At 42.5% G+C, this 142,390-nt stretch overlaps 8 protein-coding genes across 19 annotated transcripts; 4 read left to right on the top strand and 4 right to left on the bottom strand.

Annotated features, from left to right (window-relative positions):
- Positions 1-134: 134 nt before the first annotated feature.
- On the bottom strand, positions 135-3,922 carry gstz1 (glutathione S-transferase zeta 1). 2 transcript variants are annotated; one of them, XM_020488021.2, is made up of 9 exons: positions 3,643-3,922; positions 3,268-3,319; positions 3,102-3,169; positions 2,916-2,996; positions 2,635-2,760; positions 2,309-2,384; positions 2,160-2,212; positions 455-504; positions 135-335 (listed from the first exon to the last, which is right to left on the bottom strand). In XM_020488021.2, exons 1-9 carry the CDS (start codon positions 3,670-3,672, stop codon positions 209-211), a joined length of 663 nt encoding a protein of 220 aa, XP_020343610.1. In that variant the 5' UTR covers positions 3,673-3,922; the 3' UTR covers positions 135-208. The 2 variants fall into 2 exon arrangements, with proteins under 2 accessions (XP_020343610.1, XP_020343611.1); XM_020488022.2 differs by lacking the exon at positions 3,643-3,922 and adding an exon at positions 3,402-3,531.
- A 230-nt stretch (positions 3,923-4,152) lies between these two features.
- On the top strand, positions 4,153-16,164 carry aldh6a1 (aldehyde dehydrogenase 6 family, member A1). 4 transcript variants are annotated; one of them, XM_020488017.2, is made up of 12 exons: positions 4,153-4,312; positions 5,009-5,053; positions 5,194-5,268; positions 7,464-7,625; positions 10,400-10,478; positions 10,731-11,033; positions 11,234-11,355; positions 12,069-12,258; positions 12,732-12,913; positions 13,024-13,203; positions 15,098-15,196; positions 15,496-16,164. In XM_020488017.2, exons 1-12 carry the CDS (start codon positions 4,274-4,276, stop codon positions 15,598-15,600), a joined length of 1,581 nt encoding a protein of 526 aa, XP_020343606.1. In that variant the 5' UTR covers positions 4,153-4,273; the 3' UTR covers positions 15,601-16,164. The 4 variants fall into 4 exon arrangements, with proteins under 4 accessions (XP_020343606.1, XP_020343607.1, XP_031684832.1 ...); XM_020488018.2 differs by having other exon boundaries at positions 4,159-4,312; positions 5,012-5,053; XM_031828972.1 differs by having other exon boundaries at positions 4,160-4,312; positions 5,012-5,053; positions 12,711-12,913.
- LOC109894491 (basal body-orientation factor 1) lies at positions 16,154-28,243 on the bottom strand. 2 transcript variants are annotated; one of them, XM_020488020.2, is made up of 11 exons: positions 27,666-28,243; positions 27,273-27,525; positions 27,099-27,164; positions 22,958-23,101; positions 22,774-22,854; positions 22,499-22,569; positions 18,718-18,862; positions 17,625-18,118; positions 17,411-17,515; positions 16,531-16,596; positions 16,154-16,450 (listed from the first exon to the last, which is right to left on the bottom strand). In XM_020488020.2, exons 1-11 carry the CDS (start codon positions 27,704-27,706, stop codon positions 16,351-16,353), a joined length of 1,566 nt encoding a protein of 521 aa, XP_020343609.1. In that variant the 5' UTR covers positions 27,707-28,243; the 3' UTR covers positions 16,154-16,350. The 2 variants fall into 2 exon arrangements, with proteins under 2 accessions (XP_020343609.1, XP_020343608.1); XM_020488019.2 differs by having other exon boundaries at positions 16,531-16,599; positions 27,666-28,242.
- Positions 28,244-34,574: 6,331 nt separating this feature from the next.
- Positions 34,575-50,334, top strand: LOC109894489 (ectonucleoside triphosphate diphosphohydrolase 5). Its single transcript, XM_020488016.2, has 13 exons — positions 34,575-35,468; positions 35,859-35,938; positions 36,291-36,434; positions 36,812-36,887; positions 39,571-39,606; positions 45,482-45,570; positions 45,675-45,754; positions 45,876-45,937; positions 46,129-46,230; positions 47,017-47,160; positions 47,378-47,434; positions 48,418-48,533; positions 48,654-50,334. Exons 1-13 carry the CDS (start codon positions 35,201-35,203, stop codon positions 48,735-48,737), a joined length of 1,338 nt encoding a protein of 445 aa, XP_020343605.1. The 5' UTR covers positions 34,575-35,200; the 3' UTR covers positions 48,738-50,334.
- Positions 50,335-51,467: 1,133 nt separating this feature from the next.
- On the bottom strand, positions 51,468-63,126 carry LOC109894488 (ubiquinone biosynthesis monooxygenase COQ6, mitochondrial). Of its 4 annotated transcripts, none has more exons than XR_002255878.2 (9): positions 62,769-63,126; positions 62,179-62,247; positions 61,356-61,454; positions 59,519-59,645; positions 58,176-58,301; positions 57,950-58,057; positions 57,424-57,486; positions 52,481-52,647; positions 51,468-51,816 (listed from the first exon to the last, which is right to left on the bottom strand). XR_002255878.2 is itself a non-coding variant. In XM_031828970.1 (6 exons), exons 2-5 carry the CDS (start codon positions 59,583-59,585, stop codon positions 52,620-52,622), a joined length of 327 nt encoding a protein of 108 aa, XP_031684830.1. In that variant the 5' UTR covers positions 59,586-59,645; positions 62,769-63,126; the 3' UTR covers positions 51,468-51,816; positions 52,481-52,619. The 4 variants fall into 4 exon arrangements, 1 of the variants encoding a protein (XP_031684830.1); XR_004210636.1 differs by having other exon boundaries at positions 58,176-58,306; positions 62,769-63,125; XR_002255879.2 differs by lacking the exon at positions 62,179-62,247 and having other exon boundaries at positions 58,176-58,306; positions 62,769-63,125.
- A 322-nt stretch (positions 63,127-63,448) lies between these two features.
- LOC109894487 (neuroglobin-1) lies at positions 63,449-75,283 on the top strand. Of its 2 annotated transcripts, XM_020488010.2 has the most exons (12): positions 63,449-63,578; positions 63,943-64,554; positions 64,676-64,992; positions 65,108-65,219; positions 65,320-65,458; positions 65,585-65,684; positions 65,807-65,926; positions 70,170-70,310; positions 70,581-70,826; positions 71,359-71,467; positions 71,658-71,777; positions 71,934-75,283. In XM_020488010.2, exons 9-12 carry the CDS (start codon positions 70,729-70,731, stop codon positions 72,084-72,086), a joined length of 480 nt encoding a protein of 159 aa, XP_020343599.1. In that variant the 5' UTR covers positions 63,449-63,578; positions 63,943-64,554; positions 64,676-64,992; positions 65,108-65,219; positions 65,320-65,458; positions 65,585-65,684; positions 65,807-65,926; positions 70,170-70,310; positions 70,581-70,728; the 3' UTR covers positions 72,087-75,283. The 2 variants fall into 2 exon arrangements, with proteins under 2 accessions (XP_020343599.1, XP_031684829.1); XM_031828969.1 differs by lacking the exons at positions 63,449-63,578; positions 63,943-64,554; positions 64,676-64,992; ... (2 more) ...; positions 65,585-65,684; positions 65,807-65,926 and having other exon boundaries at positions 68,122-70,310.
- A 3,476-nt stretch (positions 75,284-78,759) lies between these two features.
- Positions 78,760-113,662, bottom strand: LOC109894486 (calcium permeable stress-gated cation channel 1). Of its 3 annotated transcripts, XM_020488007.2 has the most exons (24): positions 113,528-113,662; positions 113,189-113,316; positions 98,257-98,517; positions 94,703-94,782; positions 91,412-91,499; positions 90,856-90,893; positions 89,010-89,152; positions 88,058-88,109; positions 87,832-87,940; positions 87,076-87,149; positions 86,909-86,989; positions 86,686-86,806; positions 86,351-86,484; positions 86,068-86,190; positions 85,146-85,299; positions 84,929-85,035; positions 84,330-84,416; positions 84,134-84,199; positions 83,853-84,015; positions 83,661-83,766; positions 83,020-83,187; positions 82,760-82,872; positions 82,376-82,465; positions 79,599-82,239 (listed from the first exon to the last, which is right to left on the bottom strand). In XM_020488007.2, exons 3-24 carry the CDS (start codon positions 98,467-98,469, stop codon positions 82,039-82,041), a joined length of 2,511 nt encoding a protein of 836 aa, XP_020343596.1. In that variant the 5' UTR covers positions 98,470-98,517; positions 113,189-113,316; positions 113,528-113,662; the 3' UTR covers positions 79,599-82,038. The 3 variants fall into 3 exon arrangements, with proteins under 3 accessions (XP_031684828.1, XP_020343597.1, XP_020343596.1); XM_031828968.1 differs by lacking the exon at positions 113,528-113,662 and having other exon boundaries at positions 78,760-82,239; positions 113,189-113,318; XM_020488008.2 differs by lacking the exons at positions 113,189-113,316; positions 113,528-113,662 and adding an exon at positions 101,297-101,482 and having other exon boundaries at positions 78,760-82,239.
- A 1,770-nt stretch (positions 113,663-115,432) lies between these two features.
- On the top strand, positions 115,433-134,860 carry LOC109894485 (protein NLRC3-like). The gene is given in 11 exon segments (XM_020488005.2): positions 115,433-115,664; positions 118,474-118,607; positions 118,754-118,870; positions 118,988-119,095; positions 124,689-124,773; positions 125,345-125,573; positions 130,625-132,431; positions 132,726-132,899; positions 133,033-133,206; positions 133,392-133,438; positions 133,594-134,860. Coding segments are annotated over 10 exon segments (3,384 nt in total). The 5' UTR covers positions 115,433-115,664; positions 118,474-118,503; the 3' UTR covers positions 134,133-134,860.
- The last annotated feature ends 7,530 nt before the right edge of the window (positions 134,861-142,390 follow it).

The following is a 142,390-nucleotide window of genomic DNA, read 5'->3' as shown; positions in this document are numbered from 1 at the left end:
GGGGAACGTGCTGTATCAGAGGTTAAAATGTACATATTCAAACTCAACTTCTCATCATACAAGTAATACATGGTCTTAACCCAAACATTCTTTATTTTAGTCTTATTTCATGTCACGAGATTGAAACCAAATGATTCATATCAAATATTTTTATTGAAGTATTCAATGATGATGGCACTACTGGCTCCTGTAGATGTCAGAGGGGTTCTCATGTACATATGTCAGCAGGTGTGTCTGGTTGGCAAGATGGATGACTCACTTTGAAAGCCTCTACCTTCATTAAGGTTTGGTTTAGCCTTTTGATAGTTGGGAACTGATCAACGTCCACTTTGAACCTGTTTGGCAAATGTAAAAAAGATTCTCTTCATTTGGGTTGTATGTTCAGTGTAAAATTTGTCTCATGCTGTGGTGTTTTTCAGTTCCAGTTCTGACTGAATGATGGAGAGTGCCTTACCGTTCAGCATTATAGACTTGAGGGACGAGACAGATGTCTGCCATGGAGATCTAAGAGGTAAACATTATCAAGAATTCCTCAACTTAAAGTGAGGTCGACTGTAGAACAACGTCACACATCCATACTGACTTTACATACATTCACATACAATCATCATATACAGTGCCTTCAGAAAGTATTCACACCCCTTGACTTTTTACACATTTTGTTATTAGTCTGAATTTAAAATGGATTACATTGAGATTGTGTCACTGGCCTACACACAATACCCCATAATATAAAGTGGAATTATGTTTTTAGACATTTAAAAAAATATATTAAAAGATTTAAATGTCTAGTCAATAAGTATTCAACCCCTTTGTTATGGCAAGCCTAAATAAGTTCAGGAGTAAACAATGAATATCCCTTTGAGCATGGTGAAGTTATTAATTACACTTTGGATGGTGTATCAATACACCCAGTCACTACACAGACACAGGTGTGTTTCCTAACTCAGTTGCTGGAGAGGAAGAAAACCGCTCAGGGATTTCACCATGAGGCCATTGGTGATTTTAAAACAGTTACAGAGTTGAATGGCTGTGATGGGAGAACTGAGGATGGGATCAACAACATTCTAGTTACTCCACAATACTAAGTGTACAGAATAAAAAATTCTAAAACATGCATCCTGTTTACAAAAAGGCACTCAAAGTAAAACTGCAAAAAAATGTACTAAATACAAAGTGTTATGTTTGGGGCAAATACAACACACCCCTCTTCATATTTCAACCATGGTGTTGGCTGCATCATGTTATGGGTATGCTTGTCATCGACAAGGACAAGGGAGTTTTTTAGGATAAAAACAGAATAAAGTTAAGCACAGGAAAAATCCCTGAGGGAAACCTGGTTGAGTCTGCTTTCCAACAAACGCTGGGAGACAAATTCACCTTTCAGCAGAACAATAACCTAAAACACAAAGCCAAATATACACTGGAGTTGCTTACTAAGACGACATTGAATGTTCCTGAGTTGCCTAGTTACAGTTTTGACTTAAATCGGCTTGAACATCTACGGCAAGACTTGAAAATGGCTATCTAGCAATGATCAAGAACCAACTTTACAAAGCTTGAAGAATAAAAAAAATAAAATGTACAAATATTGTACAATCCAGTTTCGCAAAGCTCTTAGATTTAACCAGAAAGACTCACAGCTGTAATCGCTGCCAAAAGTGATTCTAACATGTATTAACTTAAGTAAATGAGATATTTCTGTATATCATTTTCAATACATGTTCTAAAATGTCTAAACATTTTCATTGTCATTATTGGGTATTGTGTGTACGTGAGAAAAATATCTACTTAATCCATGTTGAATTCAGGCTGAAACAACAAAATGTGGAATAAGTCAAGGGGGTATGAATACTTACTGAAGGTATGCTGCTGCTACTCTTGTTTATCATAAGTCACCTTACTCCTATCACTCCAGTATCCCTGCACATTGTAAATATGGTATTGGCACTGACCCTGTATTTAGCTTACTTTCTTGTGTTCTTATTTCTATTTCTCGTGTGTTTTTGTACTACTGATATTGATTACTGCATTGTTGGGAATGAGCAAGCAAGAAAGGCATTTCACTCTACTTGTGTGTGAAAATAAAAAACCTAACTTGAGATATTTAGCTTAACACTGCCACTGTGTTTTTATGTGATGAACGAGTGTCCCCTCACCTCGTCCCCTACGCAGTACTTGCTTGCCGTCTCTTTCAGAATGGGCTCCAAGGCTGAGGAGAAACACACAGTGACATGGAGTCAGGCCTGTAATGGCTGTCTGGAGATGAGCTATAGTGGCATGTTGAACGTAAGGCTATTTTAGCCACCTTCAAAACCTCTTTGGATGAAATGCTGTGCCCACTGCAACTTCTCTGCTCCAATCTTCTGTAGCACATACAAATTCTGAAATACAAAATGATCAGACATGACTGAGTACCTCTACAGTCATCACCATCATAATTGTTGCAATGGTCATTCAACCATGATGTCAGCATGTCTGAGGTTCTGCCATTTGATTTTGCTTTCCTTCCATACAGTAAACCTAGTTTGTTTTGCAAACAAGGTCAGAGAGCTGCAGTGGACTGGTGTGCTTTCAATTTGTTTTATTCCTTTCTCTCGTTTGCCCACATTCTTTGTGCTGTAATACCCTCACCTGCACAGGCTGGATCCCGGAGGCGATGAGGTCAGAGATCATGCGCACCTGGGCACGCTTCTTTGGGTCTGCAGGGAGAAGCCTGGGTCCTGGTCTGGTCTCCTCAATGTACTGGATCACTGCCAGCTGAGTGTGAGTGGATAGGTCTTATCATTATTGTCAGCAGTCAATGTTATATTTTGGGAATATGGAGCTAGATTTGAGGTTCTTTTGACTTTTATCAGTATCTCAAAAGTACATAACTGTTAACAGTGACAAACCAATAACAGTATTGGACTCACCGACTGAGACAGGGTGATGCCATCAATTTGGACAGCAGGCACTTGTTGCATAGAGTTTAACGCCTTGTATTGGTCTGTAAGCTAAAATATACAATAGGTACAGTGTGAGGACATTATATCTAATATACCATTATAGAGGTTAATTACCTCTACCTGATGAAAAAGCATGATGTATGAGGAAGTTACCTGCTGACCCCCATCTTTGATAAGATTGACTGGGACTTGGTCAAATTCAATACCTTTCAGAGCAAAAGCTGGAAGAAGCAAAGTAGGTTATTTCTTTCCAGGGTCAAAGTCAATGTTCTCATGCTGTAAAGTAGGCAGAGACGTAGAAGACTACATAGGAACTTACCAATTCGAACCCTCCAAGAACATGAACTCCTGAAATATCCATGAAGAATGGGCTAAAGGGGAGAAAAATAAATCAGTTCACGTGATAACAATACAATATTATCATATCTTACTTAACTTTGCTCATTGATTCACCTTTGTTTGAGTTGCCATAGTATTCAGACAGATCTGGCGCTCAACGATTACAAGTTCCTACTGCTAATAAAAAAAGCTCAATTTCTAGCGGCCAATAGAATGCTTTCCCAAATACCCCTCCTCCTTGTTTTTTTGGTCTATGACTAAGCACTCTCGCAGTAACTTTGTGCAAATTATTCCACATTTTAGTATCGCACACGTGTCTACTTGTTGCAAGCAAGAATTGGTAGAATAGGCATACCTTTTTGAGGCATGCGAGTGAGAGCCGCATTGCAGGTTATAAGTAGGCTAGAGACAATAAGCTATTACTGTTGTGCAAATAAACTACTTTGACAATGACATGTCACAGAATCTACTCTGATTCTTCGATCACGGCTGGCAGTTATGCGAGTTTGCCTATGCGCAATGATACAAACTGGCAATCGTTTCCTGTATCACGCGTATTATAAATTCCACCGTGTTTCATAAATGTAGCGCCAACTCATTGTAACAATGTAGCTATATTATAAAATGGGGTGATAAACTCTGTGGCAGACATTACGTAAATTAACCAGTTGAGTTGTCAAAAAGACTGATCCGCGTTGTATCCAATGAAATACTTGCGTTGAGATCGTTTTTTCTAATAAAGGCGGTTTATCTTTAATTGTACATAGAGATTGGCTAATACCGTTGTAGTTTCAGCCAGTAAGGTGTATATTTTTGTGAGCGGTCTTATTCTAAGCCAATAACTGACCAGATATTTCTAGACCCTTCCTTCTTTTAAATCCATGTAGGTGAGGGAGTAGGTTTGAAGTGCGTCTCCTGGCCACGGTCCTGCAAGAGGGTTTGGGACATTCTTTTGGGATAAATCAAGCAATAAACACATTTTCATCATGGCAACGACTGTAATGAGGTCACTGTTGAAGAAAGGGGTAAGAACTCATATTATAATGCTTTACCCAAGAGTTAATGAAGACACTAACAGCTTTCGGAAGCACAGGAGGCTGCTGAGGGGAGGACAGTTCATAATAATGGCCAATGGAAACCATGTGTTTGATGTATTTGATACTGTTCCAGCCCTTACCACAACCCCGACCTACCCAATTAAAGTGCCACCAACCTCCCGTGTTCAAAATGTTTCACATTGTTTACAAAGTGATAGATGCCATATGGCTTAGCTCTTGTCTTGTTCTCAACTATTCTCCGGGTCACTAAATTTAAGGAACAATTCCTCCTTAGACTCCTGCTCTTTGTATGGGGAAAAAGTATGTGCTTATCACATGCAGCTGCCTGTCAAGCTTTGTGCAGCTCTATGACTCCCATGTGTGCTCTCCAGCTACATTGTTTAATTGATACATTTTTGGGCTTTTAGTAATCCCTCCAACAATCACTGTAAAATTGATCCCCAGGTACACCTTCATGGCCCAGTTGCACTTCAATGATATTTGGGATTGCCATAGTTGTACATTAATCTTCCGTCCTAACAGAAGGCCTGGAAGTAGGTAGTAGGCCTTTGATTCTAATGCTATATAGCTGACGTTTGATATGATACTATTCACAATAAATGCATAAATGCATGAACTCGTGGATTAATTATTCTTTACAGCTAACCACTTGCTTCCTCTCAGCAGGTACCTCTTCAGGTCAGGCACATGTGTTACTCCTCCTCAGTGGTTAGTAATAACAGTTTAATAATAGAGTTTAATTATTGTGGCTGTATATGACTACAAACAGATTACCACTAGAGGATTAACTGTCACACAGATCTGTATTTCTGATAGAAATTGAACATGTTGAAAATGTCTCCCCGCAGCCCACCACAAAGTTGTTTATTAATGGGAAGTTCGTTGAATCCAAGACTTCAGAATGGTTAGATATTCACAATCCGGTAAGTAACTAGGCCTTAAAGAGATCAAATATAGTTTACCTAAATTAAATTGTGTTACCCATTGTATTTGATTAGTTGATGCACAGAATAATGCACAAACAACACCTTGGATGGGCATGCACTGCTACATTAAGGTCAACTTAGCTGGTTAATCAGTTACCTGAGTTTTGACCAGTTTATCCAGTTTCTGCACAAAATTGTCAGCAATGCAAAGGTTATAGGTCCATTACTATTATGTAAAAGAAAAAGAGCTAGACTTTTATGAGACTTTTATGAGTATACATATACAGTACCAGTCAAAAGGACACACCTTCAAGGGTCTTTCTTTATTTGGACTATTTTACTATATATACATTGTAGAATAATAGTGAAGACATCAAAACTATGAAATAACACATATGGAATCATGTAGTAACCAAAAAAGTGTTGAACAAATAAACAAATATTTTATATTTTATATTCTTCAAAGTAGCCACCCTTTGTCTTGATGACAGCTTTGCACACTCTTGGCATTCTCTCAACCAGCTTCATGAGGAAGGCTGTTCCAACAGTCTTGAAGACGTTCACACATGCTGAACACTTGTTGGCTGCTTTTCCTTCACTCTGCAGTCCAACTCATCCCAAACCATCTCAATTGGGTTGAGGTTGGGTGATTGTGGAGGCCAGGTCATCTAATGCAGCACTCCATCAAACTCCTTCTTGGTCAGATAGCCCTTACACAGGCTGGAGGTGTGTTGGGTCATTGTCCTGTTGAAAAACAAATGATTGTCCCACTAAGTGCAAAACAGATGGGATGGCGTATCGCTGCAGAATATTGTAGGAGCCATGCTGGTTAAGTGTACCTTGAATTTTAAATCAATCACAGACAGTGTCACCAGAAAAGCACCCCCACACCATCATACCTCCTCCTCCATGCTTTATGGTGGGAACCACACATGCAGAGATCATCCATTCACCTACTCTGCATCTCACAAAGACACAGCGGTTGGAACCAAAAATCTCACATATGAACTCATCAGACCAAAGGACAAATTTCCACCGGTCTAATGTACATTGCTCGTGTTTCTTGGCCCAAGCAAGTCTCTTCTTATTATTGGTGTCCTTTAGGAGTGGTTTCTTTGCAGCAATTCGACCATGAATGCCTGATTCATGCAGTCTCTGAACAGTTGATGTTGAGATGTGTCTGTTACTTCCACTCTGTGAATTATTTATTTGGGCTGCAATCTGAGGTGCAGTTAACTCTAATGAACTTATCCTCTGCAGCAGAGGTAACTTTGGGTCTTCCTTTCATGTACTGAGAGCCAGTTTCATCATAGCGCTTTGATGGTTTTTGCGACTGCACTTGAAGAAACTTTAAAGGTTCTTGAAATTATCCGGATTGACTGACCTTCATGTCTTAAAGTAATGATGGACTGTAATTTCTCTTTGCTTATTTGAGCTGTACTTGCCATAATGTGGACTTGGTCGTTTACCAAATAGGGCTATCTTCTGTATACCACCCCTACTTTGTCACAATACAACTGATTGGCTCAAACGCATTAAGAAGGAAAGAAATTACTCAAATTAACGTTTAACAAGGCACACCTGTTAATTGAAATGCATTCCAGGTGACTACCACATGAAGCTGGTTGAGAGAATGCCAAGCGTCTGCAAAGCTGTCATCAAGGCAACGGGTGGCTACTTTGAAGTCTCAAATAAAAACCTTTCTTGATTACTATATGATTTAACACTTTCTTGATTACTATGTGTTATTCTACAATGTAGAAAATAGTAAAAATAATGAAAAACCCTTGAATGAGTAGGTGTATCAACTTTTGACTGGTACTGTAGGTGTGCAATAAATTGGTGTGCTGTTTTCTTGAGATCTATCTCAAGTTGTTATAATTCTCAAGAATGCTTTTGCATGAATGTTCAAAGGTCAGTTAGCTGGCACTTTGCTCCTTCGGCCTTCCTTTGCTTTCAGTTTACTCATATCATCGGGATTTAGAATGAGATTAATGCTCTCTTAAGAGTTAAAGACATTGCAATATTTTTGATGAAATTGCCCGATCTGATGGTTTTATCAGTGTGTGTCAGATCATAATGTGTTGAAGTTATCTGCTCAAGCTGAGCACACTTCATACCAATCAAATATGTTTTTTTATAATCAGGTTACAGTTCACCCACTAATGTGTTCTTCCCTCTAACTGTTACAGGCCACCAACGAGGTGATAGCCCGCGTCCCCAAGGCTACACAGGAAGAGATGCTGGCTGCTGTGGACTCCTGCTCACAGTCCTACCACTCCTGGTCTGAAACCTCCATCTTGGCACGCCAACAGATCTTTCTGCGCTATCAGCAGCTTATCAAGGACAACATTGTAAGTCTGTAGCAGGGACAAGAATTTGTTGTACATATGGTACAATACCGCTAGAAGCAAAGGTCAAATCTCATAATTCTCCGTTGCACGTTTAACATCATGCACTCTTGGTTGCAAAAAAAATGTCTGTCATGTTTTGGGGTTCAAAGACCGCCTCTGTATGCCATGTCATTTTAATATTTTGTACCATACAAATTCAGCATGGATTTGATTAATATGAACCCTACTCTCAATGGCACACTTTTAGGCATGATAGATACTAGTTCCTTAGGTGATAAGAAAGAAGAAACACCACAATGCCTCCATACTATTCCTATGTTGTAAATAATATTTGTTGGTCTGTGGTGTGTAATGAGGAGCAAACAGACGTTGAACGTGATACATTTATGAAATTGCTTATCCCAGTTACTAATAAGCATGAGGCATGCACCCATTAATTAAGAAAATGACTGTAAAAACTGTTAAATCCCCATGGATTGATGAGGAATTGAGAAATTTTATGGTTGAGAGTGATGAGGCAAAATGAATGGCAAATAAGTCTGGCTGCACAACCGATTGGCAAACATACTGCAAATTGAGCAATCATGGGACTAAACTGAATAAAAATAAGAAAAACCTACACTATGAAACAAAGATAAATTACATAAACAATGATAGTAAAAAGCTTTGGAGCACCTTAAATGACATTTTGGGAAATAAAGGCAAACTCAGCTCCATCATTCATTGAATCAGATGACTCATTCATCACATAACCAACTGATATTGCCAACTACTTTAATAATTTTTTTAATTGGCAAGATTAGCAAATTTAGGGATGACATGCCAGCAACAAACGCTGACACTACACATCCAAGTATATCTGACCAAATTATGAAAGAAAGGCATTGTCATTTTGAATTCCGTAATGTAATGTTTAATGGAAGAGGTGAAAAAATTATTGTTGTCTATCAACAATGACAAGCCACCGGGGTCTGACAACTTGGATGGAAAATTACTGAGGATAATAGTGTACGATATTGCCACACCTATTTGCCATATCTTCAATTTAAGCCTGATAGAAAGTGTGTGCCCTCAGGTCTGGAGGGAAGCGAAAGTCATTCCGCTACCCAATCAGTCGGTTACCAACCCTGAGTAAAGTTTAGGAAAAAATTGTGTTTGACCAGATACAATGCTATTTTACAGTAAACAAATTGACAACAGACTTTCAGCATACTTATAGGGAAGGACATTCAACAAGCACAGCACTTACACAAATGACTGATGATAGGCTGAGAGAAATTGATAATACAAAGATTGGGGCCTGTTTTGTTAGACTTCAGTGTGGCTTTTGACATTATTGATCATAGTCTGCTGCTGGAAAAACTTATGTGTTATGGCTTTACACCCCCTGCTATATTTTGGATAAAGAGTTACCTGTCTAACAGAACACAGAGGGTGTTCTTTAATGGAAGCTTCTCCAACATAATCCAGGTAGAATCAGGAATTCCCCAGGGCAGCTGTCTAGGCCCTTAACTTTTTTTAAATCTTTACAAATTATATGTCACTGGCTTTAAGTAAAGCCAGTGACATATCTCTATATAAGGATAAGACTCAACACTATACACGTCATCTACTAATGCGACTGAAATGACTGCAACACTTAAAAAAGAGCTGCAGTTAGTTTCAGAATGGGTGGCAAGGAATAAGTTAGTCCTAAATATTTCAAAAACTAAAAGCATTATATTTGGGACAAATCATTCACTAAACCCTAAACCTTAACTAAATCATGTAATAAATCATGTGGAAATTGAGCAAATCATTCAGTAAACCCTAAACATCAACTAATTCTTATAATAAATCATGTGGAAATTGAGCAAGTTGTCAAAAGTAGTCAAAACATATTGATACGGGGCCTCCCGAGTGGCGCAGTGGTGCTAGAGGCGTCAGTACAGATCCGGTTTCGATCCCGGGCTGTGTCACAGCTTGCCGCGACCGGGAGACCCATGAGGCGGCGCACAATTGGCCCAGCATCGTTCGGGGAAGGTTTGGCCGGCTTGGATGTCCTTGTCCCATCGCGCTCCATTGACTCCCTGTGACGGCCGGGCGCATGCACGCTTACTTCAGTTGCCAGCTGTACAGTGTTTTCTCTAAAACATTGGCGTGGCTGGCTTCGGGTTAAGTAGTGGAGGAGAGAGGAGAGATTGAATTAATCACTACTTGTATTTGTGACAGGTATTGACATGTTGAAAGCACAGAGCTGTCGGTTTTAAATGACCAGCACACAGCTCAGACACCCATGCATACCCCACAAGACATGTCACCAGAGATCTCTTCACAGTCCTCAAGTCCAGAACAGACTATGGGAAAAGTCTGTCAGATTTAAATAACAGATAAAACTACACTTTATTTAACAGTGAGGACTGTTAAGCAACACAAACATAGGCGCAGACACATGCATACACACACACGATAACATACATACATATACACATATACATTCACATGGATTTTGTGTTGTTGATATGTGGTAGTGGAGTAGGGGACTGAGGCCACACACTTAGTGTATTGTGAAATCTGTTATGAATGTATTGTAATGTTTTTAAAATTGTATAACTGCCTTAATTTTGCTGGACCCCAGGAAGAGTAGGGGATGGGGATCCATAATAAATACAAATGCAAATAAATACAAAATACTATTTATTTACAGCAGCTGTTGCTTAGCTTGATTTACTCAATTTAAATTGAACTGATTTGAAGTGTGTGTTGGCTCATGGTGTGTGTGTCTTGTGTTCCAGAAAGAGCTTGCCAAGAGCATTACTCTGGAGCAGGGCAAGACCCTGGCAGATGCAGAAGGGGATGTGTTCAGAGGATTGCGTAAGTCTCACGTGCACTGGCTTTTCCAAAGGGCAATATTTAGAGAGATGTTTTATTAGCCTCTTTTAATACTTGTTGCAGCCAAGAAAATGGTTAATCAGAGCATTATTTCAGTGTCTAGGTCACTAGTAGAAAAAGCCCTTTGGTCTGTCACTTATGTGACTCAGTCTCAATATGAGGGATAGTCACACACATTCTTTGACTGACCCAGTGTTTTCTGTACCTGAATGACACCTACTGTCTCCTCTCCAGAGGTGGTGGAGCACACATGCAGCATCACCTCCCTGATGCTGGGGGAGACTCTGCCCTCCATCACAAAAGACATGGACACCTACACCTACCGCCTGCCCATCGGGGTGTGTGCCGGCATCGCCCCCTTCAACTTCCCCGCCATGATCCCTCTGTGGATGTTCCCCATGGGCATGGTGTGTGGCAACACCTACCTGCTGAAGCCCTCAGAGCGGGTGCCAGCCTGCACCATGCTGTTGGCCAAGATGCTGCAGGATGCTGGGATGCCAGACGGGACCCTGAACATCATCCATGGCCAGCACGACGGTAAGATAAAAGCTAAATGTCCCATCACCTGCTGATCTCTAAGCTATATATGGAGACATTGGTGCTGTGAATCATTGAATTATCATTGTGTCTCTATGCTATGATTCACATTCATTTACAGTGTGATGAGATAATGGAGAGATTATGGATGGCCTGTCAGTGCTCTATGCTAAATTAATCCCTGCCCCACTCTTTCCCAGCTGTCAACTTCATCTGTGATCATCCGGCCATCAAGGCTATCAGCTTTGTGGGCTCTAACCAAGCCGGAGAGTACATCTATGAGAGGGGATCTAAAAATGGCAAGAGAGTACAGTCCAACATGGTGAGTTTGTGCTATTAATGAACAGAGGGTGGCGGTGTTGGCTTAAAAACTATTGTTGAACGTTATCCTCTTTGTTTCTCTTTTCTACCATGGCTGATTAGCTGTACAGATGAAACAGGGATTCAGATCCAGACACTTTGTGGAAAATATTGAGTGGAAATGTGTCATTTATCTTATTTGACACATACCCACAATAATGATCTACAAATGAAGTGCATTGACGTAATATAAAGCACTTACAATATTGTACTTTTATTGTTTGTTCACTAAAGTTCTTTAAGAGGATAAACTTTCGAGACCATCTCTGATCCAATTTGCATGCAACCACATTGAAGGCATGGTGTGAAGCCTCGATCAGACCGACAGCGTCGTTGCTGCATAATACATTTTGCAGTCAAACATTTAAACTGGATATGTGTGCAACAAAAAAACATTCACCTTTTGCTACTATTTCTGTCAAGTCTATGCATACAATTTGATGCAAACGTTGGATATATCCAACGTATGCACCACACAGAACTCACTGCAACTGCCTCTGCAATGCAGCGTTCCATTGGAAATGAATGTACTTTGGTGTACCAAAATAAAATGAAGTTGTCGGTTTGATCGAGACGTAATGGGAATTGGATCACTTTTCCCTGGTATTCAGACCATGGGTATTCGGATCAAGGGACAGAAGGCTAAACGATTCCCACCCTTATGCTCTGCTGTAGGGAGCAAAGAACCATGGTGTGGTGATGCCTGATGCAAATAAGGAGACCACTCTGAACCAGCTGGTGGGTGCAGCTTTCGGGGCAGCAGGGCAGCGCTGCATGGCCCTCTCCACGGCCATCCTGGTGGGCGAGGCCCGCAGCTGGCTGCCTGAACTGGTGGATCGTGCAAAAGCTCTGCGTGTTAATGCAGGTATCCCAACCTCTCACCCGGCCCGCACCTCCCGCCCTATCCATTCCTAAGGAGCCCTCTGCTCAGTCACTCTTGAGGCCACCCACGAGCCCTAACCACACCTCTCGCTCTACCATAACTTCAGATGGGGCTGAACTGGGAGAGAGGGCTTGTTGAGTCACTCATGCTGCAAATTTGCGGCAACATTTACGGCCGAAGCTTAAGAGTAGCTCAGAGCATCAAGTCTTTGAGAAGGGAAGTTGATGGGGAGGAGAAGAATGAATGATTCCCCTTATTTGCAGTCATAAACACTCTTATTTGTGTGGCTGCACAGGAAACACCTAAACAGCCATTTTAGAGGGAGTGCCTTTGGGGGCCCCTCGCCATAGCTGGGCTTTTGAGTTGTGTGTGTCTGCGGGTGAAGGGGTATTTGTGTGTACATGTGTGGCTGTGAGGGAGAATTCTCAATGCAGGTTTTTCGGGAACCCTCTCAGGGGACCAGGCAGGTGTGGACGTGGGGCCCCTGATCTCCCCTCAGGCCAAGGAAAGGGTCAACAGCCTGATTCAGAGTGGGGTGGACGAGGGAGCTCAGCTGCTGCTCGACGGCAGGAATGTCAAAGTCCAGGGCTATGAGAATGGCAACTTTGTGGGGCCCACCATTATTTGCAATGTCACAGTAAGTGTGTTCATGCAGATGACAAATATTCTAGTTCTACTGCCCAAAAGTATGCTGATCTTATTTTCTGACCATATCCTGAAATTATGTAATTCCTTTTTGTCTCCTAGCCCCAGATGAAGTGCTATACTGAGGAGATCTTTGGGCCTGTCCTGGTTGTACTGGAGGCTGAATCCTTGGATGACGCCATCAGCCTTGTTAACAATAACCCTTATGGCAATGGCACAGCTATCTTCACCACCAACGGAGCCACAGCACGCAAATACACTCACAAGGTGGATGTAGGCCAGGTGAGTGTCTGTGGACCAATGTGTGTGTCCCTATTTCCTGGGAGAATGGAGGCATTCATACCCTCTACCGTGTCTATACCTTAAACAAGGAGGACATAGCACCTTTATTCTAAAACATGCACTCAACAACCATTATTGTCCATGGCAAATATAGCCTTATTTGCTTCTGCTCCAAACTGAACACTTCTGCCCCCCTCTTCCCTTCACCACCCATGTGGACTTCAAATAGCAAATATGTGCCTTTTTTTTATCAAAACAGGGGGACATAGAAATACATTTGCCTAGTAGGATTACAGTAGGGGCAATCTTAAATTAACTGCAAAAGGGATTCCTTTGGACCTGTTAAATGTTTCAGGCTTACAATGCCTTCAGAAAGTTTTCATACCCATTGATTTATTCCAAATTTTGTTGTTACAGCCTGAATAAAAAATGTTTTTAAAATTCACCTGTTTACAAACAATACCCCATAATGACAATGTGAAAACATGTTTTTAGAAATGTTTGCAAATGTATTAAATTAAATACAGAAATATCTCATTTACATAAGTATTTACACCCCCGAGTCAATACTTGAATCACCTTTGGCAGCAATTCTGGGTAAGTCTCTAAGAGCTTTGCACACCTGGATTGCACAATCTTTGCACATTATTTAAAAATTCTTCAAGCTCTGTCAAGTTGGTTGATCGTTGATAGACAGCCATTTTCAAGTCTTGCCATAGATTTTCAAGCCAATTTAGGTCAAAACTGTAACATTCAATGTCATCTTAGTAAGCAACTCCAGTGTGTATTTGACCTTGTGTCTTAGGTTATTGTCCTGCTGAAAGGTGCATTTTGTCTCCCAGTGTCTGTTGGAAAGCAGACTGAACCATGTTTTCCTCTAGGTTTTTGCCTGTGCTATGCTCTGTTCCATTTATTTGTGTCCTAACAAAACTCACTAGTCCTTGCCGATGACAAGCATACCCATAATATGATGCAGCCACCACCATGCTTGAAAATAGGAAGAGTGGTACTCAGTGACGTGTTGGATTTGCCCCGAACATAACGTTTAGTATTCAGGACATACATTTATTCAAAAAAAATTTAAACCTTTTTTTAAACTTGGCAAGTCAGTTAAAGAACCAATTCTTATTTACAATGATGACTTATAAAGTACATTTCTTTGCCACATTTCTTTTGCAGTATTACTCTAGTGCCTCATTGTAAACAGCATGTTTTGGAATATTTTGTTCTGCACAGGCTTCTTTCTTTTCACTCTGTCATTTAGGTTAGTATTGTGGAGTAACTACTTTGTTGTTGATCTATCCTTGGTTTTCTCCTATCACAGCCATTACACTCTGTAACTGTTTTAAAGTCACCATTGGCCTCATGGTGAAATCCCTGAGTGGTTTCTTTCTTCTTTGACATTATGGGGTATTGTGTGTAGGCCAGTAACACATATCTCAGTTTATTCCATTTGAAATTCAGGCTGTAACACAACAAAATGTGGATAAAGTCAAGAGGGTGTGAATACTTTACCTTGTCTGCGTGCCTCCGCTATGCCCTGTGTTTGCTGTTTTTTCCATCCCTCAGCCAAAAGGCTTGACTCCCATGTCCAAAATTACTCCTGCATTTTCAAACATTCTCAACCAACCATGAGTTTCCAGTGGACTTAAAAACAAACAAAAGTGGCCTCAAAAACAAAATGTTTTGTTTAGTTCTCCTGTCCCTCTTGCATGCAATGCTTTCAACACTGTGAACACAAGCAATGGTTTTCGGTTTGTTGTGACTCATTTTTCATGCATTGTTTGTTCTTCGAACTAGCATTTAGTACACCTTCTTCTCCCAGAAATACTCATTCAGTTGCTCTGAAGGGGTATTTGTTTCCAATGCGGTAATGGAAGTTTGTGTTTTGTAGATTGGGGTGAATGTTCCCATCCCTGTTCCTCTGCCCATGTTCTCCTTCACTGGCTCAAGAGGTTCCTTCAGAGGAGACACCAACTTCTACGGCAAACAAGTGAGTATCAGTTGACATAAGGTAACAAGGTGTTTGAAGACATACTGTAGTTAGTATGACTGGTCCTAATAAGGGGTTGTACTGCTGGGTAAAGTCCACATGAAGGTTGGGGCCTCTATACAGTGAGTTTATGTGGCTGACTGACGATGTAAAACACTCAGTCCTCTTAACTAGTGATGGCTGATCAAAGCCAATTGTCTCGAGTCCAGATTTTCAGCTTAATTTCATGTTATGTAATACGGTCATAATGCCATAGTTACAGAGCATCCTATTATAGATGTCTTCTCTGCTTTCTAAAGGGCATCCAGTTTTACACACAGATCAAAACTGTTACTTCACAATGGAAGGCCGAAGACTCAACCGTGAAAACCCCTGCAGTTTCCATGCCAACCATGGGACGCTAAAGGGTCTGGAGAAAGAACATTCCCACTTCCCCATGTCTTTTGTGAAGCAACATTTTAAAACTACTGTGCTGTCCTGTCGCCATGAGTTGATAATTACCCATAGTCATTTTACAATCCTTAATGTAGAATTTGTACCCAAGATGTGATATACTTTTTCAATGATATCTCAAGATTCATTCACTCACTGTGGATCAATAGTTTGGCTTCATCATTGAATGACAGTTCATTTGTTATATGAATGTTTCTACTAATTGTGTGTCTGTGTATCTATGTTACGATTTTGGAAACAATGCAAATAACTGTGGAGCAGTTAAAACAGTGTAAAGTACTCACATATATTTTCTTTGTATGCAACATCTGTGTTCAAAATATACTGCCTCACCAGCATTATGATGTTGATGAATGTGTAGCTGCCAAATGTGATGCCACTATTAATCATACATTCAGTGCATCTGAATGTTTGAGATGCGTTTTATGCACACTTGCTGTGGTGCAGTTATTCATGTATTTAATTTAGACCTGAACAGGTTGCATTTGAATAAAAAGCCATCAGTTTAAATTGAACCCTTTATCGTCCATCTGTCTCTGTCTCCTGTTTGCACCTTGTCTATCTAAGTTCAAGTAAGCGTTCAATTCATGACAATGAGAAAATACCATAGACACATTTTTCACATAACCATCCACATAATTCTGGAGACACTTCATATAGACCAGCACATTTCTCAGACCGACTAACACTGCACGGATAGGTCATGTGGTCTGGATATCCGGCAGGGCGCTGGGGTTCGAGGGCAGGTTGGACACAGGTGCCTGGGTGATGAAGGTCACATGGGATGTCTCCTCTGTAATTCTGCAAGACATGTCATTATGTAACAAAGAAAAATCAACAAGGTCTGATAAATCACAATCAGGAAACTTTTTGTGTCTTACCTGGGATCAATGTTGTTCTGGTTCCTCTCTGGGGACGCAGACAACGCCAAAGGTTGACTCAGTTTCCTGCTAAATAAGTTGAAAAATAAGTTGAAATGCTGTACATTTTAAAAAGGCATGTTTTACCATACTGTGGCACCTGTTCTCTCTAGCTGTTGACTGCAGAAAGGCCTTGTAAGGGTTACATCAGGTCATGATTCATACTCTACTGGGTTGCTGTAAATTCATCCTACGTTTCCAAATGATGTATGTTTGCAAGGCTAGAATCCAGGATAATGTTGACATTGCCATGAATGTACATCTCTGCCCTCCAATACCCCCTTATACATTCAGATCCCCTGTCCTCAACTTGAAAATCATGTTGCCGGCGGTCCCCTGACCACAGGCGTTCAAAAACGAAATAAAGCCCTTGTGCGCATGAAGTGGGGCCAAGAGCCTGAAGGCAAATCTGCGTGGCCAGATGTTTGTTTTCAAGCACACGACTCTGTGGCCGGCCCTATTTTTACTATTGTGCCCAGACTCTTTCTTCATTCTTTTTAAGCCGCTGGACGGAAAAGAAAATTGGTTTAAACCTAACTGATGTTTTATGGTATCCTCTTTTGCTGAGAAAAGAGCTGTTTAAGACATTAAAAAGGAGTCACAAATAAAGGCCCTCTCCCAGACTGCAGCACAGCTCATGCTTCTGATGGTGTCACTGTGTTTTGTTCTCAACACTTTATTGCGCTAGGGGTTTCGTTTTCATGTTTAATGATTCCAATTTGATGGTATCATTCTAAACAGAACGCAGTAGAAATAGAAATGAGATAATAGGGAAGCTAACAATGAGCATGTCTGCTGGCAGACAACACAGGACCCACACAATGTAGTAGCTAGCTGTTACCTTGCTTTCTGTCCGTTCATTTTGGCAAACAGCAGTCTAAGCACTTTCTCCTTCTGCTCCCATGTGAGTTCAGAGATGTCAACCTTGTTGCTCTGGAGATTATTCCTGAAACACAAGTGTAGTGGAAAAATAGATTTCCAAGTAGGAACAGTTTCTACCATAGCAATGAGGAAATGTATGGTAAGTGGTGGTAAAGACCGCATGCAGGCCTTACCACTTCTCTGCCTCTTCCAGGTCGGTATAGACACTGTTGCTGCTGTGAGGGGTTTTGTGGAAGGTGCGGATGCGGGGGTACTCCTTCTTGCCTGACCGAGCCTCACTCATCCTCCTGCGGTAGGCCTCCAGGGCCTCCTGCCTGTACTGCAACCGGCTGGCCTGGATCTCTTGCTTCACCTGGCCCAAAGCCTCCTGAAAGAAGCACTCCAGCTCTGTGCGCTGCTCCACGATGCTGCGTGCCAGCCGCTTCACTCGCCCCATCTCCTTTTCCCTCATGGCCAGCACCTTCTGCAGCTTATCCAGCTCCACCTGGCCGGCCTGGGTGCTGACCAGGGCTCGGTTCTGCGTCTCCTCCTTGTCTCTCTCAAACTCCCCCACCATGAGCCCCAGGGCCTGCTCCAAGGTACCCACCTTCCCCCTAAGCTCTGCTATCTCCTCATTCTGGGCCCTTACCTGGGACACATTCTCCTTCATCATCAGCTCACTGGTCTCCTAGGGGTGGAAAATATAGGAAGGATTGAGGGGTTAGTCTTAAAATAGGGTTGAGATTATAATTAAAATATACATAAGGCATTCTCCAAAGTAACGTAATTCATTAAAGACATTAAATGGCATGTTGATAAATGAATCATGTTTTGCAGGGCTTAACTGTCAAATGGAAGAAGGATTGAGAATGAAATAATGATTGGAAGAAATACTGAGCTGGGGTGACTTCATAGTATCCTTGCTTTATCGACATAGTCAGAGATGAGATTATGGTATACTGTATTTATTTGCCTTAGAGAAACAGTGCGAAAAATGCTTTGGGGGGAAGCCAATGACTTGGAACCCAGAAGCCAGTGGAAACTCACCACACCTACCAACCACGAGATACTGACTCGTACTGTGGAGGTGAGGGGAAAGAGGGGCCGCAAGCAAAACAAACACGGGGTCACCAAAAATAAATAAAACAGGGGAAATACCATCTAAAATACTGTATGTCCACAGGAGATCTGCCACATAAATAAATACAATTTATTGGTTTTGTCCAGGCGCTGCCAGTACATGAAAATGCCCACTGCTCTGTTTGACGTGCCATGGTACCAGTGTACCTTATGCAGTGCCAGGGAGCTGTTTTCCTCAGCCAATGACACAGTCATCTTCCTCAGGTCATCTACCTCCTTCATATGGCAGCTGAGTGCCTCGCTGAGACGAACGTTCTCCTTGAACACTGAGCGTGACGCATCATCCAACTGACTGTTAGTTTAGGAAACAAGGAATGCACAGTTTTTCATGTTAGGTGCCAAACTGAGGTATAACTGGCACTTCCACCTCTGTTATCTGTCAGTCTAAAGTAACTTCGACAACATAAAGGTGGTGCATTGGGTTTGGTGGCGGGATAGGGAGCGGTCTGGTGATGTAGTATACGAGAGAAAATTATAAGTGACGTTAAATTCCAAGCTTATAATGCTGGGAAGGATCTGGTTTGAATTTTCCTTTGAGTCACTCTCTCTTAGTCACCAAATTGAGACAAACTGGGTCAATGTCAGCTCTGTCTGAAAACACAGGTTACGTGCATTTCAACTTTATACATGGCCAAGGATTTAAGTCTACAATTGGCAAGTAATCGATGATAAATGCCACATTCAGTGTCAATGTTGAAGAGAGTTTATAGACCATAAAAGAACACAGAATTCAAAGTATATTCCTAGTCTGTCCTCATATGGCTATAGAACTAAACTCAGCAAAAAAAAGAAATGTCCTCTCACTGTCAACTGCATTTATTTTCAGCATACTTTTAACATGTGCAAATATTTATATGAACATAACAACTGAGAAATAAACTGGACAAGTTCCACAGACATGTGACTAACATAAATGGAATAATGTGTCCCTGAACAAAGGGGGGGTCAAATCAAAAGTAACAGTCAGTATCTGGTGTGGCAACCAGCTGCATTAAGTACTGCAGTGCATCTCCTCCTCATGGACTGCAACAGATTTGCCAGTTCTTGCTGTGAGATTTAACCCACTCTTCCACCAAGGCACCTGCAAGTTCCCGGGCATTTCTGGGGAGAATGGCCCTAGCCCTCAACCTCCGATCCAACAGGTCCCAGACGTGCTCAATGGGATTGAGATCCGGGCTCTTCGATGGCCATAGCAGAACACTGACATTCCTGTCTTGCAGGAAATCATGCACAGAACGAGCAGTATGGCTGGTGGCATTGTCTTGCTGGAGGGTCATGTCAGGATGAGCCTGCAGGAAGTGTACCACATGAGCGAGGAGGGTGTCTTCCCTGAGATGGCCTGTAATGACAACAAGCTCAGTCTGATGATGCTGTGACGCACCTCCCCAGACCATGACAGACCCTCCACCTCCAAATCGATCCCGCTCCAGAGTACAGGCCTCGGTGTAATGCTCATTCCTTCGACGATAAACCTGAATCCGACCATCACCCCTGGTGAGATAAAACCGCGACTCGTCAGTGAAGAGCACTTTTTGCCAGTCCTGTCTGGTCCAGCGATGGTGGGTTTGTTCCCATGGGCAACTTTGTTGCCGGTGATGTCTGGTGAGGACCTGCCTTATAACAGGCCTACAATCCCTCAGTCCAGCCTCTCTCAGCCTATTGCGGACAGTCTGAGCACTGATGGAGAATGCTGTTCATCGACTACAGCTCGGCATTTAACACCATAGTGCCCTCCAAGCTCGTCATCAAGCTCGAGACCCTGGGTCTCGACCCCGCTCTGTGCAACTGGGTACTGGACTTCCTGATGGGCCGCCCCCAGGTGGTGAGGGTAGGCAACAACATTTCCACCCCGCTGATCCTCAACACTGGGGCCCCACAAGGGTGCGTTCTGAGCCCTCTCCTGTACTCCCTGTTCACCCACGACTGCGTGGCCACGCACGCCTCCAACTCAATCATCAAGTTTGCGGACGACACAACAGTGGTAGGCTTGATTACCAACAATGACGAGACGGCCTACAGGGAGGAGGTGAGGGCCCTCGGAGTGTGGTGTCAGGAAAATAACCTCACACTCAACGTCAACAAAACTAAGGAGATGATTGTGGACTTCAGGAAACAGCAGAGGGAACACCCCCCTATCCACATTGATGGAACAGTAGTGGAGAGGGTAGTAGGTTTTAAGTTCCTCGGCGTACACATCACAGACAAACTGAATTGGTCCACCCACACAGACAGCATCGTGAAGAAGGCGCAGCAGCGCCTCTTCAACCTCAGGAGGCTGAAGAAATTTGGCTTGTCACCAAAAGCACTCACAAACTTCTACAGATGCACAAACGAGAGCATCCTGTCGGGCTGTATCACCGCCTGGTACGGCAACTGCTCCGCCCACAACCGTAAGGCTCTCCAGAGGGTAGTGAGGTCTGCACAATGCATCACCGGGGGCAAACTACCTGCCCTCCAGGACACCTACACCACCCGATGTCACAGGAAGGCCATAAAGATCATCAAGGACAACAACCACCCGAGCCACTGCCTGTTCACCCCGCTATCATCCAGAAGGCGAGGTCAGTACAGGTGCATCAAAGCTGGGACCGAGAGACTGAAAAACAGCTTCTATCTCAAGGCCATCAGACTGTTAAACAGCCACCACTAACATTGAGTGGCTGCTGCCAACACACTGACTCAACTCCAGCCACTTTAATAATGGGAATTGATGGGAAATGATGTAAAATATATCACTAGCCACTTTAAACAATGCTACCTAATATAATGTTTACATACCCTACATTATTCATCTCATATGTATATGTATATACTGTACTCTATATCATCTACTGCATCTTTATGTAATACATGTATCACTAGCCACTTTAACTATGCCACTTTGTTTACATACTCATCTCATATGTATATACTGCACTCAATACCATCTACTGTATCTTGCCTATGCCGCTCTGTACCATCACTCACTCATATATCTTTATGTACATATTCTTTATCCCCTTACACTTGTGTCTATAAGGTAGTAGTTTTAGAATTGTTAGCTAGATTACTTGTTGGTTATTACTGCATTGTCGGAACTAGAAGCACAAGCATTTCACTACACTCGCATTAACATCTGCTAACCATGTGTATGTGACAAATAACATTTGATTTGATTTGATTTGGAGGGATTGTGCGTTCCTGGTGTAACTCGAGCAGTTGTTGTTGCCATCCTGAACCTGTCCCGCATGTGTGATGTTCGGATATACCGATCCTGTGCAGGTGTTTTTACACGTAGTGTGTCACTGTGAGGACGATCAGCTGTCCGTTCTGTCTCCCTGTAGCACGGTCTTAGGCGTCTCACGGTACGAACATTGCCATTTATTGCAGTCCTCATGCCTCATTGCAGCATGCCTAAGGCAAGTTCACACAGACGAGCAGAGCATCTTTCTTTTGGTGTTTTTCAGAGTCAGTAGAAAGGCCTCTTTAGTGTCCTAAGCTTTCATAACTGTGACCTTAACTGCCTACCGCCTGTAAGCTGTTAGTGTCTTAACGACCATTCCACGGGTGCATGTTCATTAATTGTTTATGGTTCATTGAACAAGCATGGGAAACAGTGGTTAAACCCTTTACAATGATTATCTTTGAAAGACAGGATCCTGAAAAGGGGACGTTTCTTTTTTTGCTGAGTTTATATAGCACATAGGTCTTCCCCACACTCTGCTCCAAACCAGAACCCCCTTCCTGCAAGGCATTCTGGAACTGCTGGGGATGTCATCATTGGCTTAGGTGATATACACTACTATCTTGAAGAAGACAAACTGGTGTGGTCAAGATAATAATCTTGTTTTCCCTCACAAATGATGTATTTTGCCTCTTTTTTTCCTTGACCTGAAGGTGCAGTTTGAAGAATAAAATTAGCATGTAATTGGTCAGCGGAGACACTCACACAATGGCTTCATTGTGGGCCCTCTCAGCCAGCTGGGCGATCCTCTGCTCGGCCTCTTTCTCTAGGCGAACCTGCAAGGGAATACACAGTACTCACTGTTTCTCTCCCGCCTCTCTATTGATCAGTTAGGCCTTTTACACCTGAACATCTTTACCCATTTAATCCAATACTTTTTGATTAGCGCAACTCTAGTTTCCCCCAAGTTTATTTTACACCTCCTTGGAACTGTAAGTGCATGTACAAAATAATGTGTCAATTTGAAACTATCATCATACCTTTTCACTGAAGAATTTGTGCTCCATTCTAGCTAGGCTTTCCTTGTGCTCTCTGTCTGCAATGTACATGCTTTCTTTAATCTAGAAAGTAGAGAGTTGATGATCATTGATAGAACTGTGAACTACACAATCAAGAGTGGTACTTCAGGGTGTCAAGCATGATTTCTGTCCATGTTGTTCTCACACTATTGAGCTCCTGCTCCATCTGGGCTTTCTTTTTCCGAAACTCCTTGATAGTCTTCAGTTCACCCTGGATCATCCTGAACTCATTGGATCTCTTCTCAAACTTCTCCTCCAGCTCATTGATTTTAAGAGTGTATTCTGCAACCTGCAACAACCAATCATATACAGTTGAAGTCCGAAGTTTACATACACCTTGGCCAAATACAGTTAAACTCCGATTTTCACAATTCCTGACATTTAATCCTCGTAAAACTTCCCTGTCAGTTAGGATCACCACTTTAATTTAAGAATGTGAAATGTCAGAATAATAGTAGAGAGAATTATTTATTTCAGCTTTTATTTCCTTCATCACATACCCAGTGGGTCAGAAGTTTGCATACACTCAATTAGTATTTGGTAGCATTGCCTTTATAATGTTTACCTTGGGTCAAACGTTTCGGGTAGCCTTCATCAAGCTTCCCACAATAAATTGGGTGAATTTTGGCCCATTCCTCCATAACAGAGCTGGTGTAACTGAGTCAGGTTTGTAGGCCTCCTTGCTCGCACACGCTTTTTCAGTTCTGGCCACACATTTTCTATAGGATTAAGGTCAGGGCTTTGTGATGGCCACTCCAATACCTTGACTTTGTTGTCCTTAAGCAATTTTGACACAACTTTGGAAGTATGCTTGGGGTCATTGTTCATTTGGAAGACCCATTTGCGACCAAGCTTTAACTTCCTGACTGAGAAGTTGCTTCAATATATCCACAAAACTTTCCTACCTCATGATGCAATCTATTTTGGGAAGTGCACCAGCCCCTCCTGCAGCAAAGCACCCCCACAACATGATGCTGTCACCCCCGTGCTTCACAGTTGGGATGGTGTTCTTTGGCTTGCAAGCCTCCCCCTTTTTCCTCCAAACATAATGATGGTCACTATGGCCAAACTGTTCTATTTTTGTTTCATCAGACCAAAGGACATTTCTCCAAAAAGTATGATCTTTGTCCCCGTGTGCAGTTGCAAACCATAGTCTGCCTTTTTTATGGCGGTTTTGGAGCAGTGGCTTCTTCCTTGCTGAACGGCCTTTCAGGTTATGTTGATATAAGACTTGTTTTACTGTGGATATAGATACTTTTGTACCTGTTTCCTCCAGCATCTTGAATGAACCAGACTTGTGGAGGTCTACATTTGCTGTTGAGACAGAATGCGTTTCCTTCATGACCGGTATGATGGCTGCTTGGTCTCATGGTGTTTATACTTGCGTACTATTGTTTGTACAGATGAATGTGGTACCTTCAGGCGTTTGGAAATTGCTCCCAAGGATGAACCAGACTTGTGGAGGTCTACAATTCTTTTTCTGAGGTCTTGGCTGATTTATTTTGATTTTCCCGTGATGTCAAGCAAAGAGGCACTGAGTCAATTAGCCTATCAGAAGCTTCTAAAGCCATGACATCATTTTCGGGAATTTTCCAAGCTGTTTAAAGGCACATTCAACTCAGTGTATGTAAACTTCTGACCCCCTGGAATTGTGATACAGTGAATTATAAGTGAAATAATCTGTCTGTAAACAATTGTTGGAAAAATTACTTGTGTCATGCACAAAGTAGATGTCCTAACCGACTTGCCAAAACTATAGTTTGTTAACAAGAAATTAGTGGAGTGGTTGAAAAACGAGTTTTAATAACTCCAACCCAAGTGTATGTAAACTTCCAACTTCAACTGTAGTTCCATATCTTGGATTTTGAAGACATAGAAAATAACTCTATACAGCAGGTGTAAATAGTGTATACACCAATATTGTTAGCTACGTATACAATGAACATTTTGAGAATGTACACCATCTAAGTGTGTATCCACTTCATATTTGTATGTGACATGGCAGTTTCCATTTCAGAAATAGAATCGATTCAGATTATCTGAAAAAAATGACCATAGCTTCCAGGAATAGGAGGAAAACAACCACTTATAATAGTTGGGAAGAAAATCAAAAAGTTCAGATGAAGTATGGCCTTTGCAACCCAACCCAACTACAGGAACAGATCAGTCAGAGAGGCTGAAATCAGTTTGCTGCTATGCTGTGCTGCTATGTAACTGCTGCTAAGTACACAAGTTATTGAAGGCAAGCAAAACATGCACCCACAATCATGTATATAATGACACAATTATAGGTTACCAACCATTTTATTATATTGTTATGCCTAATTGATATTCTTTAGATAACTCTATAAATGCCATTCTATAAAATTACGACAGGGATTAATTAAATGATCAATAGCTTTCTTTAGAAAGCTCCCATTCCATCATCAAATGGCCAGATTTGTGCTTAAGTTTTGCTTATGGATGCATCTCTATTTTCTTTTTCTAATGCAGTGTTTCAATCGCAATGAAAATATGGCACTGATCCAGTGAAACTCTTGATGATATACACTGAGTGTACAAAACATTAAGAACACCTTCCTAATATTGACGTTGCATCCCCCCTTTTGCCCTCAGAACAGCCTCAATTCATCAGGGCATGGACTCTACAAGGTGTTGAAAGCATTCCACATGGATGCTGGTCCATGTTGACTCCAATGCTTCCTTCCCACAGTTGCGACAAGTTGTCTGGATGTCCTTTGGGTGGTGGACTACTCTTGATACACATGGGAAACTGATGAGCATGAAAAACCCAGCAGCATTGCAGTCCTTGACACAAACTGTTGTGCCTGGCACCTCCTACAAAACCCAGTTCAAAGGCACTTAAATCACCCTACGAATGGCACACATACAAGTCCATGTTTCAATTGTCTCAAGGCTTAAAAATCCTTCTTTAAGCTGTCTTCCCCATTCACCTACTGATTGAAGTGGATTTAAAAAGTGACATCATTAAGGGATCATAGATTTCACCTGGAATCACCCGGTCAGTCTTTGTCATAGAAATAGCAGGTGTCCTTAATGTATTGTACACTCAGTGTAGTTGTTTGGTTGGTTGGCTGACTTTTTCCAACATTCAGACTCACATGTCAGACTACTTTGAGACAAAAGCCACTGCGCTCACGTTCTTTGAGTGCTTTTAATGCAATGGTTTCCATTAGCTAAGTCAATTTTCAAGATGAACCATTTTATCACTTCACAATGAGCAAAGGGAGTTGAGGGGCATGTCTTGAAATCACGTCTTTAGCTCAACCACAACAATATTTATATCCAGAATTAGTACTACATAGGCATATGTGACAGTACCATGCAAAATAGGGATTTTTTTGTTGGTCCAGACCAAGATTATTTTATTTCTCAAAAGCTTATTGGGTCCTATTTTTACCACAGTGAAGTAAGAAATGGAAAACAGCTGTTTGCCAAAGTGGCACATTTCTGCACATTTCCTTGTTGTTAAACCATTGCAACAGATTTTATTTGTATTTTTTTACCTTTACTTAACTAGGCAAGTCAGTTAAGAACAAATTCTTATTTTCAATGACAGCCTAGTAACAGTGGGTTAACTGCCTGTTCAGGGGCAGAACAACAGATTTGTACCTTGTCAGCTTGGGGATTTGAACTTGCAACCTTCCGGTTACTAGTCCAACACTCTAACCACTAGGCTACTCAATCAATGTGAAGTATTTTTGTCTGTAGAGATCAACTGTCAAAATTAACACGTAAATAAAGTTGCACACCACCACAAACAATCCATATGACACATGAGGGATGGATAACTTAGGCTACAATATATCAAAACTAGTTTGTATGTTCGAGACCATGTACATTTTAATTACGCTTTTTCAGTAGCTGCATGGCATTACCATATACCATAATTTTAGACCATATGGCTGGAAATGTAGGGGTTTGTTTCTTAGTTTGTTTTCTTTTTTCTATAAATTAGCATAGGGACTGCCTGATTAAAAACAACACTGTTGTTCAGACACAATACAGCACCTTTTTTTAGATGCTGTACATGACATCAGACAAACAATGTATACCCTTGAGGCTTGCAGGACAATGAAGATGATTTAGATAGACTACAATGCTGGGCAGGGATGTCAGCATGTTTAGTAAAACATGCTAATGTTCCTGGTCCATTTCTGACCTGTTTTTGTAAACTGTCTAGTCACTCCCTGTTCTTTGAAATTATGGAAGACTTACTTGGAAGGTTACCCAAGTTTGTTCCTTCACAAAGACTAAATACTTACCAGTTGTTCATTTTCTTCAAGGGCTTGTTTTTTTTTACTTTTAAGTTGTCCCTCTAGCCTTGTAATCTGTAAAAAAAATAATATTTAAAATAATAATACAACGATACAATGCTAGTAAACCCCCCAAAGACAATAAATTATGGATATTATAAATATCTGGGGATAAAAGTTTACCTTTTCTTCTTTCTCAGCATCTTTCCTCTTCAAGAAGGCAATTATGTCAACCGTGTCCTTCTCTGCACGATACTGCTGGTTAGTGAGCTCTTCATTGGCTCGTGCCAACCTGCGGGTAGCTTCACGGTACTCCACGCGCGAGTGTTCAGTGACATCCAGCCTGGCTTCCCAAAGAGCAGCATTGGCCTTTGCCTTCTCAATGTCAGACTCTTTATCGGCTTTTGACTCATGTTTGCCTTCTTTTTTTCCTTTTCTAGACATACAATTTGGACAAAGAATTGTAGTAAATTAGATAGCTACACAAACAGTGCGTAAAACGAGCTACAGGTAGCTAACATGGCTAACGTTAGCCAATTCAAGCGATAACGACGCAAAGAAAAAATGATGTCTTACCCTTTACTTTTCTTTCCATTTTTTCCTTTCTTCTTGGGCATTGTTTCGAATACTACAATTTAACTGTTAAGAATGAATGGGATACGTATAGGCTAGCTAGGTTAGCTTCACTTCAAGGCACTAGGGAAATCGTGTTTACAACTTTGTTACCATAGAAACGCTGTCGTATGGCACTGGCTGTGTGTGGACATGCTCACAGCCTACGTCAAAATCACCCTGTAACAGGTCTAATGTTATATGCAACAACAAAAAACAAGTAATGTCATATGTGCACAGTATACACAACTATTCTAGCTAAATTTGACTGAGTATGCAATCACACTAAAACATATCCGAATTCAGTGCGTTCAAGACAACTGGGTACTCGGGATGAAAACGAGCTCCGACTGGGAAAAATAGTTTTAAGATCACTGACGGCATGATTTGGCTTCGTATTTTCCCGAGTTCCCAGTTGTCCTGAACGCACCATCTACCACATCGACGCTTTTTTCGTAACGTTGTCAGGCAACCCATCTCTATAGAGCACTAACTAGTAAGGTTTTTTGATAAATGCTGAAAATAAGTCATGTGGGGCGGCAGGGTAGCCTAGTGGTTAGAGCGTTGGACTAGTAACCGGAAGGTTGCAAGTTCAAATACCCGAGCTGACAAGTTACTAATCTGTCGTTCTGCCCTTGAACAGGCAGTTAACCCACTGTTCCTAGGCCGTCATTGAAAATACGAATTTGTTCTTAACTGACTTGCCTAGTTAAATAAAGGTAAAAAAATAAATGTGACGTGGGAGCTCTAATGCTTTTGGTCAATGCAATAATCTTTATCAGCTAACATAACTTTTTGTGAATTTTGAAGCATTTATTTAGTCAGAAAATGCACTTTTATTTAACTAGGCTAGCCGGTTAAGAATAAATTCTTATTTTCAATTACGAAACAGTGGGTTAACTACCTTATTCAGGGGCAGAACGCCAGATCTTTACCTTGTCAGCGCGGGGATTCGATCTTGCAAGTCCACGCTCTAACCACTAGGATACCTGCCGCACATAGCCTAAATCACCTGAAGGCCTCATAATTCATAAAGGTCATGTTAACTGACTGATGTTATCTCATAGAACATAGAACGTATAATATCTCCTAAACCTGTGTTAACCTCGAACCTTATTTTTCGTGTTTATCCCAAAGCCCTATCTTTCCCTATTCCTTTTCTGCATAGGAATGGCTGAACCAACCAGAGGTAACTAATTTCTGTTTTTGAGGACTACAAACTGGCGAGCTCTACAATGGACTAACTAAAGGGAGCCTAACATTAATCCTTATAGTCCAAGGGCCTTGTTCCTTTATTGGCGAAATGGTTCTGGAAGCCAAAACAGCAAATTATCCATCTAATCTTGAATTGATTCTCAATTGCGCTATGGTTCTAGAAACATAAATCCCTCTCATTTCATATCACACCAAAAACATTTCACAAATGTAAAATACACACTGTTTTAACTGGTTTAAACACAGTTGCAGCCAACTGTATTTTTGTCACATCTGTCTTCTGTTTACACACAGATGTTTGGAGAAGCAGATAGTTAATTAGCACAGGTGGTCCACTCTGTCTTCTGTCTGTTTTCTGTGAATAAGCACTGCAACATGGAAATATGGAAATCCTAACCCTATAAAGGTGTGTATCACAGCAGGTTGGTGGCACCTTAATTGGGGAGAATGGGCTAGTGGTAATGACTGGAGTGGAATGGTATCAAATACGTCAAACACATGGTTTCCAGGTGTTTGATGCCATTCCATTTGCTCCGTTTCAGCCATTATTATGTGCTGTTCTCTCCTCAGCAGCCACTATTGTGTGTGAATTTAACCTTTTGTTTTTTCATTTTTCGCTGATGTGAAAGATAAGGTTCTTATGGTTCGAAAACCATACCGCAAGCATGTTAATGTTAAACTGAGCATCAGCTCTTAACAAAACACCCCCTTATAAAAAAACACCTTTGTCCAATGATTTATGTGTAATCTAATTGAACTGAGAGTCATAATTAAGGGCTAAGTTACACACCATAGAATTACATAATATACACTGAAAATATATATAAACTCAACATGTAAAGTGTTTGTCCCATGTTTCATAAGCTGAAATAAAAGATCCCAGATCTTTACTTCCCTGTTTACTTACCTGTTTGTGAGCATTTCTCCTTAGCCAAGATAATCCATCCACCTGACAGGTTTAGCATATCAAGAAGCCCATTGAACAGCATGGACATTACACAAATGCACCTTGTGCTGGGGATAATAAAAGGCCACTCTAAAATGTGCAGTTTTGTCACACAACACAATGCCATAGATGTCTCAAGTTTTGAGGGAGCGTACAATTGGCATGGTGACTGAAAAAATGTTCACCAGAGCTGTTGCCAGAGTACTGAATGCTCATTTCTCTACCATAAGCCACCTCCGTAATTTTAAAGAATTTGGCAGTATGTCCAACTGGCCTCACAACCGCAGACCACGTGTAACCATGCCAGTCTAGGACCTCCACTTCCGGCTTCTTCACGGGATCGTCTGAGACCAGCCACCCGGACAGCTGATGAGACTGAGGAGTATTTCTGTCAGTAATGAAGCCCTTTTGTGGGGAAAAACTCTTTCTGATTGGCTGGGCCTAGCTCCCCAGGGGGTGAGCCTGGCTCCCAAGTAGGTGGGCCTATGCCCTCCCAGGCCCACCCATGGCTGCCCCCCTGCCCAGTCATGTGAAATCCATAGATTAGGGTCTAATGAATTTACGATGCATGCATAAACATCCCATCAACAGACCTTTGCATGAATATCAAGAAAGACATGATCATGTTCTGCTTCTGGGAATATGGCCAATATACAGTGTATTCAGAAAGTATTCAGACCCCTTGACTTTCCACATTTTGTTACATGTCTAACTGTCTATTGTAACTGTCTAACTGTAACTGTCTATATAAGGTCCCACACTTAACAGCGCATGTCAAAGCAAAAACTAAGCCATGAGGTCGAAGGAACTGTCCGTATGCAGCATTGAAGGTCCCCAAGAACACAGTTGCCTCCATCATTCTTAAATGGAAGAAGTTTGGAACCACCAAGGCTCTTCCTAGAGCTGGCAGACCGGCCAAACTGAGCAATCGGGGGAGAAGAGCCTTGGTCAGGGAGGTGACCAAGAACCCGGTGGTAACGCTGACAGAGCTCCAGAGTTCCTCTGTGGCGATGGAAGAATCTTATAGAAGGACAACCTTCTCTGCAGCACTCCACCAATCAGGCCTTTATAGTAGAGTGGCCAGACGGAAGCCACTCCTCAGTAAAAGGCAAATGTTGGCCCACTAGGAGTTTGCCAAAATGCACCTAAAGGACTCAGACTATGAGAAACAAGATTCTCTGGTCTGATAAAACCAAGATTGAACTCTTTGGCCTGAATGACAGGCATCACATCTGGAGGAAACCTGGCCCCATCCCTACGGTGAAGCATGGTGGTGGTAGTATCATGCTGTTGGGATGTTTTTCAGCGGCAGGAACTGGGAGACTAGTCAGGATCGAGGGAAAGATAAACAGAGCAAAGTACAGAGATCCTTGATGAAAACCTGCTCCATAGCGCTCAGGACCTTGGACTGGGGCGAAAGTTCACCTTCCAATAGGACAACGACCCTAAGCACACAGTCAAGACAACGCAGGAGTGGCTTCGGGACAAGTCTCTGAATGTCCTTGAGTGGCCCAGCCAGAGCCAGGACTTGAACCCGATCGAACATCTCTGAAGAGACCTGAAAATAGCTGTGCAGCGGCTCTCCCCATCCAATCTGACAGAGCTTGAGAGGATCTGCAGATAAGAATGGGAGAAACTCCCCAAATACAGGTGTGCCAAGCTTGTAGCATCATACCCATGAAGACGCAAGGCTGTAATTGCTTCCAAAGGTGCTTCAACAAAGTCGTGAGTAAAATGTCTGAATACTTATGTAAATGTGATATTTCTGTTTTTTATATTTTTTTATACATGTACAACATTTTCTAAACCTGTTTTTGCTTTGTCATTATGGGGTATTCCACAAAATGTGGGAAAAGTCAAGGGGTCTGAATACTTTCCGAATGACACAAGGATCTGTTCATAGGTCTATGTGGAATGAGGTGAACCCCCTGGTATGGAATGACATTTGCACCCCTTCTAAGAGGAATTTTGTTCTGTGTCCTGGGAAAAGAATCTTGGACCTCTGACAGGTTACGCAGCCATCAGGATCACACAGATGTTTTGTGGATTACATAAATTGCGGAGAATCCACAAATTCAACAACAAAAAATGTGTTGACTTTGCAGATTTTGAGAACCTCAAACACTGAAATAAACAATGTAAAGTTATTGCAGGTCATTTGAATCCAAAGCCCACATTGCTGAACTGGCTTCCAAATGTGGCTTTTTGTGGAAACTGGAGGGTGCCCAAGGAACAATATTTAACATAACATTGAACAAAAAAGTATATCATAAAATCTCAGGGTGTAGTTACTGTAAATTTCAGAATATATCTTTTTGCACTGGCATCATGCAGAGTTTGGGGACTAAATTTAAAGCTAATTGCTATGACAGGGAGTAGAGAACTGAAATAACCCTGAGCATTTCGAAGCTGTCATTATCATTGGAATTGTAATGACAAGGTTTAGGTCTCTTCAATAGAGTTTTGGGGTAGGACACCCACAAACATGAAATTCCTGAGGGTAACATTGCGGTATATTAATAATAGATTGCAAGGCTTGGATTACAAAGCCCGGGTCACCTCTCATGCTTTAAAGCATTTGTTTAAGTTGCAACAAAACATCAAAAGTTGTATTTAAGATAGGCCACCACTGAGGATTTCTTATTGGACCTTTGCTAGTATGTGCTGTGTCATACTGCCGGCTCATTTCTGTAGGTCTATGCCTCCCTCACGAAACTTCTCATATAGATTTTTATATTATATACCAATTACCTTGCTTTACAAGTTACTGTTTCTCTCAACTATTTCATCAACAACAAAAAATGAACAGATGTCAATGAAACAAAATATAATTTTTATCATGGTTTTCAACCACAACCACTGAACAGTTCTAGTTTCGCTTTTTGCTGCTCAGCTCACATTAGTCATTTGACCTCCATTGGTCAGAAATTGTCAGACCATGGCTGTCCTCTGAAATCATTGTAATTGGATCATGAAGGTATGGCGTATGTTTTGACTCACACCGTAAACACAGTGTGTAATAAGTACAAGTAGTGAGCTCCCAAGTGTCAGATCCATCAAAACACTGCAAATGATCAGAATACTGTACATAATTTTCTATAGTAGTACTTACTGTAGGTTACTGTATGTCTGAATGCCAAACTTAATTATAAAGTAGAATACTTTTGTCTTTGTCAGGGCAAGATTCGTCTTACCATAAAGGACTTTGGAGATAGCAGCATGGGGGGACAGCAGACACACGTCATGGCTTTCGTAAGGACTAGAGTAAGTAACTCTATGACATCTTGTGTTTTTGAGTGTGAGCAGCCAGCAACCTGTTAAATGGACTCATAAAGCATTACAATGTTGTCATGGCATGCCAGATCAGTATATATTCTTAAATTGACACAAAGTTAATGAGAGGTCCAGCACATGCACGCTTTGATAGGGGGAACGGACCGTATTGGTGAGCCACAGGATTTGAAAAAAGAACCCACAGTATTTAGAAAAAAAGGAAGGCGAAAAGTACAATATTTTTAGTCCAAATTACAATGTTGGAACAGTGCATTGCACAGCGGAGTGTCCCGGGATTGGAATGTCCTCTATGTGGACCTCCTATCTGCCCTCCTCAAGTCCTGCTGCAGGACAACTGGCCGCCCCCATTCCCGCTCAATTTCACCCTGCCAGCTGAGCTAGCTGACACATGCCTCCACAGTTTGTGCTTCACTCACCCTCTGTTTGACTGGGTGGTGAACCAGTTTCATTAGTAGCAGAAGCAGAGTTGGGTGAGACCAGTTCAGCAAGCCTGCATCTAGAAATATACAAATTCTACATGTTTCAGCCCAGTCTTTGTTCACTGTTGCTGCAGCTTCTCGTGGGGACTGAGTGAAGGAAATCTCACTCTGGTGCAAAGCTCAGTTCATATGAGGTCTCTGAGTTAGAAGGGCCTCTTTGCTGAGCTGCAGTAGCACATCGTTATTGCCTCTCTCCCACCTGGAAACTTTGAACAGTACATTAGAATACTTTTGCTGATAGACTGGTTAAAGACGCCTGCCAACCAGGCAACCACAGACCTAAAACTGAGAGCAGCCACTCATGCTTTTCATGGTCTCTCCTGTGAAACTTGCTTTAAATGTCTTTTCTAGGAAAGCTTGTGGTTAGCACAGGGATGAGTAGGAGTGAGATTATTGCTTACATTCTTTCAGCATTTATGTAAGTTGAAGTGCAAGTTGCATCTGCACATCTCTTGTGAAAGGTTGGTTGGGGTTTAAAGGGTTGCAGCATATGTTTTAATGTGGTCATTTTCACACGTCATGATAGGTTCGGAATGTAGTACACGCAAAAAATGACTTGTGCATACCCAGAGAAAATGAGCCTGTCGCAACTTTGGCTGTCAGGTAGTAATGCACAATCCATCTTGCAACTCCTCTACCCCGCAATGACTAATATTTTCCGTCTAAATTTCCAAATTCTGCTGAAGCATTTGGGGTTTCCTAATTTTTATGATTTTATTGCCATTTTATATCCTCACCATAGAGTCCCAAAGTATATTAGATTGTCTACTTTTCTTTATACACTTTTTTAAAACTAAGACTAGAAAAACAAACATTTGAATCAGTTATGAAATAACTATTATATTTATATTTAGTTATAAAGTTTTGTTTCAAAATACTAATGAGTGCAAGCAACATGAGTTTTAAATAAGTAATCTACTATAAAATAACTTATTTCTGACATCATGCTAATTTAGCAAATTCAGGAAAATTTAAGCAACTGAAGTGTGCATGTAAAAGTCAAGATACAGGGGAGGAATTTTTGTAATCGGCAAGTTTGCATGTAAGTCTTAATTAAATACACCAATAAAATGTATTTTAAGAACATTGCTGCAAGTTTCTGCAAGCCAGTCGTATTGATGTCTTGATATATCCTCTTTCTTCTTTTAGGGGGATTTTTGGCTCCAGTTTGCAGACTAAAGATTAAGAAAAAAAATGGTTTAGTGTTACCCAGTTTAGGAATAAAATCTTCTGATAAGCAGGTATTCAGTATTCAGCTCTTTCGGAAGGGGGGACTCTTGAAGGAACTGAGATGGAACGCAACAGGATTGGTGGATGGCCTATGATGGTGTGGCCCCACACCAAGCCCTTATGTCTTTATATACTGTAAACAGATGACCAGACAGTCCTGAGTGTGCATTGCTACCCACTGCCTTTGCCTCTCCGGTTGCCTCCCTCTCATCACCTCTGCAAGCTGCTGCCACTGCATTTTGTGCTGCTCCTCTGAAGACTAACTTGAAAAAGGCACTGTAACGTGTTTTGCTTAGCTTTAAAAAAAACATCAGTGTTTCTTTGGGTGTTAAACGATGTCTCTTCAGATGCTAATCCTTACAGTAATGTGCATGTGGGTTCTGGCTTGGAACTTCCAAGCGGAGGCAACCTACTATCACCGCCAGACAGTCCACCACGAACACTCTGCTAACATGGAAAACCTCCTGCCCGAAAACCTCCTGCCTGAAGTCTTGCCTGAGGTCTCCCAACCTGTCAACAGCCGCACTTTCTATGGGATCATGTTCGATGCTGGGAGCACAGGCACCCGTATCCACATCTACAAGTTTATTCAGAAAGACCCTGGTGAGTGCTTTCTCTCTCTTTCTGTCTATCTCATTCACTCTCTGCCTCAGGAGCCAATAGGGCGTTACACTCAGCGGTCTCCCAGAGAGTCTGTTTGCTGTTGGGTCATTCGCTCAGTGGTGTAAACACAAGCATGTGCCGTCAGCATGGGGAGAGAGCAATCTGAGTTGTAGTTAGTGTGACTGAAATCCCTAAAAACAGACCTCCAATGGACTCTAGAAGGGAATTTGTTTTTGTATTTACTCTGTCTAAACATCAGCGATTGTAAAGTAATGGAGTGATTGAGGCAACAAAGCTAATTTAAAAGCAGACCTAAATGCAACAGAATTCTATTATTTCACATGTTCATCTTGTTTGACATTTGAATCCATCCACTGTTTCTCTTTTTAGTTGAGCTGCCAGTTCTGGACAATGAGATGTATCATGCAGTGAAGCCTGGTCTGTCTGCCTATAAAGATAAGCCTGAAGAGGTATGTATCATGTCTATCATTTTCTCATTTAGGGATTGGGGGAATTAGGAGGTTTGTCCACAGTCCACATTACAGTCTGCAATGTGATGTAGACCGTATAATTACATGAACTGATTCTGCTGATGCTATCACTACGTCTGATCTTTACTTTCTTGATCTACATTTTACAAACCTGATGTGAACAGCATATGTGGGCAAACATATCAACCCTTTAATCAACTGAATATGTTAATGCCATTATATACTTAATTCACTGTTGAAATATCCATATCAGCCTAGTTTGGTCACGGATATGCTGAGAGTGTTCCAGTGGCGACCATGCTCATCTGTTAATGCCTGTTATCCCATTCAGGGTGGGAACACGATCAGAGCGCTGCTGAAGGTGGCCAAGAAGACAGTGCCAGAGCATGAGTGGAAGCAGACCCCGGTGGTCCTGAAAGCCACAGCCGGGCTCCGCCTCCTACCCGAGGAGAAGGCTAATGCTCTGCTGGATGAGGTATGCACGTTTTCTCTACCCTCAGACAGTTTGGCACAGGGATGACCCGTCCCGCCAAGGATAGGGTCGAGAAACCGCTAAGTGCTTACAAGTGTCCTTGAAAGAACGGGGAAAACTCTTCTGACTTTTTTGTGGCCATCACTGTGCAAAATGTAGTGGAATATGTCAATTGAAATATTAAATTGAATTATTAAATTAATGCAGCTACTCTAGCTATGCTTGTGGTTTTTGAATTCCATCATTCTCAGACAAATGAATGATTCCTGAGTCTAGATAAAAGAGATATAATGGTATTTTAGCTTCATGTTTTGTTCTTATTGTCTTTATTCAGGATGTTCTTTGTTAATATGCACTCTCACCATAAATTGTCTATGTAGGTTCGGGAAGTCTTTGGCGAGTCCCCCTTCTTTGTACCAAACAACAGTGTCTCCATAATGAATGGAACAAATGAAGGTATGCCATTATGTTGGTATGTCACCAACATCTCTCAAATTTTATTTTACGCTACTGTGGTATTTTGGTTATGTTGGTAAAGAGTGAAACTCATTCAATCTTTTAATTGCAGACATTGTTTAGATTAGCAAAACACTGCAGTATTGTCAAACCAGGTGGTTAGTACAGTGGGGCAAAAAAGTATTTAGTCAGCCACCAATTGTGCAAGTTCTCCCACTTAAAAAGATAAGAGAGGCCTGTAATTTTCATCATAGGTACACTTCAACTATGACAGACAAAATGAGAAAAAAAATCCAGAAAATCACATTGTAGGATTTTAAATGAATTTATTTGCAAATTATGGTGGAAAATAAGTATTTGGTTACCTACAAACAAGCAAGATTTCTGGCTCTCACAGACCTGTAACTTCTTCTTTAAGAGGCTCCTCTGTCCTCCACTCGTTACCTGTATTAATGGCACCTGTTTGAACTTGTTATCAGTATAAAAGACACCAGTCCACAACCCCAAACAGTCACACTCCAAACTCCACTATGGCCAAGACCAAAGAGCTGTCAAAGGACACCAGAAACAAAATTGTAGACCTTCACCAGGCTGGGAAGACTGAATCTGCAATAGGTAAGCAGCTTGGTTTGAAGAAATCAACTGTGGGAGCAATTATTAGGAAATGGAAGACATACAAAACCACTGATAATCTCCCTCGATCTGGGGCTCCATGCAAGATCTCACCCCGTGGGGTCAAAATGATCACAACGGTGAGCAAAAATCCCAGAACCACACGGGGGGACCTAGTGAATGACCTGCAGAGAGCTGGGACCAAAGTAACGAAGCCTACCATCAGTAACACACTACGCCGCCAGGGACTCAAATCCTGCAGTGCCAGACGTGTCCCCCTGCTTAAGACAGTACATGTCCAGGCCCGTCTGAAGTTTGCTAGAGAGCATTTGGATGATCCAGAAGAAGATTGGGAGAATGTCATATGGTCAGATGAAACCAAAATATAACTTTTTGGTAAAAACTCAACTCTTCGTGTTTGGAGGACAAAGAATGCTGAGTTGCATCCAAAGAACACCATACCTACTGTGAAGCATGGGGGTGGAAACATCATGCTTTGGGGATGTTTATCTGCAAAGGGACCAGGACGACTGATCCGTGTAAAGGAAAGAATGAATGGGGCCATGTATCGTGAGATTTTGAGTGAAAACCTCCTTCCATCAGCAAGGGCATTGAAGATGGAACGTGGCTGGGTCTTTCAGCATGACAATGATCCCAAACACACCGCCCGGGCAACGAAGGAGTGGCTTCGTAAGAAGCATTTCAAGGTCCTGGAGTGGCCTAGCCAGTCTCCAGATCTCAACCCCATAGAAAATCTTTGGAGGGAGTTGAAAGTCCGTGTTGCCCAGCAACAGCCCCAAAACATCACTGCTCTAGAGGAGATCTGCATGGAGGAATGGGCCAAAATACCAGCAACAGTGTGTGAAAACCTTGTGAAGACTTACAGAACACGTTTGACCTCTGTCATTGCCAACAAAGGGTATATAACAAAGTATTGAGATAAACTTTTGTTATTGACCAAATACTTATTTTCCACCATAATCTGCAAATAAATTTGGAGTGTGACTGTTTGAGGTTGTGGACAGGTGTCTTTTATACTGATAACAAGTTCAAACAGGTGCCATTAATACAAGAAGAAGTTACAGGTCTGTGAGAGCCAGAAATGTTGCTTGTTTGTAGGTGACCAAATACTTATTTTCCACCATAATTTGCAAATAAATTCATAAAAAATCCTACAATGTGATTTTCAGGATTTTTTTTCTCATTTTGTCTGTCATAGTTGGGGCGGCAGGGTAGCCTAGTGGTTAGAGCATTGGAATAGTAACCGGAAGGTTGCGAGTTCAAACCCCCGAGCTGACAAGGTACAAATCTGTCGTTCTGCCCCTGAACAGGCAGTTAACCCATTGTGCAAGTTCTCCCACTTAAAAAGATGAGAGAGGCCTGTAATTTTCATCATAGGTACACTTCAACTATTTTTTATTTTTTTATTTTTTTACCTTTATTTAACCAGGCCGTCATTGAAAATAAGAATGTGTTCTTAACTGACTTGCCTGGTTAAATAAAGGTAAAAAAATAAATAAATAAAAAATAGTTGAAGTGTACCTATGATGAAAATTACAGGCCTCTCTCATCTTTTTAAGTGGGAGAACTTGCACAATTGGTGGCTGACTAAATACTTTATTGCCCCACTGTATATACCAACTCTTTCCTCATAAGAGCTCTATTGCTACCTCATAGAGCAACTAAATAACCTTGTCTGAGTTCCCTTCCCACGCCCAATATTAAGTGATCCTCCACATCACTCATTAAGACACACGCACTAACTCCTGTTTCATCAGATGTGCAATTCATTAGACTCACTTTATGAGAACCATAACATGAGATCTGAGACAGTAGTAATTACCTGGGTTGGTCTATCCATGTCAGACAAATATTACTAATGTAGCACAGCTGCTAAATTATATTTAAAAAAACTCCAATCTCTGAACTGACAGTTCAGTCTGTCCTCTATGCATGTGTTCAAATGGCAATATGTATGGTAACTTCCAACTACAAGACTACAAAGGCAACAATTGCACATGATTCTGTTCAAGGGAATGTTTACACTCTCTCCATCTACTCTCTCTCATAGGAGTCCTGGCCTGGGTAACGGTGAACTTTTTGACAGGTAAGGCATTGCTCATGTTTTGCTAAGGTGGTGTTAATGGTCAGGGGGGTCATTTCTGAGGTTTACACTGTACACAGTTGCCGGGCAGTGAAAGACTCCTGTCTTTGTCTGACTGTCTTGTATTGAGTCATGTTGGCCACCATCTGGTCACGATGGGATGTAAAATTCCCTCAATTTTCACACAGTGTTTGTGTAATTAGAGGAGATTTCTTTTCAAACCTATCCTATGGCCCAAACAATAGCCTTTTTCTTCCTCTCTGTGGCCACAGACCTACAGTGCATTCAGAAAGTATTCAGATCCCCTCCCTTTTTCCACATTTTGTTTCGTTACAACCTTATTCTAAAATGGTTTAAATACATATTTTTCCCCATCAATCTACACAATACCCCACAATGACAAAACAAAAAAAGTTTTTTATACATTTTTGCAAATGTATTGAAAATAAAAAACAGAAGTACCTTATTTACATAAGTACTCAGACCCTTTGCTATGTTACTCGAAATTGAGCTCAGGTGCTTCCTGTTTCCATTGATCATCCTTGAGATGTTTCTACAACTTGATTGGAGTCCACCTGTGGTAAATTCAATTCATTGGACATGATTTGGAAAAGCACACATCTGTCTGGTCCCACAGTTGACAGTGAATGTCAGGGCAAAAACAAAGCCATGAGGTCAAAGGAATTGTCTGCAGAGCTCTGAATCAGGGTTGTGTTGAGGCACAGATCTGGGGCAGGGTACCAAACAATGTCTGCAGCATTTAAGGTCCCCAAGAACACAGTGGCCTCAATCATTTTTAAATGGTAGAAATTTGGAACTACCAGGACTCTTCCTAGAGCTAGTCGCCCGACCAAATTGAGCAATCGGGGGAGAAGGGCCTTATTCACGGAGGTGACCAAAAACCCGATGGTCACTCTGACAGAGCTCCAGAGTTCCTCTGTGGAGATCGGATAACTTTCCAGAAGGACAACCATCTCTTCAGCACTCCACCAATCAGGCCTTTATAGTAGAGTGGCCAGACGGAAGCCACTCCTCAGTAAAAGGCACATGACAGCCTGCTTTGAAGTTTACCAAAAGGCACCTAAATGACTCTCAGACCATGAGAAACAAGATTATCTGGTCTGATGAAACCAAGATTGAACTCTTTGGCCTGAATGCCAAATGTCACATCTGGAGGAAACCTGGCCCCATCCCTACGGTGAAGCATCTTGCTGTTTGGATGTTTTTCAGCTGCAGTGACTAGGAGACTAGTCAGGATCAAGAGAAAGATGAAGGGAGCAAAGTACAGAGAGATCCTTGATGAAAACCTGCTTTCAGACTGGGGGCGAAGGTTCACCTTCCAACAGGGCAACCACCCTAAGCACACAGCCAAGACAACACAGGAGTGGTTTCGGGACAAGTCTCTGAATGTCCTTGAGTGGCCCAGCCAGAGCCCAGACTTGAACCTGATCGAACATCTCTGTAGAGACCTGAAAATAGCTGTGCAGTGACGCTCCACATCCAACCTGACAGAGCTTGAGAGCATCTGCAGAGAAGAATGAGTGAAAATCCCCAAATACAGGTGTGCCAAGCTTGTAGCGTCATACTCAAGAAGACTGCTACTCTAATTTCCGCAATGTATACAAGGCCCTCCCCCGCTCTCCTTTCGGCAAATCTGACCACGACTGCTTTCCCCTTCTTATAGGCAGAAACTCAAACAGGATGTACCCGTGATAAGGACTATTCACGCTGATTCAGGGAGTGAGTTTATAAGGAAGTGCATAGGAGATGTTGTACCCACTGATTATTAAAACCTACCCTAACCAGAAACTGTGGATAGATGGCGGCATTCATGCAAAACTGAAAGCGCCGACCACCGCATATAAATATGGAAAGGTGACTGGGAATATGGCCAAATACAAACAGTGTAGTTATTCCCTCCGCAAGGCAGTCAAACAAGCGAAATGTCAATACAAGGACAAAGTGGAGTCACAATTCAATGGCTCAGACATGAGACGTATGTGGCAGGGTCTACAGACAATCAGACGACAAAAAGAAAATCAGCCACATCACGGACACTGACGTCTTGCTTCCAGACAAACTTAACACCTTCTTTGCCCACTTTGAGGATAATACAGTGCTACCGACGTGGCCCGCTACCAAGGACTGTGGGCTCACCTTCTCCGTGGCCGACGTGAGTAAGCCATTTAAAGGTGTTAACCCTCGCAAGGCTGTCAGCCCAGACGGCATCCCTAGTCGCGTCCTCAGAGCATGCGCAGACCAGCTGGCTGGTGTGCTTACGGACGTATTCAATCTCCCCCTATCCCAGTCTGCTGTCCCCACATGCTTCAAGATGGCCAGCATTGTTCCTGTACCCAAGAAGGCAAATGTAACTGAACTGAATGACTATCGCCCCGTAGCACTCACTTCTGTCATCATGAAGTGCTTTGAGACTAGTCAAGGATCATATCACCTCCACCTTACCTGTCACCCCACCCACTTCAATTTGTGTACCGCCCCAATTGGTCGCCATCACACTGTCCTATCCTATCTGGACAAGAGGAATACATATGTAAGCATGCTGTTCATTGCCTACAGTTCAGCATTCAACACCATAGTACCCTCCAAGCTCATCATTAAGCTTGAGGCCCTCGGTCTCAACCCTGCCCTGTGCAATTGGATCCTAGACTTCCTGACGGGCCGCCCCCAGGAAACAATACCTCCACTTTGCTGAATCTCAGCACTGGTGCCCCACAAGGGTGCATGCTCAGCCCCCTCCTGTACTCCCTGTTCACCCATGATTGCTTGGCCAAGCACGCCTCCAACTCAATCATCAAGTTTGCAGACGACCTAACAGTAGTAGGCCTGATTAAAAACAATGACGAGACGGCTTATAGGGAGGAGGTGAGGGCACTCGGGAGTGTGGTGTCAGGAAAACAACCTCTCATGCAACGTCAACAAAACAAAGGAGATGATCGTGGACTTCAGGAAAACGCAGAGGGAGCACCCCCCTATCCACATCGATGGGACAGCAGTGGAGAAGGTGGGAAGTTTTAAGTTCCTTGGCGTACACATCACGGACAAACTGAAATGGTCCACCCACACAGACAGTGTGGTGAAGGCGCAACAGCACCTCTTCAACCTCAGGAGGCTGAAGAAATGTGGCTTGTCACCTAAAACCCTCACAACTTTTACAGATGCACAACTCAGAGCATCCTGTCGGGCTGTATCACTGCCTGGTACGGCAACGGCACCGCCCACAACCGCAGGGCTCTCCAGAGGGTGGTACGGTCTGTACAATGCATCACCGGGGGCAAACTACCTGCCCTCCAGGACACCTACATCACCCAATGTCACAGCAAGGCCAAAAAGATCATCAAGGACAACAACTACTTGAGCCACTGCCTGTTCACCCCGCTACCATCCAGAAGGCGAGGTCAGTACAGGTGCATCAAAGCTGGGACTGAGAGACTGAAATATAGCTTCTATCTCAAGGCTATCAGACTGTTAAACAGTCATCACTAACACAGAGAGGCTGCTGCCTAAATACAGACTTGAAATCATTAGCCACTTTAATAAATGCATCACTAGTCACTTTAATAATGCCACTTTAATAACGTTTACATATCTTGCATTACTCATCTCATATGTATATACTGTATTTTATACCATCTATTGCAACTTGCCTATGCCGCTCGGTCACTTCTCATCCATATATTTATATGTATATATTCTTATTCCATTCCTTTAGATTTGTGTGTATTAGGTAGTTGTTGTGGAATTGTTAGATTACTTATTAGATATTGCTGCACTGTTGGAACTAGAAGCCCAAGTATTTCACTACACTCACAATAACATCTGCTAACCATGTGTATGTGACCAATAAAATTTGATTTGAAGACTCAAGGCTGTAATCGCTGCGTAAAAAGGTGCTTCAACATAGTACTGAGTAAAAGGTCTGAATACTTATGTAAATGTGATATTTCTGTTTTTTATTTTTAATACATTCGCATTGTCAATATGGGGTATTGTGTGTAGATTGACGTAGAATTTGTTTTATTTAATCCATTTTGGAATAAGGTTGTAACGTAACAAAATGTGGAAAAGGTGAAGGGGTCTGAATACTTTCTGAAGGCCCTGTATACAGTGGGGCAAAAAAGTATTTAGTCAGCCACCAATTGTGCAAGTTCTCCCACTTAAAAAGATGCGAGAGGCCTGTCATTTTCATCATAGGTACACTTCAACTATGACAGACAAAATGAGAAAAAAAATCCTGAAAATCACATTGTAGGATTTTTTATGAATTTATTAGCAAATTATGGTGGAAAATAAGTATTTGGTCACCTACAAACAACCAACATTTCTGGCTCTCACAGACCTGTAACTTCTTCTTTAAGAGGCTCCTCTGTCCTCCACTCGTTACCTGTATTAATGGCACCTGTTTGAACTTGTTATCAGTATAAAAGACACCTGTCCACAACCTCAAACAATCACACTCCAAACTCCACTATGGCCAAGACCAAAGAGCTGTCAAAGGACACCAGAAACAAAATTGTAGACCTGCACCAGGCTGGGAAGACTGAATCTGCAATAGGTAAGCAGCTTGGTTTGAAGAAATCAACTGTGGGAGCAATTATTAGGAAATGGAAGACATACAAGACCACTGATAATCTCTCTCGATCTGGGGCTCCACGCAAGATCTCACCCCGTGGGGTCAAAATGATCACAAGAACGGTGAGCAAAAATCCCAGAACCACACGGGGGGACCTAGTGAATGACCTGCAGAGAGCTGGGACCAAAGTAACAAAGCCTACCATCAGTAACACACTACGCTGCCAGGGACTCAAATCCTGCAGTGCCAGACGTGTCCCCCTGCTTAAGCCAGTACATGTCCAGGCCCATCTGAAGTTTGCTAGAGCGCATTTGGATGATCCAGAAGAAGATTGGGAGAATGTCATATGGTCAGATGAAACAAAAATATAACTTTTTGGTAAAAACTCAACTTGTCGTGTTTGGAGGACAAAGAATGCTGAGTTGCATCCATACCTACTGTGAAGCATGGGGGTGGAAACATCATGCTTTGGGGCTGTTTTTCTGCAAAGGGACCAGGACGACTGATCCGTGTAAAGGAAAGAATGAATGGAGCCATGTATCGTGAGATTTTGAGTGAAAACCTCCTTCCATCAGCAAGGGCATTGAAGATGAAACGTGGCTGGGTCTTTCAGCATGACAATGATCCCAAACACACTGCCCAGGCAATGAAGGAGTGGCTTCGTAAGAAGCATTTCAAGGTCCTGGAGTGGCCTAGCCAGTCTTTGGAGGGAGTTGAAAGTCCGTGTTGCCCAGCAACAGCCCCAAAACATCACTGCTCTAGAGGAGATCTGCATGGAGGAATGGGCCAAAATATAAGCAATAGCGTGTGAAAACCTTGTGAAGACTTACAGAACACGTTTGACCTCTGTCATTGCCAACAAAGGGTATATAACAAAGTATTGAGATAAACTTTTGTTATTGACCAAATACTTATTTTCCATCATAATTTGCAAATAAATTCATAAAAAATCCTACAATGTGATATTCTGTGATTTTTCTCATTTTTTCTGTCATAGTTGAAGTGTACCTATGATAAAAATTACAGGCCTCTCATCTTTTTAAGTGGGACAACTTGCACAATTGGTGGCTGACTAAATACCTTTTTGCCCCACTGTATCTGTTAGAATGCCAGTCTTTGTCTCAGGCGGCTGGTTGGAATATGAATGAATGCTAAATGCAGTATGTGGTCAATGTACAGTACGCGTATGTTCTACTTTCTGTTTATAATGTTGATGATGGATAGCATCCTGTCTATAGTTTTCTATTTCCAATTCTGTGTGTTTGACTTTCCATCTGTTTGCTTTAGGTCACTTGTATGCCAAGACCAGGAAGACAGTGGGGATCCTGGACTTGGGTGGAGGATCTACCCAGATCACTTTCCTTCCAAAATCAAAGGTAAATGTTCAACTGAACTCCACTGTTAGTGACATTTTGCAAAGATTGAGAGAACTATTGCTATTTAATGACATATTACTGAACACCTCTCTCTGTTCCCATAGAAAACAGTGTTCACCGCCCCAGCCAGTTACATTGCCAACATAAACATGTTTAATAACACTCTACAGCTCTACACTCACAGGTTTGTAATCAACCATTGGTACAGCAGGTACTTTATATGTCATGGCATACAATGCAAAACAGTGTACTCACATTACTTTGGCATGGTCATGAATGTATTCTGAATATCTGTCCTCATTCAGCTACCTTGGAAAAGGACTTGTAGCTGCTCGATTGGCAACTCTTGGGGCTTTGGGAGCTGATGGTAATTTAAAATGGGCATATTTACTTAGATATGCAAGCTTATCTGCAGTCATTCATCTGTTCATGACAGATGAATAGATTTGTATAATGCTGCAAGACACACTTAAGATTTCTATAAATCAGACACTATTTGAATGTCATCCTCGGGGGGACAATGGACAATCCTATAACCAATCTGGTTTATTCTTTCAGGTCTGGAGTGGAAAGTTTTCACAAGCTCCTGTTTACCCAAGAAGTTCAGAGAGGACTGGACTTTTGGTGGAATCACTTACAAAGTTAGCGGAATTCCTGATGGTAAGCGCAAAATAAAACATACCATTTCGATAACATCATTAAAAAAAATAATCCTCTAATCTAGAAATCAATTATTCTGTCTCCGATAGCTCAATGTAAGAGTTTAGTTGAGTAAGAGTTGGGAACATTTTTCCACTGGAGCCAGCTGCACTGTGGTGCAAAATGCATGTTTTGTCATTCTTTCTCTCTGCACTCAGACTTTCAACAGTTATAATACAGCAAACCTTGTATTTAAATGAGAGGAAAATGGTCAGTTTACTCCGCAAATAATGCAACACTCCCATACCACAGTCATGTAGCCAAAAGATACTGGGTTAGTCCCAGAGATGTTATTTCTCTGTGTAACGAAAGGCTTGATGTTGACCGCTCACAATTATGTGGTAAAAATAGATCACCCAACAGGCCTATGCTAAGTGCTACTCTTGTCAGCACTTGGTTTCCCTGGTTGTAACCAACCAATCCCAGGATGCTGTGAGTGTACTTTTAGGGTTTTTCGAGTGTCGCGCTCTTGAGAGCCCACAGCCTCAACCCCATTTTGACATCATAAAGAGGCTCCAGGGTCTCCCAGTGCATTCCACCACAAGCATGCAGCAAACTCAGTTATTTCACTCTCATTTGAAAATAAATATTTTATTGTTGGTGCTGATTTAGAATTATCCTTGATAACAACTGAATTGGGTGTTTTGTTGTCATAAAGCTGACATAACGCTGTAATCTAAATATGATACCTACCTTGAAGATTGAGTACAGCTTGTGTTAGATACTAAGGATGTGATCTCTCTCCAGGCTATGCAGGGTACAAGCTGTGTTACTATGAGGTGATGAGGGTGGTGAAAGGCATCGTGCACCAGCCATTCGAGATAAAGGGCAGCAGCATCTTCTACGCCTTCTCCTACTACTTCGACAGAGCTGTGGAGTCAGGCCTCATTGGTGAGAAGACACACAGAGCAGGACAGCTACAAAATCCCCATTCAGTCTGCATCCAGTAAAACCTCATTGATATGAAGTGTTTAAATAAAAATAATGGTTTAATTGTTTTCTACTCAAATACATTTACTGCATTTTTCATGATTATGCTTGGAAAACTGAAATGACAACTGTTGTAGCAGATCACTAGAAGTAAGCTAGTCTTGTTTTTGTTTTCCAGATGGCAGTCGGGGTGGTATGGTAGAAGTCAGGGACTTCAAGAAGAGAGCCAAAGAAGGTGAGAGAGTCCTAGGCTTTTCTCTTAGACACATGTTGACTATATTGATACAGTACACAGTGTACAATCAAGAAATGTTGGTGTTTATTTTAGACTCCAACAATCTCACAAGGCTTCACAAAATATCAGTTCCTTACCCCACAAAGTTTGCCTGCAAAAATACACGCTGTTTGAACTCACACAAATATTCAACCTTGTTTGTGGCCAAACTTCTTCTTGACACAGCTAACCTAACATTGGCACATTGGCACACATCTGCCATTTCCAATATAACCAAGGACCATTAGATGAAATGTCTGATTCTTAACTGTTCTTGGAGGATACACAAATACATTAATATTCTATATACACTTGGACATTTACCTAAGACATTTACACATAATTGACTAATGTGATGTGAAAAGTGTCCTGACGCGTTAGATGGACAAAATAGCCTTGGTTAATCCATTAGAGTATGTGGCAAAATAAATACCCATGTTGTGCTAGATTTACAGCTAGCAGGAGTGAGTTGGTGTGTTATGTAAAGTCTATTTGCATTGTGAGAACACTTTCACATGGTCTCGATGAACACGTCTGGCATTGGGCAGGTTGGCAGGCAGTTGACCTGGGCAGCTCTGAGCTCTGTCTCTTGTACCTTGTACCTGACAGCCACACAACACCCAACCCGACCCGGGGGCTGAGACTGAGAGAGACACGCTGTGTACAGCTAGTCTGTTTGGCTCGGCCTCCCACCCCCAGATTCACCAACATGTGTTGACCCTTGACTCTTCTCACACCCCCTTGCTCAGTCAGCTAAACAAACTAAATAAACAAAACAAGATGACCAGCTTTCTATAATGTGGCACACGGGTTAGAGGTTGTGTGCTGCTTGACCCCACTTTGAACAGGACACAAGATATCTCTAAATACACCCACCTGTGCTCTCTGCTTTCTGCCAGTGGTATGTGAGTTGTTAATGTAGTGCCGTCTTGTTTTTGTTTAAGTGTGCAACAAGATGACCAAGTACCGTCCCATCAGCCCCTTCCTCTGCATGGATATGACATATATCACATGCCTGTTGAAGGAGGGCTTTGGCTTCAAGGACAACACAGTGCTGCAGGTGAGACAGTCAGGAACAGGTCACTGGGCACACAGGGAGGGGACAGGCACCAAGAGGTTAATAGGTCAACTTAACATGATGGTTTATTTTGTATGTTTTTTTTCTTGTTCTGATCCACAGCTCGCCAAGAAGGTGAACAATGTTGAGACAAGTTGGGCCTTGGGAGCCACATTCGATCACTTCAACAACCTCAACATCCACTAAGGGCAGCTATTCTACCTGCCTGCAAGCACTGAGAGGGACAGCCTGTTAATGGGGGCACCCCCCCGACCATCCCTCCCACCTGCTCAGCAGCACTGCCAAGCTTTTCCAGCCAACCCCTCCCCTCCGTCCCAGCACCCTCCTGCAAATAATCCAAGAACTGTTGACAAAGAAATCACTATATTTTTTATAATGAAGGACAGCTATTTCTACTGTATGTTTCATCCATAATTAGTGAGTTGACTTTATTTTTGTAAAGCAAGCGTTTATACAGTATATGCGCTTCCTTCGGGGTGTCTGACCTGAAATGCAGTCTTATTTGGCTACCTTTGAGCATGTAGAGTAGTTAGAAGCACTGCAACTAGTCAGGTATTTAGAGAACTTTGGTGCTTACTGTGGTCCTGGAGTGCACTGTAATGTACAGTGTAATATTTGGAGAGAAAATAAGTTGCAGGAATGCAACCTTCAGTCATAGCTCTGAATGCAACTCATTCTATCTGGAAATATATTTCCAGTACATCATACTGTAGGACAGGTGAACAAGATATTTTCCCTCACAAGAGTTAAGCAATATATCATTGAAGTTAAGTAAACAGAAACGTTTCCCCTTATACTTTGCACATAACACTTTAACTGCCTATGCTGTAGCTGAGAACTGTTGCTTGGATGTTGTCTGCAGAGTTGTACATATTCATCAATGTTAAAGGAGGTGACCAATTTGCCACAACTCAGGGGGCAAGTAAAGCACAGAGGGTGAGATGGTAGTGTTCTCACTGAGTAGGTCTTGCATTTGATATATGAATACATACGTTATGACGTTGATGCCTATGTTTTGAAAGTGCAGCCTTAGTAGATTTGTGGCCTTGTGTAGAATGGCCAGTTGAATTGAATCAGAAAAGTGAGTGCTTTGCGTTTCTGACTGTTGGTAAAGTCTGTGTTATTTGTGTTGTCTACAGTGCAGCACTAAATGGTCATTGTTCGATCAACCGTGGCAAGACTACATGACCCTCTCCAAATTACAATGTAGCTTTGGCTTGTGGCTGTATTCAGCAACCAGTCATTTCAATATCCCTCTAGTACTATATCATCCATAGACTGATACATACAGCCTAAGAAGCAGGTCAGGTATATCAAAGACCTTAAACCCATAAATCTTTCAGTTGTGCGGATATAGCTCTAGGTGCAAGGCACATACATGCTTATTAATACTGTTTGGAATTTTCTTGTGAACTGTACAAATATTTAAATCTCAGATCCTGTTATTTTGAATGCTGGTGCAATTTGTACAAAATTAACTTTGCTGTATAATTGCTCTAATGCAATGCATTAGCCTATTCAACAATAGCCGCTATATGTTCAGTAGCAAATATGTACAATAACTACTGCTGTATATAATACTACAAAGTAAACCTGTATAAGTAAAATACTTACCAGACTGTAACTGCTTTGACTTTGCAAAAGATAACTTTATTTCTGCTGCATAATGTTCAAAGTTAAGGTGAACTGCTGGATAACTGATCATGTAAATCACATTTTATGAAAACCTGGTGCAAGTAAAACATACTTGTATAATGTATGTTTGAATAAAATATTAAAAGTGTACTTGGTGTACAGGTACAGTGCCTTAAGAAAGTATTCATACCTTGAATTATTCCATGTTACAGCCTGAATAAAAAGAAATCATAATAATCACACCTATCTACACACAAAAGGCTGAAACATGAAGACTTATTTTTAGAAATGTTAGCAAATTTATTGAAAATGAAATACAGAAATATCTAATTTACATAAGTATTTACACCCCTTTGCTATGCGCTCCAAATTGGAGTCAGATGCATCCAATTTCCATTGATCATCTTTGAGATGTCGCTACAACTTGATTGGGTTCTTGGTCACCTGTCTGTGTATTTTCTTTCTATGGAACTACCCAGACTCTGCCTAGAGCTGGCGTTCAGACCAAACTGATCAACCAGACAAGAAAGATCTTGGTCAGGTAGGTGACCAAGAACCCAATGAACACTGACCAAACTACAGAGTTCCTTAGCTGAGATGGGAGAACCTGCCAGAAGGACAATATCTACTGCACTTCACCAATCTGGGCTTTAAGGGAGAGAGCCAGACAGAAGCCACTCTTGAAAAAAAGAGCACATGACAGCATGCCTGAGGTTTGCAAAAAGGCACATGAAAGACAGATAAGGCAAAAGAATCTGTGGTCTGATGAGAGAAAAATGTTACTATTTGGAATGGAAAGCGCTATGTCTGGAGAAAACCAGGCAGTTCATCCCCCGACGAACACCTTTCCTACCGTGAAACATGGTGGTGGCAGCATCATGCTATAGGGATGCTTTTCAGTGGCAGGGACTGGGAGAGTCCTTGATGAGAACCTGTGCAAACAACAGACTGGGGGTGAAGACTTACATTCCAACAGGACAATGACCCCAAGTATACAGCCAACGCAACACTGGAATGGCTTCTGAACAAGAATGTGAAAGTCCTTGAGTGGCACAGCCAAAGCTCAGACTTGAATCCCATTGAAAATCTGTGGAAAGACTTGAAGATTGCTGTTCACCGCCTCTCCCCATCTAACTTAACAGAACTTGAGAAAATCAACCAGAAAGAATGGGAGAAAAATCCCCAAATCCAGAACTGCCAAGTTGATACAGACATACCCAAGACGACTCAAAGATGTAATCACCGCCAAAGGTGTTTCTATAAAGTATTGACTCAAGGGGGTGAATACTTAAGTAAATTATATATTTATGCATTTCATTCTCAATACATTTGCAAAACATTGTAAATACATGTTTTCTGAAACAAATTTTCTGTCATAAAAATTCCAACAGATTGTGAAACTGTGATACAGAATGATGCTTGGAAGTTTCCAATATCAACAACACACAAAGAAAGACATGCAGGTATAGCGATGTTCATGTAATAACAGAGCATAATATATAACTTTATTCATTTACACTTTACATTCCATTCACAAAGTCACAGTGGCATATCATCTTTGGAGTCCCGTCAAACTGCCACTTCAGGACCAGTGTACGTGTCACTCGCTTGCAAACGCCATGTTCTGCTCCTGGAGAGACAAAGAACGAGATCAACAGATCAACTCACAAATCTAAAACATCCATTTCCATCCATCCATCCATACTTATCCATATGCGTATAGCACTAGCAAGTGTTACTAAATCCAATTACTAGCATCTTTCCTGTCTGCATAAAAAGTGGCACAACAAACCTCTGTATGCGATATCTGTAAACTGGGAAACTGAACATTTAATATGGAAAAATGTCAAGCATAACTTTGGGTCTCCAGGGGGGAAATGCCTTTACAACCAGTTACGGTTGCTTTGGTCTGAATCACTTAGTATGAAATAAAGCCATTTCACATGAGCGGTCTGTAATAAAAGGGGTGTGAAAACACAAGTCAATACCGCCGTAACGCAGCCCCGGGGCCAGCCCTGCACCCCACCCACACACTTTCGGTAACGCTAAATTTGGGGCTAAACTTAGCTGCTGTAGTAGTAGGTTCTCGACCATGGAAATTATAGGCAGTGCTGAAGTAAAAAGCCATGTAATCAGAAGAGGGTGGGGTGGGGTCATGGGCAAAGCCAAGGTGGAGATTACTGCTGAGAGATGACCCAACCTTGGGGGTTCAAGAAGTGATCAATTCTACTTGAACAAGTGTTGTATGATCGAAGAGTTGGGGGTACACTTTAGTAAAGAGAGAGACAGCATACTTTTATGGCTGGTAATGTGTTGGTGGCTTGCAGACCGAAGGTGCGTAAGAGAACCACATGGGCAGCGTTAGTTGAGTAGAGTCGTTTCATCAGGTCGATGGCGGCCATCATGGGCAGGTTGTGTCGCTGCCGTTCCGCCTCATATTCCAACAGATACTGCATGGCCCCTGCACAATGCAGCACAGAGTAGAGCAAAACACCAGGGGTTACATGGCCCCTGCACAACGCAGCACAGAGTAGAGCAAAACACCAGGGGTTACATGGCCCCTGCACAACGCAGCACAGAGTAGAGCAAAACACCAGGGGTTACATGGCCCCTGCACAACGCAACACAGAGTAGAGCAAAACACCAGGGGTTACATGGCCCCTGCACAATGCAACACAGAGTAGAGCAAAACACCAGGGGTTACATGGCCCCTGCACAACGCAACACAGAGTAGAGCAAAACACCAGGGGTTACATGGCCCCTGCACAACGCAGCACAGAGTAGAGCAAAACACCAGGGGTTACATGGCTCCTGCACAATGCAACACAGAGTAGAGCAAAACACCAGGGGTTACATGGCCCCTGCATAACACAACACAGAGTAGAGCAAAACACCCGGGGTTACATGGCCTCTGCATAACGCAGCACAGAGTAGAGCAAAACACCCGGGGTTACATATCATGGAGGAAAGAGTTTCATATTCTGGTCCTGTGAACATTTTATTTTAATTTTTGTTGCATTCAGTCAATACCCTTGGGTTGTGCCGTGGCGGAGATCTTTGTGGGCTATACTCAGCCTTGTCTCAGGATGGTAAGTTGGTGGTTGAAGATATCCCTCTAGTGGTGTGGGGGCTGTGCTTTGGCAAAGTGGGTGGGGTTATATCCTTCCTGTTTGGCCCTGTCCGGGGGTGTCCTCGGATGGGGCCACAGTGTCTCCTGACCCCTCCCGTCTCATTCTCCAGTATTTATGCTGCAGTAGTTTATGTGTCGGGGGGCTAGGGTCAGTTTGTTATATCTGGAGTACTTCTCCTGTCCTATTCGGTGTCCTGTGTGAATTTAAGCGTGCTCTCTCTAATTCTCTCCTTCTCTCTCTCGGAGGACCTGAGCCCTAGGACCATGCCTCAGGACTACCTGACATGATGACTCCTTGCTGTCCCCAGTCCACCTGGCCGTACTGCTGCTCCAGTTTCAACTGTTCTGCCTTATTATTATTGGACCATGCTGGTCATTTATGAAAATTTGAACATCTTGGCCATGTTCTGTTATAATCTCCACCCGGCACAGCCAGAAGAGGACTGGCCACCCCACATAGCCTGGTTCCTCTCTAGGTCTCTTCCTAGGTTTTGGCCTTTCTAGGGAGTTTTTCCTAGCCACCGTGCTTCTACACCTGCATTGCTTGCTGTTTGGGGTTTTAGGCTGGGTTTCTGTACAGCACTTTGAGATATCAGCTGATGTACGAAGGGATAAATATATAGATTTGATTTGAATACATTGGAGCTATTCTGACTTCAAAATAAAACGAATAAAAGATTCACATAACAGGATTTCCATGTCTATGAAAAAGCAATGTACAGTGCCTTGCGAAAGTATTCGGCCCCCTTGAACTTTGCGACCTTTTGCCACATTTCAGGCTTCAAACATAAAGATATAAAACTGTATTTTTTTGTGAAGAATCAACAACAAGTGGGACACAATCATGAAGTGGAACGACATTTATTGGATATTTCAAACTTTTTTAACAAATCAAAAACTGAAAAATTGGGCGTGCAAAATTATTCAGCCCCTTTACTTTCAGTGCAGCAAACTCTCTCCAGAAGTTCAGTGAGGATCTCTGAATGATCCAATGTTGACCTAAATGACTAATGATGATAAATACAATCCACCTGTGTGTAATCAAGTCTCCGTATAAATGCACCTGCACTGTGATAGTCTCAGAGGTCCGTTAAAAGCGCAGAGAGCATCATGAAGAACAAGGAACACACCAGGCAGGTCCGAGATACTGTTGTGAAGAAGTTTAAAGCCGGATACAAAAAGATTTCCCAAGCTTTAAACATCCCAAGGAGCACTGTGCAAGCGATAATATTGAAATGGAAGGAGTATCAGACCACTGCAAATCTACCAAGACCTGGCCGTCCCTCTAAACTTTCAGTTCATACAAGGAGAAGACTGATCAGAGATGCAGCCAAGAGGCCCATGATCACTCTGGATGAACTGCAGAGATCTACAGCTGAGGTGGGAGACTCTGTCCATAGGACAACAATCAGTCGTATATTGCACAAATCTGGCCTTTATGGAAGAGTGGCAAGAAGAAAGCCATTTCTTAAAGATATCCATCAAAAGTGTTGTTTAAAGTTTGCCACAAGCCACCTGGGAGACACATCAAACATGTGGAAGAAGGTGCTCTGGTCAGATGAAACCAAAATTGAACTTTTTGGCAACAATGCAAAACGTTATGTTTGGCGTAAAAGCAACACAGCTCATCACCCTGAACACACCATCCCCACTGTCAAACATGGTGGTGGCAGCATCATGGTTTGGGCCTGCTTTTCTTCAGCAGGGACAGGGAAGATGGTTAAAATTGATGGGAAGATGGATGGAGCCAAATACAGGACCATTCTGGAAGAAAACCTGATGGAGTCTGCAAAAGACCTGAGACTGGAACGGAGATTTGTCTTCCAACAAGACAATGATCCAAAACATAAAGCAAAATCTACAATGGAATGGTTCAAAAATAAACATATCCAGGTGTTAGAATGGCCAAGTCAAAGTCCAGACCTGAATCCAATCGAGAATCTGTGGAAAGAACTGAAAACTGCTGTTCACAAATGCTCTCCATCCAACCTCACTGAGCTCGAGCTGTTTTGCTAGGAGGAATGGGAAAAAATGTCAGTCTCTCGATGTGCATATCTGATAGAGACATACCCCAAGCGACTTACAGCTGTAATCGCAGCAAAAGGTGGCGCTACAAAGTATTAACTTAAGGGGGCTGAATAATTTTGCACGCCCAATTTTTCCGTTTTTGATTTGTTAAAAAAGTTTGAAATATCCAATAAATGTCGTTCCACTTCATGATTGTGTCCCACTTGTTGTTGATTCTTCACAAAAAAATACAGTTTTATATCTTTATGTTTGAAGCCTGAAATGTGGCAAAAGGTCGCAAAGTTCAAGGGGGCCGAATACTTTCGCAAGGCACTGTACATACAGTCCTTGGCAGAATGGGAGAAAAAAAAAAAGAATAAACTTTGGAAGAAAGCCGGTTCTTTTTATAATCAAGAACAACAGCAAGCGTCCTAGCTTGGGTTATGGGAAAAAGCTTATGAGAAACCACTGGCTATGTCTGCTGTGTTTTGTGTCTGTTCAGTATAGTCACTAACCCAGATCCTTAAAGTTAGTGAGACAGGCCACATCCCCAAAGCCCAGGTTGGCTCCTTGGCCAGCTAGAGGGTAGACGCGGTGGGCTGCATCCCTGCAAAGAAAACTAAAGACCCCCGCCATGTAAACCGAGTCACTACATCTACGGGGTAGGACCTAGTCACTACATCTACGGGGTAGGACCTAGTCACTACATCTACGGGGTAGGACCTAGTCACTACATCTACGGGGTAGGACCTAGTCACTACATCTACGGGGTAGGACCTAGTCACTACATCTACGGGGTAGGACCTAGTCACTACATCTACGGGGTAGGACCTAGTCACAACATCTACGGGGTAGAACCAAGTCACTACATCTACGGGGTAGGACCTAGTCACTACATCTACGGGGTAGGACCTAGTCATTACATCTACGGGGTAGGACCTAGTCACTACATCTACGGGGTAGGACCAGAGCAAGCATTCCCTTCAAATAGACAGAAATACCAATGATTGAGCTGAGGAATTAACCAACTATTTTTTTTAGATGCAGTCGATAATGATTGTTTTTATGACCCTTTTATACCTTTACAGAATAAGGGCATATAAACCTTCTATTTACAAAATTCCAAGTGAATTATAAGTCATGGTTTTCCAAAGCAAACCGATGTGAAGTTCAATAACTCAGTGTCCCACAGGGATGAGTGTTGACTTATCCGATGAGGGCCACCCGGTGCCTGATGTACTCTGATGCGTGGCCCATGCCCAGGAGGAACATGACCCGGCTTTTTGGGCCGATTCTTGCCACGCCACTGGCAGACAGAGACGACACAGATAGAGGGAGACAGAGAGAGACACAAAGACACAAAGGGAGAGAGGAAGAGAGAGACAGAGGAAGAGATCAAGCCAGAAAGGAAGAGACAGAGAAAGAGGCAGTAACAGAGGGTAGAGGAATAGACCGACAGAGAAGGGGGCGGTACAGAAAAGATAGAGAGGGGTGTGGTAGACAATTAGAGAGAAGAAGTTAACAAAGATGCAAACTAGAGCAGAAATGCAGAGTGGGTGTACTTTTCCTTTCTAACAAAATGGTTTGGCGGCATTACAGGAGCCTTTCTAATTAAAAGAAGAAGCTGGTCAGGCCATGCTGTTGAATTAGCTAAGTTTGAAAACCATTCCATGCAGTAATGACCAACACTGGCAGACCACAGGTTTAATTAGCGAACCAGGCCTGAAAGCAAGCATGACTGAACCGTGGTGACCCTATTGGCAGGACCAGTAAAAATAGCCGGCTTGGGAAAGCAACTTTAGGCCGGCAACATTGGCATTGTCTACACGTATGATGTAGTGTAGATAGAGAACAGTGACAAGTGCACCCATTGGTATTGGCTAACTGGTTCATTGGTGCACTTACAGTGTGCATATGTTGGTATTTTAACAAGAGCATTTCCATTCATAAATGTTATTTTCATATCACATATGGATATATCAGATATCCATTTCTCTCTCTGCTGTATTTTGCCAAAGGAGCCAAAGGAGAGAAGGGGGATGTCAGATAAAAAGAAGGAACAGCAAAAAGATCATTTGCATTTTGAACATACACACGTACCGGTAACATTGCTATGGGTCCTGTTGGAAGGAATCTCTGCCACGCAACATTGTTCTCTGTTGGCTGTATAAGAAGGGTATATGATCGGCTATGAAAAGCCAACTGACATTTACTCCTGAGGCGGTGACCTGTTGCACCCTCGACATCCACTGTGATTATTATTATTTGACCCTGCTGGTCACTTATGAACATTTGAACATCTTGGCCATGTTCTGTTATAATCTCCAACTGGCACAGCCAGAAGAGGACTGGCCACCCCTCATAGCCTGGTTCTTCTCTGGGTTTCTTCCTAGGTTCTGGCCTTTCTAAGGTGTTTTTCCTAGCCATCGTGCTTCTACACCTGCAATACTTGCTGTTTGGGGTTTTAGGCTGGGTTTCTGTACAGAGATATCAGCTGATGTAAGAAGGGCTTTATAAATACATTTGATAAATACTGTAAAACATGAAAATAATAGAGTATCCCTCTAGGTGTTATTTTATGGTAATACATGGTGTGTTGGTGAAATTGACAGATTGTAAGATGTACATCTCACAGATGCAAGACAGCCACAACAGCTGATTGGTCGTAATTCCACTTGACCGTAGGTATCTCCGCCTCCTGCCTCACCATCAAATTTGGCCCATCTGCTCCAATCTGAAAAACAGCCAATCACAGTGGTTATAGCCTAGAGCATCATGGTCAAATGCTAAAAAACAATAACATTCACAACATTCATAAAATAAAAGAGTTCCTACTCAGCTGTTGGACTGACCAGTAATTTGGTTTGAAATGTCTGTCCATTGGCCAGGGTGACCTGAACCCAGGGGATGGATTCAGCTACCTGGTGAGACTTGGGCCAAGTGTACATCACCACCTTGGTTTTGTACTGGACCTTCACCTGATCTGACAGACAAAACACAGAGAAAAAGCTGGTCAAAAGCAGAGCCTGGGTTCGCCACAGAGAATTGTTTTAGGTCAAATGCGTACCCCTATTTTCACTAAACAAGAAAGGGACCAGCATTGGTCACACTAATTAAGGCTTTGCTACTTGTTCCCTCCAAAAAGGAAAAAAAGAGAGTAAGGTTTGGCTGTAAGTGACTAAAGCGGTGGAGGATCTACAAACCACCTCGTAAAAACACCATTGGTTTCCCTCTCTGGCAGGGACCAGTTGCCGAGGCTCACATTGACAATCTTCTAAATGGTCTTGGCTTGCCGCATAGGATTGACTAATAGTGTTTATCTACAAGCAGACCATGCCACACTTTCCACTTGCTGCCAGCATGCTGGGGTTGCACTAAAAACTCCCACCTTCTTGGAATATCAGTAGCCAGTCATCCCGAACAAGAAAGGATCTGGAATTACACTTGGCTTTGCCCACTTGAAGAGGTTCCCATCCGCAGATTGACTACTAGTCCTGAACACGAGTGACAAATATTGGCTTGCAGTGATTGGAGAGCAGAGCTCCTACAAACCAGCTGGCTCAGTGCATGCTTTTCATGTACTTCCTCAGAAGCAGAGAAACATCATGAACAAAGGAAGAAAAAAGAAAGTAGAGGACCAACTTCATGCACGTAAGGAAAATCTGTTTAGTGCAAAATGTTAAAAAGGCTGTTTATATAATACGTAGTTTTACAGTCGAACACACAGCAGTGCTCAAGTTTCATTTGTGAACCTCAAAAAAGTCTGTCTAATTTCAGCAACAATACAACGTCAGCACTTTAGCATCCTCATGGTGTGGAAGCACATGTCAATATTAAATAGGTCACTGGACCACTGCACGTGTCTTCCCATGGCACTGGGTCTATGGAGTGCTTTAACTGGCACACAGGGAATATGGCGCTTGATTGAAATAGCAGGAAAAACCTGGATGTGTCCAAGAGCTGCACTGGTCTTTAAAAACAGACACTGGGGAAAGTACAAATAAATAAAACACAGGGACAGGATGGAACAAATGTGGTGACATTACATGAGCTGCCAGGCCCAGTGCTCATTAACAGGATGTCAATGGAATCAAGAGGTCTTCTAAGGAGAGTCACATCACTGCTGGTGCATAGAGAGTGTTTCATGTGAAAATCATCAATGCAACTGGACTGTACATGAAGCTGCTTTTCTTACCAGACAGATTCTCCAGCTGTTTTGTTAGGGCTGCCACAATGATGTCGTTCTCCACAATGTATGCCATCTCGTCCTGCAGGTTCTCCTTATCGAATGTAATCAGGGCATCTGAGCAGGCATCCCAAACCTAAATGAGAGACCAATTATCCCTGTGGTCTACAACTCTATCTTTAAACGCACCCCCTTTCCTTATATTTAGCCGCTCAAAGAAGCACAGCCTCATTGAACTGAACACATCAAAGTTGTTCATCTGCAGCCAGAACTTGGCAGCCACTACTTCAAGTACCAACCTAAGTTCTAGGAAGGTCACCAGCACCCTTCTGGTTCTATGGTTGACTTGGTTCTATGGAAGTTTACTGAAGCACGATGAAAGGTCATTAGTGATGTTGATTTATGGCAATATTTTTGGCCCAACAAATAAGTAGGCTACAGTAAAACATTAGTTAACATCACTGAGCAAGTAAATATTTGTTCATGTATCCCAAAACAGTTGAGAGTCAGAACGAAAACATAATTGTGGCTCACAATTGAGACTGTCTGAGATGGTTTCTGAAACGGTTCATGCAATGCAGAAAGTGTTTATGCTTATGTAAGACTGATGGCTTGCTACCAAGGTGACAGACCTTATCTTTCAGAAGTAACACAGCTAAACTACTTTTTTCCAACATAAAGTAGTGGGTTTTACTCTACAAGAAAACCACTAATGGTGGTGGGTTTGCAACTTGTGACAAGTGGTTGGCTGCTTGAAAGATTTAATGAAACCAAACTGCAAGTAGTTTTTAAGTTGGAGAAAAATAATACTTCTGTTGATAAGAAATTTGTTGCTATGTACTTATTGTCCTCTTTGCTAGGAGAAATCACCAAACGGGAGCTTTAAAACCTGTTTATCTTTCCATCCTAACACTCAGACAAGGGAGAGACCATTGGAAATGGCTTACTAATGACTCATAGGGAAACCTTTCCTTTCTCAAAACCCTATTTCAGGTTATATTTCCTTTTTAAGACAGTAGTTAACTTTTTGGGATAGTGAAGATCTTTTTTTAGGTTAACCTCAACGCACTGCTCCTCTATCCTTGTAATATGCATCAGGAACAAACGAGCAGAAAAAGGAGCAGAGCAGTTAAGGTATTATGGGAGAGGTATATCACCACAATCACCATATGGCATTTTATGATGACATCCTTGGCCATGAGTGAAACCCTGAGGTTTGGTCTTTGATACAAACTGACCACATCTTACAGAAGGGACTCAGCCTGTGCCCACAGCTGTAAAACAGGGTCACTTTGCTGCTGACATCCATACATCCCGTCATCTTTCATCTCCTGCCTCCTGTTTGTCACATGAATCTTTATAATTAGTAGACACAGAGAATGAGTGCCTAGTCAAAGCTGCCAAATAGATTTATTCTTCCTATTAAATGTGCTCCTAATAAATAAACACTCTGCCACTGTGGCCAGAAGAAAAACCAAACCTTTCACCAAGCCAGGGAGCTTTGGTCATCTTTTTAAATGTACCTCCTCCTGTCTTTTGGGTTTTGAAAGCACCCTTGCATTTGCATGGCCTATGAGGATGTATAAATTAGGCAGAGGAATGAACGAAATGCGTGTTTTAAACCACTATTGGGTTTGCCTTTTTGTTGTGAACAAATAGATTCCTGAGGAAAATGGCATTGTACAGCACGTTCAGCAAAGTACATGATTGAGTGGAGGCTAAATGGCAGTGGAGATGACATTTTCCTGAAATTCTATAGCCAGACAAGTTACTGACGCAAGGAAGTAAGTATATAGTGGTGTAACTAACAATCTACAAAAAAAGGTTTTTCAAATTAAAAAAATACCTTTAGTGCTTGTGGTAGAGTGGAGTTTCCAAAAACTGAACTGCATCTTCTGATAGGGCTTACATCTCATGTTCATAATATGATTCCATGCTCCAACACCTGAAAGGCACACACACTATTTTATATACTACAAGATGCTCATCTATAAAATGTAGGAATGTTATGTATGAGGCATACAAGCACCATAATGACTTGTTAAAGGAATTTGATCAAATGAGATATGAAGTGGGCAAAGTCAATTTAACTGGGCATGACATAGAGATGGGTATCCAAATCACTACTTTCACTTCCTTATTTACATGCAGTTCATCATCAGGGTGTCAAGTAAAACCCAAGGAGACATGAATAATAGTTTAGAGGATCCCATCAATGACTGATGTAGACTAGAGGCCAGATATGATCCCTGCTAAGCATGTGCGACATGACAGAATGGGACTGATCCCTAACCGACTTCCTGACAACCTTTTCTACTGAGCCACACCTCAAATAGGCTTAATCAGACAGCAAGCTGGCCACCCAAACAAGAGCTATGTTGTGATTGGATATGATATACTGTCCATATTAACTAGATAAACCAACCCTGACAATAATATTGACTACCAAACTGGATATAAACAACTATTCACTCCTACTGTTCTTTATGAACCTCATACTATTGTAGCCATGTGTATCTGCTGGCAGAGAGGTTTCCGCAATTTTTCTGATGCTATTAGCTGCCAATGGAAAACAGAGCTGCTAATTGTGTACCACTGAGGAGGGTGGCAGAACCTGGGCTGATGGAGCGGACTCTGGTACTATAGGCGTCTGGGACCTTGTCCATCACCTTTTTGTTGCCTGCCTCAAGCAGCAGAATCTTCTTCCCCTCCAAGCTTGGATCCGTGCCTGATTGATGCTGCGTCCAAAATGATAAACAGACAGACTATCTAATGATATGACGTTCAGAGCAGTGAAGCATTGTTATAGCCTACATTTTGGCACCACTTGTGGTTTTAAAGAGAACAATAAATTAAAAAGTTCCTCTACATGTTTGTTTTAATTATACCTTACTTAAGCAACATAGAACTAAGACAAATACTTTAGAGGGGTTTCTACTAAATTCTATAGCCACAAAATCGGATTATACAAACACAAAATCGGATTATACAAACACAAAATCCGATGACAAGCCACAAAATCAGATGACACTGCGACAAAGTAAAAATTGGCAAAAAAATGTGCTTAACTTCAGGTTAGGGTTCGGTTTAAGGTTAGCAGTGTGGTTAAGATTTAGTTTAAAATGGTATTTTATGTAGATAAATTGTAGACATGGGCGGGGTTTATGATGTTGTGGCTATAGAAATAAATTTAGAGGGGGCAACTGTAGGGGCAGATTGGGCTGTCTCTTGGCAGCTTCAGGAGATCACCTCGACTCACCTAAAGACCAAGCCATAGCGGTCCCAACCATTCCTCCTCCAGATATAATGACATCATAAAGCTCCTTTCATGTTCCCCATGTTCTGCTGCACACGCGAGTCCCCTGCAAATGATTCTTGCTCCTGAAAAACGATTCATAGCAACACACCGCCGCCCAATTCCATTTCAAACCAGCGTTGCTTTAGTGAGACTATGCATCTTTAAAACAACGTAACGTGGGACTCGTCTAACCCTAAAACAACTCCAACTGTATTGTTGGGATGTTCTTAATCAGGACTAAACTCGCCTTGCATATGTCCTTTCGCAGAGGTGGCCGTTCTATAATCCAGCCATGTTGTATATTTATATATATGTAACAAAGGCGGGAAAAAAAACATGTAACCGAGGCAGGTACTTCCTGTACTGCTTAACCAATCACAACAAGGAACCGCACTAGTTTTATTCACAAGTTATCTGCACTTTGGTGCTATTCATATTAAAACATAATTCAAAACCGAATTCAGAAGGGCAATGTACAAGAGATACAGTTTAACACGCCGCTTGCATTAAAAATGTGTTCCTAAACTGTATGAACATGATACCTCAAGCATTTACTTCAGCCAATCAAACGTTAGAGGGCTGCAGGGGGTGGAGTCAAATATCTTGGTTTTGCTAAACATTATCCAGTCATTCTAAAGTTATAACATTGTAACAGTGTGTGTGGATATATGACGTCGATATATGACTGTCTTTATTGTGAAGCAGGAAGAAGGGGATAAGAATGTTGCGCTGGAATAAGTCTACGGTAGTTCTATCGTGCACGAGCATCAGGTTATTTTCTAATATCTATTTTTCAACATTCCACTATATTTTCACCTCACAATTGATTGTAGTTATGCATTGTGAAACAATACTATTTTTCTGCCCTAAAACAGTAGTTTAGCATGTACTATGTTAACACCATAGACATAAGAATACCTCTCTGCTAATGTTAGGAGAATGAGTTTGGTTGCTAGGGTAACCCTTGCGCAGGCTCACACCATGTGCTGCTGGAGTTTTTCTCCAGTTTTTTCCTGATATTTGTCAGTTCTGTGGAAAATAAAAATAGCTGGGTTTTTCTCACTGTGAGAGGTGTTTCTTGAAGAGGTGTTTTTGGAATATAATCAAAATGTCTTCCTTTTTCTTCTTTCCATAGCTGTCTGGTGAGTGTTGGGTTCAGGAGGACACACTGCTGCTAGGATGCAGGAGCAGAGGAACATTGTAGATCATCAGGCTTTCCTGGAGGATGGCCTGAGATCAGACGTGCTGCTCCAACACCAGCTGCAAGCAATGGAGGAGGCCCACAAGCAGCAGCTGCAGGAGACAGAGAAGAGACAGGGAGAGGGCCTGAAGAGAAGGATCCAGCAGAACTCTATGCTGTCAGCAGATGTCGACAGGTAGTCTAGTACTCCAGGACCTCCCAACAGGTCAGACAATCGTAGAGGTCTATCACATCCTCTGCAGCCTGGGCATCCGCCACAACTGTCACACAGAGAGGATCACAGCAACTTCAGCATCAAGGCCAACAGAAACAGAGCAGCACCAACTAAGTAAAGAGGAGAAAGAGGAGGCGGAGTGTCAGAGGAAGTTCCGTGCTGTTCCTGTGCTTGTCCAAGTGTTTTTCCCCTCTATGATGCAGGTGCGACAGAGGGAGAGGAAGGAAGGCCATGAACAGAGGAAGGACTTCATGCTCTCCATGCAGAAGCCCTTCAGCTTCCTGGAGAGCGATGAGAAGAAGAGAGAGAAGCTGATGGAGAGCATTTGAAAGGTGTGTTCCCTAAAAAAACATATCTTGAGATGTTGCTAAGGTACAGGGAATGGTGTTATAAATGTATTATTATCCTCTCTAAATCTATTTTTTTCCCCACTGAATTCTGCATGCTCTGTAGGGGAGGAGCTGTGCAGGATGATATGCATCCAGCCGAGGGCCCAGGAGAACTTGAGGAAGTCCACAGCACCTATAGAGAACCAAACTCATACTGAGAACCCTGAACCTCACAGCTCCCAGCACACTAAGAAGGAGGTCCTGGCCTTCCTGGATCAGACCACCTCCCAGGTCCCTGACTTAGATAGGCTGCACAAGGCTTTCCACAGGGAAGCCTTGAGGAGGGCCGAGAGGAAAGATGTGACCAAGTGTCAGCCCTTCCACCTGCGGACATCAACCCTGCCCTCAAGAACAAGCAGGAGCAGCTCTGAAAAAGAACAAGTGAGCTTACTGTAGCACTCTGCAAATAGAACTTAGTTCAGTATAGAACTGATATGTTTATTACTTTGGCTTTGGTTTGTTTCCTCGTGTTATTTTTGTTCTCATGAATCCATAGTCAGTGCCTTTTTGAAGAGAAGCAATTCCTTTGGTGGTTTAACATCGCTGTCTACAGATACGCTTCCCACCTACATTACAGATGCAGCAAGGAAACGCCGTATGGCCATTAGGTAAGAGGGAACTGTGAACTTCACTATCAGATGTGTCTCTTTCATTCCCACAGATCACAGTAAAGATGACTATTACTCTCTCTGTCCTATGGTCCATCAGAAGGTCTGTGGAGCAGAGGGAGAGCACGGAGCAGGAGAGTGCAGAGTTTATGAGGAAACACAGGATGATGTCTCAGGCCATGAAGAAGACAGTGGCTGTCCGTGCCAAGGTCATGGACCCTCACAGCAGCCTGAAAGAGGTCAGAAGCTGAAACAGCACTGGTGACTACGTGGAAATTCCTTAGATGAAAACTAAAAAGAACAGACTGATTAAAGAGTTGTACTGTATTTCTTTACCTAATGTGTCTGTGGCTCTGTACTTGTAGCGAGTCTGAGCAACAAAGGATGAAAGAGTATAAGAAGGAGCTACAGGATATGAAGACCAGAGTCACTGACCATCCTTACCTCTTTGAACAGGTGTCACAGGTAAACTATGGGCTTGCAATGACCTGGAAACTACATTTATGGAATTGCAAACACTTGAGAAGAGCCTTTGAACTGTTAACTGCCCCTTTTCTATTCCATTGCTTTTGATGTAATTGCTCTAGAAAAACGCAGAGCGACTATGCAGAGGGAAGCTGGTTTGAATGAGAGTTTGAAACGACACCGATCTTCAAATCTGATGACGATTGTGATGACCAAAGTATTGAGAGTAACATGGAGAAAAGGTACCTACAATGACAACAAGGGTGTGTAGCAGTGTGTCTACCCACTAACTGTTAGTTGTATTCATACAATATATAATACCACTAGGAATACCACTGCAGCTGGAACTCCAATGGCGCCATGTGGTTTGGTCATTTATACAATGTTGCGTTACATAATACAGGGAGACTGTCATAAAGTATTTAGTGAAGAGGTGACAAATACTGCAGCCAAGCAAAACGTTGATGTAATTACAATATAGACCTTTTCTAACCCGACATGTCTGATTTAGGGATGGAAACATAGACGTCTGGGAGAAAATTGAAGAGGTAGAGGAAGAGAGCGTGAAAACCAGAGTGGAAATAAATGTATGATCAAAAAGGTCGACCCGGCATGAAACTCCATATAGCCATTTTGTTTCAAAGAGCACTATGTTCTAAAATAATTCTAGTCTAATTGAACTATGTTGACCCGGTCTTTGACTGTCTGACATGTTTGTTATGGATTATGATCTTTCTAAACAGGGACATGTGGCCTCTGGAGCTTTTAAATTGATATTAACTGGAGCAAATGTGAGAAAATTAATAAAGGTTTATATAACTATATACAGTGCCTTGCGAAAGTATTCGGCCCCCTTGAACTTTGCGACCTTTTGCCACATTTCAGGCTTCAAACATAAAGATATAAAACTGTATTTTTTTGTGAAGAATCAACAACAAGTGGGACACAATCATGAAGTGGAACGACATTTATTGGATATTTCAAACTTTTTTAACAAATCAAAAACTGAAAAATTGGGCGTGCAAAATTATTCAGCCCCCTTAAGTTAATACTTTGTAGCGCCACCTTTTGCTGCGATTACAGCTGTAAGTCGCTTGGGGTATGTCTCTATCAGTTTTGCACATCGAGAGACTGACATTTTTTCCCATTCCTCCTTGCAAAACAGCTCGAGCTCAGTGAGGTTGGATGGAGAGCATTTGTGAACAGCAGTTTTCAGTTCTTTCCACAGATTCTCGATTGGATTCAGGTCTGGACTTTGACTTGGCCATTCTAACACCTGGATATGTTTATTTTTGAACCATTCCATTGTAGATTTTGCTTTATGTTTTGGATCATTGTCTTGTTGGAAGACAAATCTCCGTCCCAGTCTCAGGTCTTTTGCAGACTCCATCAGGTTTTCTTCCAGAATGGTCCTGTATTTGGCTCCATCCATCTTCCCATCAATTTTAACCATCTTCCCTGTCCCTGCTGAAGAAAAGCAGGCCCAAACCATGATGCTGCCACCACCATGTTTGACAGTGGGGATGGTGTGTTCAGGGTGATGAGCTGTGTTGCTTTTACGCCAAACATAACGTTTTGCATTGTTGCCAAAAAGTTCAATTTTGGTTTCATCTGACCAGAGCACCTTCTTCCACATGTTTGGTGTGTCTCCCAGGTGGCTTGTGGCAAACTTTAAACAACACTTTTTATGGATATCTTTACGAAATGGCTTTCTTCTTGCCACTCTTCCATAAAGGCCAGATTTGTGCAATATACGACTGATTGTTGTCCTATGGACAGAGTCTCCCACCTCAGCTGTAGATCTCTGCAGTTCATCCAGAGTGATCATGGGCCTCTTGGCTGCATCTCTGATCAGTCTTCTCCTTGTATGAGCTGAAAGTTTAGAGGGACGGCCAGGTCTTGGTAGATTTGCAGTGGTCTGATACTCCTTCCATTTCAATATTATCGCTTGCACAGTGCTCCTTGGGATGTTTAAAGCTTGGGAAATCTTTTTGTATCCAAATCCGGCTTTAAACTTCTTCACAACAGTATCTCGGACCTGCCTGGTGTGTTCCTTGTTCTTCATGATGCTCTCTGCGCTTTTAACGGACCTCTGAGACTATCACAGTGCAGGTGCATTTATACGGAGACTTGATTACACACAGGTGGATTGTATTTATCATCATTAGTCATTTAGGTCAACATTGGATCATTCAGAGATCCTCACTGAACTTCTGGAGAGAGTTTGCTGCACTGAAAGTAAAGGGGCTGAATAATTTAGCACGCCCAATTTTTCAGTTTTTGATTTGTTAAAAAAGTTTGAAATATCCAATAAATGTCGTTCCACTTCATGATTGTGTCCCACTTGTTGTTGATTCTTCACAAAAAAATACAGTTTTATATCTTTATGTTTGAAGCCTGAAATGTGGCAAAAGGTCGCAAAGTTCAAGGGGGCCGAATACTTTCGCAAAGGCACTGTATTTATAAGTAATTTTGAATTTTACAATGGCAGGGTATTATGGAATATTAAATGTATGGCTGCATAATATTTCAACCTTATTAAAACTGACTATCAAGGGCTTATTTGGTTTTATACAATTTTGCCGGGATACGCGTGGCATTACAAAGGAGAACAGATACTTAGTAACCAGATGGAAAAAAAGAGTTTAAAAACAAAACATAGGCCAATACTACAGATTCTGAATGGTCCTGGTGTAGTTAGTATGTCATCCCTCACTGATAAATCAAAGTGCTGACAGTGATCTAAGGGATATTATAGTACGATATTAAATCTGTCATGCAAGGCCATAAATATGTTGCCAATGGACAGGTCCAATATGGACAGGAAACGTCAGAAATGGACATTTCTTTGATGCTTTGGTTAAGGTCTCTGGCTATTTCAAGAGCCACAGTGCCAGTTAAGTATATAGGTCTAGACATTCATCTGCCATCACAAAAGGCATTCAGTGCACTGCTCTCTGCCCATTTCCACTTCAAATGGGGTTTAATACTGGCCTCCACAGTGAGCTGAAGCAGTTTACAGCCATGTATTTATGGGATTTTGCTAACCAGATGGAAATATCTGAATATGTATTTACATTACTGGATATCAAGTTGGCTGATGAAACACACTCAAAGAAGCTGACAACAGATCCCTACACACTGTAGCTGGCAGCCGACCACCAGTTTATATGGTCATTTGGAGGGTACCATCACAGAACCGTGATGTGAAGTCCCACCTCAAATGTTTGGCTGTATTCGGATAAAGATGGCTATGGAAGTCATTGAGTGACCTTAAATGGTCTTTTACACTGTACAGTAGGCCTGAAATCCCATCAATCAAACCAGCTGTAATCCCATCAATCAGCTGAAATCCCATCAATCAAACCAGGTTCACATCGGTTGGAGATGCTTGAATGACAGATCCAAGAGAGCTCAAGCATCACATGACAGAAGTTCAAGGGCTCCAGTGAGGTTGTCATGGAAACCATGTTTCTCCTCTTTACACCCCCCCAGTGGTCAAGCAGGAGACTGCTTTTTACCATCTTGGGTATTCCATACAGAAGTTACTATAAACACAGAGAATGCATTGACTAACAGCATAAGATCATATGGAATACAACACTATCACCTCTCTGGCCCAGAGAATAGTATGGCAAGGCTGTTTAATTACATCCTAACTTTAAAAGGTGTGGGGGAAAAACCTATGTAATGAAACGGTTGAGCAAGCATTCCAATAAAACATGCAATAGCATGGCTGAGAAAAAACCCATCTCTTATGTGGGGTAATGACATGCTGTAAGTTTGGCCACCAGACTTGGTCATCTGAGTGTCTGAGAAGACGCCTCTCCAAGCAGTTAAACAATAACCATATACTTTCGCAAAGGTGGAGCCCTCAAGTCTGTTATTACTTCAGCTACAATATAAAAATTCCCACACATTTCATTATTCAAGTGCTCCAGATTAAGTGTCTGTGGTTGAAGCACTACAGAGTTTCATTCAGTGTAGTTTTTGGGCATAAAACTATCTGATGGTAGAAAGATTCATTGCAAGGTTAAAGAGCAACTCTAAAATGTTAATTTTGGCCCCCAATTGGGGTCTGACATTCCCCATCATGCAACATCATGCTTATGATTAACTGTTTACTTATCCCGCATTAGTTCATTGCACTCTAACCTTATATGAGGTGACCAGTGGGAGGAGTTATAGGAGGATGGGCTCATTGTAATGGCTGGAATGGAATGAATGTAAGGGTATCAATCACATCAAACATATGGAAACCACATGTTTGACTCGATTCCATGCCACTACAATGAGCCTGTTCTCCTATAGCTCCTATCACCAGCCTCCTCTGGAGGTGACAGTGCAAGTCAAGGTGCACCCTATATGTGTTTGTTTATTTATGGGGAGGTTGATGTTTTTGACAGCCCTTGGTTCACCTGCAGGAGGAGCTGTAGCTCATCACATACTCAACAGATAAAAAGAGAGAAATCTTTCCTTCTTTAGTGGGGTGAACAAACCCACAGCGCTGGAGAGAGAGCATAGCGGGAGAGAGAAAGGGGGAGGGACAGAGACAGCAGTCAGTGTGACAGATAAGAGCGGCGGATGACTTGTCTCTCTCTGAATGCACCGTGAGCAAGAGAGCAAGTAAGTGCACAAGGGTGCCTGCCAAAGCAGCTCTGCACACACACACACACACACACACACACACACACACACACACACACACACACACACACACACACACACACACACACACACACACACACACACACACACACACAGGTAGCTTGTGAGGAGAAAAGAGTCTCACAACCAAGGTATGCTGGGATTTGCACACATCCAACGATCATAAGTTCCTCTTTCTATTGTTTTGGTTTTCCTATGTTATGTCTTCCCTCTTGTACTTACACTTAGTTTCCAGGTGGGTCGTCAGAGGTTTCCCAAGCCGAGTCTACAAACAGTGTAATGGGTTGCCCAGACCGGAGGCTTTTCCTCTGATCCTGCAAAGAGGTTGGCGTATTCCTGCAACGAGAACTAGTCCTCACATTGAGCGACCCTGGGCATGGAGAAGCTGACAGAGAAAGAGAAGGAGCTGATCCGAGTCAGCTGGGAGAGTCTTGGCAAGAACAAAGTTCCACACGGAGTCATCATGTTCTCCAGGTACAGTTCTGAGCTAAAGCTTTTTATTTGAGCAGTTAGGAATGGAGGGAATAAAGGTGTTAGGAGAAGTTGCATGTGTTCCTCCATGAAGATTTCATGGTGATTCGTATATATCAGCCTTTACTGTATGTGTACCAAAACAGAGTGTTTGTTGATATCTGCAGCATTTTGTTTTGTAAGAAAGTTTACTGAAACCTAACCATTCACTACAATTTGCAGTTGTATGCACTGAAAATATCCCGGCATAGTGCAACATAGTGTAAATAATGTAGTCGCCATAGTAAACAGTACTTGGAGAGAGAAATACACTTAACCAACACAGATAGTGCATCGTACACTCCCTATACCGGGACTGGAGGCTTGACTTGTTGCTTGGCGACTGGCTGCAATAGTCTTTATTTTGGAACTGCTGCTACTAAAACAGACGCTAGAGAAGAACTGTTGCCGACAGTCCTATTAGCTGTGACTTACGACTACGTGTATCTACAGTATCTGCACCCACAGTACTGCATTGTGTTCTGTGTCTGTCCAGACTGTTTGAACTAGAGCCTGCACTCCTCAACCTCTTTCACTACAACACAAACTGTGGCACCATACAAGACTGCCTCTCCAGCCCTGAGTTCCTGGACCATGTCACAAAGGTAACTCTGCTCAGCCCATCACTGTTAAAACTGACAGTTAAATGGCTAATTCATGGAAACAAATCCACGGAAATGTCTAACTTCTTGCTGCATGTTGGTGTATGTTCACGTTTCTTTGTTGTGTGTGTGTTTGTGTGTGTGCGCGTACATTCTTGTGCGTGGTTGTGTGTGTGTGTGCTTGTGTGTCCAGGTAATGTTGGTGATCGATGCAGCAGTCAGTCACCTGGACAACCTCCATACCTTGGAGGATTTTCTGCTCAACCTGGGGAAGAAGCACCAGGCAGTCGGGGTTAACACCCAGTCCTTCGCTGTAAGACTACTGTCACTCTGATCACTTACTCTAATACATTACTGTCATACTGTGTGTACTGTACACTATACAACTTTTAAGAAACACAACTTGCAACAATTTACCAATCTATGCCAATATTCAGAATATTTGCATGCATGTGTGTGTATGTTGCAGGTGGTGGGGGAGTCCCTTCTCTACATGTTGCAGTGCAGTCTGGGTCAGGGGTACACAGCCCCGCTGCGTCAGGCCTGGCTCAACATGTACACCATTGTAGTGGCGGCCATGAGCAGAGGATGGGCCAAGAACGGAGAACACAAGACTGACTGAAACATACGCTTGGGGTCTGCTACCAGTTGCTGTCTAATCACCCTCATGGTTGCTATGGAGTAAGGTTGTATAACTCACAGCATAAAGGTTTGATTGCTGTATATGGTGAACGAATGGCGTTATCACACTTGACACAACAAATAATGGTCGAATCACCTGGTGTTCAGAGTTAACTGTTTTTGCTGTGGATGTTGTAGCTGCCAGAGTGCTGCTATAACATTGTGGGGAGGTTATGGGTCAACCAGACCTTTGGTCTGCAGTTTGAGTTCCTCATATTAGAGGAAGCATAGGGTTAAATTAAGGTAATAACTGAAATTGCTCTGTAAATAATGCCTTGATGTATCTACTCAAATAATTACATTGATTGTGGTGGTTTTTGTGATGTATCTTAGTCACACAATTGTCAAACACTGGCTATATTGACTATTACTTGGCTGGAATGGGCAGCTACAATATGGGCCCTCTCCCAAATCAACCAGTGATATAGAAACATTGATCACAAAAGTACAGTATGTCCAAGATTATTGTTTAGAGTGATTGTCATGATTCTATATTTATATCTTTGAGTTAGGCTAGGGACCTGATAATGGCACATACTAATGCTCTCCTTTCTTTGTGTGTGTCCATGACCTGGAGTGTAACAATCCTTAGAGGTGAACTTGATTCTTAAAGCCATTGGTATTATTAACAAACACATTACTTTTGATGATGCTCAATAGAAAATGACAAGAACTGTTCATGTATTCTAAAGCTTTTCTATGTGATCTCTATGACTGTTAGGGTGTCCATGTGCACCTTTGTCTGAAATGTGTATGTGGCACTCTCCTCTCCTCTCCTCTCCTCTCCTCTCCTCTCCTCTCCTCTCCTCTCCTCTCCTCTCCTCTCCTCTCCTCTCCTCTCCTCTCCTCTCCTCTCCTCTCCTCTCCTCTCCTCCGACAGTAGAGGTTGTAAAGCTCACGTTGCCATATGCGTATTACCATAATATTTCAATAGGCTTCAACTGACTGTTACTTATTCTAAAATAAATGGTTCTTCTCCTCTCTTGAGTTCTAGCTAATTGATGTAATGGAACTCAACAGTAGATTATTTGCTTGAGGGTCTTTGGGCTTGACTTAGTTTAGGCTCATTCAGTTTTCACTAATTGTAAATGTAAAGTGGTGTTGAACCACATACTGTATCTATATATTGTAAATACTGCTATCATATGTTGTAAACAGGCCAGAAATATAGTAGTAATCTATTTAGGCTTTTTGGACCCAATAGGTAATTGACAATTGAGGCGGCAGGGTAGCCTAGTGGTTAGAGCGTTGGACTAATAACCGAAAAGTTGCAAGTTCAAATCCCGAGCTGACAAGGTACAAATCTGTCGTTCTGCCACTGAACAGGCAGTTAACCCACTGTTCCTAGGGTGTCATTGAAAATAAGAATTTGTTCTTAACTGACTTGCCTAGTTAAATAAAGGTAAAAAAACAAAGCCAGGATTTATTCAGACATTTTTTCTTCCCTATTTAGCTCATAGTTCATTAAGAGCTTGGAGTATCTTTCTGTGGACAACCGTAAAGCATTTATTGATAAACAAATTTCACTACATCCAACCTGAAATAGTAAGCAATGATAGTTAGAGATGACAGTTAGAGATGACAGAGATGATAGTTAGAGATGATAGAGATGATAGTTAGAGATGATAGTTCGAGACGATAGTTAGAGATGATAGAGATGATAGTTAGAGATGATAGTTAGAGATGATAGAGATGAAGGTTAGAGATGATAGAGATGAAGGTTAGAGATGACAGAGATGATAGTTAGAGATGATAGAGATGAAGGTTAGAGATGACAGAGATGAAGGTTAGAGATGACAGAGATGATAGTTAGAGATGATAGAGATGAAGGTTAGAGATGACAGAGATGATAGAGATGATAGTTAGAGATGATAGAGATGAAGGTTAGAGATGACAGAGATGATAGTTAGAGATGATAGAGATGAAGGTTAGAGATGATAGAGATGATAGTTAGAGATGATAGAGATGATAGTTAGAGATGATAGAGATGAAGGTTAGAGATGACAGAGATGATAGTTAGAGATGTGTATGTCCATTTTACTGCTATGAACACATTTACCTATATGCTTCTATACAGTGTGTATCATTCGTTATCTTCCTGTACATTGAAAGTCACAATGCCAAGTTAGCTATAATACACCAAGTATTTGATAATAACACTACACTACTATATCTCCAATCTGCTGATATGTGGTGAATATTGCTTCAGTCTGAGATTACTTTTATACAATGTATTTTTGTATTTTCAAGTGTTTTACGTATGTGAATGACTATATGCCATTGCAAACACAGTTTTTCCAAACTGTTACGTTAACCACAACATTTATGTCAAATCCATGTATTTTTCTTTTAATTTGCAGCACAAGGCTGTTAAGCATTTTAAATATTGATGAGTGAGCTTTTATCCTTAAGTCATTATAAATGTAAGAGAGACATTTCTCCTCAATCAGTATAATTGCCATATTATCAATGTGTGATCCCTACAAGGATGTCTGTTGGCATTGAATACACAACCATTTCATTACCATGTCTAAAGGAGATCTCACTTTATCTTTACTTTCAATCACCTGTGAGCTTTATTTTCAGGCCATGGCAGCACTACTAATTCAGATTTGTTCCCCTCTCCCACTTTCCAACTAGCATAATGAGTTTCCCTTACCAGATTAACCATTCTCCTGAATCAAAAAGCATTATCAATAGAGAATCTACATTGAACGTGCTTTTTAGTTCAAGAAGAAGCTTCATCTGAGTCTAGGAAACCAGACCTATGAGTTGAACACATTTTCTAATATGTCTATACATGGCACTAGGCAGATTGCTGTGTGTATTGTCTCGATTTCAAAGATCTGAGAGTAGGCCTGTTTTGTGTGTGTGTGTGTGAATTGCATTGGTACATTTAAATAACATGATATTCTGTTTATGAGTTTCTCAATGTCTACCTCGTCAACTCAGCTGCGAACAGCAATGATTTCAACTATCCTTTAACCAAAAACACGTGACACTTAATGCAAATACATACTCCCTCAACCAAACAGCTCGTAAAATGGACCCCATCCAATACTTATGTAATGTGTTGTGTGCTTACTCAATTAATAGTAAATAAAGGTGATCTTTTGTGGACATACTACTGAAAAAAAAGATGACAATGTTTATTGTTTTTCTTCCACTATGTTGGTTTGTTTGTCAGTGCGATGGTAGTAATGCGGAGTTCAGGGTTTGTAATCAATCACACGATGCACAATTTCCCTCGCTCCGGTTGGCTATTCCTTGGGATTATGTAACATCAGTGTACTGGCTGGCCCCTTCCCTGTGGCTATAGAGATCAGAGGGACTTCATCTGAAAACCAGAGAGCAGAGTGAATATCATCCCACTTAATCATGCAATGTCACATACATCACATCCCCAGGATTCCAAGAACTCTTAGCCGCTACATGGCTAATGTGCTTTCTTGCCCTCAAAAATGCAGACGTACACCATTTTTGAAAGTATTAAGCGAAGCTTTGTGTGTGTGTGTGTGTGTGTGTGTGTGTGTGTGCACGTGCGGGAGGGAATGGGAGAGATGAGAGAGAGATGGGGACTAAGTTATGTACTGTATCAGATTGCCCGAACTCCATTCAACACATTGGGTTAATTTATCCCACAAAGCATTCGCATATTCAATTTGCTTGCATCATTGTAAAAGTCACATCCATGAGCTGGCTGTCTGCTCTGGTGATAAAGCAGTAATTGACATGAACCAAATCTGTCTCTCTGCAGCGCTCTCCATCTTCTCTGTCTGAGATTTTGGTTGATTGATGCTTGTCACTGCCTGTCCTACTGTAACTCAAAGGGAGTAACACTTAGGCTGGGGTGTAAATTCGGGGGATTGAGCTGAGAAAAACATTTAGTTTAACACATCATTCATCACATAACATGGAGATGATCTGTTGTGCTGAGGATTGCTATGGCGTATTCACCTCCACTATAGGTATAAAGATCTTGTGAAGCAGCAGCTGTACAACCCAGTGGCATATGTAGGGATATAGAGACGGTTTGGCCACTTGCCATAGGTAAAGTATACACAAGAGATGGGTGGATACAGAATAATTGAGGTAAGTATCTGTACTCCAGAGTGATCAACAGTTGTCCCATGAGGCCACTTGAGGACATTGTACATTACCATACCTGATAGCTGCTGGAGGATCAGTCGAGACTTTGATAGAGAAAAGCAGGCAGAAAAGACAACAGACAAGCAATGTGTTTTGGAATGAAGGGGGATTGGATGTTGTCATGGAAACTGTTAAGCAAAGGTCCAAAGTGGAAGGAAGACAGACACTCTCCTCAAGTGGTGCTGGCTGGCGGGCGGCAGATATATGATACAGAGGAGAAGGGGGCTGTAGAGAGATGGAGGGGGCTAGCAGACTGGGGCTAATCAGGTTAGCACTCTAAGATCATCCAGCCTGGAGGCAGCTGAGCACTGATGGCTTCACCACTGCTGCACGGCAACACTTACCTTAGCAACCAGAGGAAAAGCACTTTGGTCTGCTGTTTCATGACAGTTTTATTACAGTGTTGTTAACATGTCATAAACAGGTGATGATTTTCTGTTGAAAGCTTAGAGTTTACAACTGACTTCCCAGTTAACTTGAGGTGTCTCAATTGGCATAGAGTGCTTGTTATGTTTTTCTCTGTTGGTACAGACTGCTCCACTAAAAAGTACAGGCAGGGATACAGAACATTGTTCCAGTAAGGCAGTATCTCTCTCACTTGACTGACTTGCAGTCTAAACATTAGAAAGGTTATATTCTAATTGAAGTATGAAGCCATGGTAACACTCAGATGAAGCCACCCTCTAATGGCACTGTTCTCCTGCATTAGATAACAGGTCTTGACACCTCTTCTGGGAGATGGAGACAGTGGCATTTCATGAGGACAACGTTCCTCTAATGAGCTCCACCTTCTGTGACACGCTGCCTGCCAAGACCTTCACAGCTCCACACTGGATCTCACATCGATCTCCTCCAAGATCTGAGAACAAGACACTGTCCCCCCCTGTCTGGCCTTCAAAAGCCCTGTCTGGCCTGGAACACACTGATCATCTGTCTGAGTACACTCACAACTATAGCCTGCATCTACAAGTCTCCTGTAAACTTATGCAATCAGGGGTGAAAAATATAAGCTGTGCTTTGTTTTCTTTACATAATTTTTAACTAAAGATATGTAAATATAAAACAGCAGCAACTGATTAAGCGGAATTTGCATGTGGAAATAAGGAGGCAGCATAAGCCGTGGGGGAAATGACAATATGGTGGGCTGCAGGAGGTAGAGGCATTCTATTCTGAGCTTCTGAGATGACAGAGGAAAAGCTCTGTACAACACACCCAAAGGAATTCACCTTTCACTAAGAAGCGTGCTCCAAGCAGTTGCCTGTGGTGACAGGGGAAAATGTCAGGCGTTTTATATCTCTCTCTCAATGGTCAAAATGGCAGTGACTTATCCCACACAAAAACTTATCAGAATAATAGGTTTTATCTTCCCCATAATAAAGTCTCTGTAAATGAATTATTGATAGCGCACTAAGCGTAGATTTTAGGGATGCTGATGCACATTTGTCCTAAACAGCACTAAGGGCGATGTTATTCAGTGGTATTGGACTCAGCTTTCCTTCTCTACCATGCTCTGGCGACAGGCAGCCTCACTCAATGAGTTGCCCCCATTCAACCTACAATCCCCACATGAAGCTTATAGGACCAATGAGGTCTCCAGTATGCACACAGGCTTGTACCAGGGCTAGTTTGTATGCAGAAGCACTTCTCCAAACAGTTGGTCATCCGGGAGGTGAGCACCTGCATGCATTAACCCTGTCTCTGCAGCTCTGACCGGGGTGCAGTCTTTCCTATTAACAATGGGACATAGTGCTGCCAGGCAAATTCATGGTCATTGTGAACAAATCTGATCAGCAGAGAAACTCATTCCCCACACAACCTTGATACAGCACCAACAGGCTTGACCATTAAAATGCCTTTTGACAAAATTGGGGATTTTGAAAAGGAAGTGTAAAATATAAAATTTTGATGCAATACATTGCAAATCAGAACATTTGAGGACAATAGTTTGAGAACAATACCAGTTTATGAAAATGTTTCTAAATGATGGCAAATTGACCAATGATGGCAGATTAACCTTCTCTCTTGGAGCCTGTGTGAGAACCTAGCACTCATTGCTGAATATCCAAACGTGCTTGGACAACGAGTCGCTGTCAATTGTAGGCTACATTTTCTCATGGCTAGCATGAGAAACCACACCATATAAAAAAACACTATAAAAGCCTGGTCAACTCTCAGCAGGTCCCCCTTGGATTTTTCCTTGACAGGAAGCGCCGTGCCTTCTGCTGAACTTGTGACTCTGTCCCTTCCCTAGACCACAGGAGACAGAGGAGAAAAGGGAGCCTGTTCCCTGTAGCACAAGATGTGGGGCACTAGTGGCCATGGATTCAACTTGAATTGCACTCACAGCACTTCAAAGACATTTGACACAGAACAGCTCAGGCATGTCCGGTCGGAGGTCAGTGCTACACACTCTCCCACTGTTCCTCAACCTCAGGTTAAAAAGAAAAACAAGCCACACATTTATGTCAAGATGACAGAATGTTTGTTTTACTTTATTTCCCTGCAAAAGTAAATGATTCAGAGAAATCTATAAGTAGTACTTCAGTAAGGACACACCAGTTTCCTGTAAAGGATAAAAATAAGAGCTTGGCCTAAGTGGAAAACCACTGTATCCCCAAAATAGAGCCAGGGCACCCATGTGAAGAGCATTTGATGTATGAGCACAAATGACAAAGAGGTACAACAGAGCTAATTTGGAATCAAATCTCAGTGAGTTTTACAAGTACATTCCCCCACTCATTGTTATTGGAACATAAAGAACCAAGCTTTCTTTTTGATGTTTACTCAACCGTTATGACCACCATAACAAATAAATTGATTAACATGTTTTAATAGGAAGCCTACGGATGAATGCAGAGGCCAAAATGAGCTCTGTACTGCGTCGCCGTAGCCTCAACTTTTGTAGCACTGGAGAGCTCCATATAGCTCCGCATTTACATGATTGGTTGACGGTAGGTGAGGGCGGGAGGTCCTGTATAAACACAAGCTCACTTCCTTAACAGCTCTGCGCTGCTCCACGAAGCGCAAGAAGTATGAATGCCCTGACTTCTGAAGAGGCCGTACCGCAGTAAATGCTTCACGGCCAATGCAGACATCGGATTGACCAAGTAGCGCCTATATATGAACGTCATGGCCTGTGAAACGACATGCTGAAATCCAGAGCACACATTTGGTGAGCTTAGGCACTTTTTTGTTTATGGTTTCTGTGATGTGCTGTTCAAACTGATTTTACTGAGTTGCTCTCCACAATGAACATCTCAGATGGTAGCGTAGGCCTACACCGTGAACATAACACAGTGACTCGTTTTGGGATGATCAGTTTGTTTTTATGCTGGACATTTGTTCATAAAACAATTCTAGTTCCCCTGAAATTAAACAAATAACTTAGATTTTATAAGACACACTAGATTTATCCTATAATATTCTGTCCGTTTGACAAAACCACTTCTAACAAACACTATTTATAATAATAATAAATTATAGCAAATAAAGACATCAGGGTATATCAAGAATATACTTCAATGACCATAAAATGGCAACCTTCCCAGGGATGCACTAAAAAGTACCTGGACCTGTATCTTTAGGTGACATTTCTTAGGCAAACAATTTTACAGTTATATATATATATATATATATATATATTCTGTAGCTTTCTTTGGGTTCAGGAAAAAACAGGAACCACCATTTCTGCATGATGACAAACATAACTAACAATAACTTATCATAACATTGTAGGAAGGGCCAAGACACCAGAGAAACAAGTTTCAAAGGAATCTACAAAGAGATTGGCTATATGATCACAGAATACAACAGTTAGAAACTGCAGACAGAGAGTGACACCCACAACAAGGCACCTTAAGCTACAATCCAAATCATTTCATTGAAAAAAAAAAAAAGACTAGAAGATCCAGTCAGCACATAATGAGTCAATATCATTAGCCCAGTGGTCTGTGGAGCACACTGTTTGTCAGATCTGGGTGTTTAAATTACTTTCAAATGCACTTTGAAGTAGGTATTTAGATGTTGTTATGAAAATACAAGCAGTTGAATATTAGAATGTATTTTGGGAAATACATTTGTAAAGTATTTGAAAATAGTCAAATACAGACAATTGTATTTTCAAATACAAATATTTTAATACCATGCATTTGAACCTGGTCCTATGGGTGATATTTTAGTTTGTCATTTTTAATTGTTTAAAATAAAAAAGCAATTTATAGGAAATTATTTGAAAATACTTTAAATAGAAGCGGACTTTGGCCACATTATTTTGAAATACTCAAATTACACCGAAAATAAGTATTTTGCATAATACTTATTTAAACCCTGCTTGTTTATTGGCTGAGGGAACTATTCATAGGAGGATGGCTGCTCACACAAATGATGGGAGTAAGATAATAGCTGCTTATGGGTGGCATTTGATAGAACTATGGCCATACGCTACTCTGTGTGTGTTTGTTAATTTAAGTCTGTCTACATCTTTTCACTGGTTTTTAGTTCAGTCCATGCAGCATATTTCAGGCCATGCTGGATTGCTAGACGAAAGAGCGATTTTCTTCAAGGCACAGCAAGAGAGCACGATTACTAACCACAATCAGTTTACATTCAGTCTGGCAAGGAAACCTCTCCTTCGAGCAGCAAAACACTTGCAATACAACACTAGCAAAGATGACTGTCAGCTGAGTCTTATGCAGCATTAGAGAAAGCCGTTTAGTTTGAGGGTGGACATGGAGTATAACAATGTACAGACAAGTCCTTTCTCTTAAACCACATTCTCAACATGCAGTGGAGAGGACTGGTTTGGACTACTGAAACCACGATGCAATAGAGAACTATTAGTATTTTTTCTTGACTACTTTTTGCTGCGGGACATTTATGCAAAACATAAAACCAAAGTAAATTGGAGATCATGTTTTGAAATGGTTGACTACCTGGACTTGTCCAACAAGAAGACACCTTTTTCACAGTCATATTTATAAACAATAAAGGGATGGCACCATAAATACATTGTTATTAAACAATAAGCAGCCTGCCCCTCGCCCTTCAGCACAATAATATCACATACAACGGGCAACTACAGAATAGCAAAAATAACAGCCTTGACAAAAATAAAAAATACAATAGCATCAGGTCCCATTGGGTTCCTTGTGCCTTCTCCTCCATAGGGAGTGTTAGAGCTCCGAGATCCACTCTGCCCTCCATCCGTCTGTCCTGTTCTCTCACTGCAGATGGCTTGATTACAACCCGCAACCCTCTGCCTCACGGAGCTCTACCACACCAGAGCCAAGACCACTCTGTCTCGTAGGGTAGTTGGTGAAATTCACCCCTACTCCTGTCCCAGTGTCCTTCCTCGCTAGTTAATTCATTCCATGCAACTTATAGAGGGAAGAAAGGGAGAAAATTATGAAGCAGTAAGTCAGAAAATGACAGCACTTTTGTTTGAAGTATCCTCCGTATGGTTCATTTATGATGACAGCTTTGAGAGATGTTGTGGTGTGGTCACTGACTTCTGTACACTGAGGGAGAGAAGGCCACTTGCATCCTTTCTCCACATCCCCGCCACAGGGCTGAGGAAGAAATTATTTCAGCCTTGGGTTCCAAAGAACCTCCAAAGACACAATCCAAATGGTCTCACAAACATGGGTCCAGTCAGAGGGGCTGAGGCAGTTGGATGTGATTCTGAGGTTAAAAGGTAAATATGCAGCATTGTGGCATCTTTCGCTCCCTTATATCACAGGTGTAGGTCACTGGTTACCCACTGGGCTGTCCATGGCGTAGTAAGGGTCTGGGGTCTCTTGGAGCTCTGTCTCAACGGTTTCAACCTGGTCCTCCTCCTCCTCCTCTCGGTCCTGGGAGCTGGCCATGGTCCCGTAGCTCTGGTGAGCTGGGGAGGGCATCGGGGTCAGGCCTAGTTCCGGCTCCAGCAACACAGATGCCAGAAACAGCTGAGGAGAGGGACACAGAGACAAGTTACTAATGACTACAACTGAGATATTACCCATACAGATCTTCTTGTTATGAGAATATTGTACAACTCTGTGAGGAATTGAGAGAGTGGTGTGATTGAAGGGAGGCAGGTACATTAGATGGGGTGGTGGAGGGGGTGGAGCTTCTCTCTGCATTAGCGAAGGCCCCTTCTGCTGGCTGGTCAGCAGACACCTGGTCTGACATCTGAAACACATTGGCACAGAAGTCATTTAGCCTTTGAGGGCCTGTGCTCTACACCCACCCACGTCATTGATTTAGGCCTATCGTAAAAAACTGTTAAGGCTCTGCTAGCCTAGAGGCGTCACTACAGACCCTGGTTCGATTCCTGGCTGTATCACAATTGGGCCAGCGTCGTCCAGGTTTGGCCGTCATTGTAAATAAGAATTTGTTCTTAACTGACTTGCCTAGTTAAATAAAGGTAAAATAAAATGTAAATTAAAAACTCCACTATGTCCAATTGTTAATACGGTAGCTGACCTGGTAGCTTGATGACTTGTCAGGCTGTTTCCTAAGGCATAGGCCAAGGAGGGAGAAGGCAAGGCAGGAGAGCAGGGACACAAAGGTGAAGAGGGTGATGGAATGCACTGGACCTGGAGCACAAAGGAAAGAGAAGAACCACAATCAAGACCTCACCACCATATGACCACTCTAGCTGCCACTAAGCTATATCTGATTAACAGTGGCTAGCCCACATGTATTGGTCCGTTTGATAGACTACGGTAACAGGAAGTACGCACCCAGTCTGAGCACGGAGAAGAACAGGAGCCAGAACATGCAGAGGATGGGCGCCACGATGACCTGGCTGATGGCTGCAGTGTGGATGCGCTGGTTGAGCTTGGTGGGCACGTAGGCATAATAGATGTTGTAGCGGTCCACCATGTGTTTCAGGATCAGGTAGAGCAGCCCTGAGAGACAGACATTACAGAGCTGACTGATGAGGACATATGCAGCCAATCACCTATTATAATATTGTTAACTTCCGTCTAAAGCATAGTTGTGGTCAATTCAACTCCCATTCCTGTCAGTTGACTTCAGAATTTAGTTGGAACTGACCAACTCTGGGCTACATAGTGAATCACAGGTTAAAGACAGCATGCAGTTGAGCCCAGGACTGATACAATGTGGAAGGCATGCGTCAAGGCCTGGAGAGTAGTAGTAAATAAAGGATTGTTGCGGCTCTGGGCAGAGACAGGAGTAAAGTGGGCGTCTGGCTCCCAGCTCGCTGTGTCTGAGTGTCTGGGACTACAGCACATTCACTTCACACAGTCTGCACCAGGCTGGCAGCAGAGGTGACCAACATTACAGTAGCAGGAGAGAGGCTTCCACTCCACACCGAGCGGACACACACGGAGGAGGGGGCACGCACAAACACACTCACCAAAGGGCATGATGATGGGACAGGTGATACTGTAGGTCATGCTAACAGCATAGATGCACATGGTCCAGGCATACTGCAGACCAAACTGGAACTCATAGGCCTGGCTCTGGAGAGACCGACAAAACACACTTGAAAAGAAAAGTTACATCAATAATTCACACAAATAATACAGTCAAATACTGCTCCTCCCACCCGTTTGACGTGGATGCGCTCGGCCCCGGGCTTGGCCAAGCAGAGACGCAGCGCATACACCATCAGAGCTGGGATACGCAGCAGCTCCATGGCCGTGCCAATCAGGCTGGACGTGATCACGTAGTTCACGAAGAACGCTCCGTTATCAGGCAGGAACACACACCTGCACACAGAGGAGAGGAAGCAAAGCCTAGGTGAATGTTCGCTGTATATGGCAGTTGTTTCAATGCCCGCTAAGCATATGGTATCATGGCATTAGAGGGCAGAACAGTTAAACATACTCAAATTTGATATTCTTGTCTTCCAGGAAATTGACATCAAACAGCCACCTGAAGAACAGGTCGAGACTAGAGAAAGAACCACAGGTACATTAGAGTAGAAGCACAGGGTCTTGGATCAAGTGTAATCTCTGTAACGATCATAGCAGGAAAATATAAATGAGCTGTTAGGTCAGCATGTATGTTTCTATATTCATACCTGGAAAGACCCAGCGAGGGCAGGATGATCACCATGAACACCAACAGTACAAAGCACTTGTGCATCGTGATCTGGTTCTCACTGGATCTGAGGACCCCACAACATAGACCACATTACAACAGAGGACATAAAGTTACAAAACACGTTTGGAACATGCAGTATATGTTAGATTTGCACTCCCTTACACTATTTCAAATGTAAAGGACTTCATAGTGGGCTCATTACCACGAGCAGAGCTTTTCACACCAATAACTGTAAACATTTGATTTGCATTAAGTCGTTCACACACCACGCCTTCACAACACATGGGTGGGTGGTGGGGGCGGTTATGTAAAGAGACGGTGCTCATAGGTGCCGTGTGAGGTTGTCTCCTCCGGATGCAGAGCTATTCTGCTCCTCAGTGCATAGTGACCATTGTGCATATCATTATCTCTACAGAGATCACTATGACAACCTGACTAGAGAAGTAGCACAGGCAGACAGAGCACGCAGAGAGGAGAGAGCGAGAACTGTTGAAGAAGGTGTTCAGGGACAGAACTAGGCCATAGGTTGAGTGTCAGACAGTGTCTGCTGGGGCCTGCAGCAGTTCAGTACTCTACCTGGTCCAGTGAGACTCGAAGAAGGCAGAGTAGTAGACTATGAAGGGTAACAGGACAGAGAACGCCCAGAGCAGGAGGGTAGGGAAGAACTGAGTGATGATCGGGCTCTATGGGGAGAAACCAAAACATTATGAGTTCATTTTAACATAGTTCATTCTGGAGTTTATTTGCTTTGGTACAGCACCACAAACACTGTAATTCTGAAATGAATTCTGACCCTCAGGCTGTCAACAGGCCGGGTGACGTTGAGTTTGTCCATGGTGTTGACGATGATGGCGGGCGTGGTGAGGAAGAAGAGGAGTAGGAAGAGGAGGATATTGAGCAGGACAAAGCGCAGCCACCAGCGGGAGCCACACAGCGACAGGTTCTCCCTAGAGACAGAGAAGTAAACAAGAAGTCAGATACTCATCTATCCAAAAGCCTTCGTCATATCGCCACTAATCTGTACTACTATGTAAACGCACAAAGTATGAATACAACAAAAGCAACCCCTAAAGTGCGAGGGAGTATGCTCTAGCGCACTGACTACTCTGGAGTGGATAACAGGTTGGACACAACACACTCCTTTTTAAAGAAGGGAAACAGTCGGTTACCCAGAGCGACATGCAGAGGCAATGTGTCACAGCCGTGACCGGGAGCCCCAAAATTGTCTAGACTACCTGCACCAGGAAGCAGTACTACTCCCTCCACACAAACTGCCATACACACAGCCAATGAGGCATGAAGCACAAACAGCGAGCGCCGCGTGGCGGGGATCCCTCACCGGCTAATCCCACCATACACATGTAACACTCACATTATGTGACCTCAGAGGGGCTGATGGTTCTCATCTAAACCATTCATTTTATAACTGATCTCAAATACACTAAACTACCAACAAACAATTTCATTAAATAAAAAATAAAAAACACACCATCTAAGATAACCCACACAAATATAATTCTAAAATCCATCTAATTGAGATGGTTAAATGGTTGAGTGGAACGGCCACATGGCAGTGACTAGAGACGGCACTGCCATGTGGCAGGGCACAGCTCGTTAATATGCGTCAGGTTGAATTCCGGCCTAAGTACAGTTCGATAACCAAATGGGAGGGAATTTCAAGCCATGATCTGCTTTCAGATCGCCTCCTCACTCACCAGATGATGTCGCTTGGAGCTGGGGCATAGCCTACACCCCACCTGTGAGACTGAACTACCGTGGTGATGCTAGACTGCTTGGGTCTCCGACGGCAACCAACCCGGCTGTAGTCCTTGACAATACTGTAGGGAGAAACACAACACAAAGTCGTCACACAAAACAGGCAGACACACACTCATGAGCACATTCAACCAAACCCTGTAACATGTTGGCGTGCCATGCATGCACTGCGGGAGACTGCAGAACAGTGAGTTAACATGTCAGAGGTCAGAGTTCACTCACACAGCAGTCATCCTCTCATCCCGAAAAGTCACGAAGGCGATGCCCAGCCTCTTGAGCGAGATGCGGTGCTTCTCTGCATTAAACTCATCAGTCAGTTTCTCCTCTAGCTCACTGTAGTACTGCTCTGCATCCACCTGCAAAGAGTTGAAAAGCAACATACCAGTATTATTCATTAAGTCTAGTCATGTCCCTTATTGAATTTCTATTCATAGACGAAACTGCACATTGCCGCTCAAATCAAATGTAGTTTTTTAGTGCCATCCAGTGGCAAAACGAAATCAATGCACCATAATTACTATGACCAAGGTTCACAAACGTTTCTGTTCCAAAAGTACCTGCTCAAAGCCGCACACATCACAGCAGAATATGGTAGCACAGGGGTGGATCTTCATCATGATCTTCCCCTCCTTCTGGGACATAGTGGCGAAATACAGCCTTCCTTTCATCGCCTTCCGTCTGAAACACAACAAATCTAATCTGCACAGAGGAAAAAAACAACAAAACAGTGATTGTATTGGATTACTGACTAACTTTTCTATATTGTCATAGTTACTGTACCGCTCAGAGTCCAGCATCATCAGTTTGTGTACATTGAAGCAGAAGCGGACGTCAGTGACAGTACAGCTGGGGTAAGCCTCACTAGAGTGGAGGGAAGAGGGACCAGGTGTATTACTATCAGCATTATTCTGAGTGCGTAAAGAAGTGAGACGTAAACATAAGATTACTGGAAGTGTTTTGTGATGAGGCCTGGGTCGGAGATCTCTCTGGGGATGCAGGTGATCATGAGAGTCCTGGCCACCTGACAAAAAAACAACAATAAGTTTGCCAATAATAAAAGTAAGATGGCAACCATGCATTACACACATCAAAAGGTGTCTCTTTCAGTTTTCAGAGACAGTAACCTGACTATGTTACCTAGTAATCATTACACATTTGGCCAGTGGTGGAAAAAGTACCCAATTGTCATACTTAAGTGAAAGTAAAGATACCTTAATAGAAAATGACTCAAGTAAAAGTGAACGTCACCCAGTAAAATACTACTTGAGTAAAAGTCTAAAAAGGTATGTGGTTTTAAATATACTTAAGTATCAGAAGTAAAAGTATAAATCAAATTCCTTATGTTAAGCAAACCAGATGGCACCATTTTTTGATTTTTTTTAGTTACAGACTCCAACACTAAGACATCATTTACAAACGAAGCATATGCGTTTATTGAGTCCACCAGATCAGAGGCCGTAGGGATGTTCTCTGGATAAGTGAGTGAATTGGACCATTTTCCTGTCCTGCTAAGCATTTAAAATGTAATGAGTCCTTTTAGGTGTCAGGGAAAACATATGGAGTAAAAAGTACATTATTTTCTTTAGGAATTGTTGTCAAAAATATAAATAGTAAAGTATAGATACCCCCCAAAAATACTTTAAATTACTACTTAAGTACTTTACACCAGTGCATTTGGCCAGGTTTGAGGAGCCCTCACACACCTTCTCGTCCTCTCTGTACTCCAGGCGTGAGGAGTGATGCGCCATACACAGCACTGTGATGATGAAGTAGAGCAGAGCAAAGATACTGTGGAGCCACAGGAAACTGTCCCTAAGAGAAGATAAAGAAAAGGCATTTCACATGACTATTGAATAACCATGATGGTCAAGATATTCATGAACATTTCTTGAAGTTGGCAAAAAGAGAAGACCCAGCCCTTTGACCTACTTTGCAGGAAGATTAGCCACAGTCGTTCTTCCAAAATTCTCAGGATTATCCCCTACAGAAAAGAAAACATGACAGTTATTTGTGTAACAGTCATTTCTTTTGTAAGAAAGAGACTTCAAACTTGAAATAGACTTTAAGAGGAATACCCTCGTCTTTACATGGTTAAGATGGCAAATGGATCAAACAGAGGATTGTCTCATCCAATTTAGTAAAAACTCAGTGAAAAGTTTAAGACAAAATTGCGAGATTAGTCACGTCTCCACCCTCTATTTTAGTTTGGCTCCATTTATTTACTGTTTCTATGGTGACCGATATAAGGGTGTTGGTTAATTTAATGACAGGGTGACACAATGGTCCATATAGATGACAGCCAAAAGTAATAAAGTGGCTATGGAGAACCCTGGTCCCCCCCAGACCTCAAACATGTTTGCTTTACATTCTATATGGGAGCTTGCTCAACATTTAACTGCCAACGGTCATCTACTCTACTATCCATTACAGCTAACAACTTCTGACACCAAAGTGTATGTCGGGAGGAAATTAAAGTTTTCATATTCATACTTTGCTTGGGGAAGGCCTAAGTTAAATACCACTAATGTAACTCAATTGAGCAGTAAGTCAAATTGCAGACAATGTCTGTCTGTGTTTGTATCTGTGGTGTGTGTCTGTGCGCGCGCATTTGACTGTGTGGCCTACGTTTCGGATGTCCCTGGACAGACTTTGTCAGTTTGTGTTTATAACTGTGGTGTGTGTGTGTGTGTGTGTGTGTGTGAGTGCAAGCCCACCCACGTGTGTCTGTGTGTGTGTGTGTGTGTGTGTGTACGCGTGCATCTGTGTGTTTGCATATGCATGTGTGGCCTGTTCTCTCCTTGCGAGGTGCCCCTCTACCTCCCCTGCCGTTTAGGATATCCCTGGGCCTCCCAACACGGGCCAAGGCCTCCCTCTAAATTACCTAGGAGGTTCCCGGAAAAGTTGACAGGCAGGATGATGGCCAAAGACAGCAGGCAGACCACGGTCATGAGCAGGATGATGTGGCGCTGGAAGGACAGGTAGGTCGTAGCGTCGATGCCACATTTACTCCTGATCTCATCATCCCTGGAGAGACAACACAGAGAGAGAGGATCTTCCCAGGGTGGCAGAATCAGCAGGCTGGGATTTAAACTCACCCTAAAAGAGACTAAACCCAGAGTTAGAAAGAAGCAGTGTGTTGTTGAGAAGGGGACTACAGAGGACAGCATGTACTTGCTGCCAAACATACCCCCGTCAAACTGACTATCCTAACGATCCTGGACTTCGGCGATGTCATTTACAAAATAGCCTCCAACACTCAGCAAATTGGATGCGCTCGTTGGCTGGCCCTCGCTTCATATTCGTTGCCAAACCCACTGGCTGCAGGTAATCTATAAGTCCTTGCTAGGTAAAGCACCGCCTTATCTCAGCTCACTGGTTACCATAGCAGCACCCCCCCTAGCACGCGCTCCAGCAGGTATATTTCACTGGTCACCCCCAAAGCCTATTCGTCCTATAGCCGTCTTTCCTTCCAGTTCTCTGCTGCCAATGACTGGAACGAATTGCAAAAATGACTGAAGCTGGAGACTTATATCTCCCTCACTAACTTTAAGCATCAGAGGTCAGAGCAGCTCACAGATCATTTCACCTGTAAATAGCCCATCCAACTACCTCATCCCCATATTGTTTTTTTTCTTTTTTCGCTCCTTTGCACCCCAGTATATCTTCTTGCACATCTATCACCCCAGTGTTTAATTTCTAAATTGTAATTACTTCGCCACTACGGCATATTTATTGCCTTAACTCCCAAATCTTACCCCATTTGCACACACTGTATATAGATTTTTTCTATTGTGTTATTGACTGTACGTTTGTTTATTCCATGTGTAACTGTGTTGTTGTTTGTGTCGCACTGCTTTGCTTTATCTTGGCCAGGTCACAGTTGTAAATGAGAACTTGTTCTCAACTGGCCTACCTGGTTAAATAAAGGTGAAATTAAAAATAAATTGAAAAAACTATTTGAAAAAAAGGGTTCCAAAAAGGTTATTCGGTTGTCCCCATAACATAACCCTTTTTGGTTATACCTGGGACCCGAAAGGGTTCTTCAAAAGGTTATCCTACAGGGACAGCCGAAGAACCCTTTTAGGTTCTAGATAGCACCGTGGGATTGTGGAGGGAAGTGTAGAATCGTCTTCTGTGCCAAGACAGATTCAGAGGTACTCCACGGTAGTGATATTGTGGGGCCTGCTCCTCATGCCTCAGTGTAACTACGCCACTCCACTCCTGCCAAACCTGTGGTGGCTAAGGGGAGCCCAAGCGGAGGGTCTGAGAACCCACTTGTCTCTGAAAAAACAGGAGGTGCCTGCTGGTCCCACGGCAGGGAGGCAGGCCAGGCCAGGCCACACAGCTCTATCAGGGTGGGTTAGCACTTTTCCAGGGATCCCAGGGTGAGGTATACAGTCAGCTACTAACACAAGGACTAAAAACAGCATCCAGATGCACCCAAACTCCACCATAATACTTTGGAAACCATGGACACAGAGGAAGTCACTGTTTTACGGGCCTAAATTTGTTGAGTGAAAGTGAGTCAGACTCGAGCAAGTGCAAATACTCTATGGTAAATCATGGCACAAATGATCCCATGAGCACACACTCGTTTGTTTTCACTGCTTAATGAGATATAACACGAGTTTGCGTTTTGGGATGACAACATTGAAGAGAAGAACAATAAAACATGATAGAAGCGAGGATGGGGTTGAGAGTTAAAGGGTCAAGAGTTTTACACTTACTTCATATGATAGATTGTTGTAAGCCAAGAGCAGAAGCCCTAGAGATGAAGCAAAGACATAAAACATTCAGTGGATCGCTTATTAAATACAAGTCGCTGACAGACTATGTGGTAGGCATTGCACAGCACGCCTGGCTCGCCACGCATCTGTCATTTGCATAACATTAAGGTCTACGAGCTGAGAGGATAATGGGGCTTTAATAGGTCTAGTCTGAGGCATAAACGACTTTACTGCTGTCAAACTCTTGGAGAAGACCTCATGTCTGAGTCAGTCCTACGCCATCATAAACATGGTGTGTCACGTCGATGGTGGTGGTGACCCTAACCAGTCACGCAGGTGTCTATGAAGTCATTGTCTGAACTGTCCGCCTTTTCATATTTTGTTTGTGCAGTTGGACGTTTTATCAACTCAATTAAGGACAAGTGCTTTGGTCAAGTGTCAGAAAAAGGTGTGCCCCACTTTTATGCACACTCAAAAAAAGGTCACCCTTCATAAGCTATACCCCTAGACCGATCCTACGGTCTGGAGTTGGAGCCATAATAACAGTTGGACTCACCAAGTCCTTGGTCTCGGAGTCTGAAGGGCTGGACTCTGACGGGGACTTCTCCTTCTCACTCTGCTCTCCGTAGAACAAGGACGTGAGGCTGAGAAACAGAAGAAATACCAGGATTATCATATTGATGGACAATGTGTTCCTTCCTACAGAATAGGAGGGAAGGAAGCTTATCATGTAGATTGCCATCCCATGAGGGAAGATACTGTACTGCATGAGCAACAAGTCGGCGCAATGAGACTACAGCCATTAAACACATTCTTGGATGGATGATTTCTAGACAGTTACATGGACAGCGTTGAGTGTCTGTGGAAAGTTAATATCCTTTCCTTCCCACAGACAGGTGGGCACAGAGCTTGCAGACAGCATGAGTGCTAATAGTGTTGGCTGGGTCTAATAGCTTTACCATGCAGGCCCCTGTACTCCTCTTAGAACTCAAGTCAAACTGAAACAGAGGGTTCTCCAGCGCAGCTGAGATATCAATGATATGAGGGGAAATAAAGGAGCTAGACAGGGTTCCTGGAATCCAATGAAGCATTGTGATGATTAAGTTTGGTGATGCTTCTCTCGTGGCGACGTCGCTGACAACGAGACACTTTAAGCGGATGTCGCTGACTCGGGGGTAGCAGAGAGCCGCTGCTGGTCAGGCAGAACTAATCAACCTCACTGGAGAGTAGCTCCAGGTCAGGCAGAAGTAAGCTGTTGCAGAGCCTCAATCTGCAGACCCACACAGACTACTGACTGGACCTCAGACCACTTCGAAAGCAAAAAAAGGTCCTAAAAGTCAGAAAAATCAGAATTCTCCTACAGAGCTACTGTGTGTGTGTGTGTGTGTGTGTGTGTGTGTGTGTGTCTTTGCCATATTATGGTATCAACATTGGAGATCTTGGAACAAAAATAGATACTCACAGATTGTGATGTGTGTAAAAAGTGATTAAAAACTCATTATAGTAAAGCAATGCAATTCTGTAACAGCTCATTCAAAGCAAGAAAGCCAGGGAAAACAAAGTATTTTGTACTTCTTATGGATCCCCGGGAGCAGCTACTCTTCCTGGGGTCCAGCAAAATTAAGGCAGTTTATACTATTTTAAAAACATTACAATACATTCATAGATTTCACAACACTCAGGCCCCTACTTCACCAATACCACATATCTACAGTACTAAATCCATGTGTACGTATAGCGCGCATGTTTTCGTGTGTGTGTGTGCGTGTGCATGTGTCGGTGCCAATGTTTGTGTTGCTTCACAGTCCCCACTGTTCCATAAGGGGAACTGCTTACGTCAGTTACCTGATGTGGAATAGAGTTCCATGTAGTACTGTGTTCCTCCCGTAGTCTGTTCTGGACTTGAGGCATGTCATGTGGGGTATGCATGGGTGTCCGAGCTGTGTGGCAGTAGTTTAGACAGACAGCTCGTGCATTCAACATGTCAATACCTCTCATAAATAAAAGTAGTGATAAAGTCAGTCTCTCCTCCATTTTCAGCCAGGAGAGATTAACATGCTTATTATTAATATTAGCTCTCTGTGTACATCCATGGGCCGTGCTGCCCTGTTCTGAGGCAATTGCAATTTTTCTGTCCTATTTTGTGGCACCTGACCACACAACTGAACAGTAGTCAAGGTGCAACAAAACTATGGCCTGTAGGACCTGCCTTGTTGATAGTGTTGTTAAGGCAGAGTATCGGTTTATTAGACAGACTTCTCCTCTTAGTTACACCTGCATCAATATGTTTTGACCATGACAGTTTACAATATAGGGTTACTCCAAGCAGTTTAGTCATCTCAACTTGTTTAATTTCCACATGATTTATTACAATATTTAGTTGAGGTTTAGTGAGTGTTTTGTTCCAAATACAATGCTTTTAGTTTTAGAAATATTTAGAGCTAACTTATTCCTTGCCACCCACTCTGAAACGAACAGCAGCTCTTTGTTGAGTGTTCCAGTCATTTCAGTCGCTGTAGTAGCTGACGTGTATAGTGTTGAGTCATCCGCATATATAGACACTCTGGCTTTACTCAAAGTCAGTGGCATGTCGTTAGCAAAAAAAAGAAAGCAGCAAGGGGCCTAAACAGCTACCCTGGGGAATTCCTGATTCTAACTGGATTATATTTGAGAGGCTTCCATTGAAGAACACCCTCTGAGTTGTTAGACAAGTAACTCTTTATCCACATTATAGCAGGGGGTGTAAATCCATAACATGTTTTTCCAGCAGCAGACGATGATCGATAATGTCAAAAGCTGCACTGAAGTCTAACAAGACAGCCCCCACAATCATCAATTTCTCTCAGCCAATCATTAAGTAATTTGTGTAAGTGCTGTGCTTGTTGAGTGTCCTTCCCTATAAACATGCTGAAATTCTGTTGACAATTTGTTTACAATGAAATAGCATTGTATTTGGTAAAACTATTCTTGGGTAGCGGAATGACTTTCGCTTCCCTCCAGGCCTGAGGGCACACACACTTGAATATGCTTAAATTGAAGATGTGGCAAATAGGAGTGGCAATATTATCTGCTATTATCCTCAGTCATTTTCCATCCAGATTGTCAGACCCCGGTGGCTTGTAATTGTTGAAAGACAATTTTTTCACCACTTCCACACCAACTTCGCGGAATTAAAAAGTACAATTCTTTCATAATTTGGTCCGATATACTTGGATGTGTAGTGTCAGCGTTTGTTGCTAGCATGTCATCCCTAAATGTGCTAATCTTGCCAGGGCTTTGTGATGAATGAGCTCTGATTCAATGAATGGAGCCAAAAATGTCCTAAAATTTCATTTAAGGTGCTCCAAAGCTTTTTACAATCATTCATCTTTGTGTCATAGTATATTTTCTATTTATTTTTAGTTTAGTCACATGATTTCTTAATTTGCAGTACGTTTGCCAATCAGTTGGGATGACATATTTAATTGCCATACCTTTTGCCTCATACCTGGTTGCTCCTCATTACACACTACAGACCAGCAAATATTCTTTACATTGTCAACATGTGAATCACTACAGAACTTCTTGTATGACCTCCTATAGACTATATTAGGCCCAGCCTTTGGAACTTTGGTTCTCCTAGATATGACGATTTGCAGATATGGCTATTATTAGTATGAGACTGCCTGAGCAGTACCATGCCTTCTCAGGAGGGGGAGCTAATATCAAGGAGCATTGTCAAGTGGTCATGAATTATGCTTTCAATATATTCAGTATATTATTAGGTCTGGTATGGAGATCTTGAGTGTTACCAAACCTATAACATACAGAGTATGAATGGAGGATGAGAGCAAAGGCTTTACTGTACCTGTCATTCTCCATCAATAGAGCCAGACGGCCATAGTCCCACGCAGCCTTCCTCAAACAGGAGAAGATCAGTAACAGAAACTGCAATATAAAGAATGAGTTATAGGACATAAGGAGCGCCTCAGAACACTCACCCATCTCTCATTTAAGTCTTAAACATAAAAAAATATATAATTTTGACTTGCATGTACATCATTGATTTTCAGATGGAAATAAATATGAGGAATGCACAAATAACATTCAGCAGCAATAACAATCTATTTTCCTAAGAGTTGTATGTGGTTGGTTGTCTTGGAAACTACCAAGGAGGGGTCAGCATGTATAGTCAGGCTAGTTTAGTCAATAGCAGGGGCGTTTCTATGATTTGAAGACATTTGGAGCTTAGCGCAAAGACAGTATGGAATTTCAACAGCAAAATGCATGAATTTGGTGCACTTTGAGATGAATATTGAGAGATTAGAACATTGAAAGACTAGATATGTTTCAGGTAACTTGTACCTTCCCACAGCAGACACTGCAAGTACTCAATTAGTTGCTATTGTGGATCTCTGTTCTCTGAAACACATACATCTAGTGCATTGCCAAAAACTACCCGACAACTTCAAATATAGGTCTCTGTGCGGTTTGGGGATTTTCTCCAGCACCTATTCTTCTGTTGCAGTCTCTGGTCTTGTCTGTCGTGTCTAGTTTGAAAGGGCAAATGGCCTCGTTTTAGATGATTTGAGTCATTAAGAAATGCTGGCGGTCGCACGACTGGACTCAAACGCGAGTAAGTTTCGGGGTGTGGCTTGATATGGGTGTCTCGTGTGTTCGCAGGTGGGAAGGGTTAGCCAAATAATTTCGCCTGATAGCGTCAGCCAGCTGGTGTGCGACCTGACTGACTTTGGATAGCCTATCTCCAGGGCTAGTTAGAGATGGTGAATAACTTACAATGTAAATGAGACAATATGTTGATGTTGCACACCTTTAAGTTTGATGATTACTTGTGTGCTGCCAGCTGTGGACAGGATTGAAACAAAACCAACCTTAATTTACGTTGTGATGCAGTCATGAGCACAAGTCTCACAAAACTCCGTTTTGGATGAGACCGATTTCATGACCAAAATTATCTTGACTCATATTGAAGCCACATGCTGTTTTCTAAAGGAGAAGTTGATTTTTAGGGCCATTTGCTCTTTAGAGTTACTGTATACTGACATGACCAGGGCATCTCAACTGTAAAGACAAATTCAAGTGTGCGCATAACACAACTCTGAATATGACAGATAAGAAGCAATATAGGCTATATGAATACAAAGAAACATAAGCCCCTAAAAATGTACCTGTAGAATGGATAAGTTAAGACCTCATCAGTTCTACCAGCTAGTGTGAGATTTTCAAATGACACAACATTTGAGGTCACATAATTTAAAGGGCCTATGTACTTTCAATATTCTGTACAAACACTAAAATGGCCATCTTTTCTCCTCTCCCCATCAAAGTTCAAGTTTGTTTATTTTTCATATACACATGAAATACTCACTGCAATGAAATGCTTACTTGACAATGCAACACTAGAACAAGTAAATAAAAGTGAATAAAATGGGAACAAAAATAAATGCTCAATTAAATCATTTCAATTTAATAAGCTTTTTATTTTTTATAAAACAAATAGTTACATAGCCTATATGGAAATAACAGACATGAGCCATGCATGTTTACCTGTAGAATGGAATGAGTTATAAGACCTCTATGATACATTTCTTTTAGCCAGTTCTACCACCTCAACATTGCTAATTTTAAAAACAGGGTTAAATGTTGTAGTACTGCTTCAGTCCACAGGAGGGCCCTGTGTCACTGTCAGAATATATACTTCAGTTAGAAAAACGTTAGTCTCTTCGGTCTCAGCTAGCCAACCAGTCAGTAGCTACGTCACTACAGAGGCTTCTTGCAGTGCCTGCTACTGACAAGCGCAGCACATTGTATTGTTTATTTTTGTCATTAAAATGTGTCAGTAAAATATTTTCTTATCAGACAAAACATTTAAATAAAGGTTTGGGGCTGGAACAAAAACATCTAGGCCCACTGGTTAATAGCAAGACAACTGTGAATAGACCCTGTCCCCTGCTCTCAAAACACACAGGAAGTGAGAACCAGGGAATCATTATGAAAGAGAGAGAGAATATAATACACTGTATGGAAAAAACATGATCATCTCTCATTTTACACAATATCCTGTGGAATAGATCTATAAAATGAATAGCGCATTCAGACCTTATCCACATTTTGTTACACTGTAGGTCACAGCTTTTTTCTAAAATATATTAAATAGTTTTTTCCCCCTCTGTCAATCTACACACAATGCCCCATAATGACAAAGCAAAAACCAGTAAAAAAATTACATGGTCTGATGAAACCAAGATTGAACACTTTGGCCTGAATACCAAGTGTCACATCTGGAGGAAACCTTTCTGGGTTGTGATACATTTCTAAAAACCTGTTTTTGCTTTGTCATTATGGGGTATTGTGTGTAGATTGACAGAGGGGGAAAAAACTATTTAATACATTTTAGAATAAGGCTTTATTTATCGTAACAAAATGTGGAAAAAGTCAAGAGGTCTGAATACTTTCTGAATGCACTGTAAATCATCTGCTGGCTAGATGAGATATTGGGTACTGGGTAAGGAGGAGTATAATGTTGTTAAAAGAAAAGCAAAATCTCTCATTAAAGAGGTTGAACTATACATTACCTAATGGTGTAAAGCATGCATGGGTAATGAGGACAATGTTTGAAAAGGTATTGGATTAAGCGGCGATGAGATTAATAAATTCTGCTTTTACTTTCATAGCCAAATGCAATTCGCAAGCTCTCTGCATAGATGATATCCCTGTTTCTCTCTACTGTCTTCTATTTATTGTCCCTGCGTGGGTGTCCATGTTCTGCTGATGCCCCACAGATTATTATTCTGTGTGAAGTTCTGATTGGTGCAGAGGCATGATGCCGTCACATGGGGGTAATCAAGTTGACTTCATTTGGACCCTTCGTTAAGACACTGCTATAAACCTTCTGTGTTGTCCTGACAACCAGGGAACAATCACAGTGAGTCAATTAAACAGGGCTGGTAAACAGAGGAAATCTAGTTTGACAAGAACTGACAGTGGAACAGATGTGTCCATTCACTCATTTTATATTTATTATTATCCCGGAGTGGGGAGGGTAATCCTTCTGCATATTTAGAAACAGTATGAGCATGGCGACATACTGTGCTAGAGAGAGGAGGAGAATGAGTACAGTCTATGCATCATGTGCATACGAATGTGAAGGCTTTGTAGGTAGAGTAAGTGGAGTTGTCAAGATAGCCAATAAAAAGCTAAGCCTCTTTCTTTTCATATCATACCACTTCCTCTATCTGGGAAGGATAAGAAAGTGTACTAAAACGTGATACTAAACAATGTTTACTATCATGGCATTAGAAATCAAATGAAAGGTTGAGATTGTCGTAACACTGTACTGTGCATGCGCGAACATACATGTATCCGTGTGTGTGTGTATACACATCTGTGTCAGCAACATACCATCCACATGACAACATTAATGGCGAGGACCGTGGGCACCCCTCCAAAGGGCAGGCCTTGCAGGACACTGCTGCGGGAGTGGGAGCGGTAGCACCTCTCTGCTGCAGTGATGTTGTCCTCCCCCAGAGAGTCCAGGAAGCCCAGCACATCCAGCTCCATATCCCTCACATCCAGAGGGGGCGCCCCCGTCACAAACAGCTTAGTGTCCGCCATGAGTGAGCCTCGGCCTACGTCTCAGGGGCTGAAGTCATACAAACACAACTGAGGAGAGAAACAGTAAAGTGATTAGTATTGAAAAGGTATGCAATTGTAAAGAAGGAAACAACAAATAAGCATTTAGTTGGACGGTGAACACCATGTGTATCCTGTACATACGACTAATAAAATAGGACAACAGTGTGGATTCCCTATGGGCCACTCTCAGCCTGTCTGTACATGCACAAAGAGGATCCCTCCAATGCCTTCAGACCCAAGTGGCATGGCATTGACCTTGGTCTGTGTGCCTACACACACAACACATTTTATCTGGAGGTCACAAAGGACCAGGTGAAAACTAATAGCTTCCATCAATCCAATGAGATAATGTTTGGCATGTGCTTCCTTCATGTCACCATAGTAGTTTGTCGTTTTCCCATTCACCCAAATACAAAAGGCCTATTTGTTAATCTGATTCCAGAGCACCCCACACATTAAACAAGAAGTGACTCCTGAAACTGTAACACAACACCCTCTGTAGAGTCCTTTCTATCCTTGGGGATATTGCAGTAAGTGTGCATATCCAATAGCCTGGATGTCTTACTAAACAGCACAGCCATCATCTGAAGTATCTTCCCAGTGATAAAAACAGACAAAGTGTCAAAAGACCGTAGGCTGTAATCATACCGAGGCATATTATTGTTCCTCTCAGAGAAAACTAAGCCGTAAAGCAAACATTCTGGTTATAGTTGGATCTTAAACTAGGATAGGTTTTAACATGTGCCTCCGCTATTTTTCACCCCATCAACAGTCAGTCATGACATTTATGGCTGGTGAAACACCCACCGAGTGGTTATCAAGCAGTAATGATATTCCCTGGTCTTGTCAACAGGCCATGGCAGAGTGATGCCAGTCCTAGTATCACAAGCGTGTGGCTTTCACCATGAGCTGAGTATGAGGAAGTCATGAAGGTCTATTAAAAAGCCATGGATGGTCTCTATAAAGCCGTGTGAACGCAGAGCAGCAGTGGACTGGAGCGCCATGTGGAGATAACGAGCAGCCGTCAATCTTCACTGGCCCACAGACAGACAGGAAGTGGACAGGTCACAGCCTGGCCGCTGTGAACAATTCAGTGGGGTAGCCTACAGATACAGCTTCATTCCCAGCAGAATGACTTATTAAAGAACCGCAAATCATGAGCAAGAGATGAACCACAGGAGCAGGAAAATATGAGTATGCACCACAACACTGCTTACAATAAATGAGGTAATGTACACTAAATTGGTATTGTAAAAATGAAGTAATTTATGATACTACGTAGCTTAGAGGCTTTTCACTGTGTACTCAACTGATCCATGAGCAGCTTGCTGAGGTAGAGAGTTTATTGACGGTATCTGTGTATTTCCCTGGGTATGGATGAGAACACAGATAAGCACATCACTCACGCTGCGGTGGCCTCGTTCAGGGTCTGAACAAGCTAACTGCAGCTACGTACACTCCCAAGCTCTCTGACCAATCAATACAAAGATCATCTCTTAGCTCTACAGTATTTGTATACACTTTTCACTCTACAAATGGACACAGTAAAGTCAATATCATCATCTAAGCCCTATCTGAACCTTGCTGTACTGCAAACTAATACTTAGACACGAGTAGGAGACATGTTTAACAAGGTTATGCTTTAATTTTAAGGTTCCTCAAATAACTGAGTCAGTTATTTGCAGCAGTAAAAAGGCAGCCAAAACTGCAGAGAGCAAGAAAACGCTACTAGGCATCCAAACCCTCAAAACATTAATGGACTGCACTTTGGTGTGATTTGACTGCGTCAATGACATCACTTCCTGTGAATCTAGGGCACTTTACAGTATGTGATGTTAGAGTACACCATGGGGCGCTCGCTGTGCAGATGGAGAGCTGGAGCAACAAGCAGATATTTCCTGCAAGCATCAGTGGGCGAGCTGATGAACTGCTAGCAGATGCAAAAATCAGACTGAGACATGGCTACATGAATGGAGATTTGAAAATTACATTAAAAGCTATAAAACCACTAGGCATATACTTCACACTGGGCGCACTCATGTAGAGAGCTCTGTGAAGAGATTGTATCAGATCATTGTGCAGCATCTGTCTGCTGCCCAGAGCATCTGGGTTTCTCTGAGGACAACACTGGGAGGGAAGTTCCCATGGATACAGGACCAAATCAGACCCAACACGGTGTCTCTGAGGAGATGCATTTCTACACTAGTGATCGAATTTGCCCTCCTCACTGTCCCAGCATGCCATTTTCATTATCTGTTCACTTCCAATAGGAGTTCTAACCACTTAACTACAGTACAGCTGTGCACAGTAAAAAAATAAGCTGACTACAGACTTGAAGCAAAAGCGCTCTTCCAACAAGCAATACAGCCAGAGACACAGTAATGTGATATCGGAAAGGGCTATCCAACAATGAACACTGCTGTTTATGCAAACACAAACAAAATGATGGAATAACACAAATGCCCAACCTATCAGTAACCAAAAGCACAAGAGACTTGCATGACATGTATTCAAATGATATTTTCTTTTACTTTAGTGTATAATGGTGATGCTCTATCATACTAGTTATAGATGAAATGATAAGGATTGAGATGGTGAATATTACAGAAATTAAATATAATCAATAACCATTCACTAAAGACAGTAGCTGTGACTGCATCACTTGGTGAGCAAGTGCAGACCACAAAACTGAACGGCCGTGCACAGGGAGAGCTACACAATACACAGGGAAACAGCCCGACAATCTAAGGTAGAGATACTCACTCTCCAACAAATAAGAGCTTAACATACTGTAGTTCAGACAGACCTGCATCGGCTCACTGAGATGTCCCTCCCCTTCCTCCATAGCCACTCCTTGCTAGCTATAGCATCCCTCCTGAGTCTTTCATCACCAGAGGGCTGGATCCTGCTCCTGATGTGATGTGTGCCTCCTCTACTGTACAGAAGCTCCACACTGCAGGGCAGGATGCTGTGGGCTACCCACTGTGTCAGGTCATGGGGCACTACAACCAACTTCAGTCTCAAGCAATGCGACTCAGCAGTTTACGCTACACTGTTTTGTACAGTACTACACCCCACCCCTCACAAAGTCTCTGTGGCTCACACACACATACATACATATCCTCACAAACAAACACCCACACACACACTCACTTATGATTCCCTCCAAAACGGCAGCCGGGTTTAAAAAAAGGCAATCAAGTAAAATGTACAAACACTTTCCTATAAGTCTTTCAGATTCTGTTGCCTGCTGTGGGAATATTAGAGCCTTGGGTGTTCTGATCGTTCCTCTGATCCTCATTCCTGAATAAGAACAATGAGCCAATGCAGCAGATTAGAAACAGGATTTTTGGCTCAGGCTATAAAAGTGCCTCTCTCCCATGACTGGCTGGCAGGCAGTACTAGAGGAAGAGGCTCATCTGGCCAGAGCATCAAAAAGCAGATGGGAAAAGAGCTGATCCTGAAACCTCAGTTAAGACGAAGAGGCATTTAAAAAAAGAGCAATGCTAGCTCAGACCGGCTAATTTACTCAATGCACCAGAAAAACAGCAGAAGTGGATGTGTGTGTGTGTGTGTGTGTGTGCATACGCGCACTCGCTCAACTGAGGTTTTGCTGCCATGATGCTCAGAAAAATACTTTATACAAACAAACCCTGAAAGGGTAAATCTGGGTAACACTAAACCTGCAATGCAAACAGTTCAATGGGTCTGCTTCTACCCATTACTCACAACCAGTTCAGTCAAATCATTCTCTGAAATCCATTATCTGCCTCTCTGACCAATAGCTGTGTCATCCCAATTAGAGTACCCCTTCAATAGGTTATTGTGAAACACAAATCAAGCCAGCAAACAGCACATTATGTTACAAAGGCCAACTGAGGTAGGCCTAGTCCATGTTTGTACCTCAGAATACTGACCGAAAGTCATTTTTAGTTGGAGTGGGTTGTAATCATGGCCGGTTTTCTGATCAATGTTTTTGCCAGTGCATGAGAGGAACACACTAATGGTTACATACACACAATGATGCAAATATTTTGGATAGTTAGGTTAATATAATAGTTTGTTTAAAATGTTTACATGCTTTGTAAGAAGTACGATTTCCCTAATAATCTTGTCTACTGATGAGACTTTTGATAAATGCTGAAATTTGCCAATCAAAATAAACGTTCTACCACAGTGACCGTGTTCATTTTGAGATGCTATTTGGATTGTGAGTTTGGTTATATAAAGTTTGTGTGTGGAAACAATTTATAAGACGCAACCTTTCAGTCGCGCATAAGAGGGAAGCTTGCGCTCTCTGGTTCTGGCACATGCGCAGATCAAATACACAACTGGAACACCGATTAAGCTGTTTATATGTCCTAATAAATCAAAACATTGGTCAGAAAAACAGATAAGATAAGCAGAGTAAGGTGTTTACATGACTAATGCCAATACTCGGCATTCTGCCATAAATCAGTTTAATATCGAATTATTAGTAGGCATGCCATCTGAATCTGATTCAATCATTAAATGAAGTAGAACAAGGAACAGAGCGTGATGTTCAAGAATTATCACAGAAAGCAGCCAACGATTCTGAGATGTGCCCAATCAATATTCATCTTATAAGTAAGTGTCTTATAAGTGGGAGTTATGAGAGTTATGAAAAGGCATCTCACTTCTAAAGAGGTCAACAAAAATATAGCTGTACATGACAGTAATGACAATGACAAATGCTGTACATGTTGCAAAGGGTCAGCCCATGGGGTAACAGTGCTGAAACATTTGTGGCAGATCAAAGACATACTGCGCCCACCTGACTCCATGCAGTATCTGACATTGCCTACCGTATTAAATGCAGATTTAAAAAATAAAGAGAAGGATTCATGGACAGTAAAACCTTCCGTCAGACCCAGATTCATTAACGCGACCTGCTTCAGCGTGCAGATGTCACCAGGGGAAGAGAGTCCGGCCATGGCAGAGAAATTAAACGGAAATAAAGTGTGAACTCAAATTGACTCAACCACCTTCGTCACCTCGACAACTGTCTGTCACTCTGGGATAAAGGACTAGAGGTCGACCGATTCTGATTTTTCAACGCCGATACCAATTATTGGAGGACCAAAAAAAAGCCGATGCCGATTAAAGCGGACGATAAAAAAAAAAAAAAATTGTATTTGTAATAATGACAATTACAACAATACTGAATGAACACGTATTTTAACTTAATATAATACATCAATAAAAATCCATTTAGTCTCAAATAAATAATTTATTTAATTTGGTTTAAATAATGCAAAAACAAAGTGTTGGAGAAGAAAGTAAAAGTGCAATATGTGCCATGTAAAAAAGCTAACATTTGAGTTCCTTGCTCAGAACATATGAAACTTGGTGGTTCCTTTTAACATGAGACTTCAATATTCCAAGGTAAGAGGTTTTAGGTTGTAGTTAATATAGTATTTATAGGACTATTTCTCTCTGTACCATTTGTATTTCATATACCTTTGACTATTGGATGTTCTTATCTGCACTTTAGTATTGCCAGTGTAACAGTATAGCTTCCGTCCCTCTCCTCGCTCCTACCTGGGCTCGAACCAGGAACACATCGACAACAGCCACCCTCGAAGCAGCGTTACCCATGCAGAGCAAGGGGAATAACTACTCCAAGTCTCAGAGCGAGTGCCGTTTGAAACGCTATTAGCGAGTGCCGTTTGAAACGCTATTAGCGCGCACCCCGCTAACTAGCTAGACATTTCACATCGGTTACACCAGCCATTTGGCTGATAGGCTTGAACTCATGAACAGCGCTGGGCTTGCGAAGAGCTGCTTGCAAAACGCACGAAAGTGCTGTATGAATGAATGCTTACGAGCCTACTGCTGCCTACCATCGCTCAGTCAGACTGCTCTATCAAATCATAGACCTAGTTATAACATAATAACACACAGAAATACGAGCCGTAGGTCATTAATATGGTCAAAACCGGAAACTATAATTTAGAAAACAAAACGTATATTATTTCAGTGAAATACAGAAATGTTTGGTATTTTATATAACGGGTGGCATCCCCAAGTCTAAATATTACTGTTACATTGTACAACCTTCAATGTTATGTCATAATTACATAAAATTCTGGCAAATTAGTTCGCAATGAGCCAGGCTGCCCAAACTGTTGCATATACTCTGACTCTGCGTGCAATGAACGCAAGAGAAGTGACAATTTCACTTGGTTAATATTGCCTGCTAACTTGGATTTCTTTTAGCTAAAAATATATACTTCTGTGTATTGATTTAAAAAAAGGCATGGGTGTTACGGCTTTCTTCCGTTGAAGGAGAGTCGGACCAAAATGCAGCGTGGTTAAATCGAGACATCTTTAATAACGATGAAAACGAACAATACAAAACAACAAACGGAATTGTGAAAACCTAATACAGCCTGTCTGGTGAACACTAACACAGAATAAACCCATGTCACACTCTGGCCTGACCAAATAAATATATAAACACAAAATACTAAGACCAGGGCGTGACAATGGGTGTTTATGGTTAGGTACAGTCGTGCAACGATTGTGCTTTTTTCGCGAATGCGCTTTTGTTAAATCTCCCTGCGTTACATCAATTTTATGCAACACAGGACACGCTAAATAAACTAGTAATATCAACCATGTGTAGTTAATTAGTGATTATGATTGATAGATTTTTTATAAGATAAGTTTAATAAAATGAGAGGCAGGTGGTTAGAGCGTTGGACTAGTTAACAGTAAGGTTGCAAGATTGAGTCCCCCGAGCTGACAAGGTAAAAATCTGTCGTTCTGCCCCTGAACAAGGCAGTTAACCCACCGTTCCTAGGCCGTCATTGAAAATAAGAATTTGTTCTTAACTAACTTGCCTAGTTAAATAAAAGGTGTTAAAAAATTACATAAAAAAATAAAATTTAGCAAAATCGGTGTCCAAAAATACCGATTTCCGAATGTTATGAAAACTTGAAATCGGCCCTCATTAAATCAGCCATTCCGATTAATCGGTCGACCTCTATAAAAAGGACCCTCTCCGAGGGCTTGCAATTAGCATAAATAAAACAATAACAGGTCCAGAGATGGAGGTCCTCCCCACAGGCTAAAGCAGAGGTAGCAGGTCCTCCCCACAGGCTAAAGAAATGTTCTGAAGCCCCGTAATTGAAATGTAAGAGTGATTTTGAAGCACACACCAAAAGACTCCTCGGGGTGGTTTCTGACATCACTCACTTTTCACAGGTCAGAGTAAAGCCCGCCGATAATCCTCTCAAATTAAAGAATTGAGATGAGTGAATATGGCCATTTTGAAGCAATTGAGCTCTGATAACAGAGCACTGTGCTAACTAACCTCCAAACGAGCTTCAATGCCATACAACACTCCTTCTGTGGCCTCCAACTGCTCTTAAACGCAAATAAAACCAAATGCATGCTTTTCAACTGTTCGCTGCCCGCACCCGCCCGCCCATCTAGCATCACCACCCTGGACGGTTCCGACCTAGAATATGTGGACAACTATAAATACCTAGGTGTCTGGCTAGACTGTAAACTCTCCTTCCAGACTCATATTAAACATCTCCAATCCAAAAAATAAAAAAATAAAAAAATAGGCTTTCTATTTTGCAACAAAGCCTCCTTTACTCACACCGCCAAACTATCCTACCGATCCTCGACTTCGGCGATGTCATCTACAAAAAAGCTTCCAAAACTCTACTCAGCAAACTGGATGCAGTCTATCACAGTGCCATCTGTTTTGTTACCAAATCACCTTATACCACCCACCACTGCGACCTGTGTGTTCTAGTCGGCTGGCCCTCGCTACATATTCGTCACCAGACCCACTGGCTCCAGGTCATCTATAAGTCTATGCTAGGTAAAGCTCCGCCTTATCTCAGTTCACGATAACAACACCCACCCGTAGCACACGTTCCAGCAGGTATATCTCACTGATCATCCCCAAAGCAAACACCTCATTTGGCCACCTTTCCTTCCAGTTCTCTGCTGCCAGTGACTGGAACGAATTGCTAAAAATTAGTATAATAATAAAAAATAAAAAAGCTGTAGTTGGAGACTTATTTCCCTCACCAACTATCTGAGCAGCTAACCAATCACTGCAGCTGTACATAGTCCATCTGTAAATAGCCCACCCAATCTACCTACCTCATCTCCATACTGTTTTTATTTTATTTACTTTTCTGCTCACCAGTATCTCTACTTGCATATCATCATCTGCTCATTTATCACTCGTGTTAATCTGCTAAATTGTAATTATTTCGCTCCTGTGGCCTATTTATTGCCTACCTCAAGCCTTTTGCACACACTGTATATACTTTCTTTCTCTACTGTGTCATTGACTTGTTTACTCCATGTGTTGTCTGTGTCACACTGCTTTGCTTTATCTTGGCCAGGTCGCAGTAGCAAATGAGAACTTGTTCTCAACTAGCCTACCTGGTTAAATAAAAGGTCAAATAAAAATAACAGAAGGATGTGATATACGCATGACCAGCATCACACAGCTAGTGATAAAGACTGAATCTAGCCCTAATAGCTCCTATTATGTTAATGGTCATTAGTTATGCAATTGTTATAAAGCTAGTTTTTGTGTCAGGTTTATTTCTATATCACAGATGGTTTAGGCCTGAGCAGTTCTGGTTGTCTGCAGACCACAGGCTACTGAGGAAAGTCCATCTGTCCATAGACACAGGGGGAAGAAGGGGAGTCCTTAAGAGGCCCAGCCTGGAGGTGGCGTAGGGGATACAATCTGCTGTTCCACCTGTTCTAAAGTGGGGGTGGAGGGGGGCTTTCTCCTTATTTACTACCTTCTCACTCTTTCTCTCATACACAAATGCACACACACTCAGAATGGCTGCTGAAAGGACTCTTCTGGCCAAGGCAGCCTCTTACTGAAGGCTGGGTGATCCATAACGTGACTGGGGTGATGACTGCACACACTGGCCTTGTTCAACAAACTGAACACCTGTTTCCTGTTTGCACTGAACATGCCCAGTAGGCTCCCTAAGGAGCACTGTCACTGTGTGTATACCCAGCCTGCTGTATAGACTATGCCATTGATAATTGTGGCCAGGCTGGCAGTTTAAGTAGCTCTCATTTTTAGGCTACAAAGGAAGATCATTCATGCTACTATAAAAACTAGAGGCTACTTATATAAACATCTAGATATACTGTCTTGATTGGAATAAGAAACAGTGGCGATACAACCTCATAACATTTCTGTTCCGAGTCAGTGATGTCTGGCAGATTTGATTTAGACATCAATAGATTATGATCAAACAAATGACATATTTAAAAAAAGGGCACTGGCAAACAATCTCATTAATGTATTTAATCAACACAACTCACATATAACCCATGTAACAGGCAGACAGATGAGTTACAGGAATGAAGCCAATTAGAGGCACTGAGTAAAACCCACAAATCCCAGGCTTCTCTCCAGGCTCCTGGGGTGTCTGACTGAATCTCTGTGAGTGGAGCAGAGTCCCACAGTTCAGAACTAGACCAAGCCCCAATATGAGGCCTAAACCAGTCTGAGGCAGAGGGGTCAGTCCAATACAGACAGCTTAGCCCTGGGCAGTAGGGAGTCATGGATTGGGAGTAATGGGACCTGTGAGAGGGTAATATAAGTATAATTCCAAAAGGCAAATGCGAGGTAGATACATGACACTGTCGGTACATGTCTATGGGGAAAACAGATATATTTGATGTGAGAGGAAGTTTGAGTTGGGTTGTGTTGGAAGGAGTCCCTGAGGACTCCCGTTGAGTAGTATGGATGCACCGATATGACTTTTCTGGCCGATACTGATATCCAATATTTTCCTTGCCAAAGAAAAGATAAACATTTTAAGCATTCTAGTACAGTTAAATAGTTCACACACACCGGTCTAAGGCACTGCATCTCAGTGCAAGAGGCATCACTACAGTCCCTGGTTCGAATTCAGGCTGTATCACATCTGGCCGTGGTTGGGAGTCCCATAAGGTGGCACACAAATTGGCCCAGCATCTGCTCACTTCTGCTGCAGACGCAGTTGATTAGCTTCTCGAGTCAGTTGTTCAAATGGAACTAGGAGGGTGTTCATGTTTCAAACATGTTCTCAAATGCCAATGAAATGGCAGCAGCGGTATGAGAACCAGCACATTCTTAAACATGCAATACGACTTTCCTCTGTATGAAATCCTTGTCGACCCACTGTGCTATCAGACTCAGCATGCTCATGGGGCTGACGTCGCTGGTCCAAATGTCAATCGTGAAGCTAATAGCAGTGACACCCATAGCAAGTAGCTCATAGATGTACGTTTCAACAATACTGTGTAACTCAAGTAGGGCAACATCTGAAAAATAGTGTGTACCGGGGCTTGACCAGTTGGCAAAAACCAACATCCACAACAGAGGAAAGTTGATTGTCAAGGGCAATGAATTCCATTATCTTGGCATTAATGGATTTCGCCTTTGAGTTGTCTCGCTGAAATTTTCTTACCCTTTCAAATGACTGCTCGACTTGAACACTTGTTGGAAGTGTTCCCTTAGTATGTTTCTGCTTTTGTTCTGTGTAGCGCTGTAATTTTCATGGCGTCATTACGTCATCTGCGTACGTTAGGTACGCACGTCAGTTTTGACATCGCCGTTAAACTAGACATCGGGCCTATGCCGATCTTGGCCTTTTTAGCTAATATCAGCCGATTCCAATATGCTCACCGATATATCGTGCATTCCTATTGAATAGCATGAAACGTCACAGGGAAGCTATATGGTATTTAGGGTTAAACATTTTGGGGAATATTCAGGTGGAAACTTTCCATGGAATTAACAAAAATATATGCAAATGAATACCATTTAAAATGTAGATGTTTTTTTGCATTGGAAATATATACCATATATGGAGACGGAAACATAAACCTTTTACTGTCACGCCCTGGTCTTAGTATTTTGTGTTTATATATTTATTTGGTCAGGCCAGGGTGTGACTTTGTGTTGTGGTATTGGGGTTTTAGTAGGTATTGGGATTGTGGCTGAGTAGGGGTGTCTAGCATAGTCTATGGCTGCCTGAGGTTCTCAATCAGAGTCAGGTGATTCTCGTTGTCTCTGATTGGGAACCATATTTAGGTAGCCTGGGTTTCACTGTGTTTTGTGGATGAATGTTCCTGTCTCTGTGTTAGTTGTCACCAGACAGGCTGTATAGGTTTTCACATTTTCCGTTTGTTGTTTTGTATTGTTCGTATTCGTTTTCATTAAACATGTATCGAACTAACCACGCTGCATTTTGGTCCGACTCTCCTTCGACGGAAGAAAGCCATAACATTTACCTTATCATAAGTAGACATAGATTTTTATTTCTATTGGAGGGATGTAATAATTTATTTACAAATTGAACTTTAATTAAATGAGTTAACAAATCTCCCAGAAATGTTTCCAACATACATGATAGTCTAGAAACTAAAGCTTTGGTTGTCTTCCTCTCCAGCTTCCATGTCTTCTCCCTGGACCTCCTCAATGTCCACCTCTTGAATAGCAGGTGCTAAGGCCTAATCTTCACTGTCACTTTCCAACCTTGTTGAGGATGGCTCGTTGTCAGGCTCAAAAAGCCTCAAATTCTTCAACCCTTGTATTGGTCAGCCTGTTGCGTGCTTTGGTGTGTGTTCCCAAACAAGGACCAGTTGCACTCTCAGGTGGCTGATGTTGGTGGGATTTGGAGGACGATTGAGGCAACAGGGGAAAGAGCCTCAGATTCACAAAGTCCCTTCCACCAGGTGGCTGATGAGATATGTTGGCACGACTGCCATATTGCATCTGCATCCCAAAGCCCTTGCTTGGAAGTGTACTTCGCCAGACTGCCAATAACCATGCCCTCATCCAGGCCAAGGTGGCGAGACACGGTAGTGATGACAGCATAGGTCTTGTTGATCTCTGCACCAGACAGGATACTCTTGCCAGCATATTTGGGGTCCAACATGTACGCTGCGGCGTGAATGGGCTTCAAGCAGAAGTCTTCACGCTTTTTGATGTATTTCAGAACTGCAGTTTCCTCTGCTTGGAGCAACAGTGAAGTGGGCAGGGCAGTTCGGATTTCTTCGCTTACATTTGCAAGCAGAGTCTGAACATCAGATAGTGCCATCCTGTCTCCCTCAATCCGTGCAATGGCTACTGCTTTTGGTTTCAGGCTGCTTACCACTCTGTCCCAAAATACATCATCCAGGAGGATCTTCTTGATGGGGCTGTCCATATCGGCACACTCTGATATGGCCATTTCTTGGAGAGACTCCTTCCCCTCCAGGAGACTGTCAAACATGATGACAACACCACCCTAAAGGGTGTTGCTGGGCAGCTTCAATGTGGTGCTCTTATTCTTCTCACTTTGCTTGGTGAGGTTGGATTGCGGCTATAACTTACTGACCCTTAACATACCTAACCATTTCCTTGGCTCTCTTGTAGAGTGTATCCATTGTTTTCAGTGCCATGTCCTTGAGGAGCAGATTCAACACATGAGCAGCACAGCCAACGGGTGTGATGCCAGGGTAGGACTTCTCCACTTTACATCAAGTAGCCTTCATGTTTGCAGCATTGTATGGCACCAGTGCAAATACCTTCTGTGGTCCAAGGTCATTAATGACTGCCTTCAGCTCACCTGAGCTGTCCTGAAGCTACTCCTGCGTTGTCTTGGCAGTCTGCTTAGGGTCGTTGTCCTGTTGGAAGGTGAACCTTGGTCCCAGTCTGAGGTCCTGAGTGCTCTGGAGCAGGTTTTCATCAAGGATCTCTGGACTTATCTCCATTCAGCTTTCCCTCGATCCTGACTAATCGCCCAGTCTCTGATGCTGCCACCACCATGCTTCACCGTAGGGATGGTGCCAGGTTTTCTCCAGATGTGACGCTTGGCATTCAGGCCAAAGAGTTTGATTTTGGTTTCTCATGGTCAGAGACCTTTAGGTGCCTTTTGGCAAACTCCAAGCGGGCTGTCATGTGCCTTTAACTGAGGGGTTTTCGTCTGGCCACTCTACAATAAATGCCTGAATGGTGGAGTGCTGCAGAAATGTCTCCACAGAGGCACTCTAGAGCTCTGTCAGTGACCATCGGGTTCTTGGTCACCTCTCTGAGCAAGGCCCTTCTCCCCTGATTACTCAGTTTGGCCGGCTCGAGGAAGAGCCTTGGTGGTTCCAAACTTCTTCTATTTAAGAATGATGGAGGCCACTGTGTTCTTGCGGACCTTCAATGCTGCAGACATTTTTTGGTACCCTTCCCCAGATCTGTGCCTTGACACAATCCTGTCTTGGAGCTCTACAGACCATTCCTTCAACCTCATGGCTTTGTTTTTGCTCTGACATGCACTGTCAACTGTGGGACATTATATAGACAGGTGTGTGCCTTTCCAAATCATGTAGAATCAATTGAATTTCCCACAGGTGGACTCCAATCAAGTTGTAGAAACGTCTCAAGGATGGTCAGTGGAAACAGGATGCACCTGAGCTCAATGTCAAGTCTCATAGCAAAGGGTCTAGATACTTATGTAAATAAATCTTTAATTTTTTAATACATTTGCAAACATTTCTAAAAAACTGTTTTTGCTTTGTCATTAAGTGTGTAGATTGAAGATTTATTTTTAAATCCATTTTAGAATAAGGCTGTAACGTAATAAAATGTGGAAAAAGTCAAGGGGTCAGAATACTTTCCAAATGCAGGGGGTGGCAGGTAGCCTAGTGGTTAGAGCATTGGGCCAGTACCTGAAAGGTTGCTCGAATGAATCCCTGAGCTGACAAGGTAAAAAAAACTGTCCTTCTGCCCCTTAACAAGGCAGTTAACCCACTGTTCCTAGGCTGTCATTGTAAACAATAATTTGTTCTTAACCGACTTGCCTAGTTAAATAAAAATCACAGAAAATTAAGAAAGGGGCTAATAATGGCTGCTAATAATGGCTTCTCAATGCCTCGTGTGACTGCAAGCATAAAATAATTTAAGGTGGAGTAGCAATTACCATGTTGCTTTGGGGATTGGTAATGTTTGAGTTCACATCCCACTGGTGATTGCAGTAACACACTGATATGGCAATCTAATCTAAACCACATTTATCAGACATCTTAGAAGAAGAAGCTGGTGTAACCGTTGCTGGTTTTATTTAATTAGGCTATAGCCTTCAACCTAAATGTATTCAAAGTGACCCGAGAGTAACAGGCTGTGCATGGGCACAAATCAACACAATGCCGGCGACGGTATAGTGAGGGGTGTGTCTGTCAGTGGTGTAAATCTCTGCAATGTACCTTCAGTGTCGCACTAACCACCTGAAACCTGCCCAATATTACATTATCCTGACCTACAGACACGCATCATAACTAAATAGGTCCTTTATGAAAAAAAATAGTTGTTGTAGTAACTCTGTCTGTTAGGAAACAAGTTCTTCAAATGAACCAATAGCCTACATATTGATTGATGTCTTCATCAATTCTCCAGTGCACATCAAACATTTTAGGGAAATGTGGATTATCCTGGAATGCATGAGGAGACAAGGTTTTCGATTTTCCCTGTGATTCCGTTGGTTTTATTAGCTGTTCACTGCTGTAGGCTACTATCAGGCTACAATCAACACAGTCAACCCGCCCACTTTTTTAAAGCTGTATAACTTAAGCAAAACCAGCAACCGCTCGCCAAATAGAATTAGATTGCACAAAAGCAAAATTTGATTTCAAACACCCAATGAATGTAGATTACCTCTCAAATGCTCCTTATCGCTAGCGTCCGGTCGGGAAGGATGCTGCATTGCTGCTGCTCATTTTGCATCAGTTCCAAGAAACAAGAGCAGGAACTCCCACCTGCTCAGGGGTTGGCTAACAGGCCGCCTGTAAATTAGACACCAGTCCAAGATAAGGGCACAAACGTAGTTTAGCATAGACAATTGACCATATGTTATTATTTTGACTGCATTTCTATATTGAGTATTTTTTATGTATCCTTTATTTAACTAGGCTAGTCAGTTAAGAACAAATTCTTATTTACAGTTTGAACAGTGGGTTAACTGCCTTGTTCAGGGGCAGAACGACAGATTCTTACCTTGTCAGCGCGGGGATTCGATCTAGCAAACTTTCGGTTTAACCACTAGTCTTCATGCCGCACTTTTATAGGCTATGATCAGATCTGGATCGGCTATGACAGTTCACTTTTTTCACACTTAATATGAAATTGTGAAATGGCGGGTCTATTAGCCGACACATGTTTTAATTTAACACATGACATTGAGCTGCGTTTAAGAAGTCGGTTTTAATTCATATGGAGCAATATCATATTCATGTAGCCCATCATTGTAAGCTAAAGCTACTGTCTGTATGTATGCTTGGAAAGTTTAAGTTTTACAAATAGATGCATCTGTTAATGCTTAGACCACTGCCACACTCAGGGAGTTTGAAGAAGCATCATCGCCACCTGTTGGAGAATAATTTTGACAAACATGCGCTTTGCGACTTGTGCAGACAAAACACTGTGTAGCCTAGAGAAGATGGCCATGGCTAGAAATACTTGAGACCAGGCTGAACGTCTATGCAGCATCTGCATATGCCAACCATTTGATCCCAATCAGTTTAATGGAATATGCATTTAGATCTTCTTAGTTATGTACAGTGTTGTTTCGAATTATACAGTGAGCAGACAGTGTTAACTGTATCATAGACTACCTGTGTTTTGTTTAATTGACAGCACATATTTGCCTAGTGGCACGTGTTGTTGATTTGTGGCATCATGAGAGAAATGTGACCATTCACATAATCATCCTAAAATCTCATAAGAAAATCTTTTTTTTTTTTTGCTGCATTCTTCCCAACCGAAACAGTTCGGGAGAGTTTTGTGACGTTTTAGACATCGGTAAGGGTTTTTTCGGCTGTTCGGACACACATTTTTTTCCTCCAGGCCAGCGGAAGATCGGGAGTCTACGCCCCTTCGTAAGCGATTGGTCAACTGTAGTAATTCTTCAATAAAGTGTTTCTTATCATTCAACGAGAGACGACTCGTTTTCATTTAGAAATGATGCACCAAACATCGTAGTTTGATTTAAAATTGCGCGACTAATATATCCTAGCCAAAAACATGAAAATGAATAACAGATGTCTTGAGTTATTTTAGATTAATGCTGACTAATCGAGGAAGCATATACTGGCTACGGCTTCTCAAAATGGACAAACAGAACTGAAGCATGCTGACGCCGATAGGCGGTGCTACTATATTTTCGGTTATGTTATGTAGAATACTATTATTATGATTGTACCAGTAAAATGAAATTGCGTTCGTTCTAGCTTGTGGTGTGGATAATTTTGAAGTTTATGACAAACACGTAATGTAGTAATGACTATATATATATATATATATATATATATATATATATATATATATATATATATATGCAGTGGTAGAGCCAGGGTGAACTTTCCCTTTCTATCTATCCATAGTGAAATTACAAATGACCTAACCTGTACCCGTGCACATTGACTCGACACATTGACCCTGTATATAGCCTCGCTGTTGTTATGTACTTTTCTTGTTACTTTTTGATTTTATAAAAATAAAAAAACTTTAGTTTATTTAGTAAATATTTTCTTAACTCTATTTATTGAACTGCATTGTTAGTTAAGGGCTTGTAAGTAGGCATTTCACGGTAAGGTCTACTATACCCGTTGTATTCGGCGCATGTGACAAATACAATTTTATTTAATTTGACAAAAGCTGTAGTATAGAGCATGTTAGCTTAACCTTCCCCTAATAAACCTAACATTAACACATAACCCCTAGCTAACATTACCCACAACAAATTGAAATTCGTAAGAAATAAGTTTATCAAATTCTGAACATATTCTACGAATTGCAATTTATAACATGGCATACGAAATGGATGATGGAAATCCACAAATTAATATATACCATACAAAATGTAACATATACTAATTGGATTGTTCCAGATTTAATTCACTATGTTACGTCTACCCCCGAGTCCAGGTTGGGACGGTTCACCAGTCAAATTTGAAGAATTAGCATTCATGGTTGAAATGTAAAATGGTTAGGGTTACTAACTACAATCCGCAGCCTCTGACTATTTTTTAAATTTTCCATTCCACTAGCGCCTATGTTTGATGACGTGCGCCCATAGAAACACATTCATTTGGAAAGTGAAACTTCACTCGAACACGCATTAGATCGATGAAAGGTAGGCTTTAAAATACGTTTTAATATTAAAACCGTCAATGTTTGTTGCTGCAGAACTGCACTCTATGGGTGTGGGGTTTATATGGACAGATAATTTACCTTCAGTGTATGACAAGAAGAGATACAAATAACTCCGATTGTAAAACGACTTTTGAGTTCTATATATGGCTAATATAGACTGTCGAAGTCATTTTGTAGATGTCCATTTCTAAAATAACAGCGAATATCACTTGGTCTTAAAGCTGTAATAACTTTTTGGACGATGACCAAATCCACATATAAATGGGAGTTATACATCTGCAGTTGCTATTTTAGCATGTAAATCTTGGTGGGGCAAAAAAGTGGGATGCATGCCAGCAAAGCCACTACACAACACATTAATTGCAGTATAACGGTGCCCACGAACTGTTAGGGCCTACATAAAGCTGTCCCAACATCTTAGCACTGCAACACCTGGCTATATGGGGAGCCTTGTCTGGCAGCGAAACAGTTCATTCAGCCTCATTTACTCCTTTTTTAAACACATAGCTGATATGGTTGACTTGCCTAAACAAATGTGGTTTCTAATGACAATTAAGATGTACAAACTATGGCATAAGGGGACGACAAGCGGATAAGAGGCATCCGTAATTTCGATTAAGACATTAATGAGTGAGCTAGGACGGACGTAACGTTACTCAATAACTATTTGTTTAGCCCTTTTGAAATATACAGCGACAGAATTCAGAACATGGGCCGTTCCTACAGTGTTCTCCCTGTACACCAAGTCAGAACCGGAAGTGGACACCTCCCACGGCAGGTCGGGGGTTATGCAGGCGGCCATCCTTTTTCCTCTCCTTTCTACCTCATGCGCATGCCTGGAAGAGAGGGCAATCTCTACTGCAGAGAATGGGCACGGGCAGTTTAGGAACAGCCCCTGCGCGCATCTGGCACTCCCCCATTGGAGCGGTTATCCACACTGGCACGGCTGGGTACCTCTTCGTGTACACAGGACACTGTCACCTCCTCATCTCCCGGTTTGTCTTTCCCTCTCTTGTGAGCCACTGCGGTTGGGCCAGGGTCACCATGCTGCCAGAGTCCAGCAGAGCGCTGGCATCGACGCCATTGATTCGTACAGGAACCACCAGAGGGGCTGTCTGTGTGTGCCCAACAGGAGGTGACTTAACTCGCCATTCGGGTTACCCCGGAGCTGGGGGGACGCAGAGGGCATGAACTCCTCCCGGCCCGGGAAGCTCCACGCAAGGTGTCCCGGCACGGCACACTCATAGCAGCGCCTCTGATCTAGGTCCAGCAGCGGATGTCGGCGTCGGTTCAGGTCGCCCTCCCGCTTCACAGCCTCGGCTGGTTCCGTCCGGGCCCCCTTCAGCCCCTCGCCTCTCTCTGTGCTTTTCTTCCCCCTCCCCGTGTCCACTCTCTCATCCCGGGCCCCTTTCAGCAGGTCCTGGGTGTTCTGGTGGGTTTCCACCACTGTCAGCAATTCCTCCAGGCTCTGGGGGTTCTGCATGCTCTCCGACTTTATCTCATATGGGAGGGCCTGACGGGATCGATCCAGGACGACCTTATCGATTATTGGGAGGGATGGTACGTCGGTCCGTAGCCAACCCTTGGTCAGGGGCACCAGTTCGCTCATCTGAGCACGGGGGCTACGGTGGAGTCAAAGGCCCAGTCATGGACCAGTTGTGCATGGTGTGCGAGGCTGAATCCATAACGGATTTCACATTTGAATCCCTCATAATTTGCTGCCTGGTTGGCGTTCAAGTCGAAGTAGGCCTTCTGGGCCTTCCTGGAGAGAAAGGGTGCCAAAAGGCTGGCCCACTTGGGCTTGGGCCATCCTTCCCACTGCGCCGTCCTCTCGAAGGTGCACAAATACATCTCCACATCATCTTCCTCCATTAACTTAACCAGGAACTAATTTGGGCTAGACTCCTCAGCCATCCCATCCTTCATCTGGGCTACATCTGCTACCAGTCCTAGGTTTTGTTGGTGCTGTTCCTCCAGTGCTCGCTCCTGGAGAGCCTGTTGCTTCTGCTCGCTGAGGATAAACTGAGCCACCAGTTCCTCCATGGTAATCTCTGTACTCTCGACCGCACGGCACCCAAAGCTACTGAGATGCCCGCATTCTCCACCATATGTGGTAATCCGTGGGGTGTTGGGTTGAGCGTGCAAAGATTAACACAGAGACAGGGAGGTTCTAGTCAGAAAACACGACTTGACTAGGCAACAAAATAAACATAACAAAATAACGTAGGTTTGGCTCGGTCGTTCTTCTCAGGGTCTGATCCGTGTCTGTCTCTCTGTTTTTCCTTGCGGTGTGCCACGGTGCTCCCTTTATGTGGCCTGCACACTCCCCTAATTACCTCTACTTGGAGCCATCAGTATCGGGGTACCCAGCCCATGTACTCCCAGCAGAGGGAGCCAGCGTTGCGGCATGTACCTCCCCTCTATCACCAAGAGGGTGACCTCCCGGGATACCACAATGTATATGTGTGTGTATATGTGTAGCTAAACAGGTGGGGCTCTGCCACAACAATACAACGAGAATGGCTGTCCTTAACTAGGCTATACAGAACGAGTACAGTGACAGTGATTGGTGAAAAGGTCATTTATGCATAGCAGCTCTGTTGCAGTGATTTTCTGTGCTGTTTTCACATTCCTTTGTGTAAGCCTTAAGGTGGTGTAAGCTACAGTTATTTGCCATACCAAACATACTGTAATGCACCCAGTCAGAACACTCTCAGTACAAGTTTTCTTGATTTATTTTCCAGGCTGCCCTGAATCTCATCTTACTTGTTCCCTTTCTTTTTCTACAGTAAAACAGAGAGGGGAGCACTGCCTGTAAAATGAGTCTCTCTGGGGAGAAAGAGAGGAGTGACACTGCTTCTAAAAGGAGTCTTTCTGGGGACAGAGAGGAGGGGGCCACTGCCTCCACCAATGTAACAGAAAGGTGAGTAAAAAAGAGATGGTGTTATCTTGTGTATCCATCTCAAAGCAAAGCAGTGAAAATATGCAGGGATGGAAATTAAATTAGCCTGTATTTTTCAGAGTGTGCTAAACTAGCTTGTCTGAAGATCTGTCTTTGTTGTGTTAAAGCCCAATCCAGAAGGAGAGACCAGTCTCCCCTGTACCCAGCTGTCTGTCCATGAAGAGTGACAAGTCAATGGGGCATCCCATAGAGTTCCAGAGGAGAGATGTTTCTACTGATCACAAGTTTGTGTTTGATGATTTCCTCGACCCTCTCCTTTTTACCATGTTGTGAAACTAGCAGAATATGTACTTATTCTGAACATAGTTTTAACAGCTCTGATTACTATGTCCTTTCAACAGGAACCAGATGGAGAGACCAGACTCCTCTACACCCAGCTGTCTGTCCATGAAGAGTGTCAAGTCTATCGGTCATCCAATAGAGTTCAGAGACATCACCATAAGACAACGGTAAGTGATCTCAGAGACCTGTTGTGGTGTTCGGTGGTCCAGGAAGCGTAAACTGAAAATGTCAACATCATTATATAGATAATTTTATTAACATGAACAATATGTGATTCAAAACATGTAAAAGTTGCACATCTTGGGTAATTTCCCGTGTTTCACCTTACTTTTGTTTCACACTGGTGCACAGAACTTTGTCCTTGCATCTGCTCAAGAACCAACATGTTACCTTCACTGATCCGGAGGAACCTCGCAATGAATAAACATGATTTATCATGATATTCTCAGTTACTATAATATGTTTTTGCAGCTGTATTTAGCCTTTAAGGGCTGTATTGCTTTTGCCTACTTTTGTATAATGACAGCTAGACCAGCTCTCAAAACAGTCAAGCTCCTGGAAAGCTAAATAAAGCGCTGTTCTGGCATCTGAGAAAAAAATATATTTAGCATGTTTCAACAGCTTCTTATCTTGTATTATTTCAGGATTCCTTCGGTCACATTTATTTTTATTTTTATTCACCTTTATTTAACCAGGTAAGCTAGTTGAGAACAAGTTCTCATTTACAACTGCGACCTGGCCAAGATAAAGCAAAGCAGTGCGACAAACAATAACACAGAGTTACACATGGAATAAACAAGCGTACAGTCGATAACACAATATAAAATAAAAAAAGTCTATATACAGTGTGTGCAAATGGCGTGAGGAGGTAAGGTAATAAATAGACCATAGTAGCGAAGTAATTACAATTTAGCAAATTAACACTGGAGTGATAGATGAGCAGATGATGATGTGCAAGTGGAAATACTGTTGTGCAAAAGAGCAGAAAAGTAAATAAAAACAATATGGGGATGAGGTAGGTAGATTGGGTGGGCTATTTACAGATAGGCTATGTACAGCTGCAGTGATCGGTTAGCTCCTCAGATAGCTGATGTTTAAAGTTAGTGAGGGAAATATAAGTCTCCAGCTTCAGCGATTTTTTTGCAATTTGTTCCAGTCATTGCTAGCAGAGAACTGGAAGGAAAGGTGGCCAAATTAGGTGTTGGCTTTGGGGATGACCCGTGCAATATTCCAGCTGGAGCGCGTGCTACGGGTGGGTGTTGTTATCGTGACCAGTGAGCTGAGATAAGTCGGATCTTTACCAATCATAGACTTGTAGATAACCTGGAGCCAGTGATTCTGGCGATGAATATGTAGCGAGGGCCAGCCGGCAAGAGCATACAGGTCGCAGTGGTTGGCGGTATATGGGGCTTTGGTGACAAAACAGATGGCACTGTGATAGACTGCATCCAGTTTGCTGAGTAGAGTGTTGGAAGCTATTTTGTAAATGACATCGCCGAAGTCAAGGATCAGTAGGATAGTCAGTTTTATGAGGGTATGTTTGGCGGTGTGAGTGAAGGAGGCTTTGTTGCGAAATAGGAAGCCGATTTTAGATTTCATTTTGGATTGTAGATGTTTGATATGAGTCTGGAAGGAGAATTTACATTCTAGCTAGACACCTAGGTATTTGTAGTTGTCCACATATTCTAAGTCAGAACCGTCCAGAGTAGTGATGCTAGTGGTTTTACTAGCAGCAAATGGTTTTACTAGCGCTTAAGAGCAGTTGGAGGCCACGGAAGGAGTCTGGCATTGAAGCTCGTTTCGAAGTTAGTTAACCCAGTGTCCAAAGAAGGGCCAGATGTATACAGAATGGTGTCGTCTGCATAGAGGTGGATCAGGGAATCACCCGCAGCAAGAGCGACATCATTGATATATACAGAGAAGTGAGTCGTCCCAATAATTGAATCCTGTGGCAACCCCATAGAGACGGCCAGAGGCCCGGACAACAGGCCCTACGATTAGACACACTGAACTCTATCAGAGAAGTATTTGGTGAACCAGGCGAGGCAGTCATTTGAGAATCTAATGCTGTTGAGTCTGCCGATAAGAATACGGTGATTGACAAGAGTCGAAAGCCTTGGCCAGGTTGATGAAGATGGCTGCACAGTACTGTCTTTTATCACTGGTAGTTATGATATCGTTTAGTACCTTGAGCATGGCTGAGGTGCACCCGTGACCAGCTCGGAAACCAGATTGCACAGCGGAGACTGGTGGGATTCAAGATGGTCAGTGATCTGTTTATTAACTTGGCTTTCAAAGACTTTAGAAAGGCAGGGCAGGATGGATATAGGTCTATTACAAATTTGGTCTAGAGTGTCACCCCCTTTGAATAGGGGGATGACCGCGGCAGCTTTCCAATCTTTGGGGATCTCGGACGATACGAAAGAGAGGTTGAACAGACTGTTAATAGGGGTTGCAACAATGGCGGTGGATAATTTCAGAAAGAGATGGTCCAGATTGTCTAGCCCAGCTGATTTGTACGGGTCCAGGTTTTGTAGCTCTTTCAGAACATCTGTTATCTGGATTTTGGTGAAGGAGAAGCTGGGGAGGCTTGGGCAAGTAGCTGAGGGGGGGTGCGGAGCTGTTGGCCAGGGTTGGAGTAGCCAGGAGGAAAGCATGGCCAGCCATAGAGATATGATTCGGGCTTTTGGAGTTAGAGCAACAGGAAGCAAATTTCTGTTTGAAAAAGCTAGCCTTTGCTTTCCTGACTGACTGCATGTATTGGTTCTTGACTTCCCTGAAAAGTTGCATATCGTGGGGACTATTCGATGCTCGTGCAGTCTGCCACAGGATGTTTTTGTGCTGGTCAAGGGAAGTCAGGTCTGGAGTGAACCAAGGGCTATATCTGTTCTTAGTTCTACATTTTTTGAAAGGGGCATGCTTATTTAAGATGGTGAGGAAATTACTTTTAAAGAACGACCAGGCATCCTCGACTGACGGGATGAGGTCAATATCCTTCCAGGATACCTGGGCCAGGTCGATTAGAAAGGCCTGCTTACAGAAGTGTTTTAGGGACTGTTTGACAGTGATGAGGGGTGGTCGTTTGACCGCGGACCAATAGCGGATGCAGGCAATGAGGCAGTAATCGCTGAGATCCTGATTGAAAACAGCAGAGGTGTATTTGGAGGGCAGGTTGGTCAGGATAATATCTATGAGGGTGCCCATGTTTACGGATTTAGGGTTGTACCTGGTGGGTTCCTTGATAATTTGTGTGAGATTGAGGGCATCTATTTTAGATTGTAGGACTGCCGGGGTGTTAAGCATATCCCAGTTTAGGTCACCTACCAGAACGAACTCTGAAGATAGATGGGGGGCAATCAATTCACATATGGTGTCCAGGGCACAGCTGGGAGCTGAGGGGGGGTCTATAACAGGCGGCAACAGTGAGAGACTTACTTCTGGAGAGACTATTTTTTAAATTAGAAGCTCGAACTCTTTGGGCAAAGACCTGGAAAGTATGACAGAACTTTGCAGGGTATCTCTGGAGTAGATTGCAACTCCTCCCCCTTTGGCAGTTCTATCTTGACAGAAAATGTTGTAGTTGGGTATGGAAATCTCAGAATTTTTGGTGGCCTTCCTAAGCCAGGATTCAGACACGGCAAGGACATCAGGGTTGGTGGAGTGTGCTAAAGCAGTGAGTAAAACAAACTTAGGGAGGAGGCTTCTGATGTTAACATGCATGAAACCAAGGCTTTTTTGGTTATAGAAGTCAACAAATGAGAGTGCCTGGGGACACGCAGGGCCTGGGTTAACCTCCACATGACCTGAGGAACAAAGGAGGAGTGGATAAGGGTACTGCTAATGGCTATCAAAACTGGTTGTCTAGTGAGTTGGGGGACAGAGAATAAAAGGAGCCGATTTCTGGGCATGGTAGAATAGATTCAGGGCATTCAGGGCCTGTACAGACAGGGGTATGGTGGGGTGCGGGTACAGTGGAGGTAAGCCCAGGCACCGAGTGATAAGAGAGGTTGCATTCCTGGACGTGCTAGTTATGCTGGGTAAGGTCACCGCATGTGTGGGAGGTGGGACAAAGGAGGTATCTGAGGCATGTTGAGTGGGACTAAGGGGCTCCGCAGTAAACTAAACTAAAGTGTACAAGGCATATTGACATTTGAGAGAGACATAAAGTGAGGCATAAAGCAATCACAGGTGTTGATTGGGAGAGCTAGCTAAGACAACAATGGGTAAGACAACAACAGCTAATCAGCTAAGACAACAACAACAGGTAAAATGGCGATGAATGGGCAGAGCGGGTCAGTTAACGACACACAGGGCCTGAGCCAACTGATAAACAAAAAATAAACAAAATGGAGTTCCCTGATTAATGAACATTCCAGCAGGCATCAGCTATGTAGCCAAGTGATCATAGGGTCCAGTGAACAGGGAAGCCGGGTACAGGGTAGTCGTTACTACGCTGGCACGTGGGAGACACAGCATTTAAAGTTAGCAGGCCGGGGTAAGTAGAGGCGTCTGCTCCGACATCCGGCAAAGGCCGATTGAGGGCACAGCGGATGGAGTTACGTCGGCGGACCAGTCATGGTGGTATGGCGGGGCGCCGTGTCGACAAAGGGTCCAGGCCAGATGGCGAAAGAGGTATTGTAGTTGTAGTAATTTTGTTTGCTAGCCGGGAGATGCAGTTAGCTCGCGGCTAACTGGTGCTAGCTTCGGGGCAGGGGCGTTAGCCACTATAGCCACTCGGTAGCAGCGATGATCCGATGCAAAGCTTACGGCAAGGATCCGGTGGAGTAGTGGATTCTAGCCGTGTTGGGGTAGAGTCCGGGAGGCATCGGCTGTGTAGCCGAGTGATCACAGAGTAGTCCGGGAGGTGGGCCTGGCACAGGGCTAGCTTCGGGGCTGGGTCACTCGGTGGCAGCTAGCTAGCTGTGATGATCAGGAGTAATGGTCCAGGGTTTACGGAAGGAATCCGGCATTGTAGTGGAGAAAACAGTCCGATACTGGCAGCCTGGCAAGTATTATTCAGGCTTAAAAAAACGTCTGGTGTCTGCAGAAGGTAAAGGCCGCTAGCAGTGGCTAACATTGACTAAATAGCTAGTAGCGGATCCGCTCTAAAAATGAGCGGATCCGTGTCACATTAGGTGAGGCGGGTTACCGGAAGGTATATTTAATTAAAAAATGGAAAAGAGAGAAAATAAATTGAAATATATAAAAAAATATGAAGAAAAAAAAAAGTACACGAGAAGACGACAAACCACGTCTGCACTGCCACGCCATCTTTGATTGGACAGATTGTACATGCGCTGCTTTCTGCAAGCATGGACAATGGAACATGTGTAACAATTGTAACCAAGATGTAACATGGCAACCTAATTAACGTTGCTATGGGAAATAACCCAAACAATTTCAAATATGTACATTTTAATTCATATGCAGCTTTTACAAGTTGAAGGTCAAACTATTAATCTTAATAAAATTATCTACATAATGATGTTGACATGTTTTGCTTCCTGGACTATAAAAACACCTTTTCTGTAGCCTTTTTTGGTGGGTGGACTATTTATGTAACACAAAAATTATTTGTACCGGGTGGGTGATTTCCTTCTGGACATCTATGGTCATCAGCCAGGGAACCAACACTGCTCAATACTTTTCTCCTTGTACATCTATTGGTGGCGGAGAGGTGCCGGGGGCGTCTCTGTGCCACCCCCTGTAGCTGGCCTTCCTTCAGTTGTTGTAAAGTGAAATCTCATGTTTTGTCCACAGAGACAAAAAGGAGAGATCAGAGTCAGAAGTTCCCAGTGGTCAGTCTTCCCAGAGTCATCAAACAGACCTGTCTTCCATATTCAGGGTGGGCTGGCTTATGTCTCACATGTGTTATTCGGCAGTGTTTAATCTATTTCCCCAGTCAGATGAACTCGTGGATACCATTTTTATGTCTCGGCATGCAGTTTGAAGGAAGTTGCTAACGTTAGCGCAATTGCTAACTAGTGTTAGCGCAATTGCTAACTAGTGTTAGCGCAATTGCTAACTAGTGTTAGCGCAATTGCTAACTAGTGTTAGCGCAATGGCTGGAAGTCTGTGGTAACTGCTAGCATGCTAGTAGATACCATAGAATTCGTCATTGCGCTAATACTAGTTAGCATTGGCTCGCAAAACTACATCTAACTTCCTTCATACTGGATGCAGAGACATAAAAGGGCTTCATTGCCAAAATCCCAAAGTATCTCATTAACATATAATGTATTTTTGGTTGCATATCAAATTTTATTTGTGACATGCGCCGAATACAACCGAATACAACCTTACCGTGAAATGCTTACTTACAATTTCCCTTACTTTCCCAACCTCAGTATTTTGTATTATATCTTTGTATTCATATACATACTGTATTGGTTTTCACACCCTTTGATCCATTTCAGTTGGTTGAAAAAAATGCCATTGCTTTGGTAAAACGGGAGCTGAAGAAGTTCAAGAAGATTCTGTGTCCAGATCTCCCAGAATGCTTTGAGAGTCAGACAGAGGATAAGGAATTGGTGGACGCTGAAGATGTGGAGCAGGAGAGCATTCCCAGAGGGGGGGTGCTGAAGATCACACTGCACATTCTGAGGAAAATGAACCAGAAGGAGCTTGCTGACACACTGGAGAACAGTAAGAGGTTCCTGGCTTTATTCCTTAAAGGGGAAGTTCATCCCAAAATACTTCTGGACCATTTATAATGCTTGCCTGGCTGTTTGTCAGTAGGGGAGAGTGGGGTTGAGCCTTTTTTTATTTATTCAACATCACTCTGTCGAGGGAAATATAGTATTATTTATAATAAAGAGATATACATATATTTCAGGATTGTGTGTATCCCTGGAAATAATCTGAATTAATTTAAACATTACAGTTCTGAAAACATAGCTTGTCCAAAAAAAGTGATCTCTGGGTATGGGGTAAGTTGATCCACGGGACAGGGTAAGTTAAGCTCCTACACATTTCTGTACTGAATGGAATATTACCAGAACCTTTTAAAAACCATGTGTATCTTTATTTCTGAAACACAATTGCTTTTTTGTCTTTTTAATAATTTTAAGCATCTTTCAAAACATTCTTAACAACTCACAAACATTTGGTACTTAAACTTAAAAATATCACTTTTAACATAGGCCAGGTCCTGTTGTTACCTCATATCCCAGTGATAATACATTGCATGGCCATTGGCTCAACTTACACTAAGGCATACATTTTGACTATATTAGCCCCATACAGCTACAACGGTGCACTTTCATGTTAGGTGTAAGACCGCATATTGAAGCTTATAGAGACTCCAACTGATGTATAGAACAATCTTAAAATGATCTACTTTGTTTTAGATGCAAGTATCAGGAAACCTCTAACGCAATAAATTCAATTGACTTGGCGATTTTTTTTCAAATCACCTAACTTGCTCACCACTTTTTCCATGTGGTTTCTTCCTTCACAAATCAAATCAAATGTATTTATATAGCCCTTCGTACATCAGCTGATATCTCAAAGTGCTGTACAGAAACCCAGCCTAAAACCCCAAACAGCAAGCAATGCAGGTGTAGAAGCACGGTGGCTAGGAAAAACTCCCTAGAAAGGCCAAAACCTAGGAAGAAACCTAGAGAGGAACCAGGCTATGAGGGTTGGCCAGTCCTCTTCTGGCTGTGCCGGGTGGAGATTATAACAGAACATGGCCAAGATGTTCAAATGTTCATAAATGACCAGCATTGTCAAATAATAATAATCACAGGCAGAACAGTTGAAACTGGAGCAGCAGCACGGCCAGGTGGACTGGGGACAGCAAGGAGTCATCATGCCAGGTAGTCCTGAGGCATGGTCCTAGGGCTCAGGTCCTCCGAGAGAGAGAATGAAAGAGAGAGAGAGAATTAGACAGAGCATACTTAAATTCACACAGGACACCGGATAAGACAGGAGAAGTACTCCAGATATAACAAACTGACCCTAGCCCCCTGACACAAACTACTGAAGCATAAATACTGGAGGCTGAGACAGGAGGGGTCAGAAGACACTGTGGCCCCATCCGATGATACCACCGGACAGGGCCAAACAGGAAGGATATAACCCCACCCACTTTGCCAAAGCACAGCCCCCACACCTCTAGAGGGATATATTCAACCACCAACTTACCATCCTGAGACAAGGCCGAGTATAGCCCACAAAGATCTCCGCCACGGCACAACCCAAGGGGGGGGCGCCAACCCAGACAGGAAGATCACATCAGTGACTCAACCCACTCAAGTGACGCACCCCTCCTAGGGACGGCATGAAAGGGCACCAGTAAGCCAGTGACTCAGCCCCTGTAATAGGGTTAGAGGCAGAGAATCCCAGTGGAAAGAGGGGAACCGGCCAGGCAGAGACAGCAAGGGCAGTTCGTTGCTCCAGAGCCTTTCCGTTCACCTTCACACTCCTGGGCCAGACTACACTCAATCATATGACCCACTGAAGAGATGAGTCTTCAGTAAAGACTTAAAGGATGAGACCGTGTTTGTGTCTCTCACATGGGTAGGCAGACCATTCCATAAAAATGGAGCTCTATAGGAGAAAGCCCTGCCTCCAGCTGTTTGCCTAGAAATTCTAGGGACAATTAGGAGGCCTGCGTCTTGTGACCGTAGCGTACGTGTAGGTATGTGCGGCAGGACCAAATCAGAGAGATAGGTAGGAGCAAGCCCATGTAATTCTTTGTAGGTTAGCAGTAAAACCTTCAAATCAGCCCTTGCCTTGACAAGAAGCCAGTGTAGGGAGGCTAGCACTGGAGTAATATGATTTAAAAAATTGGTTCTAGTCAGGATTCTAGCAGCCGTATTTAGCACTAACTTAAGTTTATTTAGTGCTTTATCCGGGTAGCCGGAAAGTAGAGCATTGCAGTAGTCTAACCTATAAGTAACAAAAGCATGGATTAATTTTTCTGCATCATTTCTGGACAGAAAGTTTCTGATTTTTGCAATGTTACGTAGATGGAAAAAAGCTGTCCTTGAAACAGTCTTGATATGTTCGTCAAAAGAGAGATCAGGGTCCAGAGTAACGCCGAGGTCCTTCAGTTTTATTTGAGACGACTGTACAACCATTAAGATTAATTGTCAGATTCAACAGAAAATCTCTTTGTTTCTTGGGACCTAGTTTGTCCGAGTTTAAAAGTAGAAAGATTGCAGCCATCCACTTCCTTATGTCTGAAACACAGGCTTCTAGAGAGGGCAATTTTGGGGCTTCACCATGTTTCATTGAAATGTACAGCTGTGTGTAATCCGCATAGCAGTGAAAGTTAACATTATGTTTTCAAATGACATCCCCAAGAGGTAAAATATATAGTGAAAACAATAGTGGTCCTAAAATGGAACCTTAAGGAACACTGAAATTTACAGTTGATTTGTCAGAGGACAAACCATTCACAGAGACAAACTGATATCTTTCCGGCAGATAATATCTAAACCAGGCCAGAACTTGTCCGTGTAGACCAATTTGGGTTTCCAATCTCTCCACAAGAATGTGGTGATCGATGGTATCAAAAGCAGCACTAAGGTCTAGGAGCACGAGGACAGATGCAAAGCCTCGGTCTGATGCCATTAAAAGGTCATTAACCACCTTCACAAGTGCAGTCTCAGTGCTATGATGGGGTCTAAAACCAGACTGAAGCATTTCATATACATTGTTTGTCTTCAGGAAGGCAGTGAGTTGCTGCGCAACAGCCTTTTCTAAAATCTTTGAGATTCGATATAGGCCGATAGTTTTAAAATTTTCTGGGTCAAGCTTTGGCTTTTTCAAGAGAGGCTTTATTACTGCCACTTTTAGTGAGTTTGGTACACATCCGGTGGATAGAGAGCCGTTTATTATGTTCAACATAGGAGGGCCAAGCACAGGAAGCAGCTCTTTCAGTAGTTTAGTTGCAATAGTGTCCAGTATGCAGCTTGAAGGTTTAGAGGCCATTATTATTTTCAACATTGTGTCAAGAAATATAGTACTAAAACACTTGAGTGTCTCTCTTGATCCTAGGTCCTGGCAGAGTTGTGCAGACTCAGGACAACTGAGCTTTGAAGGAATACGCAGATTTAAAGAGTCCATAATTTGCTTTCTAATAATCATGATCTTTTCCTCAAAGAAGTTCATGAATTTATTACTGCTGAAGTGAAAGCCATCCTCACTTGGGGAATGCTGCTTTTTAGTTAGCTTTGCGACAGTATCAAAAAGGAATTTCGGATTGTTCTTATTTTCCTCAATTATGTTGGAAAAATAGGATGATCGAGCAGCAGTAAGGGCTCTTCGATAGTGCACGGTACTGTCTTTCCAAGCTAGTCGGAAGACTTCCAGTTTGGTGTGGCGCCATTTCTGTTCCAATTTTCTGGAAGCTTGCTTCAGAGCTTGGGTATTTTCTGTATACCAGGGAGCTAGTTTCTTATGAGAAAGGTTTTTAGTTTTTAGGGGTGCAACTTCATCTTAGGTGGTTAACTGATTTTTGTCCTCTGACGTCCTTGGGTAGACAGAGGCAGTCTGGAAGGACATCAAGGAATCTTTTCTGTGAATTTATAGCACGACTTTTGATGTTCCTTGGTTGGGGTCTGAGCAGATTATTTGTTGCAATTGCAAACGTAATAAAATGGTGGTCCGATAGTCCAGGATTATGAGGAAAAACATTAAGATCCACAACATTTATTCCATGGGACAAAACTAGGTCCAGAGCATGACTGACGGTGAGTAGGTCCAGAGACATGTTGGACAAAACCCACTGAGTCGATGATGGCTCCGAAAGCCTTTTGGAGTGGGTCTGTGGACATTTCATTTAGAATATTAAAGTCAACAAAAATTTGAATATTATCTGCTATGACTACAAGCAGATAATATTCACAGACTGAAATGATCACAGACTCCATGAAATCTTCCCTAAATATTTGGTCAAATTATTCATTTTTGCATATGGTTTCCTAGAAACAAGGGTGTCTCAACTTCCCCCTTTGGCTCAACTTACCCCCCACCACAGGTCCATTGCTTTGGTATATAGTTTTCTGTGTTTTTATATCAAGATGGTACATTTCCAAAATGACCTAAAATGCATTAAATCTATGTGTATTTATTGTTGCATAAACAACGATTGGTGTCTCGGGATTGAATTGCCAAAAAAGTATGTTTTTTAATGTAAAAAGGTTATTGATTATTTTGGGACTGGTTGAAACCGGGTTCTGTTCACACACTAAAAAATGCTGGGTTGTTTGGTTGACCCAACAGCTGGGTTGCAGGCATTGGGTCATTTTATTATTATTTTTTAAACAGCTTGGCTATTGATGCTGGGTTATTGAGATATGGATTGTATAGTTATTTTTGACCACCCGTGAGAGTAGATGTCATTCCATCTGTTCTGTTATCTGTTCTGTTGTATTGTTAAGGTTGAACACTGATACACTTGTTTAAGGCTCATTAAAGCTTAAAACTATGTTGGGATATGCAAATATTCATGTTATGAATTTTATATTATAATATGCAAAAAAAATATTAAAAGAAAATAGAAATTTGCAGTGTAACATGATGAACAGGAAGGGCCCAGAAGTGTTTTTGGGTGAACTTCCCCTTTTAATACTCCATTTTCTTTTTACATGTTTTTCTCAATGAAGAGAATAGGTTATCATAAATGTCCACTTGATTCTCAACCCTTTACTAAGGTAACACATGAGTGATGTCTGCATTTTCAGGTCTTCTAGGTGAGCTTGCTGTGTGTCAAAATAAACTCAAATCCAATCTGAAGAGGAAATGTGAATGTGTGTTTGAGGGGATAGCTAAACAAGGAAACCCAACTCTTCTCAACAAGATCTACACAGAGCTCTACATCACAGAGGGTGGAAGTGGAGAGGTCAATAAAGAACACGAGGTGAGACAGATTGAGACGACATCCAAGAGACCAGCAGCACAAGAAAAAGCAATCAAATGCAATGACATCTTTGAATCCTTACCTGGACAAGACAAACATATCAGAACTGTGTTGACGAAGGGAGTCGCTGGCATCGGGAAAACGATCTCTGTGCAGAAGTTCATTCTGGACTGAGCTGAAGGAAGAGCAAATCACAATATCCAATTAATCTTTCCTCTACCTTTTCGGGAGCTAAATTTGATGAAAGATAAGAAATACAGCTTGATGGAACTTCTTCATCACTTTTTCAATGAAACCGCAGAATCTGAAATCATTAACTTTGACAAATGCAAGGTTCTGTTTGCCTTTGATGGTCTGGATGAGTGTCGACTTCCTCTAGACTTCAACAACGAGGGCTGTTGTGATGTCACAGAATCAACCTCAGTGGACGTGCTGCTGACAAACCTAATCAAAGGCAATCTGCTTCCCTCTGCTCTCCTCTGGATAACCTCCAGACCTGCAGCTGCCAATCAGATCCCACCTGAGTATGTTGACCAGGTGACAGAGGTACGAGGGTTCAGTGACCCACAGAAGGAGGAGTACTTCAAGAAGAGATTCAGTGATGTGAACCTGGCCAGCAGAATCATCACACACATGAAGACATCAAGGAGCCTCTACATCATGTGCCACATACCAGTCTTCAGTTGGATCTCTGCCACAGTTCTAGAGAAACTGTTGGAAGCACAGAGTGGAGAGATGCCCAAGACTCTGACTGAAATGTACAACCACTTCCTGATCTGCAACATACTGCGCAAAACACAGAAATATCCAGAGGGACCAGAGAAAGCTGAGACAGATTCACAGATGAAAGCAGATGCAGAGATGATTCTAAAACTGGGGAAACTAGCCTTTCAACAGCTGGAGAAAGGCAATCTGATCTTCTATGAGGAAGACCTGAGAGAGTGTAGCATCGATGTCACAGAAGCTTCAGTGTACTCGGGAGTGTGCACACAGATCTTCAGAGAGGAGAGTGGGCTGTACCAGGAGAAGGTGTACTGCTTTGTGCATCTGAGCATCCAGGAGTTTCTTGCTGCTGTGTATGTGTTTGTCACATTCAACAATGACAATGTAAATCTAATGGCAGAACCTGAAACCACTACCAGAATACTTCAGATGTCTGAAGACACGTCTGCAACCATCCTCCACAAGAGTGCTGTTGACAAGGCCTTACAGAGTGGGAATGGACACCTGGACCTGTTCCTCCGCTTCCTTCTCGGCCTCTCAATGGAGTCCAATCACACTCACTTACTAGACCTATTGATACAGACAAGAAACCGCTCACAGACCAATGAGGAAACAGTCAAATACATCAAGGAGAAGATCAGGCAAAATCCCTCTCCAGAGAGGTGCATCAATCTGTTCCACTGTCTGAACGAACTGAATGACCATTCTCTAGTGGAAGAGATCCAAAGCTACCTGAGCTCAGGAAGTCTCTCAGAAGCTGAACTCTCACCTGCACAGTGGTCAGCTCTGGTTTTTGTGTTACTGACTTCAGAAGAGGAGCTGGAGGTGTTTGACCTGAAGAAATACTCCAAATCAGAGGAAGGTCTTCTTAGGCTGCTGCCAGTGGTCAAAGCCTCCAGTACAGCTCTGTAAGTATACATCTATGAAACAATATTTTGTTTTAAAATAGAGACAGATTTCCTAAGGTATCTGAGAAAGTAGTTTTGTTTGGCAGATATTTTAATGTAAACTAGAAAGAATAGAGGTCCACATTTGAGTACCACATTTGATCTCAAGAGGAGTAGGTAGGGTAGTACTCCTTTTAAAGTGAAATTGTATTATTTCCATTAAGATAGCTGAAAAACCACAGCAAGGGGATATTAACATATGACTGGAACTTTAAAAGCGTGATATTGTGTTGTTTTCGTATTCCCATTGTGTAGGCTGAATGGATGCAACCTTACAGAGCGATGCTGTGAACCATTAGCCTCACTTCTCAGCTCAACCTCTTCACAGCTGAGAGTGCTTGACTTGACTGACAACAACCTGAAAGATTCTGGAGTGAAGCTGCTCTCTGCTGGACTGGAGAGTCCACACTGTAAACTAGAGAAACTGAGGTCAGTACTTCTCCCATTTGTACATAAATTAACATAACCTTGATGTGTAGCAGCCTATCACATGGCATGGATAATACTTGGGATGTCACAGAACCAATAGGTCTATTTCTAAGAGTGACCACTCTTTTTGCAGGTTGTCATTCTGTGTGGTCACAGAGGAAGGCTGTGCGTCATTGGCTTCAGCTCTGAGAACAAACCCCTCCCATCTGAAAGAGCTGGACCTGAGCTACAATCACCCAGGCGATTTCGGAGTGAAACTGCTCACTGCTGTACGAGGGGATCCAAACTGCAGACTGAAGAAACTCAGGTAGAAATATAATTGATGTTAATCATAAAACTTAAGTTGATGAATGTACTTTTTTGACACAACTACTGCGAACAATTGTATGATACTGAAAGATATCTTTTGTATTTTTGAATAGACAAAACATACACTATGATTCTAATGGTGTCTCACACCCTAAAATATGGTGGTGTTCTGTTTTGTCACAGCGTGGACCATAATGAAGAGTGTTATTTGAAATCAGCACTCAAGAAATGTAAGTCTTGGTTGCAGTGAAGAATGACTATATTTGAAGTCTTGAAATTTGGGCAAAACTCTTAACCTTACCACATCTAGTTTTTATTCTACCTATTCAGATGTGAGGTGCAAATCTTTTGTCATACTTTAAATGTGTATTTGTGTCTCTATCAGATGCCTGTGAGTTGACCCTGGACCCCAACACAGCACACAATGACATGACTCTATCTGAGAAGAACAGGAAAGTGACACGGCTTGAAGATGAGCAGTCGTATCCTTATCACCCAGAGAGGTTTCTGTTCTGGAAACAAGTGCTGTGCAAAGAGCGTCTGACTGGGCGCTGTTACTGGGAGGTGGAGTGGAGAGGCCTAGAGGCTCACATAGGAGTGGCTTACCATGGACTTGACCGGCAAGGACGGGGTGATGAGTGTGGGCTTGGATACAATGACAATTCCTGGGCTCTCAGTTGTTATAAAAACTACTTCACTACCAGGCATGATAAAACTCCCACTACCATTCCTATCCCTCCTTCCAGCACCAACAGAGTAGGAGTGTATCTGGACTGGTCAGCCGGCACTCTGTCCTTCTATAGTGTCTCCTCTGACACACTGACTCACCTGCACACATTCCACACCACATTCATTGAGCCACTCTACCTAGGAATTCGGCTTTGGTGTCATGATTCCGCAGTGTCCCTGTGCCAGATAGAATAGCCTGTTCCTACAGTCCTCTCCCTGCCCATCTTTAGAGTCCCTGCCCAGTAAGTCCCCAGCACACCTCCCCCTTGAAAATAAAAAATAAACATCTAGCTTGCCTAACACTCACACTTGTCTTTTCTTACCAGCACTGACTTTGCTGATAGCTGTTTTTAAAAGTTTTACTTACCATGACTGTGATATGTGGTTGTCTTAGCTACCTTAAGTACAAACTGTAAGTCGCTCTGGATAAGAGTGTCTGCTAAATGACTTCAATGGAAATGTACAATTAGCTGAGCCCCTCTATGCAGGGTTTAGGTCTGGCATCATGGTTCTGTGTCTGTGCCATGTAGAATAACTTCCTGTTCTTACAAGTCAGAATAACAGCCACATCTTGAGGGAGATCCACTTAAAAGTTATACATGTATCTATTTCTTATTCTTTCTCATGTTCAGCATCAATACTCTGTAAATGTTTATATTTTAATGTAGGTAGTCTACATACTGTGTGTTTTATTCATTGAAGCATATCATATGTACTAAGTAATGTGATGTATGTCGGGAATAGCAACTTAAATTAAATACTGTATCTAACTATGATGAACTTATCTTACATTGTACTTAAATATCATTTGTTTTACAGGCAATAAAGTGTGTATTGTTTCATTCTATGTCCTGTCTTTGTCATGTAAAGTCCTGTTCTCATGTAAAGTATATTCTGATGTAAATAAAAGTAGCTTTTCAGGATTCTGACTTCGCTGCGTTTGTTCTGATGCCTCAGTCATAATTGTAACCAAAGAAATATTATGAATCGAAATATAACTGCGAGCAGCAATGAACGGGGTTCACAGGATGACAGAAAGGACACCAGATCAGTTGGGTAACAAAGCAGCACTATCATGTAGGAAGCATTTTCCTTTATGGGCAATCAGTGAAACATTACCATGTTTCTCTCAAATCGTTGAGATTTACTTTACTGAAATCAAAGGCGTATTTATAATGTTGGAGCACAATCGTAATGTATATTTGTCCATCTTATAAAGACAACATAAAAAAGAATGGTTTACTTTGATGAAATCAAAGGCATATTTATGATAGTGTTGGAGCACAATCCTTTGTTCAACAAACATTCACACACTAACTATAGCAATTGGTTTATAATTTAAGACCCAATCACACCTATATGAATAAAATGTTAGTCTTTGTTCAACATTTACACAAAATAGATAAACGGCAATGTATGCACAGTAATGTAATAGAATGAAAAGTAACTGAAATAAGCAAATCAAACGAGTCCAATCCACTTCACTCAATGGAAATAGATTTTCAGCTATTTATTTCTGCACTTGTGTGTCTGGAATTGTTAGATTACTTGTTAGTGCAGTAATATCTGTCGGAAATAGAAGCACAACATTTTCGCTACACTCGCATTAACATCTGTGAAACGTGTTTCTGACCCAAAGAATTTGATTTGATGTGTCTTTAGAGTCACTCCCCCTTCTCCACCATCCATTTCTACTTTCTAGTCTATCAAAAGGCATACAGTTGAAGCTCCCTCCAATTCCTGTGCCCGGTACAGGCAAAACACTTTGGCTAGCAAGTAGATATTTTCCTGCCACCCCAGGAAAGCCGGTATGTGTGTGAAGGCTGTTAGGGCTTTGTTTCAGCGTCTGGAGGCAGAACCTGGACAGACGGCCGGAAGGATGCTGTTCTGGGGATTTTCTATTTCCTCTGTTTGCTCCTTCCACACTGCCCCCTCTGCTTCGTGGCCTCCAGCTTCCACTGAAGGAAGGTAGCAAAATCCTCAAACGGCATCCTTGAGTTGATGAGGCCTTCTGTTTTGTAAGTGCAGATGGCAGTGTACGTGACTGGGACACTGACCGTTTCACTCTCTGCAGTAACATAATGCCAGAGCTGAGTGACTCCAGGAGTTCTCTGGGCTGGTGTTAATAGCAGAGCAGATCCAACTGCTTATGGATCTCTTTCTTCCTGTTGTGCTTGGCCAGTAGCCCATTAATAGCTGCTCTCAATGGCTCTGTCCACTAGCAGTGGTCCAGGACATACTCCTGTCTTCATGGGCCCAGGGAGAAGCTTTCAGGGGCAGTGGTGGTGTGGCTGGCAGAGGTCTGCGCTGCAGGTGCCGGATCGGCCTTAGCAGAGAGGAGAGCCAGAAAGAAAGTCATGCATGTACTTCCTCTCCTGAAATAGACAACCAATTACTTTAAGTGACAATAATTATACAGTTGAATTATGTGACAGATATGAAAATATTTTTCAATCTCAGTAATACTGTTGAGGGAGCTAGCACACATCCATTTCACTGCTGTTAACTGAGTATGTGACGAGTAACGTTTTGTTTTTATAGAAGGCTGCTGTGCATACAGATGTACCAGAGAGCTCATCTCTTACCTTTGCAATGGCTGCTTCTGTGACAGCATGGGCAGCACCATTGATGCTATATCCATTTTAAAGTAGTCAATTTCTTCTTTGTTTACTTTTATGAGTGTATTGGCAGTTTGTAAGTAAACTGAAAATGTGCATACAACCACCTACTGTGCTGGAGTTTATATAGTTTGAACAGAAATAAAAAGAAGGTTGCTGATTTACTGCCATATGCAATTAAGTTTGCTCAGGAGTCTATTTTTCATTTTCTGACCCCTCCTGCTGAATTCTGTGATTCTTCCTTAACTCATAGCAAGTCCCACCTAGTTGACTACTTCAAAATGGTGAAAGCCCTCAATGGCACTCCACACTGGGCTACAATCACCTATCCGGACCCGTTTTACTGCCGACGCAAAGCCCCACCGGGCCTTCACGACTGGATACCGACGTTATCTGTCTTATCGGCTGCTATCTGAATAGGTTTATCGGCCAATTTTCTTGGGTCACTATAACTATATCTATTTTGCCAATTGGATTGGTCCCCTCTACCACACGGAAACACACGAAGTGCACCAGCCCATCCTGCAGCAAAGCACACCCACAACATGATGCTGCCACCCCCACGCTTCACGGTTGGTATGGTGTTAATTGGCTTGCAAGCCTCCCCCATTTTTCCTCCAAACATAACGATAGTCATTATGGCCAAACTGGTCTATTTATGTTTCATCAGATCAGAGGACATTTCTCCAAAAAGTACAATCTCCGTCCCCATTTGCAGTTGCCAACTGTAGTCTGGCTTTTTATGGCGGTTTTGGAGCAGTGGCTTCTTCTTTGCTGAGCGGCCTTTCAGGTTATGTCGATATAGGACTCGTTTTACCGTAGTTTTGTACATGTTTTCCTCCAGCATCTTCACAAGGTCCTTTGCTGTTGTTCTGGGATTGATTTGCACTTTTCGCACAAAAGTACGTTCATCTCTAGGAGACAGAATGCATCTCCTTCCTGAGCGGTATGACGGCTGCGTGATTCCATGGTGTTTATACTTGCGTACTATTGTTTGACCAGATGAACGTGTTACCTTCAGTCGTTTGGAAATTGCTCCCAAGGACTAACCAGACTTGTGGAGGTCTACAATTATTTTTCTGAGGTCTTGGCTGATTTCTTATGATTTTCCCATGATGTCAAGAAAAGAGGCACAAAGTTTGAAGGTAGGCCTTGAAATACGTCCACAGGTACATCTCCAATTGACTCAAAGATGTCAATTAGCCTATCAGAAGCTTCTAAACCCATGACATCATTTTCTGGAATTTTCCAAGCTGTTTAAATGCACAGTCAACTTAGTGTATGTAAACTTCTGACCCACTGGGTGATACAGTGAATTATAAGTGAAATAATCTGTCAGTAAACAATTTTTGGAAAAATGACTTGTGTCATGCATGTAGATGTCCTAACCGACTTTCCAAAACTATAGTTTGCTAACAAGAAATTTGTGGAGTGGTTGAAAAACGAGTTTTAAATGACTCCAACCTAAGTGTATGTTAACTTCCGACTTCAACTGTGTTCAAAACAAAATGTCAAAAATGTTCTGTATGTTACTATTTAATGGTCGGAAATTTGTCACTCTTTCATCACGCGACGATTGTGTTTTTTTCGCTTTATATGCGCTATTGTCAATTTTGAGTGCATGTCTACTTATATTAAATATATAATTATTAATATACACCTACTGTATGATAGCTAGCAAATTAATTAGCTAACTAACGTTAGCCTGCCTAGCTGGAACTTCTGGAGAAGGAAAATGTTTTATTTCTACAATTTCATAAAGATAACCTTAACAAAAACATATTTACAAGACATGGTTGTGCCGTCATGTGCATTAGTAGCACAATTTCTAACTTATTTACATTTGTTTTTTACTTACACTTGTATGTTGACTTCTCCATTGACTTTTCTTAGCGGATGTACAATCATCGCGAATTGAATTATGGAGAGTTTCAGGCACCGGAGTGAATATTATTGTAGCGACCTGCACAGACAGCTGTGTGTTATGTGTTAGGCTAGTAGTGGGTTGTGTTGTACTTACCAGTGTTTGCGGGGTTCAACATGCCAATCAACCTGCTATCTGCCAATCACGAGAATGCCTGGAATGTTCTGATGCCGGGCATCCTGGCGGTTGGCGGAGTGGGGGTTGGGCATGGGGATGGAGTTTGGAAGTTAAGACCAGGTTTAGCCTTTGTTCTCTCTCTTACATCTGGGCTTCACAAGAGAAGGTCACTGTTGGCTTGTGGGTTAGCTTTAATTTATTTGGCGTGGGCTACGGCCAAACAGTAGCCCTACTGTGTAAAGTTGGGTTAATACACCGTCAATTCGTAAAGTCAACCCTCTGTCTGGACAATTGTTCCTTTATGATCTAGTCATGTCATTACATTATTGTACACTCGCAAAGCCGACTAAAAACGAGGGCTGTTGGGCTTACATGGCAAACTTCCCTTGCTTGGCTGATAATTTGGACCACTCTCTAAGATGGCGACGGGGGCATAAGGCGAGGGTAAGTGGACGAGGGGATGTCTTTTTAAGAGTTTGGAACACTTTTGGAAATGGTAGAAATATAACATTTTCCTTCTCCAGAAGTTCCAGCTAGCCAGGCTAACGTTAGTTAGCTAATTCATTTGCTAGCTATCATACAGTAGGCGTATATTAATAATTATATATTTAATATAAGTAGACATGCTCTCATAATTGACTGTACTTCATATGAAGCAACCACAAGCTACCGATGGCTGAAAACACAATCATCGTGGGACAAATCTCCGCCCAAGGGTGGTCCATTTAAAAATAATTTGCCCTGCAAGTGTATACAAGTCAGACGTCAAGATACGTCATCAGAAGTGTCCACTTAATTAGAGGGCTGAGGGGATACGTGTGTCTTTTAAGTGTTTGGACCTTAGCGAACAAGTTCTCACACATAGAACTAAGTTCTCAACTAGTGTGAAATGGCTAGCTAGTTAGCTGTGCTCTCTAATAGTGTTTCAATCGGTGACATCACTCGCTCTGAGACGTTGCAGTAGGTGTTTCTCTTTCTCTTCAAGGGCCGTGGCCTTTGTGGAGCGGTGGGTAATGATGCTTTGAGGGTGGCTTGTCTTTGTGTGCAGAGGTTCCCTGGTTCACAACCAGGTTGGGGTGAGGAGTGGGACAGAAGCAATACTGTTACAAAGTCGGATCCCATGTCATACACCTCTCTACCTTTTGCGTGCCTCTCCTGGGGAAACTGTTAAAGGCCTCAGGAATACTTATGTCTCCTTAATGCTCATTGTCTGTGCAACATGAGACAGCGGAAAGATTATAATAATTTACAATGTATGACATATCTTTTACATTTAGTGGTGCTATTACTACATGATGCCATGTGCTATTTCATAGTTTTGATGTCTTCACTATTATTCTACAATGTAGAAAATAGTAAATTAATAAAGAGGAACGTACCATCTAGTAGGTGTGTCCAAACCTTTGACTGGTACTGTATATATATATATAAAAGTGCCCCTTCAAATGATTGGATTCGGCTAGTTCAGCCACATCCATTGCTGTCAGGTGTATAAAATCGAGCACACAGCCATGCAATTGCAATAGATAAACATTGACAGTAGAACGGTCTTACTGAAGAGCTCAGTGACATTCAACGTGGCACCATCATAGGACGCCACCTTTCCAGCAAGTCAGTTTGTCAAATTTCTGCCCCGGTCAGTGCTGTTATTGTGAAGTGGAAATGTCTAGGAGCAACAACGGCTCAGCCGCAAAGTGGTAGCCCACACAAGCTCACAGAACTGGACCGCCGAGTGCTTAAGCTCGTAAAAATGGTCTATCCTCGGTTGCAACACACTACCGAGTTCCAAACTGCTTCTAGAAGCAACGGCAGCACAAGAACTGTTCGTCGGGAGCTTCATGAAATGGGTTTCCATGGCCGAGCAGCTGCACACAAGTCTATGATCACCAAGCGCAATGCCAAACGTCGGCTGGAGAGGTGTAATGCTCGCCGCTATTGGACTGGAGCAGTGGAAACGCATTCTCTGGAGTGATGAATCACGCTTCACCATCTGGTGCAGAAATGTGTTGGCAATTTGTAGTTACACATACAAGGAGAAACACATTTTTTTTCTACAGCAGAGGAAACAGGCAAAAAATGTAGTTTGCTGATCCTGAAGTGCCAAACTTTGCTTGCACATTTTTTGTAACACAACATTTTACACCCTGTCACTAACTGTCATGAAAATATCTGGTATTAGGTTCCATCTGAACTAGACCAAAGGATTTCTCTTAGTGAAAAACAAACTGCTTTTGTAGAACTATTGTCAATTTTCTATTCCTGTTATACCAATAATATTGTTTGATATGGCAGTGGTCTTTCCTGGTGAGCTGGGTGAGCTCACAAAAACACTATGCCAACAGAGTGTAAATGAATTTCAAAACCATTTAGAGTATTAAGCAACCATGTCCGGACTGTGGCCCGTCGTTGGAGGTTCCGGTCTGTGAACTGTTGCCGGACGCTCTGGACTGGGTACTGTTGCCGGACGCTCTGGACTGGGTACTGTTGCCGGACGCTCTGGACTGGGTACTGTCGCCGGACGCTCTGGACTGGGTACTGTTGCCGGACGCTCTGGACTGGGTACTGTCGCTGGACGCTCTGGACCGGGTACTGTCGCCGGACGCTCTGGCCGGAAGCTCTGGACTGGGTACTGTCGCCGGACGCTGTGGACTGCCGGAGCGCACTGTAGGCCTGGTACGTGGTGCCGGCACTGGTGGTACCGGGCTGGGGACACGCACCTCAGGGCGAGTGCGAGGAGCAGGAACAGGGCGTACTGGACTGCCGAAGCGCACTATAGGCCTGGTGCATGGTGCCGGCACTGGTGGTACCGGGTTGGGGACACGCACTTCAGGGCGAGTGCGAGGAGCAGGAACAGGGCGTACTGGACCCTGGAGGCACACTGGAGGCCTGGTGCGTGGTGCCGGAACTGGTGGTACCGGGCTGGTGACACGCACCTCAGGGCGAGTGCGGGGAGGAGGCACAGGATACACTGGACTGTGGAGACGCATTGGAGATCCAGAACATAGAGCTGGCTCAATACGTCCTGGCTGGATGCCCATTCCCGGTCAATGCGAGGAGCTGGAATAGAGCGCACTGGGCTAGAATAGCGCACTGGAGACACCATGCGCATCTCTGCATAACACGGTGCCTGACCAGTTACATGCTCCCCACGGTAAGCACGAGGAGTTTACTCAGGTCTCCTACCTGACACAGCCAATCTCCTTGTGTGCCCCTCCCCCCAAAAAATCTTGGGGCTGCCTCTCGGGCTTCCGTGCTAGCTGTGTACCTTCATATCGTTGCTGTTCCTCTATTCTCCTGTATTTCTCCTTGTAGTATCGCCGTTCCACTTTCACTGCCTCTAACTCCTCCTTAGGATGACAATACTCCCCCGGCCGTGTCCAGGGTCCTGCTCCATCTAATATCTCCTCCCAGGTCCATTTCCCCATTAAGCGCTGATCCTCCTTTTCACACTGCTTGGTCCTGGTTTGGTGGGTTATTCTGTCACGAGGAGACCAATACAGTCACGAGGATATGAATACATTCCTTCTTTAATAAAAGAGAACAATGAACAAACTATACAAAAAGAACAAATCAAACGTGAAGCTATAAACAACTAGTGCTGACATGCAACTACACATAGGCAATAACCCAAAAAATACCCAAGGAATATGGCTACCTAAATATGGTCCCCAATCAGAGACAAAGATAAACAGCTGTTTCTGATTGGGAAACAATCTTGGCAACCATTGACATATAAACACCTAGATATACAAAAAACCCTAGACATACAAAAAACCCTAGACAATACAAAAACT

Source organism: Oncorhynchus kisutch, linkage group LG7 (assembly GCF_002021735.2).
Source record: "Oncorhynchus kisutch isolate 150728-3 linkage group LG7, Okis_V2, whole genome shotgun sequence".
Lineage (NCBI taxonomy): Eukaryota > Metazoa > Chordata > Actinopteri > Salmoniformes > Salmonidae > Oncorhynchus > Oncorhynchus kisutch.
Note: the sequence above shows the minus strand (reverse complement) of the source record. Positions and strands in the feature narration are given on the sequence as shown.

Bases quoted from the DNA above. Each gene is read 5' to 3' on its own strand.
- LOC109894491 (XM_020488019.2), bottom strand. From the start codon at position 27,706: ATGCCCAAGAAGAAAGGAAAAAATGGAAAGAAAAGTAAAGG. The intron at 18,863-22,498 runs GTGAGTGTCTCC...CTAAACTAACAG, and splicing joins GCCCACAATGAAGCCATTGT to TCAGTTGGATGATGCGTCAC. The intron at 16,600-17,410 runs GTAACAGCTAGC...CAACTTATTTAG, and splicing joins ATGAACGGACAGAAAGCAAG to CAGGAAACTGAGTCAACCTT.
- LOC109894487 (XM_020488010.2), top strand. From the start codon at position 70,729: ATGGAGAAGCTGACAGAGAAAGAGAAGGAGCTGATCCGAGTCAGCTGG. The intron at 71,468-71,657 runs GTAACTCTGCTC...TTGTGTGTCCAG, and splicing joins TCCTGGACCATGTCACAAAG to GTAATGTTGGTGATCGATGC. The intron at 71,778-71,933 runs GTAAGACTACTG...TGTATGTTGCAG, and splicing joins TTAACACCCAGTCCTTCGCT to GTGGTGGGGGAGTCCCTTCT.
- LOC109894488 (XM_031828970.1), bottom strand. From the start codon at position 59,585: ATGGCATACATTGTGGAGAACGACATCATTGTGGCAGCCCTAACAAAA. The intron at 58,058-58,175 runs GTCAGTCCAACA...GCTGTTTTTCAG, and splicing joins CATTTCAAACCAAATTACTG to ATTGGAGCAGATGGGCCAAA. The intron at 52,648-57,956 runs GTGAGATGTACA...TGCATTGTGCAG, and splicing joins GTTGTGGCTGTCTTGCATCT to GGGCCATGCAGTATCTGTTG.
- aldh6a1 (XM_031828971.1), top strand. From the start codon at position 4,274: ATGGCAACGACTGTAATGAGGTCACTGTTGAAGAAAGGG. The intron at 5,054-5,193 runs GTTAGTAATAAC...GTCTCCCCGCAG, and splicing joins TGTGTTACTCCTCCTCAGTG to CCCACCACAAAGTTGTTTAT. The intron at 5,269-7,463 runs GTAAGTAACTAG...TAACTGTTACAG, and splicing joins GGTTAGATATTCACAATCCG to GCCACCAACGAGGTGATAGC.
- LOC109894486 (XM_020488007.2), bottom strand. From the start codon at position 98,469: ATGGCGGACACTAAGCTGTTTGTGACGGGGGCGCCCCCTCTGGATGTG. The intron at 86,807-86,908 runs GTACAGTAACTA...GTTGTGTTTCAG, and splicing joins ATGATGCTGGACTCTGAGCG to ACGGAAGGCGATGAAAGGAA. The intron at 84,016-84,133 runs GTATGTTTAACT...CTCTGTGTGCAG, and splicing joins GACAAGAATATCAAATTTGA to GTGTGTGTTCCTGCCTGATA.
- gstz1 (XM_020488021.2), bottom strand. From the start codon at position 3,672: ATGCGGCTCTCACTCGCATGCCTCAAAAAG. The intron at 3,170-3,267 runs GTAAGTTCCTAT...TGCTTCTTCCAG, and splicing joins TTCTTGGAGGGTTCGAATTG to CTTTTGCTCTGAAAGGTATT. The intron at 2,761-2,915 runs GTGAGTCCAATA...ACTCACACTCAG, and splicing joins GCATCACCCTGTCTCAGTCG to CTGGCAGTGATCCAGTACAT.
- LOC109894489 (XM_020488016.2), top strand. From the start codon at position 35,201: ATGTCTCTTCAGATGCTAATCCTTACAGTAATGTGCATGTGGGTTCTG. The intron at 36,888-39,570 runs GTATGCCATTAT...TCTCTCTCATAG, and splicing joins AATGAATGGAACAAATGAAG to GAGTCCTGGCCTGGGTAACG. The intron at 48,534-48,653 runs GTGAGACAGTCA...TCTGATCCACAG, and splicing joins AGGACAACACAGTGCTGCAG to CTCGCCAAGAAGGTGAACAA.